Consider the following 121,256-nt stretch of genomic DNA (forward strand, 5'->3'; position numbering starts at 1 on the left):
CATAACGTTATAAGTTTGAATCAAGAAATTGGGAACACTTGTTTAAATTAACTTAATTTTTGCAAAGCTATAAAGTGGTAATGTAGCATGAATATATGTTTATAGGTCAAGCCTCTAGACTTCAGCCATTATACATTCAGTTAAGAGATCTAAATGGAGTAGATAGAGATTCTAACCATTCATTCAATTAAAAGATCTAAATAGAGTAAATATTGTTTATTAAGATTCTAACCATGCTTTTCCATTAAAAATGCTACATCAAGGTTTTAATTTAGAGATGTCAATGTCCTCATTGACCATAATCACATGCACTACACTCAATTTCTACATTCCAAAAGATCGAGAAAATTAAAAGTAATGCCTCCTTGCATGGTTTTTATGGTGGCCAACTTTACCAAGATATGAATACCATTATATTGTATTGTATGTACTCATGAATGCCTAATACATACAATTTCAATTTTATATCTTATTTAAGGTTATATTATATTTTAAGTAGCTATTAATTAATAGGAATCAAACTTATACCATTTTCTTTAATACCATATATAATGCACCCGATCAAGCCAACTAGAAAAGGGGCAATTACTTAATAAAAAAGCTTTTAATGGCTATTTTATTCTCATATATTCCCCAAGGTTCTAAAAGATCCACGGTGATAATATATCTAATCTCATCCCATGGTCACATGCATTACAAAAATACAGTCAAAAGTATGCCATGTAATAGTGGCTGAAGTGGAATCTCATCAAGTGTAACACATTTGAACCAAAAGCTAAAACTCAAAAAAGTTAAGAATAGGAATGAAACTCCCAAAAAAATGCTTGAAGAATGAGCACAAAATGATTGTTGATAAATAGGTCTTTAGAAAAAAGGACATCAAAAGGATTAACCCCATAATAAATATCATAACACCTAAAAGTGTTGAGACTAAGTTTGAGATTGAGTATAAGATTGAGTTTGAGACCAAGTCTAAGATTGAGTTTGAAATCAAGTTTGAGATTGAGTTCAAGAAATTGGGTTTAAGCCTAATCCTAAGACTAAGACTAAAACCAAGTTCGCATTTGAGTCCAAGTTTAAGTCCAAGAGTGAAAGCCCAAAGCAATCATCTTTAAGGGATTTAGTAAGTCTATGCAAAATAATTAGGGCCAGGGAAGGTTACATTTATGTGGTGGGTGATAATATAACCATTAAAGAGTCCAAGGTTAAAGTGAATATAAATGAACAAGTTAAATGATTTAGTGAAATGTTTAAGAATCACCTCTAGAGTTATACAAGATATCCAAATAAATAGTGTCACCCACACTTGGATTAGGAACATTGACCATTCGATCTCCCAAAGGGGCTCATTCATGAGTGCACTCTTATTTATGTCTTTTTATATTGAACCTTTATAGATTATCTCTTAAATTGTTCCTTTTAATTACTTATACTAAAATGTGGTTATGGGATGATCACTTATAGACAAATGGTCTAGTCTTGGAGAGACGGGACCGTGGCATAAGTGGTTTTGGACTACCACAAAGATAACAAAAATAGACATATCTTTATCGTAATGGGCAAATATGTCATTAGTATCTTTGGGTGTTTGATATAGAACTCAAACATGTGGAGCACTTGAACCAAATGCGGAGGCAATATGGTTTAAAGGCCACCTTTGAGGCTATGGTAAATACTTTAAGTTGGGATAAGGAGTTATGAAGGTTGTGAATGATACTCCTTTAAGTGGTTAAATGTGTAGTTAAGTGACTGAAATAGAATAGAAAATTTAGTTGTTTACACATATCTTTTAATATTGTTAATTCATATAATAAAAGAATATTTGTGTTGCCAAGGTTATATAAGTAACAATTTACTTATTTGAGCATAGCTTTGTCAACTCTAAAGATCATAATACTAAGTATATCCTCAATATGCTTCCTTAATAGAGTTGGCAAACTTTAATGACAAAACAGCTTATCCTTATTTGAGGTCTTGCTCCAATGGTTAAAATATGTTTGTACATACATAGGATGGCTTGAAATAATCTTTATCCACATCTAAATTTACAAGCTCCACATGTATAAGAATACACCTTATGTAGATTTCATATCTGAAGGAGGTGCTTGTAAAAACAAATTACCCACTCATACAATTCACACCATAAATGCTTGTTGTGCTAGAGACACTAAAGGTCATATTAGAAAACAATAGATAAACATGAGGTTAATACTTGATTACATGTTAATGTTCTATATATAAAGCTTCTTGACACAACACCCTAACAATACTTCATATCATTCTTTACGAAATTGTGTTCTAGAGTGTTGTTGTTCTTTATTCATTTTGGCTACCTAAAACAGAAAAAAAAATTGGCATATAAGTGTTGAAAATGGCATGGGAATCTTTTGTAGTAGATAGCTCATAAGTAATAATGAAATAAATTATATGATAAATTATGGTATGAACATAAAAACCATATGTTATAAGTTTGTAATATATTGCAAAACCACAAATATAATTATTGAAGATTGGTATAAAAGATTTTCAAATATTCATGGCCTAGTTCTTAAGGTGTTTCATTGGTGTAAATCCATTATTGAATTCATGATAGATGCATGATTTACAAGAAGAGCAAGATTTGATAATGCCCCAATTTATGCCAACACTATTCATAGGAATGTTAGTCTAAATATATTAAAGTAACTCTTGTGTAGATATCCTATTGTACACTTGGATCAACCACTTATATATATTTGTATAATGTTGGCTATAAAATTCAAAGGTAAGCTGCAAGATAACCCATGGTCTTGGTTTCTAAAATCTTCATGTGCATCCAAAATGTGAATATCACTACACTAGTAAATCCACTTGACCATAAATAATTGTTACAAACCTACAAGATCCACAAAATTGGAAAATGATTAAAATATACAATTAAAGCACCAAATCACCTATGATTCATCACTATTCTTATCTTTAATCTCACAAAAGAGTCAAGAAAAACTTAATACTGTGTTCATGTTGCTTGACATATCTAGATATTCAAAAAGTTATTTGAAATTAAGGGAATATATAATGCTTTGAATTTGGACTTAAACTCTAAACCTATTGCACTACAAAATGAAGGTCTAATAAACTCTTATAAGCATTAGCTCCCTATATCTAGCTGTTACATGCAAAATAGTGTTAAATAGTGTCTAGTATAATTTGGTATACTAGTAGCCTAATGTAAGGAGGTGGGTACCCCACCAATTAGAGTAATATAAGGCTTGGGCTGAGGATAGTCCAAAATTGAATTGAAGCTCAACTCAGCTCAAATTGCAAAACAAAGAGCAATATAGCTTAGCGGGAGCCAAATTAATGATTTAAGTGCTTAGTCATGCTTTTGACTACTACTCCTAGTATATGTTTGGAACCCCTCCCCCCCTCAATTAATATGAAAGCATGCCTTGCACCCTAATCCCAAGAGTGTTAGTCTCTTATTAAATATGAAATAATGGTAGATTGTAAATTAGGACATGATAACAATGCTATGGTGTACAAGACACTCTTTACATTCCGTGAATATGCCTCATTGGAAAATATAAATGCTTACTATAAATAGTATATAGACCAAAATGCATGGGGATTGATAATGATTAAGCTATTATGTAGCAATATTAAGGGATTAAGCTCAATATTGTGGGGGTTCTTAACACTAGCAATGACAAATTTCTGAACTAATTTGGGTGAAAACCACAAAAAGAACTAGTTACTAACCTCTTATCATAAAGGGTTGCCCTAATAAGCCCAAGTTAAACTATTGGTTGAAGATATCTCTAAATGAATTTCATGTGGGATTTATAAACTATCTTTAGTTCATGCATGGCCAATTGCTAAAAGGTATTGAATCATGTCATTCATACTTATATTATGGGTATCAAAATTCAACAAATGTATATTTACCATGTGGCATTTTTGTGTTGTCCATATCTGTATAGATTTACACGATATACATGTATATATACAGAGAGAGTGTGTTCTAATTAATATCCCTTAAAATTTTATATTATTTAGCTATAGCTATAGATTATTTTTAATATAAAAAATTATAGCTAGTGAAAATTCATTAAGCTGTTTAAATAAATTTATATAATTATTTCAATTTTACCAGTATAAATTTTTTATAAATATTAGTTTATATTAATTAAAATAATAATAAATTAAAGAAATAATATGAAAGTTACTTTTACTATATTAATTTTATTGATCTGCTTTTCTGAAGGTATTGATATTCAATATGAAATTGGTATTACTAATGCTCTAAGTGCACAAGGAGTAGTTACTATTTTAACTGATATTACAACAAGAATTAGCAATATACCAGATGATATGATTCCCCTAGGACAAAGTGCACATGGACATGTCTTAATTTCAAATCCAAATACTTATGTTGGATTTGGTTTTTTTGTTTTAGACACAGTTCAACAAATTTGTTATATAAATAATGAAGGTCATGAAAATCCAGGGTCTATTATAAGAAACTCATTAATGCTCTATTTCGTTAAAGTGGGATTTATTCAGTAAAATGGGACTAGGTACAAATTTTCAAGTATTTGAAAATGACGTGAAATTATATGTTTTTTGTCCAGGGGTTAGACATATCTGGGGCATAGTGACTAGCGTGGTGACTTTATGTCCAGACTGAGTCCATCTGGTTGTATAATAAATCTCATTGTCAAGGTGAACAAGCTGAATCTGAAGTTAAAGAAGAGCGATGGCATGCACGCACACACTATTTGTTTGTTCATTGAGCGTGTGGTGAGCTTTCCAAGATGAACGTCATTCCTATTAGCCAGACATATAACTTCATGGTGAGAACATTTAGATATTATTCAATGTTATCTTTTTCTAACGAATCTAATTGTGAAGGTGTAGCAAGAGGCATTGCTAGTCTGGAGAAGTCATTTAACTCATTTGACCCTTAGTGTATTTTCATGAAACTAAATAACATTCATATTATTAAGGAATTTCTCTAGTACCTTTTTTTTACGACATAGAGGCTTGCATTTCTTTCAAAGGTGATTTAGTAAAAGGCCTGAGGGCACATGCCATTCTATTTCTCAGACCGGTATTAAGATATACTAGTGCAAAGGGAAAAAGGTATTTGGTGATCAAGTAAATGGCACGAAGGCACACGCCATTATAAGCCTAAGCGCTAGTGGACACCTCCTTTTTGGTACTCTCAGCGGTACTATCATCCTTCTCCGGGTCAGTTGTTTTGCTTTGGATTGTTGTCTCTGACGTTACTGGGGCGTTCTCGATAGTTGTTAATGTTGCCGTTTGTTCAGAAAAATGATCACTTGGAGTATAGTACGGGGAGTTTGGAAGACTTATATATTCTACATTTTCACCTATCTCCTTCTCCGTCTCCTTTTCTGCCTCACTTACAGATTTTGTGCTTGCCATGAGAACGCTCTTCACCCTAAAATATGGAGTTCGTTGTGTTATAAAAGGAAACCAACACACACGCTGCAAGGGAATGATTGTACATAAAGCACGTAAGCCCACAATATGGGTTTATGTGCCATTAATATGGGCCACACGCCATATTATTAGATTTATGCACGTGTGATTAGTAAATGCATATGTCACATCATCTTTGTTTTACCTCACACACTATATCAGGCCTAATGAACCATATCACATGTGCACACATGCTATATATATGGAGAAGTATTATGCAAGGATAGAAAAATTCAATGCATGATTGTGGAGAGCAATGGCATGAAGCCACATGCTAAATAACATTTTAGAGAAAGAATTAAAATAAAAACATGCAAACAGTACTGAGTGGACCAAGACTTAGAAGTGCACAATTGAATGAGGTATTTCTAATAAATATTTCACTCACCTCATATAGGAATGGCTACCACTCTCAAATGGCGTATCGCCTCATGCCATCACCTCGCAATTTGTTATAACAATCCGATGAATTCATATTCGGCTTGTTCACCTTAAACTTTAAGTAAGATTTTCTAGAACAACTAAGAATTTATACTTGTTATTTGTATCATCTCACCTAGGAATGGCATAAGGCCACATGCCATCACGCCTCCTCTGATTCAGATTCAGATTGTTCACCTTAAAATAAAATACATTAGAAACTTAGTAAAGGAATATTAATGAATTTCACCTTGAACCCGGGTTATGAATGCTCTTGCTGCATCTCTTGCATGGTCTGGCAAGGTGATGGTGGCACTCTGCTTCCGCATCCAACCATGCACAACATTATCCACCGATATGCTCATGCTGGGATCCCTTGGATTCAGCACCCATCTCTTTTCTAGGCAATCCTTCGTATATCCGGAACTTGGCTTGAACCACTCCACAGTTACATTGAAGGAGTTAGTTTCTGCGTCCTCCTCTGCATCAGTGATGCAGCGCCCCACCCATATCATTTGTTTTTTATTACTGGGTCTGACAAGCACGACCATTCCTTTGCAGACCTGTACTGGATTGAATGTTGAATCCGGCTTCTTGTTCCTCGGCCCACAATAGTGATCCTCAACATCGTTATCTGTCACTGCATTTCCAGAGGACATTGTTCCGCTACTATCTGGTGCTCTGGGTTCTGGCCAAAAGGACTCTTCCAATTCTTCATATACAACCGGCCCATTTTGGATAGCAGATATAATCTTCTCCCAGTATTCGAGCAAAGGCTTGCACCTCTGAAAATAGGATTCTCCACCAAACACCAACCCCCTCTTCCAGAAGGCAATATGCTGTCTAATCCCGGCCACTATACTTTCTTGGTCTTTGAGTCCATCCGGGTGCATCAGCCGTGGGGAACCCTGAGGAATCATAGGTTCCCCAGTTATGGGATCTCTCTTGAAGAGTTCAATGCCGTCCACTGGCAGCCACACTGTGTCCCATTCTCTCATCTTGTACCTCATCACTGGAGCACCGTCACACATGCTGAAATGAAACTGAAGAGGCTTGGAGTGGCCAATCAGCGTTTCAGATCCGTCCCTGATGTAGCCTCTTACAAACCCCTTAAAGTCTGGAACCTCTGTCAGAAGTGCAGCTTCAACAGTGCCTTTGATGCAATTTTGGAATTCATCGTAGAGTTGTGGGAGGGTGAGGACATTGGATCGCCGGAGGGACTCTGCCAGGTGACTGAACATGGCATCAACGTCTTCATGAGTGTGCCCAACCATGAGAAAGCCAAGTGTAACCGTTTCAAATATGCCTTTGGCAACAAGCATCGCCAAGTACGCGAAGACGTACATGTTTTTGTTCTCACTGCCAGCATTGTCTGTTTGGAGCAGAAGATGGGGTGGAAGGCCACATCGGCCGCAAGAACTTCCTTGAGATTCTGCTTCGTTTGGATGAGGCTGTGCATTCACCGGGCGACCAGCCTCGTCGGAATGGCATGAGGCCTCACATGATAACCCTACAATCTGACGGCCAACATATTCACTGGGATGGCATGGGGCCCCACGCGATATTGCAAGCCTTTGCTCCTCCTCCAGCTGAACCCTGTATGGGGTTCGATCGACAAGGGCCTTATGCAAGGGTTGGCCGTTCAGCTCAGTCTGCGCACTTTGCAAAGACCTTAAGTGTTTTGCTAGGGACGCAATCATCATGTTTGCACCCCCGCCACCCCATAGAGGTACAAAGAAGTTCCCATAGTTCTGGGCACCATGCCCATGAGCGATTATGCCAAACAGAGACACAGGCAGCTGCATGGATGAAGAGATTGCCATGGGGGCAGGATTGAGTTGAGGTAAGCACGTCTTTTTCTGGTCCATTTTGTCGTGGATGATGCAGAGGTAAGAGTCAGGTCTCTCCATGGAGAGAATCTTGTTATGATAATATGCAGTCCTGCAGCTTCTCTGCTCGATGTTGTGGTTGAGCCGCCTTCTAACCAACGTCTCTCGCTCTTGAGCGCTGCAAGAATTCTTCGACAAAGCCATTTTGATAGCAGTGCACTCGTCACACTTTGAAAAGCTGGAGTACTTTCCTATACTCACATCCCTGAACCTGTTGCTCCACAATTTACTAAATCTAGATTGGCTCAACTTCCTGTAGCCATTACTCTGGAGTTCCCGATTCACATCTTCCAATATGGCCCCCTTGGTATACATGGAAGGGAGAACTCGTTGGGTGTCTCGTGTTCCATCTTCCAAGAGGCGGGTTTTATGTGGTTGCTGCTCGCTACATGTCTTGACAAACCTCTTGAAGATTGCCTCTCCATATACAACATGACCCCTGGTTTTGTGCGTACCGTCGTTCCCATGGACTGCCTGTTGAACCTTTTGTTCCTCGAACTCAGTTTTGATTCTGTAGAATGTGGTTCGAGGGACTCCATAAATGATTCTCCATGCCTTCATGCAGACCAAACCCCTCTGGAAGACCATGCCCCCCACCTGATGTTCTGAAGCATCAACAGATGACCGTAATGCCTCATACACAAAATTGCGAGCTGCCTTCCAGGACAATGTCTTGTATCTTGCTCTCTCCTCTTCAATAGCATCCCAATCAGCATGTTGACAGCACCTCCTCTTGCAACAAGCAATTGTCGAGACCATTCGAACCTCCATCGCCATTTTCTGCCTTTTCGGTTCGTTGCTCAGATCCCTTTGGCTGCGCTTTAGGAAGGTGTACTTTCTTTTCCCATGAAGAGATGTTCTGTCATCAGTTGTAGTGGTGTTTGATTGTGAATCCTTCACATTCTCAAACACTAAGTGCCTCAATTTCCACCGCACAATGCTTCCAATAGTCAGACTGTTTTCTTCTGTGTCAACAACCTCTAAAATCGCAACTCCAATATCATCCCAGCCCAATTCTTGATTAGCAATCGCATCTCTTGGATCGACAACTGTGGCTAAGCCCTCAGCTACCACCTCCCCCTCGGGGTTGTTTAGAAACACCTTTGCCTGAATCCATGTAGCACGGTTCTTAGGATCCACGGAGGGAACATGCGTCGCACTTGTGCTGTCCCCAACATCTGCTTTCTTCTGAAGATTTTTCAAGGCAACAACAACATTTACCCCGACGACCATCTCTCCTCGTTCAATAGCGACCACATTCCCATCGAAAACAGTCTCTACTGATACAGCAGCATTGCCTTCCCCAAGCCTTTGACAGTGTATAACAAAGTTCTGATCCATAGACACAAGGGTCCCTTTTGCAACTCTCTTCCCACCATTCAAAATGTAAACCTTTTCCCCAACCCTGAAGGCCATTTTGAAAGTGCAGAAAAGAAGTTAAGACCATACAAAAAATGATTAGAGAATGGCCTAAATCATAACATACCAAACAACCTCAATAGCATGAGGCCACATGCCATTATTCAAACATGCTATTGACACCCACGTGAAATTTCGCATTCACAAAATTGGCATGAGGCCTCATGCCATTAGTGGTACCACTAATGGCATGAGGCCTCACGCTATCTTTGGCCCCTGCTAGCCTATTGCTATATTCCTTTTGCCTTGCTGCAACTGTATATATTTTTGTGTGCGTGACTAGTCACCCATACAAAAATATATACAGTTGCAGCAAGGCAAAAGGAATATGGCAATAGGCTAGCAGGGGCCAAAGATGGCATGAGGCCTCATGCCATCTTGATATACACACAGCTGCAGGCAAGTAAAAACATACATGACAATACATTAGCCATGAAATTGCAAGGGCCCAAGATGGCATGTGGCCTCATGCCATTTCTAAATGTGGTCCTAAGCCATTCCATGGTGAATATACCAGGAAGCACAAGTGCCGAATATCAAGAGGAAGCGGTAGCCACACCAAAGACAGTGCCGCTCGCAACACCGCAACTACTCGTAGCGCCGCTCGCAACACCGCAACTGCTCGTAGTGCCGCTCGCACAAACTGCCACTCGCATAAATTGCCGCTCGCAATGGCGCTCGCAATGCCGCAACCGCTCGTAGACGCATAAACCACAGCTCACAACGCCGCTTACACAAGCAGCGCTCACTGCGCTCAGCGGAACCAAGAACACGGCGCACAAAAATGATAGACCTAGGAATGAGTTCGAGAATTCAAAAATAACACACGCTTGAACGTCACATCAAATCCTCTGACAAACCAGATCTTATGACTCCTCTGACAAATTTCAAACTGAGTAGCTTCTAGACTTTGCTGTCGGAGGTTGAACTTTGTCACATCATGTCCTTGCCTCGATCCAGCTGTGCCATGTCAATGATTCGAACTTTGCCATGCCATGTCAGCGATCCGCGCCAAGATTATTCGCTGTGTAAAGGAATAATTATGCTGTGTGTGTACATCCATTTATGGCAATATAAGGCCACACGCCATTCAAAGAATAATGCTAGTCGAGCATTTTTTGGTGCATTTTTGGGTTCAAAATTGCATGAGCCCACACGTTACCTGTACCAAAAATAGAAACAGCTTTATTTACTTGGGAATTTAAGTGGTTGAGGCATTTTTAAACTTACAAACACATGCCCTACTTACATTCCTTTGGTTGCTTAAAATTCAAAAATATTATAAACCTTTCTTTTTGCATTTTCAATGTTTTCAATTATGGTTTTTGATTTTCGCAGGACCAGCCTAGTAATCTATTTGCATCCTGTCATGTTTATAGCTAGCTTTCGTTTGTCCCCTTCGCTAGCCTGAGATACATCTGCTCGGCATCTGCCTCTTACAGCATTTGCCCAAAAAGGGCATCTTTCTTCACGCAGCATTTGCCACATGTTTAGGGTTTAGGGTTTAGGGTTTAGCAATTCAGTAACTTGATAAACATGCAAATACAGAACTTGATGCAAAATCCTATGATATGTCACAATGCCCCTAGGACCATAAACACATTTCAATAGAGAGGGTCCTTTCATTTCATAACTCCTTACGTAGATCTTGGTCAAACCAGAGTTAGTGAAGTTAGTTTCTTATGATCCCGCATCTGATTGTGATGTCCCTTTGCAGTGTCGATGGAAAGGTCAATGCACACCAAACTGTAAAATCTTGGAGCAAAATAACGGTCGGATCTATGGCAAATGCCCCTGAAACATTGTAAGGCTCGTGTGGTCTCATGTGGTGTCCGATCGAAATGCTTCTTTGCAGGGTCATTAAGAAAGACATTGTATACCATTCTGTAAAATCTAGTTGCGATTTAACGGTTGGATCTCCAGAAAACTCAAAAAAATCTCGCGCATGTCAGAATATCCTAGGAATATACTCCTATGTGCCCTTGAAAATGGCATGCGGCCCCACGCCATTCAAGAGATAACGCCAGATGACGCCGAGAATTTTTTGGTGCATTTTTTGGGTTCAAAATTGCATGAGCCCACACGCTATAAAGTTTATCTTTGCCAAATAGAGAAAAGTTTATCTGTGTCATGTGAGGTAGTTACAGTCCTTTGTGCTCGGCATCTGCCTCTTGCAGCATTTGCACTGAAAGGGAATTTTTCTCCATTCAGCATTTGGCCCTGAAAATGGCATGCGCCCACACGCCATTCAAGGAATAACGCCACAGGATGCCTGGATTTTTGGGTTTAAAATGTTTAGGGTTTTTTGGGTTTTTTCAAAATATTTTGGGTCCAACGTTTTTTGGGTTTCTTTGGTTCAAAATTGCATGAGCCCACACGTTATAATATTGATTTGAGAGAAAAATAGAAACAGATAGAATTTCTTTATTTAGTTGAACATCTGCCATTTTTGGAAATACAAGATGCTTTGGAATATCCAATCATGCATGGTATAAATATAGCGAGGGTATTAAATGATATCCTAATCATGATCTTTCTTTTGGATTTCGCGTGCATGCAGTCCGAGGAATGATGACGTTGCGGATTTCTTTTGGATTTTGCGTGCTTGCATGCGCGCGGCAATCCAGAAATTAATGGTGGCGCCCAAGTCCGAGGAATGATGACGTGGCGGGATTACCAACCGTTGTGACATTTCGCGCGTGTGAGGTTAGGTTTTGCATTTTGTTTCATCCTCGCGCTCGCGCTCGCATCACACTCGTGCTCGCATCACGCTCCCACTCGCGATCACGCTCACATTCGCGCTCATCTACCTTCTCTACAGGTTTCTCGTGTGCATCGGCGTCCACTCGCGCTTGCATCACACTCGCGCTCGCATCGCGCTCGTGTGCATCGGCGTCCACTTCAAGACACACCCAGTTTGTAACTTCGCCGCCAACTCCGCCGCCCACTCCGCCACCCACACGCAGCCCACTTGGCGTCCCGGGAGATTTCAGCGCCACTCTCCAACTGTTAAGTGGCAGAGTAGCCTTACTGCTACGATCCGCTGCACACACAGTGCACATTCGCCAGCGAGTCCGGCCTCGATTGTCACGGCCTCCATTCGGCTTCAAATGGTAAGTCTTTTAGGCCAAGTAGAAAATGGCATGAGGCCACATGCCATTCAGTAGCAACATTGGCATGCACCGATTGGGCTCTCGAGTGCAGTCCGGTTACAGATGGCGTGTAGCCTCACACCATCTTAGGATGCAGCCTCAAGACATCTGATGCAGTGGTGAATGGCGTGTGGCCTCACGTTATTTCCAGCTGCTAGCTTTTCATCTGTCAACTCTAATTGTTGTGCATTTCTGAACAGGCGAGGAATTGCGTTCTTCTTCCAGCCACTGTCAATGTGGATGCAGAGAAGGGGGAGGAGCTCACCAGTTGGACTTTCGGGATGGAAGGCGAGGATCTGAGGCTGTACAACACAGATGGTGGGAGAAAAGAATGCATGGGGATCCTCATCCAAGTGACAGACACTCCATGCAGTTCCATGCAAGAATATGGACTAGCACTTGTGGTAGAGACAACGTTCGCCTTCAAGATCCACCTTGCACATCCTAGCGGCTTCCTGGAGGGGGGCAGCGGCTATGAGGAATTCCTAGAGGGAGCTAGGGAGAGGTTGTCCAGGAGGCCCATAATTTCAAAGACGCTGCGGGTCTATGAAGATCACATGGAATCCACGGACCTCACCTACGGTGATGTTCAAAAACTATATTCCAACATTGAGCCAGTGAGAGTGCCTCCAGTTCGCGAAGCGAAGGGGAAGGGGGTCGATCTGGAAACTACCCCAAAGCAGAAAAGGGTGGTCAAGCTCAAGCCGACGTCCGACTCTCTTGCTCCAAAAAAGAAGCTACTCGGTGATGCCATTGCCTCGGGTTCGAACACTACACCCACCAAAAAGAAGAGCCGCAAAGAGCAGAAAGAGCAAGAAGAAGCAGCAAAAATCGTCGCAGATAATAGTACTTGTTACTATTCCAACAAAGTATATACAATCGACGTGAGCCGTATCGACATCCAAAGCAAATACAACCACAAGCTAGTATCTGATGAGTGGGTGGAGAAACTGAAGCAGAAGATGCTGGCAAGTCCAGTAACACCCGACATCGCAGACGTGATCCCCTACTACCGAACAATGAAGGGCGAGACGAGGTTTCCAGACTTGATCAATAGGAAGGTGTTGGACGATCAGAACATTCGGTTCTATGCTGTCTCCGGGCAGCATTCTAGCTTGGCGATGCAAGAGATAGTTGTGGATATTATGGTGGGCAAGGAGGTGAAGAAAGTCTTCAAGACAAGAGTTGTCCGCCTGATAAAAGGCAACTCACCCCTCCGATCTATCATATCCATCTCCCACGCGCAGAATGTTAAGCAAGAAACGTGCTACAAATCGGGTCTGCACGAGACATTGGCACGAACATGGAAGCTCTGGGTTCAACTGAAGAAGCCACAAAAACCAGGACAAGGACGTGCACTAGCAACTAGCACCTGGCAGGTAAGCCTCGTTGCATGTGGCATAGCATGTGGCCTCACGCCATTTCCATTGCAGGAATTCTTGAGTCTTCTCTCGAAAACACTGGGGGTCAATGACACACTTAGCATCCATAACATTCTACTCGCGACAAAAGTTGTTTTTGACAAATGGGTAGATGTGCTGAGGAGGTACCATGACGGGGAGTTACTAAACTCAATGGGTGTGGAGGACGGCCGGAAGCCCAATGATTTGAAGCTCAACGCCTTGCATTTCTCGCGGTCTCTAGACGATGACGACCTTCTGACAGTGGCTAATGCTCTTTTACGTGGTGAGGTAGTCTTCAACAAGACCAAAATGACTCTCGGCTATATTGTGACATACGAGGACTTGTGCATGACTCTGAGAGCTCGTGTGCTATTGAAGGATTGGATCTTCGAGCAAGTGGCCGTGGAGAGGGTGAGCATCGACACCACGCAAGAGATGATGGAAGAGCTGGAGTTGTCAAATGAAGACATCGACGACTACGTGAAGGGGGCCCCCAAGTTCATCAATCTGCTGCGGGATGCCACGAAAAGTAAAGCTGAGAAGTTGGATCAGTATCCAAATTTCATTAAGAGGGATGTCAACCGCCGGCTTCAGAAACAGCTCGACCCCATAGCAGAGGCCTATCGAGAACCTTACTGGGTATACGTGAATTCGGATGAGGATCAAAGGTGGAGGAGCATCGTTTCCCGCGGAGATGAGCAGGTCAAGAACATCTTTTGTGTGATGGACTTCACAAACAAGGAGATCACTCATGCAGACGAAGTCAGCTCCATCATTGACTTAATGGTGGGACTTGCGGAGGTGGAATCTTCAGTCCACTATATGATCTACGACTCCGAATCCTATCACAAGTTTTGGAAGGCCTTGAACGAGGTGAAGGCTCGGTTGAAAGGCAAGGAGATGCAAAAGATCCATGGGATAATGGCTAAGAAGAAGATACCGACGAATGTCCGCATCTTCACACTCGCCCTTGTTATTGGTCATGCAGCAGAGTGGGACTGGAGTGACTTCCCATCTTCGTTCGACAATGCCAATCGAATTGATCTGAGGGAGGTCAATTTACCCGTGCCTGAGGAACTGAGGACGGCTATGGAGCTTTTGAATCCAGAGAAAGCTCCAGGTGCAGCATGGGAAATGCTCAGCTGGGTCTTCAACGCAATAACACATGCCTCTGAGAGCTCGTGCGCTATTGAAGGATTGGATCTTCGAGCAAGTGGCCGTGGAGAGGGTGAGCATCGACACCACGCAAGAGATGATGGAAGAGGTGGAGTTGTCAAATGAAGACATCGACGACTACGTGAAGGGGGCCCTCAAGTTCATCGATCTGCTGCGGGATGCCACGAAAAGTAAAGCTGAGAAGTTGGATCAGTATCCAAATTTCATTAAGAGGGATGTCGACCGCCGGCTTCAGAAACAGCTCGACCCCGTAGCAGAGGCCTATCGAGAACCTTACCGGGTATACGTGAATTCGGATGAAGATCAAAAGTGGAGGAGCATCGTTTCCCGCGGAGATGAGCAGGTCAAGAACATCTTTTGTGTGATGGACTTCACAAACGAGGAGATCACTCATGCAGACGAAGTCAGCTCCGTCATTGACTTAATGGTGGGACTTGCGGAGGTGGAATCTTCAGTCCACTATATGATCTACGACTCCGAATCCTATCACAAGTTCTGGAAGGCCTTGAACGAGGTGAAGGCTCGGTTGAAAGGCAAGGAGATGCAGGAGATCCATAGGATAATGGCTAAGAAGAAGATACCAACGAATGTCCGCATCTTCACACTCGCCCTTGTTATTGGTCATGCAGCAGAGTGGGACTGGAGTGACTTCCCAGCTTTGTTCGACAAGGCCGATCAAATTGATCTGAGGGAGGTCAATTTACCCATGCCTGAGGAACTGAAGACGGCTATGGAGCTTTCGAATCCAGAGAAAGCAACAAGTGCAGCATGGGAAATGCTCAGTTGGGTCTTCAACGCAATAGCGGGTGGGTCACCTGCTTCCGACTCCAAGGGCAAATGCGTTGTCGAGTACAACTGCGGCGGACTATTCTTTCGAGCCGCACTACTCAAGGGTGTCCCGTGTGTTGCAGTGACAAACTCCATTGAAGAGGTGACTTCAATGAAGTATATAATTACAGTTGCCAAAGAAAAACAGTATCTTCTCTGCGAACCTGGTGAGTACACACTTTAAGTTTAAATGTTATCTCACAAGCTCTGTATGCAGGAGCGTGGCCACCCCCAGATGCTGAAACGGCGTTAACAGCTACTGTTGGGCCGAGCTCACAACCTGCACAAGGTAAGGTCACGTGAGGCCTCATGCCATTTTGATTATAGATCGTTGTGAATATTCAGACACGAGGACTAAAAAGCGCACTAGTGGCGCGTCGAAGAAGGACAAACAGACAAGCAATAGGAAAAAAGGAGGTACAAATTATATTTGCAATGGCATGTGGTTTCATGCCATTCCTTGCAGGAGACACTTCTTCAAAGGCAAAACAGGCAAGCACCAGCCAAGCTCAAACTGACAGTGGTCATAAAAAGCGAAAGCACGTTGGACAGTCGTCGGGATCAGAGGCATTTGATTTGAAAAGGAAGAAGGGCAACGAAAAGATGATAGTAATGCCTCGCGGTCACCACCTCCTGACTCAGATTCCTATGGCGGACTCCCCTTCCCCAATCTCAATGGAGAGGTACAATGGATGAGGGATGCTTTTCAAGTCAGGGCCACGTTTTTCTCATCTCGTCGTCTTCGAAGGGTGCAAGAACGTGCAGAAACCATGTTAAGACAGTCGGGTGAGGATACGGTCCTAGGTCACGCACTAAAACAGGCTATGAATGTCTTGTATTTTGAGATGGAGACTCGGCCAGATGATTTTCCCAAGATGGTCCTGGAAGAACAAGCCATCCAGCCCGAGCAGCCTATGGAAGAAATGCAGGAGGGGGATGAGGAGCCAGAGAAAGATAATGAGCAGGAAGAGCAGAAGGAGGAAGAGGAGGACAAAGAAGAGGAGGACGAAGAAGAGGAGGACGAAGAGGACTTGGATGGTCCTCACAATGGTGACGATCACAATAACGACGACGACGATGATGACGACGATGGCCAGCCTAAGGTGGCCAAAGAGCAGCGGAGGAAGGTCATACAAGACAAACCATCAGGTAAATAATAGTACATCCATTCCTAACCTTTTACCATTTCTAACATTGTTCATGTAGGTTGCAAAGCAAATGGTAAGTAGAGATTATTCAGTTGAATTAAGATACAAACTCTAGCCTTTAGTGTCGAGGAAGGATAGTGCCAAGCAAGGGTCGAAACGTATGTCCAATCCTTCAGAATCAGCAGTGCGCCCAAGTGATATCGGTCCTAGTTCCTCAATAGCAGTTGATGGTAAATACAGTATAGTCGATTCAATGTGCTAATGAGTTTGTTTTTAGTAGCCAATAGGGAGGATACCATCTCAATCGAAGGGAGATATTTGGACATGCATATGGATCCGCCAATGGACTCTACTTGCCTGCAAGAGTCATCAAAGCTGGTGGAGGCTACTATCCATATCAACGCCAAGCAAGCTGACCATGCTCCACTTGATGCTGCCCATACCACTGAGTCAATCTTGTCCACGTATCCAACTGACGGTGACCAGGCGCCATTGGACCCGCATGAGGCCGCCCCAGCCGCCGAGCCGGTCATATCCTCATTTCCAACGGACTCAACGTGTGCCCAATCGTCTGACTACGCGCCATTGGAACCTCCCTACACCGCCCCTGCTACCTGTTCGGTCATGTCCACTTTGCCAACGGAGGCACCAGCTGAAATGGCGTGTGATCACACGCCATCGGAACCACCCCATGCCACTGTTGAGCCAGTTGTACCAGAGTCTACAGCTGAAATGGCATGTGCCCACACGCCATCAGATGCAATTGACCCCACATTGCAGAGGAGAGTATTTCCGCCCTTCACGTTTCCTCGACCAAAACCCTCTCAACGACCATCGCGAGCACCATTCGCTAATATTGTAGATGGTAAAATTGACTTGTACCATTTTTTATGCTGACGCATTTCATTTCAGAGTCACGGCGAAGGTACTGTATCGTTTTTGATCTGAACGGTGTCCTTTTCTCCCATGAGCGTGGCTCGTCCTCGAATGTCACTGCACCCTCCAAAGCCTGCGGTCGCAAGTTGGTCAAAAGAGACAAATTCACATTAATCACACGGGAGAAACTGCGGGATCTAATAATGACCATGCGACACTTAAAACAGAGGGCCGGGTTCAATTTGCAATTGGGAGTTTGGACATCCATGATGCGCCACAATGCATTAACGTTGCTACAGATGATGCACGATCAGACGCGAGTAATATTACCATTTGACTTTCTCCTAATGCAGGAGGATTGCTTGACTATGGTCCATGTGAGGGGTAGCAAGCCCATCTTCGTCAAGCCAGAGGCTGTAGTGATGAACTGGACTACTAGGTCAAGTGAAATCCTCATCATCGATAACTCGCCGATTAAAACTGCAGCGAACACGCACACATATGCAGTGCACCCCATCTCTTGCAGTATGGAAACTAGGGAGAAGAAACCGTATGTTCTGGGGGACCTTGCAGAACGGTTTGGAACGATGGTGATAGAGAACCGGCCAGTCCAGGAGGTGGCTGCAGAAATCAACCAAATGGCAGATAGAACGGTATATCAAAAGCCATTTGATCGGACAGACACCAGTCATCATTTATGGCATGTATATTGTCTAGCCAAGCACTATCCGCATCTCCATAATCTGCTCAACCGGATGGGTTCTTCGACCACTGAACATGAGCGTGGACGTATTAGAGAAGAGATGGCATTACTATTGGGTTTAAATCCTGATAGTGTGGAGAGTGATGAAATTCCAAAATTATTGTATAGGCGTTGGAGGCAAAAAATAACAGTCTGAGATGGCATGTATTTATTTAAAAATGTAACTTATTATGGCATGGGGTTCCATGCCATTGTATTAATATTAAAAGACAATTCTTTGAGAGGATTTGCATTATACTAGAAGTGTTACAGCATGTTATTGGAAGTCTACGAAGTTGTTTTATTAATAAGGGGAAAGTAAAGATTGAATGGGGACTTGGGCTCCACCTAGACTCGGAACAATTGAGCCAATATTAAAAGGATGGAAAGAAATTGGACGATGATGACAAGGAGAAGAGAGAGGTGAAGCAGTGGCAGGGGGAGGAGAAGTGATTGAGTAGACATTTCCTTGTTTAAAATAAAATGGCATGTGCCTCAATGCAGTTGAATTTTGTTATATTTATATACTATATAAAGGTTTGGAAACCTTATTTTACAAGTGGGATAATGACAATTCCCACTTTAACGAAATAGAGCTTATTATCTCAAATCTTACGAGTTTCTATTTATGAAATGATGGAATATGCTTCATCATTTTTTATTATAAAAACTGAACATTTTTATTATTTACTATTTTGTTAGAAACTATGATCCACATAATTTTGTAGAAGTGTTACATTTTATAAAGATTATATCCACCTATTATAAACAAAAAACTGTCACTTCAACAAAAAGTGTCGGATGTGATCTTTTTACTTACACCTTAATAACTGGTTACAATAATATGCCACATCAGTATTTATTGACATCACAATTTTTAATATCATTAAACAGAAAAGCACATTTATATTTTGATAATAGTTGCAACTTAATTATATATGCACAAAATACAAACTTATGGTCTAAAAATAAAGGTATTAGATGTGTTTTATGATTACACAAAAATGGAAATTTAATTTTATATTCTTCTAATAATAATGTTGTTTGGGCGGTCTAATACTTTATGTAATTTTGAAAATTGCTATGAAAATGCCAAATTGGTAATGCAAAAGGATTGTAACTTAGTTTTATATTTTATATACCATAAAACATTAAGTATCAAGCCATTAGTAAAACCTGTATGAGCTTCAAAGATATTTTGTTTAATAATTTTGTAATAGATATAAATTATATTTTTGCTATTTAGTGAAAATATATGATATAGAGGTACAAATAAATGACAAATAAAAGTAGTTGAATAACAATAATCTACCTTATAAATCTTTATATGATAAAGTTTTAAATATAAATAAATTATATGAAGATCATCATTATTCTTAAGATAGAACTAATTGTAGAATTTTAATTTTGTCATAAAATATTTTATTTCCATAATAAATTCTTATTTTTTAATTATATTTTACCATATTTTTATACCAAACTGTACATGCATTTATCCTTATCATATATTTTTAAAAATATTTAAAAATATATATTTATACAAATAAAGTACTGAAAATATGCTTGTGATATTTACCTCTATAAAATATAAGGTACTCTTTTAAAACATTAAAACTAAATTTCCAGCAAAGATATATATTCTAAACACTAACATAAGTTTTATAAAAATATATGTACATGAAAAGTCTATCTTATATTGATAATTATTTTAATTTAAAATCTTTAAAATTATTAAAAACTCCCATAAAACCTATCATCTAGCAAAATCTGCAAGAATAAAAGGATAATTTGTAGCCATCCAATCTCAAGCTAAGGGGAGGGTTAGTATCCATGGTTGTGGGAAAAATCGTGTGAATGTTTGGATGGCTAGGGTGGCTGGAGGAGAAGAAGCTGTTCTTAGCAAAAGCCAAATCATGACACGTGTCAATATTAGAGAAGACACTCTTTGGTCCAGGAATTTGAGATAATCACATTGCACTCATAGGACAGGAGGCCTTGGATCCATTTCCAAATAACATATACTCTTAGCATCATCCAGGGTGAGTATGGTGCCACATATCTTGCACTCTGACACTTCTATGGCTACTGCATCACCACCTAATGGTTCTACTTTTGGAATTGACCAGCAGTAGAATTACTCCAGGGCTTCAAAGATTTAGACCAAGAAAATAAGTTAAGCATTGACATTGAGTGCAATTTTTCTTTTTCTTGCTGTTTCAGTGTGACAATCAGGAACAAGAAACTTTGTGCCAGTCACTCCACATAGGTGTCAATAGCTGGAATGCTAGGAGAAGGTGTCTTGATGGGCTAGCCACACTGGATATGTCTCTCCAGCTTTATGTTATGCCAGCTTGCTAGGATTGCCCAAGATCATCTTGAACACAGTGTTGTGCATTGCCCATGTTGAAGATCATCTTGAACTTGATGGCATGGGCCATGGAACAATCTGATTAGATTGAAGATCAAACTAAGGTTGGTTGCATTGACATTAGATGCTAGCAATGAGTTGAGAAAGTCCACAAGTCTATATTTAAATTGCAATTGTGACTTGTATACCCATAGTTGTGTTGCATGGTTTAAAGTGTTCAATTTTTCATTTTCCAAGTGGGGTGATACTTATATGTCTCAAATTTACATTGACCTGACATGTTTATCTGGGAGCCAAACCATGACATGTGTCACTCTGGATTTATGGAAGTCAATCAAAAGTATAGACAACCAGGAAATCACCACTAACTTTTGGAGCATGGAGAAGTGAACAATCATAAGAACTTATAAATAAGCTTGCAAACAGTATTAGTTTTTCTAGAGGGTCCAATAATTTAACAAACACTAACCTGGTCTATCCAGTTAGATTGGCTAAAGAGATGAGCTATTGAGGCCAGAATGAACATCGGGATTTAATTAGTTACAGTTTTTTTCCATTCTAAGTCATAGTTTGTGAACTCTTTTAATCGGTTATAGTGTTTTTTCCATTCCAAGTCATGTTTCTTAGTTTCCAAACTCTTTTCCATTTCTAATTCCTAGGAGCAGTCAACATTGACAGCCTTATGGCTGTAGCCACCTCAGAGCTCACAAATATCATCACAATCCTAGAAGAGGTGGAAGAAGTGGAAAATCAGAGAAGTTGACAACATATAAGAGTCTATGTGCAATTACATACCTCTACTTATAGAGATAAATTCAAGTTTGTCAAAAAGGCTAGCAAAGGGTGAAGCAGGATGTTTCTCTCTAGGTTGTGGCATCACAAGCTTGATGGTCATTGCAACTGAATTATGTGGTAGTGGATGGCAAACCCATCGTTTCTTCTCTGATTTTTTCATCATCATAAAACAATGGATTGCTGCCTCCTCTTCTGGCCATTGGTTTTTTATGTGAAGTCTTATGAGTATGCAAGTGTTATGATGTGAGGTAATGGCTGTGTTAGAAAAGTCAAGAAGTTTTTTAGATAGGTTAGAGTGAAGAAGAGTAACTCCTATGCAACTAAGGATCAACAAAGAAATTGTGAGTTGTGTGTAGGTTTTGTCAGGTCTTTGCCAAACTACTTAGCATTAGCTGGACAAATTAATACTTATTAATAAAATAATAATAATAAAAATATTAACCACTTTACTTTTATAAGGTGCCAAATTCTTGAATTTAACATCACATTTCTAAAAGCCCTAAAATCGCTAGACGAGCATGGAGAATGTGGAGCAATGGCCAGGTGAGAGCAACTGTGGCCAAATTTGGGGTAAGGATTCTTCATGGCAGTGCCAAGGATTCAATCCTTCCAGCGATGACGAACCTCTCCACCGAGGCCACGGCCATTCTCGAATGCCTGGCTTCCCCCGAGATCCTCGCCAAGAAATCCATGCCCGTCAATTATCGAGTCTACAACGAGGTAGTCTTGGCGCTCCACGACTCGGACAAGGCGCTCGCATTCTTCGACTGGATCACTTCGGGGCAGTCGCGATTCAAGCACACGGGCTACACAATCAGGCTCATGACCGAGACCATGAACAGGATGAACAGGCGTGAGGAATCCAAGGCCCTGTTCCAGCTGTGGAAGAAACAGGCATTCCCAGCTCTCGCTGTGAAGTATAGCGAACAGGGGAATCTCCGAGCGACCATCGAGCTTCTCAAGGACATGGCCGAGAATGGATCGACGCTGTCCATCCAGGATCTAAATGGCTGCTTGCGAGGACTTTGCAAGGCCGGCAACGTAGATGGTGCTCTAGAGTTTTTTAGAGAAGCCAAGAACTCATTCTCCTTGCGAGCCAGTGTCTCTACGTACTCGATTCTTGTCGCTGCGCTCACGGCTGCCAAGAGGAACAACGACGTCTACGAGATCCTACGAGAAGTGAGAGGAACCGAAGTCAAGCTCGACTTGGTTCTTCGCATCTCTCGGGTTCTCGACGAAGATCTCGACAAGGCACTGGAAAGTTTCAAGGAGTTGTCCGAGGAGGAATGCGTGGAGGCCGGTGGTGCCGAGTGTTTTCGCAGTCTAGTCCAAGGGTTGTATCAGTCGGATAGAATCGACGAGGCCTGTGGCTTGGCTCTCAAGCTCGGCTGCGAGTCCGAGGACGTGAACTCGCTGGTTGACAGTCTTTTGGATCGCGGTCGGGTGGATCGAGCTCGCGAGCTGATTCTAGCAATGGCACTCAGGCATGGCTCGTCCTCCGTGAGGCTCCACACTTGCAACAGCTTTCTCAGCGCTGTTTGCAAGAATCCGAGAAACACAGCCGAAGCTCTCGAGCTGCTGGAGCAGATGGAGAGCGTCGGGCTCGAGGCGGACAAAGACACGTACAGCCTAATCATCCATAGCCTGTGCAAGTCCGGGATGGTGGACAAGGCGAAAGTGCTGGTGGAGCGTATGATCTCGAGAAACTGCGTTCCAGATGCCAGGATTTACGATCCAGTGATCGAGGAGCTCAGCAAAACTGGACGAGTGGACGAGGCCGTGGAGATTGCCAAGGAAGCAGACGCGAAGCATTGCACTAGCGTCGTCACTTACAACAGCCTTGTTCTGGGATTTCTCAAGGCAAGGAGACTCAAGCGGGGCATCAAAGTGTTCACGAGGATGGCGAGAACAGGGCCTTCGCCGGACATCTACACGTATAACATCCTCTTCGAAGGCTTGAGCCGGCACGGGCTGTGGAGATTTGCGTACAAGCTGCTACCACGGATGAACCAAGATGGTGTTCTTCCCGACGTCGTAACTTTCAACTCGCTGGTCAATGGGCTTGTAGAAGACAACCGGTACCACCGCGCTGTTACACTGATCCAGGAGATGGTATCCAGAGGCTGTGATCCCAATGCCATCACTTACACGATTCTTCTCAAGTGGCCCGCCAGGAATGCCAGGACCGACGAGTGTGTGGAGCTCTTCCAGAGGTTGCTCGACCGGAAGCTAGCTCCCAACGTTTACACTTACAACACTGTGATGAGCGCTCTTTGCAAGGCCGGGAGACTCGACCAGGCTCACAGGCTCTTCGGGGTGATGCTCGCGAGTGACAGTACTCCTCCCAACGCGATCACGTACCGGGCTCTCATTCACGGCCTCTGCTTGAAGATGGAGCTGGAAAGAGCCGTGCTTCTGCTCGACGCTGTGGTATTATGAAACGGTGTTGTGTTATTATTATGACGGTTGATACATGGTTAAATGTATGGGTTTATCGTGACGATCCGTGGCGGCGTCTGGATCGCTCACGTGGCTGTGTGCTGACGTGGTCTTGTTCACTCCCACACTCCTCCTCAAGGCCAACGTCTAAGGTCAGCCCAAGTGCCTTCGTGAAGACTTCATGTTTAACACGAGGAAGTGGTTTTGTTAGCACGTCCGCTAGCATGGAGTTTGTCGGGCAGAACTCCAGCTCGATCATTCCTCTCTGGATCTGCTCTCGTATGAAATGGAAGCGCAGCTCAATGTGTTTAGTACGAGAGTGGAACCTGGAGTTCTTGGTCAAAGCTATTGCAGACTGGTTGTCACACAATAGCTTGACCACGCCCGTGTTGATTTGTAGATCCTGGAGAAGTCCCTTCAGCCACGCTGCTTCCTTGGTTCCAGCTGCTGCAGCTATGTACTCAGCCTCAGTACTCGACATCGCTGTAATAGCCTGTCGTTTGCTGCACCAGCTTGCGACATTTCCATTTAGCAGGAAAACGTAGCCTGTGGTTGACTTCCTGTTGTCTGGATCCCCGGCCCAATCAGCATCAGAGTAACCAGCCAGCTTGTTGCCGCTCTCGCCTCTGGAGTACTTTAAACTTAGCTGGTTAGTCCCTGCCACGTACCTCATAATACGTTTCAAAGCCTGCCAGTGTGCTGTGGAGGGACGGTCCAGGTACTTCGCCACTGTTCCCACAGCATATGCAAGGTCAGGCCGAGTGGAGATTACCAGGTAGATCAGGCTGCCGACCATAGAGCGATAGACTGCTCTAGATGCTTTCTCCTCCTCGGGAGATTGATCAAGGTACTCTCCACTCTCAGCAGATAATTTCGAGCCTGTTTCCATGGGAGTAGCAACCGGATTAACATGAGCAAGGCCATACCTCTGGAGCACGTCGGAAACATATTTTGCCTGGCTTAGCTCCAGAGTGCCTCGTTCCCTGTTGCGCGTCACCTGGATACCGAGGCAGAAATGCAACTCACCGAGGTCTTTCATGGCAAATTTAGCGCCAAGGTACGTTTTAAATTTGTGGATCAAACGTAGCTGATTTGCCACGAGAATAGCATCGTCCACATATAGCGCAAGGAACAAATAGCCCTCAGCGTCAAAATATATGTAGAGGTTACAATCAGCAGCACTGCGCACGAAACCAAGGGAAATTAGAAAAGAATCTATTTTCATGTACCATTGGCGTGGCGACTGCTTGAGTCCGTAGAGAGCTTTGTTAAGCTTGCAAACGAGGTGTTCTTCTCCAGGCTGGATAAAACCAGGAGGCTGAGCCACATACACCTCTTCATCGATGTCGCCGTTAAGGAACGCAGTGCAAACGTCAAGTTGATGGAGCTCGAGATCCAATTCTGCAGCTAGGATTAGTAGCATACGAATGGTTGTGAGTTTCACCACCGGGCTGTAAGTCTCCGAGTAGTCCAGCCCATGAACTTGAGAAAATCCGCGTGCCACAAATCTCGCCTTGTAGCGCTCAATGCTTCCATCAGCGTTGTACTTTTTCTTAAACAACCACTTGGATGAGACGAGCTTTCTGCGAGCTGGAAGTTCAACCAGCGACCAAGTGTTGTTTTTCTGGAGAGAATCATACTCCTCCTGCATAGCTGCCTGCCAGTGTTCAGCTTCTGGTCCATGTAGAGCCGCTTGGGGACCGAGAGAGGCAGGTGGAGCCGACAGAGCCCAGAAGTAGGCACGCTTTCCTATAGGCATCGCCTCCTTGGCTTTAAGAGATGGTTTCACGACACGACCCGAGCGTGTCACCACTGCTGTGCCGGCTGGAGGAGGTGGTAGCTTGGGAATGCTGGGAGGAGTGGTGGCATCTTGATATAACTCATCGCCAACGAACAGGTCAGCCACAAGCGTGGAAAGATCTGGCTGTTCATTGGTGCTTGAGGATGCAGCCGCTGTGGCCTGTGGAGTCGTCAGAGGAGGTGTCGAAGGAAGAGAAGTACCGTGATCAGCTCCTCCTGCCAGATCGCCTCCTTCGGGCGCTCCTTCAGCAACTCCTCCTGGCTCTGCAGCGGCTGGATTGTCTGGTGCTGGGTGGAGATGTGGAACGTCGTCCAAAATCTCAGAAAGATCCACCAGAGATGGTGGAGAAACAGGAGGGAGTCTCAGGGTATCTCGATAAAGACGAGCTTCATCAAACACCACATCTCGGCTCACCACCAGTTTCCTGCGCTGGCAGTTATAGAGTCGATAGGCTTTTACCTGGGTGTGATAGCCCATGAAGATGCATTTCTCGCTCTTGGGATCCAGCTTCCGCCGCTGAACATTGGGGATGTGGGCGTAGGCTATGCAACCAAACACCCTCAAGTGCCCTAACTTGGGGCGCTTCCCAGTCCATACTTGAAACGGCACCTGTCCTGTGGAACGTGTTGGCAGCCGGTTCCGGAGGTACACTGCTGTGTTGAGTGCCTCTCCCCAAAACACCTTGGGCATGCCAGCGTGCTGGAGAAGGCAGCGTACACAGTCCATAAGTGTCCTGTTCAGGCGCTCGGCGACCCCATTCTGCTGCGAGGTGTGGGCTGCGGTGTACTCGTGGTGGATGCCAGCCTGAGCAAGAAATGCCAGAAACTCCTTGCTCATATACTCACCGCCGCCATCTGAACGTAGTGTCCGGATGGTACAGCCAGTGGCATTTTCTGCCCAGCTTTTGTAGACCTGGAAGTGATGGTAGACCTCTCCCTTGTGTGCCATGAGAACAGCCACCGCATAGCGTGAGTAGTCGTCAATGAACGAAACGAAGTACCGCTTGTGACTGAGAGTTGCTTCTGGCACATGGCACACATCCGTGTGTACCAGCTGAAGAAATCCTGAGGCGCCATCTTCTGGATTTCTGCGTGGAAAGGGTAGTCTTGCCTGCTTCCCCAGTTGGCACGTCTCACATACTCCCAGTTGGCCGGCACCGGTGAGGGTAAAGTCATCAGCAAGCTTGTGGCTAGCAAGTAGCTGGATGTCGTGAGAATTGGCATGCCCTAGCCGAGCGTGCCAGAGCTGGAGAGAGTTGGCAGCCCAGGAGCTGGGGCGAATTGCAAGCAAATGCCCCTGCTCGTGAGTTGAGAGGATCAACTGAGCATTGAGCTTGTAGAGAGTCTCAGCTCGTCTACCAAAAGCTACTGGATGGCCAGTCTCGTCAAAGATGGTGCATCCGTCTGCGTTGAAGAGTGTTGAGAAGCCTTGATCTGCTGCTACACCAACTGAGAACACTGTCTGTCCTGCTTCTGGTACGTAGTAGACCTGGTTCACGAGCTTCTCAGCTCCACTCTCCAACTTTATGATGACCGTTCCTTGTCCTTCCACTGTTAAGGGGCGTTTGTCTCCTACAAAGACTTGCTTCTCCTGCTCCAGTGGGCGATACTTGTGAAAAGCTCTCTTCAATGGTGTGAGGTGCATCGAGGCTCCAGAATCCATCCAGAGCACTTCGGCTTCGGACACAGATGCAGCGAGCGTCATCATCAACATCGTGTCAGGTTGGCGTGAAGAAGAGCTTCTTTCAGCGCGAGCTTTCTCTGCGGCTTTCTTGATCCGGCATTCACGCTCCACGTGGCCAGCTTTGCCGCAGTAGTAACATGGGCCCTTGCGTTTTTTATTGGTTGCAAATCCAGGGCTGGGAGAAGGGCTCTTTTGTCCTCGAACAGGGCCATCTCGTTTCTTCCCACCCGATTGCTTTCCCATGATCAAGGCCTGCTCCACCCGAGCAGCCTGAGAGGGCGCCTTTTGTCTCCGCTCGTTCTGCTTTCGTTCTTCCTCGATCAGGTCCGAGTAGAGCGAGTCCAAGTCCTTTCCAGGTACAGCCGAGAGCATCGATGCGAAAGGTTGGAGATCAGGGGAGACAGAGCTCAGAAGGAATGCCTTAGCTTGGTCAATGGTGATTGCCGCTTCCGCGTCCTTCAGCTCGGTGATCATCGCTTTAAACTTTCCAATGTAAGTGGCCATGGTGTCATCAGGTTGCATTCTCATCGTGAAGAACCTTTGTGTTAGCACCACCTTAGCATTGGCAGCTTTGGCAGCGAAGATTTGTGTAAGGGATGTCCAGTTCTGGTGGGCTGTTTTGGTAAGATCAAGGAGATGAACGAATTCATCCCCAAGACCTAACCCGATGACAGAGAGCGCTTTTCGATTCTTGGAGTCCCAGTCGAGCCGTTGGGTTACATCCGCAGCAGCCGGACGTTGAGTCGTTCCATCCACTATAGGCCAGCAGTCCTTGGCCAAAAGGATAAGCTGTACTTTTGTTTTCCAAGTGGAGAAATTCTGTCCCGTGAACTTTTGGAGAAGTTTCTCCCAGCCCCCAGAGTCCCAAGAATTTCCTGCTGCGTTAGCAGAAGACATTCTATCTATTAATCTAAGAATAGATTAAACAGAGAATTTAGAAAGGACGGCGTGGAGAAGAATCGTGAAAAACTCGGCCGCAACAAGGGCACACCATCCGGCAGGCTGGGCAAAGAGCTTGTTGGCGCTTTCGGTCCTGGATCTTCCGCTCCACCCGCGCCAGCACTGCCAAAGCCCTCGCGCGCTCCTGAGCCAAGGGTTCCTGGCCCCTTTGATTCTTCATCTGCCACTGTCCTCTTGCCATTAGATCGTTCGCTGCTCCGATACCATGTGGTATTATGAAACGGTGTTGTGTTATTATTATGACGGTTGATACATGGTTAAATGTATGGGTTTATCGTGACGATCCGTGGCGGCGTCTGGATCGCTCACGTGGCTGTGTGCTGACGTGGTCTTGTTCACTCCCACAGACGCCATGGCCAAGAGGGGCTGCGCTCCAGATGTTGCGTGCTACGGCACCATCGTCGCGGCTTTTTGCAAGCAGGGACGGATCGATGAGGCGTTTGAGCTGCTCGAGAGGATGCCGTTCGCCGGTGACAAAGTCATGCTTAGGACACTTGTGAGAGCGCTGTGCAAGCTTCAGCTGCGGTCTTTCTCTGAGCAAATCAGCTGCGACGAAATATAGAAGCAGGTTCCTGAGATCTTGACCAAACGAATCTTGCAGCAAACTTTGATCTAGAGTTAAAATTATTTTTAAAATAAATAGTAATACTAACTATTGCTATTTTTGGTGAGTATATTAACTTTTTTATGCAACTTCACATATTATCCACACTTCTGTTTCTTCCTAGTTGATTCATGGATCTCATCTTCATTTTCTCGGGGATCTGTGCCTGCGGACTGGTTCTGACGACCAGACTCCGGCATCAGCTCAGGCCGGGATTGAAAATAACTAAGTCGCACAATGATGACTGTCATGTTGTCTCTAGAAGATGAATGCTTACCATCAGAAGTAAGACAACTTTCAGCCAAGTCTCTGCAAATGCCCGACAAGCTCACTGCCCCATCTTTCAACTGCTTAGCAACAAACTTTACTACATCATCACTAGATCTCGATCCCCAAATGCCATCACTTGCCAGTACAATAAACTCATCATCTTCAATATCCACCTCTGTTATCTCAGGGGAGGCAATAACCACCTGCATTTCTGTTGGGAGCTGAGTGTTCATCTTATAATCTAAGTCCCCAATGGCCCTGGAGACTCCCAAACCCATTGAATCCAGACTAGAGCTGTAGACACGCCCCTCTTTTACGTAGCCCCCAGCTCCCTCTACTCGAGATTTTTCACAACCAACATTCCCACAGTGGTCCCTGGATAGCTCCACAGCTTTACCTTGTCTGTAAAGCACACATCTACAATCTCCTGTGTTTGCTACCACCAGCTTCCCCTCGTTGATCACCACAACAAGTGATGTGCTTCCCTGATGCTTCAAATCTTCATCTTGTTTCGACTTGTTCAGCAACAACTCGTCCATCCTCATGAAGGTTTCAGCTAAACATGTTGAGAAGTCTTTGCCAGTATCTGCTCTAGTTTGTAGGAGCTCGATGTGCAAGCGTTGTGCACAAAAACTGGAGACTTTGCTGCCCCGGTGTCCATCATACACCCCGAGGATGAGATCCTTGTTGTCCACGCATACTGCAAAGCTATCTTCCATGTAGTCTGGCCAACCCTGAATTGAGCATGCACCCCACCTCAACTTATCCAGACTCCCATCTGTGCTGCATCCTTCAGTATGTGCTCTTACTACCTTGCTAGCTGGTTCTTGAAATTCACTTGTGTCCATGTCGCCATAGCCAAGCATAATCACCGTAGCTGCCATCCTAAGACAAAGTTTCCCCTGCTGGAAGGAATGGGAAGCTCTTGGCTGCCTCGTCTGAAACCCTACTTTAACCCTAAGGGAGAGGATAAGAAATTGACACTGTTTTAGTCAAACAGCCATTTTAGTTCTTCCAATTTAGGAAGCTCTGTACTTTTTCCAGCATATTCAGCTTAGCTTCCCGCTTGATCAATAGTGTCGGGTTATCTCTGGTCTGTTCAACGCACCAGTGCCTGGACATATTCTTGCGACTCTGACTTTTGTTGCAACCTGTGTTCTCCTGATAGAAGCTGCAATGGAAGGGATGGCAGCTAACGTTGTTTCCCCGTCCGTATCATCGTTGCTTCGGCGTCCCCATTATACCATGTAGTTCCAAGGTATTTTTGCAGATCGGGTTCGGCTGTTGTGTGCAAATGATATGCATCCGTCACTGCCAAGATCGTTCCATGCTTCTCGAGCTGTGAATGGTTCTGGCTTGAAATCTGCACCACCCCGGCATTTCTATCATATTCAAGTCCTCTAACAGTGTCCAGTGTATGCTCAACACTCTTGACGACACTCGTGACGAGATCGGCGCGAGCCCGAGTCTCTTTTTCAGAACCTGGTTCGTTCCTGCGGGTGTTGTTGAGCCTGAGCCTTTCACCCCCAACGTTCGCAATTACATATTGTGCCCGTTCTTTTTCTAGAACTCTATGATCTCACGATTCCTGTTTAACCAGGTTCCAGAGATGGATTTCTTCATTTTTCCACTTTATGCCGGACCAGTCTATGCTCCTGTAACATCTACATTCAAAATTAAACCGAAACATCTGCCGTAACTTCAGAAAACAACAGAGGCTTTATAAAAGTTCCGGAAGCCAAGTTCTCATACAAAACAGGAGAGAGTCGTATGTAAGTCGTCCTAAATTACATGTAAGTCGTCCAGTAAGTCATTCACACCTGCATACAACAAAATATTCACCGTCAGCAATCAAGCAAAAGCACCAGATTGCTAAATTACACGTACGTCATCCAGTAAGCGATTCACACCTGCATACAACAAATATTCACCGTCAGCAATCAGGCAAAAGCACCAGATTGTAGATCAAGCAAGACTCACCTGCCTAGCTACACAGCCTACGAGCCTTTTTTCGGCTGGGCTCCTCATCATCAGCTCCAAACCTTGCTCTCTTTCGGCTAGAATCATCAGCTCCAGACCCTGCCCTCTTTCGGCTGGGTTCCACATCATCAGCAGCTCCATACCCTTTTAGCATGTGCAAAGCCTTCTGCGGTGAGAGTCGTGAAGCATCATCAAAGCGAAGCATGCCACCAATGGTAGTAACGATGTCAGCACCAATCCTGTAACCGCCAAGAAGTTATTGTTTCAGCTTCCAAGCCTCTAACGGTACCTCTCGGTTGCACAGCTCTCGAAACGTTTTATGCGGCCTTCCCCACAAAGATCCTCAAACTTCACTGTCCTCAACTCTTCAAGAAGTCCGAGATGCCCTTCCCGAAAGTCTACACAGATGTTCAGAAGTCCCTGCAGCCTACATAATCCAGTCAGTTTCAGTAAGCAAGAAGGCAATTATCATTTGCTCTTACCTTTCAAGATAATTCCTGGACTCACTCATCAGCTTGATTCGCTTGAGAAGAATCTTTTGCTTTGACGTTGTCTCCTGACAATCCAATGCTCCATGCATTTCAAGGAAGACAATTCCAGCGCTCCACATATCAAATGCGCCTGTAATTCGAGACATACTCCTCAATTCTTTCCAGGCTTGCGGAGGTGCATATTTTTGAGTTTCTTCATCACTGGAAAAATGGAAATAACAATAACACAATCAGTAAACATAACAGATCTTTACATTAACTTATCTTACCTGCTATGCGAAAGCATCTCCCTCCCCGAATCCACTGCGCTTCCAAAATCAATCAGTCTAAGTTCACCCTGCGAAGACAAAACAATATTCTCCGGCTTTAGATCTCTGTGGACAACTCCGTGTCGCTCTAGAACTTGGAGTGCCTCCAAGAGCTGGGTCATTATACTCATCTTGTCGTCCACCGTCTTCCTCGTCACAATGCCTTGGTCAGACACATACATAGCCTTATAAAGGGAAACACCCTCGTATCTGAACACGATTAGCCTCTTGCCTTCTGCGTCATGACCAGATGTGATGTACCTGCAATAAAAAATGAGCTAAATGTTTGATTCAAACAAGTATATTACCTACCTGGCGATGTGCTCTTGGTCCTTTAGTTTGATTCCGAAACGAATTTCTTTCTGCCATTCTGCTTCATCCCACACTTCTTTGATGACGTATTGCTCCCGATCTTCTGGATCACAATTCTTCTGAGCGAGCCAGACCTCTCCAAAGCCACCTCTACCAATCTGTTTGCTGCGAGCAAAATCTTTGACCAGCTCGTGCTCTAGCTGCATTGCATCTGTCCACGAAGGACCATCACGGAGAACAGAGATCTTGTCGTAGCAGATCCCATCAAGACAAACACAAAGCTTCGGGCGGCAAACACATTGCTCAGCATCGGGACTGCGAACCACACCCTTGGACGCAAGAAGCATCACAGCGATGGTACCTATCACAGACAGCAAGGCGAGCAGCTTCGTGGAGTACAGTGGAAAAACCGCACCCTGCGAGCGCCCCATCTCCACCCCCGCGCCTTCGTGCGACACCCTACATAAACCCTATGCTGCATGAAAAACAGCATATCCCAACCGAATATTTCAACGGTCATGTTTTAGGGTTCTTAGCCGGGTCAACGCCCAGACATGTTAAACGAGTTAAGATGGAGTTGGCGACAAGAAAATCAACACTACATGTTGCTCTTCTGAGTGCTCTATATGTTTTTTATGGGATATTTGATTCCTGCAGCAAAGTTCTGGGAAGCGGATGCACGTTTGAAATCTCTCCAGGCTTGACCATTGCAAGTAAGTTTCGTTTTGTGTTGTATCCCGTCGCAGCTGATTTTCTTGGAGAAAGACCGCACCTGAAGCCTGCACAGCGCTCTTACAAGCGTTCTAAACATGACTTTATCACAGCATCCTCTCGAGCAGCTCAAACGCCTCATCGATCCGTCCCTGCTTGCAAAAAGCGCGATGATGGTGCCGTAGCGCACATCTGGAGCGTAGCTCCTCTTGGCCATTGTGTTGAGCAGAAGCATGGCTCTCCCCAGCTTCATCTGGGTCATTCCACGATCTTCAGTGACTTGTTTCTAAACCAAGCACGAAATGTACCCTGCCACATCACATATAACCCGTCCATTCAAAATGCAAAAGTGCTTGGTGTCACAATAAGCACTCAAGATTGTGGAATGACCCATCTTCAAGCAGAGGCTGTGAATGAGAACCCGGTTCGCGTGAGCCTGGTATATTCTTATTAATAGCTCATTTTATGCATGTAGATTGATTCTTAACAAGGACTAAACTAAAGTTAATAGTTCTTAATCTAATAGCTTTAGTCCTATAAAACTACTTGCAAACAGTATTAATTTTTCTAAAGGGTCCAATAGTTTAACAAACACTGACCTGGTTTATCCAGTTAGATTGGCTAAAGAGATGAGCTATTGAGGCCATTGAGATTTAATCAGTTACAAAAAAAATTCCATTCCATTAGTTTGTAAACTCTTTTAATCAGTTACAGTGGTTTTTTCCATTCTAAGTCATGTTTCTTAATTTTCGAACTCTTTTCCATTTCTGATTCCTAGGAGCAGTCAACATTGACTACCATAGGGCTGTAGCCACCTTAGAGCTCACAAATACCAGCACAATCCTGGAAGAGGTGGAAGAAATTGAAAATCACAGAAGTTGACAATATATAAGAGTCTATATGCAATTACATACCTTTACCTATAGAGATAAATTCAAGTTTGTCAAAAAGGCTAGCAAAGGGTGAAGTAGAGGTCCTCAATGCTATAGATGCTGGGATATTCAGGATGTCTCTAGGTTGTGGCATTGCAGGCTTGATGGTCATTGCAGCTGAATTATGTGGTGCAAACCCATCAAGTTTCTTCTCTGATTTTTTCATCATCATAAAAAAATGGATTGCTGGCTCCTCTTTTGGCCATTGGGTTTTTATGTGAAGTCTCACAAAGTATGCAAATGTTGTGATATGAGGTAATGACTGTGTCAGAAAACTCAGGAAGTTTCTTAGATGGCTTAAAAGGAAGAAGAGTGATTCCTATGCAACTAGGGATCAACAAAGAGATTGTGAGTTGTGAGCAGGTTTTGTCACGAAGTTATGTTGGTCTTTGCCAAACTACTTAGCATTAGCTGGACAAATTACTAGTTATTAATAAAATAATAATAATAAAAATATTAACCACTTTACTTTTATAAGGTGCCAAATACTTGAATTTAACAGCACATTTCCCAAAGCCCTAAAATCGCTAGACGAGCATGGAGAATGTGGAGCAATGGCCAGGTGAGAGCAAATGTGGCCAAATTTGGGGTAAGGATTCTTCATGGCAGTGCCAAGGATTCAATCCTTCCAGCGATGACGAACCTCTCCACCGAGGCCACGGCCATTCTCGAATGCCTGGCTTCCCCCGAGCTCCTCGCCAAGAAATCCATGCCCGTCAATTATCGAGTCTACAACGAGGTAGTCTTGGCGCTCCACGACTCGGACAAGGCGCTCGCATTCTTCGACTGGATCACTTCGGGGCAGTCGCGATTCAAGCACACGGGCTACACGATCAGGCTCATGACCGAGACCATGAACAGGATGAACAGGCGTGAGGAATCCAAGGCCCTGTTCCAGCTGTGGAAGAAACAGGCATTCCCAGCTCTCGCTGTGAAGTATAGCGAACGGGGGAATCTCCGAGCGACCATCGAGCTTCTCAAGGACATGGCCGAGAATGGATCGACGCTGTCCATCCAGGATCTAAATGGCTGCTTGCGAGGACTTTGCAAGGCCGGCAACGTAGATGGTGCTCTAGAGTTTTTTAGAGAAGCCAAGAACTCATTCTCCTTGCGAGCCAGTGTCTCTACGTACTCGATTCTCGTCGCTGCGCTCACGGCTGCCAAGAGGAACAACGACGTCTACGAGATCCTACGAGAAGTGAGAGGAACCGAAGTCAAGCTCGACTTGGTTCTTCGCATCTCTCGGGTTCTCGACGAAGATCTCGACAGGGCACTGGAAAGTTTCAAGGAGTTGTCCGAGGAGGAATGCGTGGAGGCCGGTGGTGCCGAGTGTTTTCGCAGTCTAGTCCAAGGGTTGTATCAGTCGGATAGAATCGACGAGGCCTGTGGCTTGGCTCTCAAGCTCGGCTGCGAGTCCGAGGACGTGAACTCGCTGGTTGAAAGTCTTTTGGATCGCGGTCGGGTGGATCGAGCTCGCGAGCTGATTCTAGCAATGGCACTCAGGCATGGCTCGTCCTCCGTGAGGCTCCACACTTGCAACAGCTTTCTCAGCGCTGTTTGCAAGAATCCTAGAAACACAGCCGAGGCTCTCGAGCTGCTGGAGCAGATGGAGAGCGTCGGGCTCGAGGCGGACAAAGACACGTACAGCCTAATCATCCATAGCCTGTGCAAGTCCGGGATGGTGGACAAGGCGAAAGTGCTGGTGGAGCGTATGATCTCGAGAAACTGCGTTCCAGATGCCAGGATTTACGATCCAGTGATCGAGGAGCTCAGCAAAACTGGACGAGTGGACGAGGCCGTGGAGATTGCCAAGGAAGCAGACGCGAAGCATTGCACTAGCGTCGTCACTTACAACAGCCTTGTTCTGGGATTTCTCAAGGCAAGGAGACTCAAGCGGGGCATCAAAGTGTTCACGAGGATGGCGAGAACAGGGCCTTCGCCGGACATCTACACGTATAACATCCTCTTCGAAGGCTTGAGCCGGCACGGGCTGTGGAGATTTGCGTACAAGCTGCTACCACGGATGAACCAAGATGGTGTTCTTCCCGACGCCGTAACTTTCAACTCGCTGATCAATGGGCTTGTAGAAGACAACCGGTACCACCGCGCTGTTACACTGATCCAGGAGATGGTATCCAGAGGCTGTGATCCCAATGCTATCACTTACACGATTCTTCTCAAGTGGCTCGCCAGGAATGCCAGGGCCGACGAGTGTGTGGAGCTCTTCCAGAGGTTGCTCGACCGGAAGCTAGCTCCCAACGTTTACACTTACAACACTGTGATGAGCGCTCTTTGCAAGGCCGGGAGACTCGACCAGGCTCACAGGCTCTTCGGGGTGATGCTCGCGAGTGACTGTACTCCTCCCAACGCGATCACGTACCGGGCTCTCATTCACGGCCTCTGCTTGAAGATGGAGCTGGAAAGAGCCGTGCTTCTGCTCGACGCCATGGCCAAGAGAGACTGCGCTCCAGATGTTGCGTGCTATGGCACCATCGTCGCGGCTTTTTGCAAGCAGGGACGGATCGATGAGGCGTTTGAGCTGCTCGAGAGGATGCCGTTCGCCGGTGACAAAGTCATGTTTAGGACACTTGTGAGAGCGCTGTGCAAGCTTCAGCTGCGGTCTTTCTCTGAGCAAATCAGCTGCGACGAAATATAGAAGCAGGTTCCTGAGATCTTGACCAAACGAATCTTGCAGCAAACTTTGATATGGAAAAAACTCACTTGGATCTCCATGGTACGTAGCTCACAATCCGCATACCGGCAAAAGGACCATTGAGCAAAGTGGAAGTTAAGCAGCCGGTTTACTGCCACTCAAAGAGGTTTGATTTTCAACAGGTCCCATTGATATTAAATTATTTTGCATTTGCTTACATTTTAGATGGATAATTTATTGCTAATAACTCTTAGTTTTAGTAGTATTATTCATAAACACAAAATTAATCTTAAACCATTAAATAGGAAAATTTTATAAATTATAAGTGTGAGGGCCAAGTGTACGGCTACGATGCTATATATTAATATTACCGTAGTGGGATTTTGGTAGCTGTCAGATTAATTTTAATTTGGACCACTCGCTCCTATATATAAATTAAGGTTTTTGGGTTAATTAATATGCACATTTTTGTATTCCTATTCCAGGCACTCACATAAGCATATTTATAAATTATAAATCCAAAATAATTTTACAATCAAAACATCCCCATCCAAACTAAGATCCCCTTTAAAATAAAAGACAAAAGTTTAATTTGGATCTCGCGCCAAAAAGGGTTTAGGGTTCTTGAGAGGAAAGATGGAGCCCAAGACGCTGCGATTGCTGCGTCATGGCGAGGCGTTCCACAACGTCGAGGGGGAGATCTTGCTCCAGATTGGGAGCGCGTGGAAGGTACTGTTTGACGGGCGGTGGAGGCGCCTGAGGATCAGCCACATCGTTAGGGCGTTGCGCTGCGTGTGGAATCTCATGTTCTGTAGCATTTTGCTCCAATCTTCTAAAGTCACTACTAGCTCTAACAAGCCGACTACTAGTTACTACGAGCACACTGATGCAAGCCTAACGTCCACTGGCTGGCAGCAAGTAAGTCAAATCTCTCTCGATCTCCTCTGATTTTTTTCTTTCTGCCAGGCTGAGCAGCTTGGCAAGGAACTTGAGAGTTCTGGAGTGAGAATTTGGCACCTTATAAAAGTAAAGTGGTTAATATTTTTATTATTATTATTTTATTAATAAGTATTAATTTTTCCAGCTAATGCTAAGTAGTTTGGCAAAGACCAACATAACTTCGTGACAAAACCTGCTCACAACTCACAATCTCTTTGTTGATCCCTGTTGCATAGGAATCACTCTTCTTCCTTTTAAGCCATCTAAGAAACTTCCTGAGTTTTCTGACACAGCCATTACCTCATATCACAACATTTGCATACTTTGTGAGACTTCACATAAAAACCCAATGGCCAAAAGAGGAGCCAGCAATCCATTGTTTTATGATGATGAAAAAATCAGAGAAGAAACTTGATGGGTTTGCCATCCACTACCACATAATTCAGCTGCAATGACCATCAAGCCTGCAATGCCACAACCTAGAGAGAGACATCCTGAATATCCCAGCATCTATAGCATTGAGGACGTCTACTTCACCCTTTGCTAGCCTTTTTGACAAACTTGAATTTATCTCTACAGGTAGAGGTATGTAATTGCACATAGACTCTTATATATTGTCAACTTTTGTGATTTTCCATTTCTTCCACCTCTTCCAGGATTGTGCTAGTATTTGTGAGCTCTGAGGTGGCTACAGCCCTATGGTTGTCAATGTTGACTGCTCCTAGGAATCAGAATGGAAAAGAGTTTGGAAACTAAGAAACATGACTTGGAATGGAAAAAATTGTAACTAATTAAATCTTGATGTTCATTCTGGCCTCAATAGCTCATCTCTTTAGCCAATCTAACTAGATAGACCAGGTTAGTGTTTGTTAAACTATTGGACCCTTTACAAAAACTAATACTATTTGCAAGCTTATTATAAGTTGTGATGATTGTTCATTTCTTCATGCTCCTGCATCATGTTCCAAAAGTTAGTGGTGATTTCCTGGTTGTCTATACTTTTGATTGACTTCCATAAATCCAGCCCAGACAAACATGTTAGGTTAAGGTAAATTTGGGACATATAAGTATCACCCCAATTGGAAAATGAAAAATTGAACACTTTAAACCATACAACACAACTATGGGTATGCAAGACACAACTGCAATTTGAACATAGACTTGTGAACTTTCTCAACTTTCTATTTTATTCATTACTAGCATCTAATGTCAATGCAACCAATCTGAGTCTGATCTTCAATCTGCCATTCAAGATGATCTTCAACATGGGCAATACACAACACCGTGTTCAAGATGATCCTAGGCAATGCCTAGCATGCTGGCATAACATAAAGCTAGAGAGATATATCCTATGTGGTCAGCCCATCAAAACACCTTCTCCCAGCATTCCAACTATTGACACTTACATGGAGTGATTGGCGCAAAGTTTCTTGTTCCTGATTGTCACACTGAAACAACAAGAAAAAGGAAAATTTCAATTTTCTTGGTCTAAATCTTCAAAGTTCTGGAGTAATTCTAGTGCTGGTCAATTCCAGAAGTAGAAGCATTAGGCAGTGATGCAGTAGCCATAGAAGTGTCGAGCGAAAGATATGTGGCACCATACTCACCCTGAACAATGCTAAGAGTATATGTTATTTGGGAATAGATCTAGAGCAGTATGATGATTTCTCCTGTCCTATGAGTGCAATGTGATTGTCTCAAATTCTTGGACCAATGAGTGTCTTCTCTAATACAAGCTACTGATGACACATGTTGTGATTTGGATTTCACCCACAACACCCAATGAACTTCTTCTCTTCCAGCCAGCCTGGCCATCCAAACATCCACATGACTTTTCCCACAACCATAGATACCAAGACTCTCCTTGGCTTGGGATTGGACGGCTGTGAACCTCTGGCCCTTATCGCTTTATTTTTACAGATTTTGTCATCTTCTTGGGAGTTTTTAATAATTTTAAAGCTTTTAAATTAAAATAATTATCAATATAAAATAGAATTTCCACGTGTGCATATATTTTTATAAAAATTATATTAGTATTTAGAATAAATATATTTACTTTTTATTATATTTTAATTAAATTATTGTTGAAAATTTAGTTTTAATGTTTTAAAATAGTATCTTATGTTTCATAGAGGTAAATATCACAAGCATATTTTCAATACTTTATTTGTATAAAAATATATACTTAAAGATCTTTAAAATATATGCTAAGTGTAAATGCATGTACAGTTTGGTATAAAAATATGGTACAATATAATTAAAAATAAGAATTTATTATGGAAATAAATAATTTTATGACAAAAATTAAAACTCTACAATTATTTTTATTTTAAGAATAATGATGATCTTCATATAATTTATTTATATTTTAAAACTTTTATCATATAAAGAGTTATAAGGTAGATTATTGTCATTCAACTACTTTTATTTGTCATTTATTTGTACCACTGTATCATACATTTTCACTAAATAGAAAAAATATAGTTTTATATCTATTACAAAATTATTAACAAAATGTCTTTGAGTCCCATACAGGTTTTACTAATGGCTTGATACTTAATGTTTTTTGGTATATAAAATATAAAACTAAGTTACAATCATTTTGCATTACCAATTTGGCATCTTCATAGCAATTTTGAAAATTACATAAAGTATTAGATGCCCAAACAACATTATTATTAGAAGAATATAAAATTAAATTTCCATTTTCATGTAACCTTAAAACACATCTAATACCTTTATTAGATGTTTTTGTAGACCATAAGTTTGTATTTTGTGCATATATAATTAAGTTGCAACTAGTATCCAAATATAAATGTGCTTTTCTGTTTAATGATATTAAAAATTGTGATGTCAATAAATACTGATGTGGCATATTATTGTAACCACTTATTAAGGTGTAAGTAAAAATATCACATCCAACACTTTTTGTTGAAGTGATGGTTTTTTGTTTATAATAGCTGGATATAATCTTTATAAAATGTAACACTTGTACAAAATTATGTGGATGATAGTTTCTAACAAAATAGTAAATAATAAAATGTTCAGTTTTTATAATAAAAAATGATGCAGCATATTCCATCATTTCATTAATAGAAACTCGTAAGATTTGAGATAATGAGTTTCTTATAATAGAGCCTGTGAGGGCCAAGTGTACGGCTACGATGCCGTATACTAATATTAGCGTAGTGGATTTTGGTAGCCGTCGGATTGGTTTCAATCCGGACCACTCGCTCCTGTATATAAGCTAGGGTTTTTGGGCTAATTGATATGCACATTTCTGTATTCCCTTTCCATATTCTGAGCACTCACATTGGTGGAGGTGAGGGGCACCTTTGATTGTCCCGGAAGAGTGCTTGGATTTGGGATTTTGGCTTAGATCTAGCTTTTGCATCGTCTAGATCTAGCTTTTTCCATTTCCTTTCTTTTGTTCTTTCTTTTCAGGGTTTTGGTTTAGATCTAGCTTTTTGCATTGTCTAGATCTACCATTTCCTTCTAGCTTTTTGTCACTTCTCTTCTTTTGCTCTTTCTTTTTCGTTCATCTTCATGGCAGATCAACAATCTCCTCCTTTGACTCTAGAGCAGCAGTTGGTACAATTGCTTGATGCTATGCGCTTGCAATTGAACAACCAAACTCAGTTGATGGCGGCGTTTACGGCACGTGGTACAACTCCTCCTGCTCTTGGTGCCAATCCTCGCGTTCGGCCGGAGTTCTTTCGCGGGAATCCTGGGGATGATGTGTACCATTGGTTCGATCACTTCACGGTGATTGCCACATATCATTCTTGGGATGATGCTCGACGGTTGCGTGAGTTTCCCACGTGTCTCCAAGGGACGGCGTTGCAGTGGTACAATGGTTTGAGCGCGGCCACTCGTGGGGATTGGAGTGTTCTCCCGGACGTCTTCAAACGCGCCTTCGGACATGCCGATGATTGTGATGATGCTTTCCAACAATTGCATCGTCTTCGTCAAGGGCCATCGGAGTCGGTGATGCAATTTGGCGTTCGTTTCCGAAGTCTTTTGCTTCGTGCGGAGCCAAATATGTCGGAGCGGATCAAGCTTGGAATGTTGTGGCCAGCACTTCGTCAAGATCTTGTCGGACTTGTGCATGCACTTGCTCCTGCCACCCTTGACGATGCTCTTCGCTTGGCACAACGTTATGAGACGTCGCCTCTTCCACTTCTCGCTGCACGTCCTTCCGCTCCACTTCCTGTGGGTGATGCTCCTGTTCCAATGGAGGTTGATGCTGCTGCTGCTCGAGTCCCAGGACAAGCGCGAGGACGTGGTCGTGGCCGTGATGTTCGTTGTTGGGCGTGTGATGAAGTTGGTCATACTTATCGGCGTTGTCGGCGTTTTCCGGATTGGCGACCTCCATTTCCTGGGTGGAGACCTTGGCGTCAGCAACGTCCCGTTGGTGCTGCTGCAGTGGAAGGTTTGGATACCGAGGTGCATTCGGGAAACAAGGAGTCGCGCGAGTAATGGAGGGACCTTGCGCGAATAAGTTAGTGACCCCTCCATCTTTCTTTCGGGAGTATCATCAAGGGGTTCACTCGGCACCAGTTCATCCAGTGTTTACTTTCCAAGCTCGTTTTTATAACAAGAGGTCTCCTATTCTTCTCTCCGTGTTGGTTGATACAGGTTCGAGTTTATCTTCTATTGCTCGACCTGTTGCCACACGTTGTCGTCTACACTTGCGTCGTGCGGCGGATCCAGTTTTCATTCTTTATGGCAACGGCCGTACACATGCATGTGCACGAGATGAGGCGGACCTGGTTGTGTGTGTGGGCGATCTCGAGCTTGAGTTACAGTCGTTGCGGGTGGTGCCGAGTCAAGCTTTTGACCTCATTCTTGGTATGGATTGGTTGCAGCGCAATCATGCTAAGTGTGACTTTGAGGCTTCTCCCCCTTGTCTTATACTTCCTTATGTTTCAACCATTCCTCTCACTTCCGTACCTCTTCGTCCCTCTACTTCTACCTCTGCTTCCATTACTTTTGTTCCCCCACTGTTTCCTCTTGTGTTTCCATCTTGTTCTGCTCTTCCCTTTTCCGATCCCTCCGATGATCTTTGTGTTGTCAATGTTGACCAGCTCATGAAGGAGTATTCTGATCTCTTTGAATTTGACCTATCGTCTGGGGCCAAGATTGCCACACGTCATCCCATTCCAACCGGGGATGCTCGTCCAATCAAGGTTCCTGTTCGTCGTCGGTCACCCAAGGAGATCAAGATTTTACGTGCAAACGTCAAGGAGATGTTGGCGAAGGGTGTTATTCGGAAGTCGCGGAGTCCTTGGGCATGTGAACCTCATCTTGTGACGAAGCCTGATGGGAGTATTCGTTTCTGCATCGACTATCGTCCGTTAAATGAAGTGACGATCCCGGACGTGTACCCTCTTCCTCACACTGCTGATCTCTTGGATCGTCTGGGGCGAAGTCGTTGGTTCACCAAGCTAGATCTTGCTTCTGGTTATTGGCAAGTACCGATGGCCGAAGAAGATATTCCTAAGACTGCTTTTCGTACACCATTTGGTTTGTACGAGTTCTTGGTGATGCCGTTTGGTTTGAACAATGCTCCGGCAACTTTCCAGCGGATGATGGACGAGGTTCTTTGCGATATGCCGGAGGTGACAGCTGACTTCATTGATGATGTCTTGATCCACTCGGAGGGGACGTGGGAGGAGCACGTTCGTGATGTTTGTAAAGTGTTGGATCGGCTACGCGACGTTGGTTTAAAGCTGAAGCGGTCAAAGTGCGTGTTTGGGTCCAAGGACACAACTTATCTTGGGTACCGTATTTCTCGTGAGGGTTTGCAAGTTGATCCTGACAAACTTGTGGCTGTTCTAAAGTTCCCTACTCCGAAGTGTGTGAATGATGTGCAGCGCTTTTTGGGTAAGGTGCAGTATCTCGGTCGTTTTGTGGATCATCTTTCCGATCGCACTACACCATTGCGAGCGTTGCTGAAGTCATCAACGTCATCTTTCATCTGGTCTCCGGATTGTGAGCGGGCGTTCGTGAATCTCAAAGAGCTATTGACGACTCCTCCGGTTTTGGCATATCCTGACTACACTCGACCTTTTATTTTGCGTGTGGATGCTTCTGACATTGGTCTTGGAGGTGTGTTGATGCAAGAGAGCTCGAGTGTGCCTGGTCAGCGCCATCCCATTGCATACATAAGCCGTACATTACAACCAGCGGAGATGAACTACTCCACGACGGAGAAGGAGTGTTTAGCAGCAGTCTGGGGTTTCGAGAAACTTCATGCATATCTACATGGTTCTCGGACGTTACTTGAAGGTGATCATGCTGCTGTTACTTCATTATTGAAGCGGAAGAACCTGGTTGGTCGTACGGCTCGATGGGCTTTGAAGCTTCAGATATATGATTTCGATGTTGTTCATCGCCCAGGGAGTTCTATGGCTGATGCTGATGCCCTTTCTCGAGCTCCTCTTCCTTCTCCACTCACTTCTCATGTTTCTGACGAACCTGTTGTTCCAGCATCTGTGGATTTTCTAGATGAGGATTCTGTGCCGTCGGCGGTTGCTGTCCTTGACGTTCAGTGTCCACAGGGCGCAGAGCAAGATCTACCCTCTCTTGATGAGGTTCGCGAGGCTCAAAAGATTGAGCCGTGGATTCGAAGGCTTCGAGATGGGTTTGAGAATCCTGCATCACTTGCTGATGACTTGCCTTTCCGGCATTTACATTCTCAATATCGCCTTGAAGATGGCCTTCTTTATTTTGTGGGGACGGATCCTGATGATCATTTACGGCTGGTGGTGCCTTCGGTGTTTATTCCGCGGTTTCTCCATGCCTACCATGATTCTCCTGTTCTAGGTGGGCATATGGGACACCGTCGTGTCACCGAGAAGCTGCGCAGATCTTTCTATTGGCCAGAGATGCGACGTGATATTATCCGGTATGTGCGTAGCTGCGTTTGGTGCCAAGCTCGTAATACTCCTCCTTGTGCTGCGGAAGGACGGTTGGAGTCAATTGCAGTTTCCCGTCCGTTTGAGTTGGTGGCGTTTGATCTTATGGGACCTTTTCCACGATCGACTGCTGGCAATGAGTATGTTATTATTGCTTCTGACTATTTGACTCGTTGGGTGGAAGTTGGTGCTCTTGCTAGCGCCTCTGCAACTGCTGTTGGATACTTCCTCCTCAATCGAGTGGTGTTCCAGCATTCTTGTCCAGAGCGGATTCTTTCGGATAATGGTCCTGCATTTATGGCTGAGGTATTTCATGTTTTGACATCTCGGTTGGGGATACGCCACACTTTTACGAGTGCTTATCATCCACAATCAGACGGTTTGGTGGAACGGCTCGTTCGGACATTCAAAGGGATGATTGCGAAGTATGTGAACTTTCAGCATTCGGATTGGGATGGTTATTTGCCGTCTCTTCGGTATGCCTATGTCACAGGGGTGCAGAGTTCTGTTGGTGCTTCACCATATAAACTTCTATATGGTCATGATCCAATATTACCAACAGAGCTGGGTTTACCTTCGCGATTGCCACGAGCTCCTGATGCTAGGTCATGGGATCAGTATTTGACAAGCATTCTTCCACTTGTCCGAGCAGAGTCTGCCGAACACTTAGGCCGCATACAAGTGGGACAACAACGGCGCTACAACTCCCATCATCGTCCACCTGCGGAGTACAAAGTGGATGATTTGGTGTTAGTCCGTTTTCCCCATCTTACGGTACGTGGTTTGTCTAAGGGGCTCCTTGCGCAGTGGAAAGGACCATATCGGGTGTTGCGGCAAGTTGGACCGCAAGTTTATGAGGTTCGGCATGACGTTCAGCAGGCCGATCCTCCGGAGATTGTGCATGTGCAGCGGTTAAAACGCTTCATACAAAGGGATCAGGAGCAGTTAATACCGTCTACAGATCTGCCGATGCCTCCTCCTGACATTCCTCCAGATCCCGGCCCATCTACAAGAGAACCCTGATGGCCTTCCATTATTCCGAGAGGAGGGGATGATGTGAGGGCCAAGTGTACGGCTACGATGCCGTATACTAATATTAGCGTAGTGGATTTTGGTAGCCGTCGGATTGGTTTCAATCCGGACCACTCGCTCCTGTATATAAGCTAGGGTTTTTGGGCTAATTGATATGCACATTTCTGTATTCCCTTTCCATATTCTGAGCACTCACAAGCCTTGATTTTCATGACCTTCATTATTTATATAACAAATTTGTTGAACTGTGTCTAAAACAAAAAAACCAAATCCAACATAAGTATTTGGATTTGAAATTAAGACATGTCCATGTGCACTTTGTCCTAGAGGAATCATACCATCTGGTATATTGCTAATTCTTGTTGTAATATCAGTTAAAATAGTAATTACTGCTTGTGCACTTAGAGCATTAGTAGTACCAATTTCATATTGAATATCAATACCTTCAGAAAAGCCGATCAATAAAATTAATATAGTAAAAGTAACTTCCATATTTATTTCTTTAATTTATTTTGAATATTTTAATTAATGTAAACTAATATTTATAAATAATTTATACTGGTAAAATTGAAATAATTATATAATTTTATTTAAACAGCTTACAAGGTTTTTTAACTAGCTATAATTTTTTATATTAAAAATAATCTATAGCTATAGCTAAATAAAATAAAAATTTTAGGGATATAGGTTAGAACACTCTCTCTGTATATATATGTATATATGTGTATGTATACAATATATATACATATATATGTATCTATATGTATATGTATGTATATGTATATATATGTATATCATGGAAATCTATACAGATATGGACAACACAAAAGAGCCACATGGAAAATATAAATTCATTGAATTTTGATACCCATAATATAAGTATGAATGACATAATTCAATACCTTTTAGCAATTGGCCATACATGACCTAAAGATAGTTTATAAATCTTATATGATTTCATGATATTCAATTAGGGACCTAAGGATAGTTTATAAATCCCACATGATATTCATTTAGAGATATCTTCAACCAAAAATAACTATAGAGTGGAACATAAACCCTTTGTCACGTGTCTAAGAGTAGTAGAGTAGAATTTAACTTTTTAGGGCCTTAGGCCTCTAAACAAAGAGATAGAGCCAAATTCTCAAGTATTCAACTAAGAAGCAAAAGAATTAAAACATAGAATGACTCTTGAATGTACAATCAATCAAATCTTATTGCAAACTTTGATATAGAAAAAACCCACTTAAATCTCCATGGTATGTAGATCACAATCCACATACCTGCAAAAGGACCATTTAGTAAAGTGGAAGTTAAGCAGCTGGTTTACTGCCACTCAAAGAGGTTTGATTTTCAACAGGTAGTCATGTTTTACCCATTGATATTAAATTATTTTGCATTTTCTTACATTTTTCATTCATAGATGGATAATTTATTGCTAATAACTCTTAGTTTAGTAGTCTTATTCATAAACACCAAATTAATCTTAAACCATTAGATAGGAAAATTTTATAAATTATACACATATTTATAAATTATAAATCCAAGATAATTTTTACAACCTAGGATCCCCTTTAAAATAAAAGACAAAAGTTTAATTTGGATCTCGCGCCAAAAAGGGTTTAGGGTTCTTGAGAGGAAAGATGGAGCCCAAGACGCTGCGATTGCTGCGCCATGGCGAGGCGTTCCACAACGTGGAGGGGGAGATCTTGCTCCAGATTGGGAGCGCGTGGAAGGTACTGTTTGACGGGCGGTGGAGGCGCCTGAGGATCAGCCACATCGTTAGGGCGTTGCGCTGCGTGTGGAATCTCATGTTCTGTAGCATTTTGCTCCAATCTTCTAAAGTCACTACTAGCTCTAACAAGCCGACTACTAGTTACTACGAGCACACTGATGCAAGCCTAACGTCCACTGGCTGGCAGCAAGTAAGTCAAATCTCTCTCGATCTCCTCTGATTTTTTTCTTTCTGCCAGGCTGAGCAGCTTGGCAAGGAACTTGAGAGTTCTGGAGTGAGAGATCGTGTTAGCCTTGTTGTGGTCTCACCCTTAACTCGGTATGATACTTTGTCTTTCCTTTTCTTTGTTTCTTTTGCGATGAGATTTCTGTCCAGGACGTTGCAAACAGCGGCCGGTGTGTTTGGAGGAGGCAATCACTCTGATGTTTCACAACTTCTGATGGTGGATTTCGCTGGAAGGTGTCCTCACCCGGCAATCTCCAGCTCGGGCTCTCCGCCTTTCGTTGCGGTAGAGCTTTGTAGGGAGGAAATGGTAAGATTTCCCTATTGGAGAGGAAGAAAAAATATAATCTTGTGAAACAACAGAGCGTGATGCCTTGCGATCACAGGAGTTCCAGGAGTAAAAACGAGCTTCAATTCCCTGGGATCGATTTCTCTGAGGTAAGCGTAAAATTCAATACTGGCTTACTGTCTGGAGTAGATTGAGCAAGACCAAGACGAGTTGTGGAGGCCTGATGTCAAGGAAACTGAAGAAGAGCTCGGCAGAAGAACTAGAGCTTTCCTCGAATGGTATGAATTCTGTAACTTCTCCTCCTCCTAACTAGTTGGTTTATTGCTGCAGGCTGTCCAATCGTAAAGAGAAGGATATAGCTGTGGTCTCTCACGGAGGATTTCTGGTCAATTTGCTCACTAAGTTTGGCGACAAGAACGTCAACACTACAAGGTGACGAGGTTTTTCTCTTCTAAAACTCACCCGAGTCCGTGTGCAGGTACGCAAATTGTGAGCTACGTAGCGTGGAGTTTCGGTGAGTGTTTTCTAAACAAGTTTATGGGATATTTGATCCATGATTCGATGCAGCAAGGTTCTCACCCAGTCGGGAAGCGGATACACGTTTGAACTCTCTCCGACCTGATAGAGGCTTGAGCATTGTCATGTTTAGAAGAGCTTCAGCTGCAGTCTTTCTCAGCTAAATTAGCAGCCCCGTTTGGCCATATTGTCAAGCAGATCTCCAGCTCCATCTTCAAGCAGAGGCCGTGAATGAGCCTGGTATGTGATCGCGTTGGGAGGAGTACACAGTTTATTAGAGAAGCCAGTCCTTGCAATCCAGAATCCAGTGACGTGCTGCGCGTACGGCAGGAACAACATCTCAATAGATTGGCCGAGAGTTTATGTAGTGTGCGAGACATTAGGTCCTTTTTACCCGAGGCTTCAGATACTGGCGAGCAACAGAGCACTGAGCACCGTTCCTTGCAAAGTCCTCAATAGCCTGGAGGGACAGCGTTAATGTTTGAGAAGCTTGATTGATGCATAGATAAATGAGTAAATGTTTTGCCAACCTTTGAACACATCTTTTGTACTGGATGTTTAGTTTATAAAAGGTTAATTTAATTAAAATTTTTACTTTATTAATTAATAGTTGGACTTTATGATAATATATTGTATTAATATATTTTTACTAGCACAAGTTGCATAAAAAAGAAAAGTTAAATTTTTAAATTGTATTATTTAGTATTTTAAATGTACAATAACTTTAAAACCGTAAACAACTATTTTTAATAAATTTTTAAATAGATATAACTTTAAATTTTTTTTGCGTAGGATCTTTGCTGTGCGTACAGTGTCTGTCGACCGCATTCACGATCGCCAGGCACACCATATTATATGTGCCCATCAACATTGATTTAAATAACTTTAAGTTATTTGAAAAAGACAGCTTTGAAAAAAACTTTTCAATGTATTAAATTATATTTTTACAATTTTTTAAAAAATATCAATTTTTATTATAGTATATAAATATTTTATAAATATAATAAATATTTTCATTAGATATATTTTTTATTAAAGTTACTTCCTAAAACTTTTAATCTTTATGCACTATAGAAGTGTAGAAAAATATATCAATTTTACATTGATAATATATGTTTTTAGTGTTTATTAATGCCTATATAACTTAAAGTAATAGTAAGCATATGTATAGACATTTCAAGGCTAAATTAATACTATTATTTCTAATAATATTATATATTCATTTTTTTTATTCAATAGTAAACCCACTTGTTTGTCATAACCCTTAATTAATCTATTGCTAAAGGTAAGGTTATAGAAATGCTGAAGGTAAATTTACAAAAGTGCTGGAGGAAGTTATATATTGCTTCAATAATCATTATTCAACACAACTTTACTTAAAGAAATAATCTTAAAATACCAAATTCTTTTAAAGATCTATCAAACAACTAAAATAAAATTTGAATACAAGCAAGGTTTATTGCTATTGTTGTAATGTCTATTGACTTATAAACTCTTTAATACTTTTAGTATTATTCAAACCTATGTATTTAAGACCTTTAGTTGATTGAAAAAAGGGGTACATTTTTATTTATGAGCTCTTTTCTTTTATATTTAAATCCCAATATTTCTTAAATCATTTATTTTTGTTTGCTTACAATCTACTACACTTCCTACAAGTGCACACCCTCATAAAATGAAGCTAAAAATTACAACTCTCCCAAAAGTTTTACTCTCTTTACCCTATCCTTAGTAAGAGGAAATGAAATTATTAGATATCAATTTCAATATATAATGTGATTCCTCTATCCTTGATAATATAATTTCCTTTTAATACTACTCAAAACCTATTTAAAACCTTTAATCATTTAGATAATAAGTGCATTTTTCACTATCCCTATATTTGAACTCCAAATGACTATCTCTCAAACCAATATTTTTAATTTCTTATAATGCTCTTTGAATATTTTGTGGTTAATTGACAAGACTTAACCACTAATAGATCTTATTATTTAATGCTACAATCCAATGGGCAAATTTAAGATTAGAGACCACTGTGGTTTATGTAGAATGTTTACTATCATTGATCTTCTTTCTTGGCTTAGATAATCCATTCAGAAATAGCTACTTGTTGTGAATTGATCCAATACACTAGTAGGAAAGTGAGCATCTCATAGAGGTGGCCACTTATGAGTTATATATAGTATCTAAAGCAGCTGAAGAATGAGTGCCAAAGTTCAACCCTGACCTTCCTATGAAATTTATTGCAATAAATGTGGTATCTGATCTCACAACTAATGTTTTCACTTGAAAAATTCAATTCTTTAATAGGAATAACTTTATACATAAAACAAGGTTTATTAAACACCACAAAGCACCACCATCTCCTCAGTAAACTTGGTAGAAAGGTTAAGGTTAGCTTTGAGCACTTTCTCTTTTACTACTTTAGTTGTTATAAAGGGGTCTCCTTATGAGGGGCTGCCCCCTCTATGAATAATATCATCTACCTATGTTACCACCTCCCTACAAGGGATCACCTTCTTTATGAGGGGCTGCCCCCTCAAGTGAGAATAGAATTATTAACTTCCATAGATCAGATGTTACAAAGCTTACTTAACAATATAACTTCCACAAAATAACATGAAATATAACATTCACCTGGATTATATACTACTTCAGTGGCCTCTTTTCACACTCAAGCATGTGGGATAGGGTAAGCTCAGTCAGAAACCTAATCACACTGACCAAGGACCTCCATCTCCTCATTCTTGGAGTGCCCACTTCTAGTACACACACATGGTGGACCTCTTCTAGCACTCGGGCCTAAAGACTGACCATTTGCTTGCCAACTTGAGCAACCCTGTAAGTTGGTGCTGTTGGCAATGACCCTTGCCACCTGCAATGCAATACAACACCACGGTCTCGTTCTCGAGATTGAAATGATGAATGTGAAATGATGAATGGAGTTCTAATTCTTTTTTTACCTCTTATAAAAGATTCTAGAGGTGATGCTAAAACCTTCAACAGGAGCAGCACAGGTGATAGGAAATGTCACACACTAAACAATTAGCAAGCAAGGCATGGAGCATTATAGTTGCCAAGGCAGCAACTAGTAGAGAAATCTGTCATTGAGAATAAAAATTAATGTAATAGATCTCAGAAAAATTGGGTATGCTTTAGTTGGGAGCACAGCAAAAGTAGAGCCACAGTCAATATTAGCACCAATGCTATGTCTTATGCTTCTCAATTGGGCGTAACAATACTATAACTATAATATGTATTTCTGCCTAAAAGAATTTTTGAGTTCACAATAAATGCCAAGCAAGTTGACACTAGCTATCCATGTTGAGTATAAACTAACAACAATAAGTCATGCTGGCTTTTGAACAGGGATGAGAAATGAGAAAACCATCCCTTTTTACACCCTGCCCCCATCTTTTGTGTTTGTGCTGCCCAGCTCTCAGAAATGTTGATTGCACACTTGAATGATCTATACAGAAATGAGTGATTCCAATTTAGGTTTTGCAAGCCTAGATACTAAAATCTCATCAATTGAATTTCTTTTGTCTTTCAAACTTTTTTGTGGCTAGATCCAGACATTCATAAGCACAATTCCAGCCAAAGTGTCTTGTAGCATTGTAGGAGGTAATTGATTTTATAATGTTTAATCTATTGGGATTTTGTAGCTATATAGATGGCTTCTGGGATCTGATAGTTTTCTACATGTTTATAATTACTTCCTCAAACACAACAATTTCTATTTTGATACTATTCCAACTTAATTTTTAAAAAACTATGAAGTGTTTGCTGGGCAATTGTTAATTTATACATTAATGTGAAATAGATTTAGTAAGGGTTAGGGCATTAAAGGCAATTTGCAAAGGGCAAGCTATGGCGCGAACAGAGCAGGAGCGCTGTGGATGCGTCACAGGTTTGTGGTCTCTCTTTCGACCGAAAAAGGCGCACAAGGGCGACAACAAGGTCCAAGCTCAGGCAGTCTCGGGAGAAGCCATGGACGCGGCCGCCTTGAAGTTGAAGGAACTCAGGCGCGAGGTGAAAATCGTCTTAGAAGCGATACGACAGGAGCAAGGGCACAAGGAGCCGATCAAGCCGATAAGGCTGGAACAAGAGGAGGACAAGCACCAGGACGAAGAGGAGAATCAAGAGAAGAAAGCCAAGCAGTTGAAGGAGGAGGATCCGATGAAGCCGACGAAGCCGATCAAGCTGGAACAAGAGGAGAACAACAAGGAGAATCAAGAGAAGAAACTGAAGAAGGAGGAGCAAGAAAAGAAAGCCGAGCAGGTGAACGAGGAGGAGAAAGAAGCCGATCAGATGAAGCCGATGAAGCTGGAACAAGAGGAGGAAAACGAAGCCGAGAAGCAGCTGAAGGAGGAGGAGCAAGAGAAGAAAGCTGAGCAGCTGAACGAGGAGGAGCAAGAGAAGCCGAACGAGGAGGAGAAAGAAGCCGATCAGACGAAGGAACTCAGGCGCGAGGTGAAACAGGAGCAAGGTCACAAGGAGCAGTCGCAGCTGGAACGAGAGGAGAAGAATCAGCCGAATCAGCCGATCAAGCCAATCAAGCCGATGAAGCAAGAGCTGGAACAGGAGGAGCAGCAGCGGATGAAGCCGATGCAGCAGCAGTTGGAACAAGAGGAGGAGCAGACGATCAAGCCGATCAAGCAGCCGCTGGAACGAGAAGAGGATCAGATGAAGCAGCAGAAGAATGACAAGCCCAAGCAGGAGGAACAGCGACCCAAGCCAATTCGACTGCCAGCCGGAGGTCGTCGTCCAGGTATGGTTCCTTTTGCTTCTCGCATTCTTCTTCTACTGTGACTCACGATGGACTTCTGGATTTGCAGGTTCCAGGCCAAAGATGGTTCGCTTCTCTTCCTCAGCGGAGGACATTCTTCCCGACGGCACCCGACGGCGGAGTGAAACCCATCTTAGCGATGGCCGAGGGGGATATGTTGAGTTCGCATATCTCGAAGCTTTCCACAAGGCAAACCGGTGGCTAAACCAGAGGGGGAAAACCGAGAAGAAGATCCGCAGCTTGGAAGAGGAAAAGTACGAGGAAACGGAAGAGGAAGACGAGGAAAAGTCTTGGAGTGTTAGCGCGCTCCGGATTCTGATCAGACTCACCGAGCAGCTTTACGAGGAGCTCAACGGCAAATCCAGCGACCGAGAGAGGATCAAGCGAGCGCGGAAGATGATGAGGCTCCAGAAAATGCTGGATAGGATCCCGAGTGAGAGGAAACCCTGGAAGAAGCTTCAGTCCGGCGAGGTGGTCTTCGTGAAGGTGGCAAAAGAACTATATGATCGTGCGGGGAGAGATTTTGTTGCCGAATTCAAGAGGAGACAGGTAAGTTTGATATATCTTCCAGATTCCAGATGGCCGTTTGCTAATAACTTCCGTGTTTGTTGTAGAGAGCTGGAGTGAACGATGAGTGTTTGTTTTGTCGGAACCATGATGGCGAGAAGATGATCGGCCAGGATGCAGTCTCACCGAGGGATCAAGACGACATTGCTGCAAGGAAACTCACAAAGCGAGAAGACCGGCGAGGATGCAGCTTGCGAACTCTGATCAAAGCTCTCTAGTCAAGCAGCTGAGGCTGGTGTTCAGCTTACTGCAAAGACTATTAAGGGGGACTACACTCTACAGTGTCTGGAACAAGGAGGTTTCTATTTTATCAGCTTTCCAGTCGACGGAGATGAGACAGGAGCTACTGCTGCGGTATAATGTTCACAGCTTGAAGGAATAGTAGCAAGGGAAAGACTGCAACGAGATGGTGATAGCGAGAATATGATATAGCTGAAGCTGCTCGTGACGTTGGGGGTATTCGGATTCACAGAGAAGACAGACTACGTTGGACGTTCTCTGTCATCTGGTAGAGCTATCTAGTTGACGGAGACTTTGAAAACGGGTCAGGGCTGTCCAGGAATGCTCGTACAGCTGCTCGGGTGAAAGTATCAGGAAAGAACTCTGTGTCAGATTGCTGCAAGGGACTCAAGAAGGATGATGATGGCAAGGAGATTAACTGAAAAACGGCTGCTGTTTGCCTGCGTTTAGTCTGGTATCTGCTGGAGCGAACTCTAAGACGACTAGGCCCTGGGTTTACCTGAAAAGAGAACACGAACAAACTGTTCTAAGCACGTCGAAGAAACGAGAAATGAAGTTACGAGCTCGAGAAGTTGGCTGCAAGGATTGGTCAACTCGAGGCCAGTGCTCGGACTCTAGCATCGGAGAAGCCAACTCTCGAGAGTCAAATCCGGAAGTTGGAGCTGCGAGCCAAATCTCCAAGAAAGTTGAGCAGCACAGGAGCAGGCCACTAAAGCTAGAGACTAGCTAAGTCAAGAGAAGATCAACCTTCTCGAGGACTCGACTCCAAAGTTTCGTAGCTGTCCGAGATGCAAAAGTGGCGGGTGACGACCGTGTCTCGGGGCTCCAGGCGGAGAAGTCCATCACACTTTGGCGAACTTCGGCGTCTAAACATGCCAGAGACCAGCCTCCACACAATGGATCAAGTTGGGCCACACTCTACAGTGTCTGGAGCAAGGAGGGATCTATCTTATCGGCTTTCCAGTGGACGGAGATGATTCAGGAGCGCCTGCTGCGGTAAGGCTGTCCATGATAGTAGCGAGGAACAACAGAAACCAGTGTCAGATGGCTGCAAGATGGCAAGAAGACGATATAGCTGAAGCTGCTCGTGACCGGGGTTTCGGATGGCTGCGGAGACTATAAGACAGACTACGCTAGACGTTCTCTGTCATCTGGTGGAATGAGGGAAGTGTTTGGACAGGAGTTCCCAGGGGATAATGGCTGACGGAGTCGAATCCGCTGCACGAGGTAGAACTCGGCGAGGAGCACGTCGAGAAGAGGCGAGCCTGGAGAAGCAAGTAACTGGCAGCTGATGGAGAGGACCACGGGGCTTGAGACGCTCGAGGAGAGAGAGACGTGCCGGATGCAAAGCAAAACTTTGGGGAGACTGAACGAGGAGCTCTGAAGGATGAAGAAGACAAGCCGAGGAGAACCGATAAGAGAGCACATGGAGCGCCGAGCTCCAGAGGTTTGACGGATCAGATGGACGCTACATGCGACAAGAAGGAGCATAGGAAGGTGTGTTTTTGCGTGCTTCCGCTCGAGCTTCTCAGCACGATCAAGGCCTGAAGTGGCGGAAGCATTCCCTAACTGTCAGAGGTTCTAAGCACGTCGAAGAAACGAGAACGGAAGTTCGAGAAGTCTCGAGAGTCAAATCCAGAACAGAGGTGCAAGCCAAGTATATTGAAATCTCTGACAGCTCGAGCAGCACAGGGAAGCAGTAGCAAGCCTCCAAAGCGCGAGAGACCATTCTCCACACTCTTCTAAGTCAAGAGAAGATCAACCTCTTCGAGGAGATTTTCGGAGCTGTCCGAGACGGTGGCCGAGATGAAGCAGCTGAAGCTGTTGAAAGTGGCGGTGGACGACCGTGTCTCGGAGCAGTCGGCCAGCCGGGCTCTGGAAGTGGAGCAGAGTCCATCAAACGTCGGCGTGAGAACAGCGAGATGAACGAGAAGATGAGATGCCGAGACGGATCAAGACAAATCTCTCTAGTTGACGGAAACGGGAGGAGAGCTTCAATGCTGTCCAGGATCGCTCTTACAGGTGCTTGGATGATAGAAGATGATGATGGCAAGATGATCTCGAACTCGAAGAAGCTGCTTGTGGCGGTGGAGCCAGAGGTTCGGATTCACAAAGACAGGAGGCCGTCTCTTCGAGACTAAATAAATAAAACATCTCAGAGACTACGCTAAGGAGCTGCTTATTCTGGTCAATTTGTGAGTATAACATTGAGAGATTATGTTTCTTTTCTATTTGGAAAATAGTCTGACTGCCAACTTGGTCCAGATCATAGGAGGCTGCCAGAAGAATATGTAAATGAGGGTGGAACAGGACTTGAAGCAGCGAAGCGTCAGAGATCATAAGAATCGAGCAAGTTGGAATGGAAAAGTGTAAGATGGTTTTAAAACTTGGAGACAAAGGGAGCAGGCTGAAACAGCTAAGATCAAGCAGCAAAGATTGAGCAGCTTAAAGACGAAAAATTTCTTAAACCAAGCAGGGGCAGCAGCTTGAAAAATCGAAGTTTTAAGTTCGCCCAGCAGCAGCTTCAAAAAGCAAAGAGGAAGCAAGAGCAGCAGAATAGTTCAGACTCGTGATAGCTTTTTTTCATATCCATTTTCTTTGATTTAGCTGTAAAAACGATGATTTAACGTTCAAATTTATAATGTTTCAATCTCCGAAAGGTCCGAGATCCGACTTTGATCCTAGCTAAAAGAACAAAACCTGCATTAAGTTGCAGTTTTTCTACTTTCAAAGACACAGTGTATGTAGTCTCTTGCGGGGCTTCTTCCGTATTCTCCAACAGAAGAAGATCCATCAATGTGTCCTCGTTGTAGCTACAGGAGTTCTTAGTGTGTGTATAGTTGCATAATGGATCCGAGCACGGGAAAGGTTGGCGAAGTAAAGGGATTCTGTAATGATCAACAAAGGAGGCTGGTCAATCGAAGAACATATGTATAGGATCAGCAATTAAAACTCACAAACATGCAGGAGCAAGCTTGGCAACAAACTGTTAATGTACACACTAAAAACTTGAGAACTACATACGATGACTTTGGGCAAATCTCCACTGTGAGAAATATAAAACTGCACTTCTTCTAAAGTCACCGTTCTTAAATGGACCGTCGAAAACTCTCGAGCTCCCTCGAAAGCCTCAGCAATTTGAGCCGCTGTAAAGCCTAGTGGGGTTCTACCTAGGGTCGCAATCTGTGCTCGCAGAATTTTTTAACTTCCGTAAGAGAATGTCTAGTATTAAAAAATAAAACTACAGTGCCCTTTATTCCTTGATTCTTTCCTCTGTGCAGTACATGCTTGCAAGCCTGCCAAATCCATGGGCAAGCCTGAGTCGGGGTGCGCTCGTTGCCATCTCTCGCGTAAGCAAGCTTCCATGGGAGTCCAAACACACTGGCATTGATGTAGTAGGCGTCTAGATGTAACTCACCAAGTCGTCCATCTTGAAGTAGATTCTCTTTACTACGCTGGAAACTGAAATGGCGGCCGTGATCCGTCTTTTCAGCAATGTTCTTTTGAAGTTCAAAGGTTAAAGAATGAACTAGTAGTCCTGTAGGAATGGCAGCTCACACTAAAAAGAACTGAAACTTCTTGGTTTTTCCAAACACAGGTCATTTCAGGCGAGGATTCGGCTTGCATGCAGAGCAAGTCGTCTTTCCACGTTCTGCGCAAAGAATGAGGGAAATGGAAGGCAGAAAGGAATGGATCTCCATGAATGCCGCGTCTGGAACAAAGCGCCTCGCGAAATCTTCACTGCATGAGACGAGCTTCCTAGCGCGCTTTCCATTTAAATGAGGTGAAATTATGTGTTTTAGGGTTTATGTGGAGAGGTACCGGCAAGATCCATAGCCTGCATTGCCACGAGGTTAGCCATCGATCAATCGGGATAGGGTTTTCTCTTACTTGGATCGGTGATGGTGATCATGGCCGTGTCCTGGAAGTAGCAGTTCCACGAATTCCTCCCCATTTTCTGGAAGTAGCTATTGTAGACGAACGAGGCGTGCGAGAAGGCGATCTGGGGATCGAAGCAGCTCCCATTGCTCTGGATCGGCGAGCAATCGATCCCTCCCTCGGCGCAGGCAAAGGTTATCCCCTTCTCCAGAGCGGCGGCGTCGGCGCCGGGCTTGGCAATGCACCACTGCCGGACGCTGCTGGCCGAGGATCGATACATCTTCTGGTGGTGGTGGTGGTGCCGCGGGGGATTGATCGATCTCTTCTTCCTCCCCTTGCTCTTACTGGCGGCGCCGCTGGTACCACTGCCATTGCTGCCACTGTGAAGGACGTCGGAGCTATAGACGGGGCTCCCGTTGGGCTGGAAGAGGCCGAAGTTCCTCTCGGACTTGGGGCCGGGCTTTTGGTCCTCGTTGAAGAGCGCGAAGATATAGACCTCGGTGGGAGAGCTCGGCCTCACCGGGGTGGTGCCCGAGGTGGAAGTTACGTGCTTGACGAGGTTCCGGATGTACTCTCGGGCATTCTCCACGCTAGCGCCGGTCTCCGAGTCGTCACCACTGGATGGCCAGCCGGTCTCGGACACGAGAAGAGGTATGCGGTCGAAGCCCAGTGACTGCATGGCGAAGTGGACGGCGTCGAGCTGGGCGTCAAACATGTTAGCGTAGCTCAGGCCCGACATGGGATCCAGTTCGCCTTTGGTGGAGCGGAAGAGCACGAAGTCGAGTGAGACCGACTTTGGGCTGGTCGAGTAGGCAAAGAAGGGGTAGACGTTGATCATGAAGGGATTGCCGGTGTCGTTGAGGAACTGGAGGAGCGGTGGCATGAGGGAGGCTCTGGTGGTGTCCGAGAAGGAGCCGTTTGATGGAGGGAAGGAGGAGCTGAGGACGGACATGGCGTGGGGCGTGGAGACTTTGATCCGTTTGTGGAGCTTGAGCTTCTCGAGGGCCGAATAGACGTTCTTCATGGCCGGGAGGAGGTTGGCCTTGAGCGCTCCATCGGTCTGCGAGAAGACTTCGTTGCCGACGGCGATGTGGGTGATGTTGGTGGCGGGATAGAAGCTGGCGACGGAGCTTGTGAGCCAGTTGAGAGCCTTGGATTGGTCCGAGGCGAGATCGGAGAGCATGTAGTTTGGAGCGGAGACGACGAGCGAGAAGTCTGTGTTGGAGAAGGCGCTTAGAACCGATGGCTCCGCATCGAAGAGCTTGACTTTGCGGATATCGGTTGCGGATGTGAGGAGCTGGAGGACTTGGTTTGGCGGGGGGAGGTTGTCGGCAATCCGGCCATAGTTGACACCGACTTTGGATTCAAACAGGGAGCTCGAGGGAGACTTTTTGTTGCTGCTGGAAGGTCCTTCGTCATGCGTCTTTTTCCTCGATCGGCATTCGACTTCTCCTGGCAAGTACAAACAATCTCGTAAGTATTCTTTCCTTTCTGGAGTTCTAAAACTTCATCTTTTACAGGTGAGGCAATACCTGAAGTGGTGAGAAGCAGGACCAGGAAGAACACAAACGAAGCAAGCATTGTTGCTGGCCTTCCTGTGCATGGAGCGTAGGAGAGAAGAGGTGCGTGTTTGCGATTTTATACCAGGAGCTCGCCATTAAATCCCGCAGGAGAGGTGCTCGGAGTGAGAGCTCCAACGAGCAGCTCGTATGCTTGCGAGTTTTTAAGAGCGCTTGTGGAAAAAGCGGGTGCTTGCGAAGGCTTTTTGCGAGATTGCGATGCCAAGATTGATGCCATCGTCGAGCAGGGTGGAGTGAGCAACAAAAGCGTTGCAATCTGGCCGGCCAGGCATTGATCGACCGAGCAGCCACGCTTTTTGGTCTTCCGGAAGTCGGCCTTAATGACTCTGGTGAAACCTCGTGGGAAAGGAATAACGTGAGACGAGCTTTCTTGTCAAATAAGAACGTATTACGTAACTTCCTCTTGTAGGAACTGTGTCAACGAGAATTCTCCTCCATATTTGCATAGATGGAGATTGTCACTCTGTTTTTACATCTTGTGGTTCTAATCTCAGGTGAGCGAGCAATTATGTGGCGAATTCGGTGTTCGTGAATCTACTTCCGAGCTCAGTGTTTGACTCAAATTTCTATATAAGTTTCTGTCATCATCTTTGTAGAATATCAGATAAAAATCATAAGCTCTCAAGTTCTGTGCAAAACTACTTATGTTCAATTTATCTTTGTTTATAAGTTGCCAAAGATAGAAATTCATTTTTTAACTAATTCTGGTGGTGGAGATTGGTACCAGTAGATTGGTGGCGATGGTGGAGGTGGGGATTTCACATGGTGGTGATGGGGTGGTGGCGGCGGTGGTGGTGGGCATTTGTATTCATATGCTGGTGGTGGTGGAGACTCGTATTTATACAGTGGCAATGGAGGTGAATACAGTGAGATTTGTACTCGTATGGAGCTGGCGGTGGTGGAGATTTCTCACATTTTGGTGGTGGTGGTGGTGGTGGTGGAGACTTGTACTGGTAAGGAGGTGGTGGTGGAGATTTGTGATGGTGAGGAGGTGGTGGCAATTCAACCGGTGGAGGTGGTGATTCAACCGGTGGTGTTGGCAATTCCATCGGTGGTGGTGGGGATTTGTAGCAGTAAGGAGGTGCATTAGGAGGGCACAAACGATTTGGAAACCACCAGGGCCTTCTCAGCGATGGCCTCCAACAGAAGAAATCGATTGTGCTCTTGGAAATTCCAAAGCCAAAGTTCTTGGCGTCTCCAAAACTCCCTGCATTTCGATCCAAAACCTCCTGAGATCCATCACATGTGACAGTATAAACCAGGAGGAGCAAAAGCATGTCTTGGAACCCACTGCTTTCAAAATAGTCATGCTTTAGAAATTGATGGCTGCTATGTAAAATCTTGTTTTTGATTTTATTATATTGATTTTCACATTATCCTTCACAATCTATTACTACTAAGACATGGAGATTAACACACATTATTGTGGCATCAAAATTTTCTTGTAAATAAGACAACCTATACAAAGTAATCACATGGCTTAGCTTTTTTAGGTAGGGCTGGCCTAATTTATAGATAATATGTACAGGGAATCTACTCAATAAAATTGCTAAATTCCTAGATGAGCAACACACAATGGATAAAATATTACATTTTATATTAAAATTTAAGCACATTTGAAATTAATTTATTGTTAAGGGGTGTGAGTGCTTGGAATATGTAAAGGGAATACAAAAAATGTGCATATCAATTAGCCCAAAAACTTTAGCTTATATACAGGAATGAGTGGTCCGGATTGAAACCAATCCAACGGCTACCAAAATCCCACTACACTAATATTAATATACAGCATCATAACTATACACTTGGCCCTCACATCATTCCCTCCTTTCGGAATAATGAAAGACTATCAGGGTTCTCTTGTAGATGGGTTGGGATCTAGAGGAACATCAGAAGGAGGCATTAGCGGATCTGTAGATGGTATTATCTACTCTTGATCCCTTTATATAAAGCATTTCAAGATTGGCTTGTTAGACATGCCGAACCTCATAAACTTGTGGTCCAACTTGCTGCAACACCCGATACGATCCTTTCCACTGAGTAAGGAGCCTTTTAGATAAACTACATACTGTAAGATGGGGAAAACGGATTAACACTAAGTCATCCACTTTGTATTTCGCAAGTGGATGATGATGGGAGTTGTAATGCTGTTGTTGTCCCAGTTGTATGCAACCTAAGTGTTCAGCAGACTCTAGTTAGACAAATGGAAGAATGCTTGTTAAATACTAATCCCACAACCTAGCATTGGCAGCTCATGGCAATTGCGAAAGTAAACCCAACTCCATTGGTAATATTGGATCATGACCATATAGGAGTTTATATGGTGAAGCACTAACAAAACTCTACACCCCTATGACATATGTATACCGAAGAAATGGCAAATAACAATCTCAATCCGAATGCTAAAAGTTCATATACTTCGCAATCATCCCTTTGAACATTTGAACAAGCCGTTCCATTAAATCGTTTGATTGTGGATGATAAGCACTCGTGAAAGTGTGACGTATCCCCAACCGAGACATCAAAACATGAAATGCCTCGGCCATAAATGTGGGACCATTATCCGAAAGAATCTGCTTCGAACAAGAATGTTGAAACACCACTTGATTGAGGAGAAAATATCCAACAACAATTGTAAAGGCACTAACAAGAGCACCAACTTCCACCGAACGAGTCAAATAGTCAGAAGCAATAATAATATACTCATTGTTAGTAATCGATTATGGAAAAGGTCTCATAAGATTAAATGCCATCAACTCAAATGGATGAGAAATTGCAATTGACTCCAACTGTCTTTCTGTAGCATGAGGGGGAGTACTACAAGTTTGGCACCAAACACAACTACACACATACCAGATAACATCACGTCGCATTTCCGGCCAATAGAAAGACCTGTGCAGCTTCTCGGTCACATGATGATGTCCCATATGCCCGCCTAGAACAGGAGAATTATGGTAGGCATAGAGAAACCATGGAATAAAGATAGAAGGCACCACCAGTTGTAAATGATCATCAGGATCCGTCCCCACAAAATAAAGAAGGCCATTTTCAAGGTGATACTGAGAATGTAAATGCCGGAATGGCAAGTAATTAGCAAGTGATACAAGATTCTCAAACCCATCTTGAAGCCTTCGTATCCATAGCTCAAGTTTTTGAGCCTTGCAAACCTCATCAAAAGAAGATAGATTCTACTCTACACCTTGTAGACACTGAACATCGAGTACAGCAACCGCTGATAGCACATAATCCTCATCTAGAAAATCCACAAATGCTGGAATAACAGACTTGTTAGAAATATGAGAAGAGAGTGGAGAAGGAAGAGGAGCTCAAGAAAGGGCATTAGCATCAGCCATAGAACTCCAAGGGTGATGAACAACATCAAAATCATATATCTAAAGTTTCAAAGCCCACCGAGCAGTACGATTAACCAGGTTCTTTTGGTTCAATAATAAAGTAACGGTAGCATGATCATCTTCAAGTAATGTTCAAGAACCATGTAAATATGTATGAAGTTTCTTGAAACCCCAAATTGCTGCTAAACACTCTTTCTTTGTCGTGGAGTAATTTACCTTTACTGGTTGTAACGTACGGCTTATATATGCAATGGGATGACATTGACTAGGCACATTCAGGCTTTTCTTGCATCAACACACCTCCAAGACCAATATCAGAAGCATCCACGTGTAAAATAAAAAGTCGAGTGTAATTAGGATATGCCAAAACCGGAGGAGTTATCAATAACTCTTTGAGATCCACAAACGCCCACTCACAATCTGGAGACCAAATGAAAGATGACGTTGATGACTTCAACAACTATTGCATCGAAGCAGTGCGATCAGAAAGATAATCCACAAAATGATCGAGATACTGCACCTTGCCCAGGAAGCGCTGTACATCATTCACACACTTCAGAATAGAGAACTTTAGAACAACTACAAGTTTGTTAAAATCAACTTGCAAACCCTCACGAGAAATATAGTACCCAAGATAAGTTGTGTCTTTAGACTCAAACACGCACTTCAACCACTTCAACTTTAAATCAATGTCTTGTAGCCGATCCAACACTTTACAAACATCACGAATATGCTCCTCCTATGTCCTTTCCAAGTGAATCAAAACATCATTAATGAAGTTAATAGTCACCTCTAGCATATCATAAAAAACTTCATCTATCATCCATTGAAAAGTTGCTAGAGCATTATTTAAACCAAATAGCATCACTAAGAACTCGTACAAACCAAACGGTGTACGAAAAGAAATTTTAGGAATATCTTCTTCGGCCATCAGTACTTGTCAGTACCCAGAAGCAAGATCTAACTTGGTGAACCAACAACTTCACTCTAGACGATCCAAGAAATCAGCAGTGTGAAGAAGAGGGTACACATTCAAGATCATCACTTCTTTTAACGGATAATAGCCGATGCAGAAACGAATACTCCCATCAGGCTTTGTCACAAGATGAGGTTCACATGCCCAAAGACTCCGTGACTTTCGAATAACACCATTTTCCAACATCTCTTTGACGTTTACATGTAAAATTTTGATCTCTTTAGGTGACCGACAATAAATAAAAACCTTGATTGGACACGCATCCCCGGTTGGAATAGGATGATGTATGGTAATCTTGGCCCTAGACAATAGGTCAAATTCAAAGAGATTAGAATATTTCTTCATGAGCCAGTCAATTGCTACCACCCGAAACCCACCGAAAAACCCTATCTTCCCAGCCAAACACAAAGATTGTTGGAAGGATTGGAAAAGGGAAGAGCAAAGCAAGATGGAAATATAGAAGGAAGGAGTGGGAGGACAAAAGTAATGGAAGTAGAGGTAGAAGTAAAGAGATGAAGAAGTACTGAAGTGAGAGGAATGGATGAAATATAAGGTAGGATGAGATAAGGGGGAGAAGCCTCAAAGTCACACTTGGCATGATTGCGCTACAACTAATCCATACCAAGGATGAGGTCAAAAGCTTGATTTGGCACCACCTGTAATGACTGCAACCCAAACTTGAGATTGCCCACACGCACAACCAAGTTCACCTCATCTCGTGCACATGCATGTGTACAGTTATTGCCATAAAGAATAAAAACTGGCTCCGCCACACAACACAAGTGTAAACGGCAACGTGTGGCAACAAGTTGAGCAATAAAAGATAAGCTCAAACTTGTATCAACCAACACGGAGAGAATAATAGGAGACTTTTTATTATAAAAACGAGCTTGAAAAGTAAACATTGGATTAACCAATGCCAAGTGAACCCTTTGATGATACTCCTGAAAGAGAGATGGAAGGGTCACTTATTTATTCGTGCAAGGTCCCTCCATTACTTGCGCGACTCCTTGTTTCCCGGATGCATCTTGGTGTCCAGACCTTCTACTGTAGTGGCACCAACAGGATGTTGTTGACGCCAAGGTCTCCACCTAGGAAATGGAGGTCACCAATTTGGAAAATGCCGACAACGTTGATAAGTGTGACTAACTTCATCATATGCCCAACAACGAACATCATGGCCACAATCACATCTTCACCTTTAGCCTTGGACTTGAGCAACAGCAACATCAACCTCCATTGGAATAGGACCATTGCCCACAGGGAGTGGAGCGGAAGGACGTGTAGCAAGAAGTGGAAGAGGTGACATCTCATAACGTTGTGTCAGGCGAAGAGCGTTGTGTCAGGCGAAGAGCGTTGTCAAGGGTGGTTGGAGCAGGTATATGCACAAGTTTAACAAGATCTTCACGAAAGTGTTGGCCACAACATTTCTAGTTTGATCCGCCCTAACATATTGTAAGCTTCTGAGTTTGGACTTCCTGGGAGGTCACCCAGCCCAGTACTATTCAAACCCAAGGACGCTTAACTCCAACTATCCCAAGACCCTTAACCGATTGGAAAAGGGGGTGCACTCTTGTTCATGGGCCCTTTCCCTCTATATTTGAACCCCATGGATCGTCTCTCAAGTCGTTCCCTTTGGTTGCTTACAATTCACCACGCTTCCCTGCAAGTTGGAAAAGGGGGTGCACTCTTGTTCATGGGCCCTTTCCCTCTATATTTGAACCCCATGGATCGTCTCTCAAGTCGTTCCCTTTGGTTGCTTACAATTCACCACGCTTCCCTGCAAGTTCACGCCCTCGTGAACGGAAGCTGAGAGCCGCAGCTCTCCCAAGAGCCCCGCTCTCTTGACACCCTACCCCTCGGGTCGAGCCCAGCGGGAACAAACTGGACCAGCCAGATGTCAATCAACATGTGGTGTGATTCCCTTAGCCAACCAATAGAGTCGGACCCGAGACCTCTCTGATACCAAATGTAAGCTTCTGAGTTTGGACTTCCTGGGAGGTCACCCAACCCAGTACTATTCAAACCCAAGGACGCTTAACTCCAACTATCCCAAGACCCTTAACCGATTGGAAAAGGGGGTGCACTCTTGTTCATGGGCCCTTTCCCTCTATATTTGAACCCCATGGATCGTCTCTCAAGTCGTTCCCTTTGGTTGCTTACACATATTTGACTCCACACGAAGCAAGAGGCTTCGGAAACGAATGCCAAATTGCATCATCGACTTAGATGGCCTTTAACAAAGACGATGCAATTGCTAGAAGGCATCATCACAATCATCGGCATGTCCGAATGCACATTTGAAGACATCCAGGAGAACACTCCAATCCCCACGAGTGGCTGCGTTCAAACCATTGTACCACTACAGTGCTGTCCCTTGGAGACACGTGAGAAACTCATGCAAACGTCAAGTATCATCCCAAAAATGATATGTGGCAATCACCGTGAAGTGATTAAACTAATAGTACACATCATCCCCAAGATTCCCACGAAAGAACTCCGGCCGAATGCGAAAATTGTCACCAAAAGCAGGAGGAGCTGTACCACATGCCATATCAACTGAGTTTGGTTGTTCAATAGCAATCATATGGCATCAAGCAATTGCACAAACTGTTGCTCTAGAGTAAGAGGAGGACACTATTACTCTACCATGAAAATGAATAAAAAGGAAAGAGCAAAAGAAGGGAAATAAGAAAGAACTAGAAAGAAAGGGAGATCTAGACAATGGAAAAGTTAGATCTAAATTGGAATCCTGAGAGGGAAGAACAAAAGAAAGGGAATGGAAAATGATTGATCGAGACGATGCAAAAGCTAGATCTAAACCAAAATCTTAAATCTAAACATTCCTCAAAGACAAGAAAAGGTGCTTCTCATCTCCACCAATGTGAGTGCTTGAAATATGAAAAGGGAATACAAAAAATGTGCATATCAATTAGCCCAAAAACCCTAGTTTATATATATGAGCGAGTGGTCCAGATTGAAACCAATCCAACAATTACCAAAATCCCACTATGCTAATATTAATATACAGCATCTTAGCCATACACTTCGGCCTCACAAGGGTAATAATAGATATACCTAAAATATTTGAGGATATTCGAGGATATTCTACCATTTAAAAGTTGTTAGCCATTTAGATGATTCTTATAGTTATAATTTATTAAACACATCATAATGGTAATAATATTCATCTTAAATACAAATATATTTATAATTATAAGCATTCAATGGATCAAATGGAATAATAAATAATAAACAGCATTTATTAAGTAAAAAAAGTGTTGCTGCATGCAACAAGGAGAATATTTTCTAATTCAGTGAGTAATAAAATAAAATTTAGTTATATAAGTTTTTAGTTTGCTATAAATATTAGACTTTAAAAAAAGTTTAAATAATTAAGAAATTACATAATTGGAACATTTTTACTACAAGATTTTTTATATAAATTTTGGATTTTCGGTAGTTTAATCACAAATATAACCATCAGTAATAATTTGTTTATAAGAAACTGTAGGGTTAATTATAATATACAAAAATATAAATTGTATTTATGTTTAGAAATTACAAACTTAAATTTAAAATACTAGTTATTTTCAGTTTTTTTAGCAAGTTTACCTTTTCAATTATTTTTAGCAACATTATAACCATAAATAAAATTACTTAAATTATCAAAGAAATATTAGATGTACTGTTTTATGTTATATTTAACTTTTCTGAAATGGAACTAAGTTTTACTGTCATATATATATATATATTCTCATTAAAAATTAAGGCACAAATCAAAGTAAATTTATTTTTCGGTTTTTATTCTAAACTATAATGCTATAAAATTAATTTTTTTAAAATAAAATAGTTAAATAATGATAGTGGAAATGTTTTATTAAAATTTTATTAATAAAATATATTTATCAATAATATAAATAATATGTTTTATATATATATAACATATTTTCAAGATAAAATTATATATATATATGATATCTATCTATCTATCTATATATAATCTATATATATATATATATATATATATATATATATATATATATATATATATATATATATATATATATAAAATATGAATATAATATATTCTAAATATATCATCATAATATACTTTTGAGTAAGGTATATTCCTATCCAAGAAAAATTCAAATGAACTAATAGGTTTTTTAAAACTTCTAATATATGATAGCAAGTTTTAAAATACTAACATCCTTTTATTTACGTTTTCATCTTTAGTTTTGGTTGTGACCTTGGATCAATTTAGTGATTAATTGTTAAAGATAACGTCTTGCCAAAACACCAAGATTAAATTGGACATACTAAAATTTATAAAAAAGGGATTGGATCAATATATATTTTAAATAGTCACTAATTGATGGAAATCAAATTTGTTCCAATACTATATGTAGTGTGATTTATTTCTTTCCCTTTAAAATAACTATACTTGAGAAAAAAAAACTTTTAATGGCTATTTTACTCTGATTTATCCCTTAAGGTTCTCAAGATTTGTGGTGATAGTTTATTCAAATTTTATGCCATGGTTATATGCATTGTAAAACTACTAATGCTACTCCATTAGATCAAGCTTTTAGTGCAATGGGCATAATCATACTAGTGTTGTACCCATCTTTAATGATTTCAAACTTCCATGGGACGTAATTATATAGCTTCTCTTATTCTTAATGTCTTGTTATCATTTACTAATGTGTAGTATGATTATAACATTAATTGGAGACATATAAATGATGCAATTTAGTTCTTGAGGAATATTTAAAGATCAAGTTTATGGGAAAATAATATGTATAAGTTTAAGTGGATTTTAAATTTTGATAAAGAGTTTAATTACTATGAAGATAGCTTTAGAGACAAAATGAAGATTTTGAGGGGTAAGTGTCAATCTTTCAAATTGCCATTTACTATTTTCTTTTTACCTTTTACTCTTTTTCAACATTTTTTATATTTCTTAGTTTAAACCACTTTGTAGTGTTTTTTTTCTCATCTCTAGTATTTCCTTCTTTTAGCACTTTAACTTATATAATTTTTATTTTCATAATAAATGTTTTATATCTTCCTTATACAAATTTAGATGCTGAGTATGTGTGTGAAGTTAAAAATTTTGCTTTTGTTTCATTAATGGAGTTTTTGATCAGTTTTGGTATTCAATATTCTTTTGTTCTAAGGGTTAAGTCACTTTTGGTAGAATTTCAAGTTAAATACATATCTCCAATGGTAAATGCCATTAAAATCCTTTATTTTACCATTATTGTTAAGGATTTTATATATTGTCTTGAAAGTGTGGATATTTTTATTAATTTTCTCATATCAAATATTGAGTTGTGTGTTAAGGAGGTTAAACGGTGTGAATCTTTTAATTATATTATGGTGGCTGAAATATTTATTAATAGGAAGTTTCTTTTTTTCCAAGCGTTAAGCACATTTTTCTCTTTTTCTTTTCCCATTTCTACCTTGATAATTGTTAAAAATTCCTTTACTAATGCTTTTTTCTTCACTTTTTCTTCTTTCACAATATTTTTTTCTTAATTTTTCTCATGATCTTTTTATTTTTCTTGATATTTTAAACTTTTTTTTCTTTGGAGGAGGGGGTAAAGGGGATAAATGGGAGTACAACCATGATAATGAAATGAGGACAAATGAATATAATAGTGGAATGAAGGTAAATGGTATAAATTATGGAGTGAGAACAAGTATAGTAAGTTTAAATAGAATATTTTGCTTTGACGTAGGAAAGTAAAATGAATGCAATTGTGAAGTGAGGCTAAACATTGATGGCAGAATGAAAATAAATATAATAAATCTAAATGAAGTTAATAAAAAAAAAATTCTTTCAAAAAAGGGACAAGGAGGATGTAAAGGACTAATAGAGTGAGTCCAACCTTTTATATATGGTGTTAGATAAAGATAAAGGTCTTAAATGTTAATTGACAAAAAATCACAAATGCAAGTTTTCCTCATGGTCATGAGTAGTTTTGGAAGATGGCCAAAGGGCAAATTTAGATATGAAATGTTTTATTTGTTATAATAACGCTTTATGAACTGTAATAGCTCTTAAATTCCCTTGTTTTAATTCAAAATGATAACTTTAAAGTTAATTTGAGCATTTGGTAACTACATATAAAGTTGCAGTTGGTTTATCAGGATTTTGTAATTGATTAATGCTTGTACTATGGATTTAGGTTTTATTTCAATTATTGTTGTTAACAACTACATTAGTAGTTTTATAAAGGAAACTCTTCTACCTTAAACTTTATAATTTTCCAGTTCTTGTTATTGTTTATAATTACCTAACAGAAGCTCCAAATATTTTACATGATTTATTGTTATCACTTTTTCATCTTCTAGAGGGAAGGTTTGTAAATACATACATATATTACCCTACCTAGATAATATAATAATTATAGTCCTATACCATATAAACTGTTTATTTAGAACTGAGTCTGATCCATACATTCTTATATATAAAGAAGGGTTTAAACCTCTGAGCACTCTTATTAGTATTTAGTAAATTACATATACATTGAGAAACTTTAAATATTGATAGTAAATATTTTATAATATTAATTAATTAATTATTCTCCTGTAATTACAGTATATTCTCTTTCAATTTTTCCCCAGTTTTGGAGTTGGTAATTCTATCTTTCTAAGTTTAACTTCCTTGTTGCCCTTCCTCTTGCAAACACATGCACAATGGAAACCACAACAACAATTAATGCAGTTAGCCAACCTAGGGCTCCTTGGGGCTAATAGTACTAGTGGTCCATCCAAAAAGCTGGGTACCATCTTCCACATGCTAGGTAACAAGAAAAGAGACGCTCAGCCTTACGAGCACAGCGCTCTTTCAGGCTGGCCGCTGCCATGCATTCCATGTGGTAGTTAAGATTTAAGTGCCATAATTATGTTAGCAAATTAATCCCGTTGGCCGACTGATTAGTTTGCTGGCATCCAGCTAACCAACGTTTCTATGATTGAATGCATTTCGAATGATTCCCCTGCGCTCTAGGATCACATGCTCGTTTGGTGGGGACGATTCACGATCAAAGCGTTTGTATAATTCTACGCATGCGCGCGTACTTGAAATTGAGTGGACATATCCACTGGATTCTTGTTAGTTTCTCCGTGAAATCCCGGCTGGAATGAAAAGAAAAGGAAGAAATCCAGGCTAGAATGCATCCTGACAAAATGGGGGTTAAACAGCGACGAACGCACAGAGCTCTCTCAATCCCTGCTCACAAAGGGAGAGGGATATCCGTTTTAAGTTCCTGGTCTTTTTGGACGCATACATGCATGTCTGCTACAATTTGCTCCTTCCATCCAGCACACCACCTTTAAGGAGCCCCAAAGTGACCTTCTAACCCCCAAAAGGTGGCGGGCAATGAAGGGTTGGCATTTTCATCATAATTCCATGTTCTTTCTTTTTCTTTTCCTCCTCGTGGTACAAGGTTTCTAATATTTATTTGAGGTACCTTTCGCCCTTATTCACGTTTGCATGTGCCACTGTACCAAGGAAAACAAAAAGACATGGTGGCCCTCCCTGGCTGTAGCGCATTTCTGGAAACGAATCGATCCAAGGCTTTGATATTAATCATATCCTCAACCAGGCAAAATTTCCAGATTGATACGAGCCCATAAAAATGGCCATCGTTTTCACTGCCATTTGGCCAACCCTTTTGGCTGTGCTGCATTCCATTGCTTGCATCCCTCCAGCCCATCTTCCAGTTCTTCAAATTGGGCCACCAACCGACCACATGGCCCATGGTAAATGGTGGCCATTCGTACGGACGTGAATTCACCGCAGGTAACGGCGGTTAATACTGTAGAACTAGTTTGTCTCGAATCACCGCGGTTAAGGCGGGAGAAGGAAGGGCTCTGTTTTGAAAAGCTTTAGGGGATTGATGTTAGGCTTGTTTAGCCATGGCGGAGGAGGCTAGCGCTGCGGCGGCGAGCTCCCGGCTGTGGCGGCGATGGCCTCCTCGCCTTCCCGCGATTCTCTTCCTCGAGGGCCGTGCTCAGGGATGCTTCACCGCGCTCCGGATTTGCTGATCGATTGATGCTTCCTGGATTTTTAGCTCTTTCTTGGATTTGTAGGAGAATGCAGTGGCCGCATTTGCGCTAGCTCCCAGCTCCTCTCGGAAATCGCGCTGTGCGGGAATCTTGGTATGTCGCTTTGCTGCTCGCATGCGAAAAATTTTTATTTCTCAATCTGGCCCTTTCTGTGTCTGGTAGAAAGGTGAGGGATTTGTCATGGAACGCCGGAGCTGGCTATGGAAGAAGAAGTCGTCGGACAAGGTCGCGGCGGCGCCCGACGCAAGCGATCCATCGAACGACGAAAATGTGAGTTTTCTCGAACGATCAATTCGTTTTGTTTTTTCTTCTTGTCTTGAATTTCTGATTTTTTCTTGATTCTGTGGCAGCATTGTTCAAAGCTTGTGCAGCCCGAGCCCGTGGCGATTTCCATTCCCGAGGGATTGCAGCTCGATGAGGTGGTAAAATTGCTGAGCGAGAGGCTGGCAGCTGCCCAGTGCGAAGTCTCGGAGAAAGATGCCGTTGCAAAGCAACACATGAAAGTGGCCGAGGAAGCTGTCACCGGTAAGATAAATTGGTGGAAGCTTTCGAATTTCTTTCAAGGCTCACACAATTCGCAGGATGGGAGAAATCAGAGTTGGAGGCCGCGACACTGAAGAAGCAGCTCGAAGATGCCCTGCAAAAGAAGGTGGCATTGGAGGACAGAGTCGCCCATCTGGACAATGCTCTCAAGGAGTGCGTCCGGCAACTCCGCCTCGTCCGGGAAGAGCAGGAAGAGAGGTTGCACGAGACAATTGCCAGGAAAACGAGGGAATGGGAGAGCTTGCGTTCGGGGCTTGAGGGCGAATTGTTGGAGTTGAGGAGCCAATTGTCACAATCGGGATCTCATGCCAACGCCGTCTCGAAATCCCTCCAAGAGCGGACAATGACGATCTTGGAGCTGAACGATTGCAAAGTCGCGGCGGAGATGGATGCCCGTAGCACCCGTGCCAGGCTCGAGAGCGTCGAGAAGGAGTACACGGCTCTAAAGTATGACCTCCAAGTACTCCAGAGGGAGCTGGAAATTCGCAACGAGGAGAGAGAATACAGCCAGAAGATGATGGAGGCTTCCAACCGGCAACAGATCGAAAACGTGAAGAAGACGAGTAGGCTGGAAGCCGAATGTCAAAGGCTGCGTATGCTGCTGAAAAAGAAACTTCCTGGTCCGGGGGCCCTGGCACAAATGCGTGTAGAGGCGGATCCTGGCGAAAGCCGGAGAAAAGGCATCGCAAAGCCCGGAAAGTATTGCTCGGAGCCAGCGGACGAAAGCAGCTTGGACGATAAAGAGAACGACATGTCCTTGGACAGGTTGCGGGCCATGGAAGAAGAGACGTCGTTGCTGAAAGAAATTCTCGCCAAGAAGAACGAGGAGCTCCAGGATTCGAGGCTACAGTGTGCTAAGACGGCCAGCAAGCTCTCGCAGTTGGAGGACCAAGTTCGTGTTCTCAAGCGGGCAAAGCCAGACGAGGAGGCAGCGGGGGGCACAGATAAGTTATTGGAGTCGACCAACTTTGACCTTATGGAAGACTTTATTGAGATGGAGCGGCTGGCAGCCAACGACAAAGAAAACGTGAAACGGGACTCTGGCAGACTCGAAGCAGCACTCCGAGCGAAGGAAAAAGAGGTTCGTCAGGCAAACGATGTCTGTGCGGAGTTACGGAACAAGCTGGCCGCGGTGGAGAAGAAGCTCAAGGGTTGCCACTGTCGAAGTGCAACGGATGGCTCGCTTGGGAAAATCCAGGAGACGGTGGACCTTATGTTCGGGCTCAAGAGCTGCAAAGACAAGCTCTCGGACACCATCGACGCGGAGTCCAAGGCCAGGCTAAGGTCCTCCGTTGGCAGAATAATTCATCTGGTGGAATCGATGGCGCAAGAAACTTCAATGCTTTCCTCGCCAGAACTGTCATCGCATGGCAGTGATGGCGGCGTGAAACGGCTAGTCGCTGTCAGCAAGAACTTACTGCAAGGCGAGGTTCCGGTCTTGGACTTTATTGCCGAGCTTTCGTGCGCACTCGACTTCGTCGTGGGAATGAGCTTCAATGCTGGGGGAAGGCTGGAGTCTCCAAGCTTGTCCGAGCAGAGCCGAAGGTCGGCGACCGACTACGTGCAGGAAATCCATCACCTGCGGTCCGAGCTCGCGGAGCTAGAGATCAGTCTCAAGTCTTCGACAGACACGGTCAAGAGCCTGAAGATTCATCTTGCTACTGTAGATGAAGAGCGATGCCTTCTGCAAAAGCAGCTGGCGGCCACGCAGGACGAAAGAAAAATACTTCAGAGCGAGGTTGGCGCCGTGACGGCTCTGAAAAACAAGCTGGAGTCGAGGGTGAACATGGCAGATACCGAGATACGTCAGGTCCGCCAGGAGAGCGCTCGCTTGGCAGCGGAGCTGAAAGAGGAGCAGCGGAGGCACCAGGAGGTCGCTCTCAAGCTGCAAATGCTCCAGCAAATCCCAAGGTTAGTCTTTCCACGACTTGTATATCATTCTTCTAACATCATGCTTCCCAACTTTCCAGACACGATGAAAGCATCACAATACAAAAGGTAACGCTTTGGTTTTCTTAGTCTTTGGTTTTTATAATCGCTTGCCACAGGAACAAGAGCTGATCGCTGCCGGAGAGAAGCTAGCGGAATGCCAGAGGACAATTCACGCGCTGGGGAAGCAGCTGGAATCGCTGGGCCTGCCACCGAGCTCCTCGCACACGACTCCGGCCAGGCACTTCTCCCGGGTGTCGGAGCTCCCGAGCGCCACCATGGAGAGCTCGGACTACATCCACAAGCAGGAGACGTACTGGAGCTCCGAGGGAACGCCTGGATTCGCCGCGCGCCACCAGCCGGGGATGATCTCTTACTCGGCACCCCAGGCACCGGAGGAGATCCCTCTAGAGGTGAGGACTCCCGCGAGATACTACCGCAAGTGCAAGGCCGCCGCCGCCGCCGCCGCCACCAAGAGCTATGGCAACCACGGGGAGCTGTCCAAATCGGCGGATATGTGCTCGCATTCTTCCGAGAAGCACGGCGGCGGCGTCCTGGGATTGGGAAAATTCTTCTCTCGCGCGAAAGCAAACCACTGAGAAGCTCGATAGATCATCGATCAAGCCAGTGCTTTCCATGTAATTTATTCTTGCTTTTGTAACGACTCTCTCGCGCCGAAATTTTAAATCCTTAAAGTTTTTAGATTAGGCGCCAGATTTCTAGGTCATTTTGGCTGCCCTAAAGATCTCTGGCCGATCGAGGAAGCGATGGCGAAGGGATGGCGGCATTGGGAGCGGCGCCGCTGCTGGCGCTGGTGCTGCACTGGTGAATGCAGCTGGATGGATCAGGGCGCCGCTGGTAAGCGCATCGCACACTTTACTCGCTTCTTTTCCCTCTTTCTCCGTGTAGAACGCATTTTTCTATAGCCTCGATTCACTCCTCGCTTTTGTTGGGCTTCGTGTAGGCAATAAACTAGACATTTGTTTCGGGAGGGCCGTTTGGCTCAGTTCTCCCGAGTTATTGGCATTTTCCTGCTTCTGGCATGGCCACATGAGCTTCAGGTCTAGAATTGAGCTCAGCCTCACGTAAGCATACGCGTACTACTTTCAAAGTTTCTTTAAATCCTCTTTTCGCGTTGGTTCCAGGTGGTTTGGGCAAGAGCGATATAGTTTTTGAGGAGCAGCGATGGAGGCAACAACAACGAGAAGCGAGGCTTCTTGGTTTCATCCCAAGCTTGCGGATCAAAACTTGCCAGAGAGATGGGGCCATTCTGGAGTCTACTGCGATGGGAAGCTCTACATCTACGGGGTAAGGGAGTTCTTCTCTCGCTTACTACTGGAACTAATGTCTAAGTTTACAGGGATGCCGTGGTGGTCTCCAGTTCAGTGATGTCTTGATGCTGGATCTGGAGACGGTGTCTTGGGAGAAACTTGTCACAACGGGCGAAGAGCCTGGTCCCCGGGACAGTCACACTGCCGTGCTTTACGATCACAAAAAGATGATAGTCTTTGGGGGTACAAGTGGATCAAAGAAAACTAACGCTGTTCACGTACTTGATCTAAAGTCTTTAGTCTGGGCTCGGCCATCTATGCAAGGCTCTCTTCCTGCTCCAAGAGAAAGTCACACGGCAACTATGATTAGTGAGAATCAGGCCTTGGTTTTTGGTGGAAGTGGTGACAACGGAGATTATCTGAGCGACACTCACATCCTGGATTGCGGGAGTATGAAATGGATTTCGCTGTGCGGGAAAGGCTACTCGCCAATTTGTCGGGACAGCCATAGCTCGGTCGTCATCAAGAATCGGCTTTTTCTATATGGAGGTGACTGTGGAGATCGGTACTTGGGAGGTGTGGATGTGCTTGACTTGGAGCTCATGACATGGTCCAAGGTAAGCTTTTTACTTACAACGTCTTGTCTCATAGCTCAAACTCTTTTTTCCTTTTCAGCTAGAGAATGCCGGGTCAACAACGAAGCCGGGAGTGAGAGCTGGTCACGTTGCAATAGCAGTCGACACAAAGGTGAAAGTCCTTGAAATCTTTGCGAAGAATCTCACAACTGAAAGCTTTCAGATGTATGTTTTTGGAGGTGTTGGCGACCGGACGTACTACAGCGATGTGTGGGCCATGGACGCTGAAACGCGTTGCTGGTCTCAACTGAAAATTCGAAGCTTGCAGCCACAGGGTCGATTCTCTCATGTCGCAGCTCGTGCTGATGACGGCGTAATTGTTTACGGCGGGTGAGATGCAAAAGTCTCCATACTTCGTTTTCTCTGACCAGAGTGTGCAGATGTGGCGAAGACGAGAGACCTCTAGACGAGTTCCTCGTCCTGTGTATTGGCGGAGACGAGCTGCCTAAGCCCGGGATTTGGTCAAAGCTTAATAACGAGCAGAGAATGCAGATAGTTGGACAGAAGACTTCTTCGCGGCCTTCCGTTTCCTCTCGCAAGGACGACTTGGTAGGCTGAATAATTGAATGGAACTTCACTCTTTTCTCAATTTGTCCTTTCAGGCGACTCGCCGTGTGTTGCGCAGCGAGAATCTGCTCATGAAAGGCGTTCTTCAAGGCTATGCAGCGGAAAGAACAATTCAAAGTACTTCTCTCCATTGTGAATTCTTCTCGTCCGGTTCTACAGTGCACAAGAAGCGGACGTCACGCGACTTATTAGTATTCCGTGAGAACGACGACTGGTCCGTTGTCGAATCCACAGTTTCAGGAAAGTGGCAAGCTCCAAATCATGGTTTCTCACACAACAGACATAAATCTCTAACTCTAAAGCTGGGGACCAATCATCACGCTCAGTGCTACGGCATTCAGGCAAGCGAAAAATTTCTGAGCTCGGAGTTTCAATCTCTTTTTATCCTTGTTTTGTTTTATCTTGTGTACGCACAGATTGGAAGCGAAGTGCATGGAGTTGTGGACGCTATGTTCGATTCAGGCTACCTTATGACTGCTCACCTAAACGGCCAAGTTCTCCGCGGTGTTCTTTTCAGCCGCGTAAGTCTTTCTCGCTTTCACGTAGCGCTGTTCTGGATAGGACCAGGAAAAATCGTTTTTTTTTTTATTGCAGGATCGCGCGACTACGACCGAGAAAGAGGATGTCTCGACACGAGTAGAATCTCCGGGAAATTTAGCGTGGCGAAGCGCTGGTGTGGCTGCTCCAAGATCTATCGCTGTGGAAGAAAAGCCCAGCGCGATGAGTGACGACGAGGAAGAAGTGACGCTCAGCTTAGCTACTAATCACGTTTATGCGGACTAATCACCTTTTATGAGAAAGGGTATTTTACTCTTTTTCTATTTTTTAGATGTTTAGGGCAAGGCAGTGGATCGATCGCTTCGGCGTGGCGCAAGGGTAATGCAGGGGCTGGAGCCGATCCAGAGGCTGGTGCTTACCGATCTCACATCGGCAGAGCTCGATCCAGCGAGAATGGCCGAATCTCCAGCTGAAGCCGACGGATTGAAAGATTCTGTGCCGTCGAGCAGCTCCCAGGGATCGGGAGGCTCTGGCGCCGGCAGAGGAGGCACGCTGCGGTGGATCTGGAGCGGCCTTGTGGGGATCTTGTTTGGCCGCAGGAACATTGATTTTGAGAAGAGGCTGCGGCATCTGTCCAAGGAGGAGGTCACTGTGCACAGCCGCTTGAAGAGGAGGACGCATACGTGGAGAAGGGTCGCGCGAGCTATAGTTCTTTACTCGGTGCTCATCGAGGTAAGGGAAAAATTTTGTGCCTTGCGGTCTTGCTTTCCTTTTTGTTTCCTTCTTTCCTAGAATCGAGATTTAAGTTTTTCTTTCTGGTTTCTGGAACACAGGTTCTAGCGCTAGGATTTGCATTGGTTTCCACCCGGTCGCTTGACATTCCTTGGAAGCTGAGAGCTATTAGAGTGTTCCCAGTTTTCGCAGTCCCTGCTATAGCAGCTCTGCTATACACAGCATGCTCGCGCTACTTCCATATGAGTAAGAACTTTCAATGCGCTAGTACGTCCTCACGTTTCTCTTTCTTCTTTCATTTCCAGGAGAGCGTAAGGATCAGCGAACTCTAGAGAAACTGCGGGCTGAAAGACAGGCGAGGATAGACGAGCTGAAACAGAGAACGAATTACTATGCTACTCAAGAGCTTATCCAAGTGAGTTTTCTTTTCGTTTCGTTTTTGTAAGCTTTGCATCGCGCGTTTCCAGAGGTATGATCTAGATCCCACGGCCAAGGCGGCTGCCGCAAGCGTTCTGGCGGCCAAGCTCGGAGCCGAATCGGGCTTGAATGTGGCGTTCAAATCGTCAGAAGGCGCTGACAGTTCCAACGCCACTACTTCAGCGAACGGTGGGAAAACCCGCAGCCCCGAAACCAGCTCCGGTTTGAGGCAGCGCAAAGGATCACAGGCTCAAACCAAAGAGCCCCTCGACACTCAAGGATTTCTCAAGGCTCTTGAGGACGAAGTCAAGGGAGAGAGGGAAACGGAGGCTCTGGACCGCGACGCCGCCATGGATCGGGCTAGAGGTCGGATGGGTGGTGGCTTCGCAGCAGCAGCAGCAGGAGGAGGAGGAGGAGGAATAGGCTGGCTGGCCCGCATCGCAGCCATGCTTGTTGGAGAGGATCCTTCCCAGTGCTACGCTCTCATCTGCAAGAACTGCCATATGCACAACGGTGAGAACTTTACACCCTCAAAGGCTGAGCTTACAACTTCTTTTCTTCTTTTCCCTTTTGCATTGCAGGACTAGCTCCGAAAGAAGAGTTCCAGTACGTGACGTACATTTGCCCACACTGCCGGGCCTTGAATGGAGGCCGGCAATGGCAAAGCGGCGAGAACGATGAGACACAGCGGCAGCACGAAAACCAGGCGGCGGCGGTAGCGGCGGTGGCAGCAGCAGCGGCAGCGGCGAGCTCGTCCTTCACGCCCAAAGATTCCAAGCAGGAAAGCCGCAGCTCCATGGTTACAGCAGCGCAGGATCACGAGCCAGAGATTCCTGATAGCTAGAGCTCTCTAAAGAAGTCTTTGAGCAAAAGTTTGGATGTGGATACCAAAGATTTTTTCAAGTATAATCTCATTGAAGATCTTGGAAGCCCATCTATTCTCAGCATAGCCTCCAAGCTAAGAGTGAAATCAATCAAGTGGTTGGAATTTGAAAAGATCAAATCTTTAAAGTTTCCCGTTATCTTTTAATTATGTTTTGGCTGTTTGAGGTTTAGGGCTCTTGACAAAGATGGTGGAGGGAGCCGCCGCGGCGAGCGCTGGAGGCGAGCAGTCGCCGCTGGCCAGTCTCCTCTCGCGCTTCCAGCGCCGCCTCGCTCGCGCGGGCTACACCGCGCCGCCCTTCCCCGTCCAAGTGATTCAGGCCGTGGAGCGCAAGATCAGGCAGGGGCTGGAAGTCTTGGCGGCGCCGCCCCGAAATGTGGCCGCGGCGGCGTCGTTCGCGTGCCTGTCGCGCGGCGCAGCGGCATTTGGGGCGGAGGCGCCGGGGCGCCATCTCTACGACCTCGCGATGGCGCCCGACCAGGTCTCCAAGCGCCTCGACGGCGTCCCCGTCTACACGGTGAGCAACCACGACAACGAATTTGTCCTCATCTCCGACTCCAATGGCCACAAATCTCTGGGCTTGTTTTGCTTCCGCCACGAGGACGCCGAGGCGCTGCTAGCACAGGTATGAGTCCATCCATCGCTCGATTCATCTCTTCCCCTTCTTCTTCCTCTTCTTCTTCTTCTAGGTTGACGTTCTCAAACTTTTGTAGCTTGGCAGATCCGAGATAGAGAGCCTGGCCTGGGCCGTGGAGCGAAGATTGTAGCTGTCTCTCTCGACAAGGTGCGAGCTTTCTTTTCTTACTTTGTATGTACTGAGAGCTTCTTTGCTTTTGCCTTTGCTTTCTTTGGCTCTGGATCATCATCAGGTCTACCAGCTCAAGACGGAAGGCATCGCTTTCAGGTTCTTGCCGGATCCTCTCCAAGTCAAGCATGCTCTTGAGGTCAGAAAAATCCCCTCTTTTTTTTCTCACTTTTGTTTCCCAAGTGGTGGACTGGACTTTTCTGTTTGTGCGTGTCGCAGTCGAGAGCAAAGACTGGCGATCCCGGGAAAGCTTTCGATGGCGTGCCAGTCTTTCAGGTGTGTGGAGAAACAGAGAAGAGGAGGTTTTGAATCTCGCTAAATGTTGCCATGGCAGTCGGATAACCTCGTCCTCCGGAGCAAGAACCGACGCTTCTGTCCGATATTCTTCTCCAAGGTATAAAAATACTCCTCCTTTCGCTGTTGCTGGACCGACAAAAACTGTGTTTTGCTTTACCAGGAGGATCTGGAGAGAGCGCTCTTGGGAGCATTCAAGCAGCAGCAGAAGATCAATCCCGCGCTCAAGGTGAACACCGACATCCAAGTCGGCAGCTTCGAGGACGTTTTGCAGCGACTGGAGGTAAGCTCTTCTCTTCCAATTGCGAAGTTCTCCCTGTTCTTCCAGTTCTTCCAGCTCTTAAAAATCCCGTGTCTGTGACAGTCAAGCGACGATGGCTCCGGCTGGGGCGACGTCGTCTTCATCCCTCCCGGAATGGACGCGCTCAGCCATTTCTCGGAGAAGGTCTCGGCGGTCGGCTAAAAGGTCAAAAAGTTTTGGTGGATTTTTAGAGCAAAGGGGCAGTGACGTGTCTTTGTGGGGCCAGAATATTCCTTCCGCCGCTTGGAATATTCCGGCGCTACCTGGTTTAAGTGGTTCAAAGGGACCCGTCTCTCTCCCCCGGGCTTTGTGTGGTACCGTCCGCCATAGCCAAAAGCTTCGCCTAGACACCCCAGCCCTGTCACTTGGGTTTTGGAGTGGGGATCCATTTGGGTTGGGACTGGATTGGATTGGCATGGCCACGGCGCGGCTATAGGCTGTGGATCGCGCTCGCTCCTTGCAGCTAGGGTTTTTAGGGTAGCGAAGAATTTTGGGGCTTTTTTTTCTCGTGGCGAGAATTTTCGATTAGATTGATTTCTCTCCGGATCGATCTTGTTCCTGGAGGATTTCTTGGGGACTAGATCTGTGACAATCCTCGAGATCGAAAGGTGCGTTTGGGGTTTTTCCCTGTCGAGCCCTAACCCTAGATAATTTATTTTTTTTTTCCTTAACTTTTTTTTTTCTTGCAAGTTGTTTTTCTTTGATAATTTTTGTATGAGGCAATTTAGCGAATTTTGATTGTACTCCTGGGAATGTTTGATGGAATCGATTATTTTGTTTCGACAGTCTCGTTCGCGATGATAGGACAACACAAGCGATCGCTCGAGCACTGTGTTTCCTTCCCGCCCGCAAAGTGTTTGAAGCACCAAGACGAGGCTTTGACGCGCAAGAGCGAGGACGAGTTTGTTCTAGAGTCCGGGGGAGCCGAGGACGAGGTAGTGGACATTGATCCATCGGACAACTTCCAACATCACCACCACAAGGTACTCCAATCTTTCTTTCCATCTTCGATTCTCTTGTCTCAAACTTTGTCTTCCAAGTTCTTCCAGGTCCGCTTCGACGACTCGAGCACGGAAGCATGCCTCAAAGGCTACACGGACGTCTCCTCGGAGCCAACCCGGGACAACAGCTCGTCCCAGGAGATCTCGAGCCTGGAGCTGTGCTTCCCGGTCCAGGAATCCAGCATCAGCTCCCCGGCTCCCTCGCGCTTCTTCCAGGCCGCCTTGGAGGGCCTCCTGCCAAGGATCAAAGGAGTTCCAATCGGCCCCGACTACCAGGCCGAGGTTCCTCACTGGGATCCGGACAAGCACAAGGAGGTGGACGAGGAGGAGGAAGCCTGGATCGGCGAGAGGGTCTGGCCGCCGAGTTCTCCGGAAGAAATTCAGAGCTCTTGCGACGACAGCGAGCGCGTAGGGAAGGGTAGAAGCCAGGAGTGTGGCTGCGAAGATCGGGGCTCGGTGGAGTGCGCGAGGCGGCACGTAGACGAGAGCCGGGAAAAAGTGGCGAGAGAGGTGGGAGCGCTGGTTTACGTCAAGCTCGGGCTGGAGGAGATGGGGGAGTGTGTGTCGCGGAGGTGGACGGAGCAGGAGGAGAAGATCTTCGGGGAGGTGGTGAGGCTCAATCCGGCGTCGCAGCGCAGGAACTTCTGGACGCCGCTGCGCTACGCGTTCCCATCGCGGCGGCGGCGCGAGCTGGTGAGCTACTACTTCAATGTGTTTGTGCTCCGGCGGCGCGCGCTCCAGAACCGGTTTGATCGAGAGAATGTGGACTCGGACGACGACGAGAGCGATCTCCCGCCGCCGCCCGAGGAGGAGGACTGGGAGTCGGAGTACACAGACGAGGAGGAGGTGGTGGAGGCGGTGGCTGGAGGAGTACGGGAGGAGGAGGAAGAAGAGGAGGAGGAGGAGCTGGAGGAGGAGGATGGCGAGGAAGAAGAAGAGAAAGAAGAGCAAGAACAACAAGGCGAAGTTTTGGGGACGACGACCGAGTTTTTGGAAGCGAGTAGCGGTGGTGGTGGTGGTGGCGGCGACGAGTTTGAGAAGTTTAGCTCCAAGGATGGCGGAGGATTCGCGAGGGAGGAGACGGAGAAGGAGATCTTGAGGCTGTCGAGGGCGCTGAGCCAGGGGGAGGAGGGATGGATCGCCGGGGAGATGGAGCTGGCGTCCACGAATGGAGCAATGCAGGAGTTTTTTGGGCGAGAGGGCGATGGGATCGTGAGCTGGGAGAGGAGCTCTTGAAACAAGAAGGATCGAATTGGAGCTCGCTATATAGCTAGGACAAAGAACTGTGTATATAAACCAAAGAAATTCTTTCAATAAACCCAAAGTTTGACACGCTGGCAGCTATTGTTAAAACACGTCAGCAAGCACAAACACGTCACTACGCGGGGATACACGTCAGCGACAGGCGACTCCGGGCTGGCCGACCACGTCAGCGAGATCGTGGCATCACGATCGCTTATTTGTTCGTGTCAAAGGTGGGCGATGGGCGACCACGGCGCGAATGTGGGTGGGAAGGATGTGAGGTTGGAGGCTGGAATCGCGTATAAGTAGCGGCGTCGCCGCCAATCCCACCGCGGCATTCCAGCGCTTGTTTCGCGATCGGCGGTGGCGGACATTGCGATCAGGGTTCTTGCAAGAAGAGGTTTAGGGTTTACGATCGATCGCGATTCGCGGGGATGATGACCGAGGAGAGCAGGGCGCGGCGGCCGACGCGGATAATCCTGGTGCGCCACGGCCAGAGCGAGGGGAATGTGGACGAATCCAAGTACTCGTCCGTGGCGGACTACAAGATCCATCTCACCGAGGGCGGATTCCAGCAGGCGATCGCGTGCGGGCAAGAGGTACGCAGGATCATCGAGCGCGACGTGCGCGACGACTGGAAGGTGTATTTCTACGTGTCGCCGTACAAGCGGACGCGCTGCACGCTGCGCGGCATCGGGCGGGCGTTTGAGAAGGAGCGCATCTTGGGCGTGAGGGAGGAGCCCCGGATCCGCGAGCAGGACTTCGGGAACTTCCAGTGCATGGAGGTGATGAAAGTGGTGAAGGAGACTCGGGATAGATTTGGGCGATTTTTCTATCGATTTCCAGAGGGGGAATCGGCAGCTGATGTGTTTGATCGAGTCACAAGTACGTTTCCTCGCTTTTTTTTTTTTTTTTGTGTGTGTGCTTTGTCTTTCTTACGTAGTGTTCTTCGTCTTTGCGGCAGGCTTTCTCGAATCTCTATGGCGAGACATCGACATGAACAGGCTAAACCGCTCAAAGTCATCCGACTTGAACCTCATCATCGTCTCGCACGGGCTGACGATGCGAGTGTTTCTCATGCGGTGGTTCAAGTGGACGACGGAGCAATTCGAGCTGCTCAACAATCCACAGAACTGCGACATCAGGGTGATGCAGCTCGGGAGTGGAGGGGAGTACAGTTTAGCCGTGCACCACAGCAGGCAGGAGCTTGAGAACTGGGGGCTCACTCCAGAGATGATCGCTGACCAGGAGTGGCGAGCAACAGCCATGAGAGGGCAGTGGAACGACGATTGGCCTTGGTCTGGGAGGGCCTTCTTCGACCACTTTGAGGACGAGCCACTGGGGGGAGCTCACAGTGGTGTTTTCGGGGACGTAGATTCGGATTACAAGGGAGAGCAGAGTGAGTGGACTGGGGACACGACGTGCGAGAACGGAGACATACACTTACGGATGCCACCGATATGAGAGGGACATGAAGCTTTTTTTTCGACTGGTTTTCCTCCTGCGACGACACGTTTTCCTCGTGGTGGTGAGATTGTGGATATAAAGGACGGTTAACTGGAGTAGGCCCGGAAGAGCGGATAGGCAGAGATGGCGAGCCTCCGATCGCTTGTTCTTTTCGTTTCACTGGTAGTGGCATTTGGTCTTGCGGCAGCGCACGGTGGTCATTTGGATTTCTCGCCGGCCGATCTTGAGTCGGAAGACCGCATCACTGCATTGTTTGATGCGTGGTGCGAAGAGCACGGGAAGAGGTATGGCACTGAAGATGAGAGGCTGCACAGGCGGGAAGTGTTCAAGGAGAAGCTGTTCCAGATCCAGGCTCACAACAGCCAGCAGCATTCTTACCAGCTCGGTCTCAATCAGTTCTCGGACCAGAGCCAGGAAGAAATGGAAGCTCGGCTCCCTCGTGTTGACGTCAAAGATCTGATGAAGAAGTGGGGCTCCGTCAAGAAGGAGGAGGCCTCCAGCGTGGCTGCACCAGCGTCCATTGACTGGAGGCGAAAGGGAGCTGTTGTTGCTCGCGTGAAGGACATTGGCAGCAGCTGCAGAGGCAAGAAAAAACATCCCTTGCTTCTCTCTTTTCTGACACGTCGGGTTTGAGCATTTTCAGGAGCTAGCTGGACGTATGCAGCAACTGGAGCCGTGGAGGGGAGGCTCGCAATCGACGGCAATAGGCTGCAGGACCTTTCCGCTCAGCAGCTCCTGGATTGTGTTGACGAGGCAAACAAATGCACCACTCTCGATCCCGTTTTCGCTCTGGATTACGTTGAGGAGAATGGCTTGACGACTGAAAAACTTTATCCATACACTGGGACAATTGGACAATGCAAACCACTCGTGAGTTCTTTCTTCTTGTTCTATACATTTGGTTTCTTTACTAAACTCTTGAATCTTTTATTTTGGTAGCCATCTTCTTTGGTTACCATTTCTGGCGTGGAGAGGATCTACTCGTCAAGTGACGATACAGAACTGCTTAATGCTGTTGCAAAGCAGCCTGTCGCGGTGATAGTCGACGGAACAACGCCGCAGTTCATCAATTACCGCAGCGTAAGTGAATTGCAGCTATGCTTTATTTTCCTGACATCCTTCCCTCGCGACAGGGAATCTACACTGGACCTTTCGCGGACGCGGTCACCACTACATCACTCCTCGTTGTTGGATATGATACTCTCAACGGTGTTCCCTACTGGATCGCGAAAAACTCGTGGGGCTATGGCTGGGGCGAAGGCGGATACATCCGTATCAAGAGACAGGGAGGAGAACCATATGGTATTCTCAACATCAATGCGTTCCCATCCTATCCGACTGGAGCAGCTCCAGGGAGCAAGCCACCTCCTTGCGGTGGCAGCCAGAGTTGTCCCTCGGGAATGACTTGCTGCTGCATAGAACCGGCTATCGGATCCAAGTGCTTGCAGTACATGTGTTGTCCGAGCAAGTACTCGGATTGCCAGGGCGGCTGCTGCAAACAGGTAGGAAAGAAGAATTTTTCTTCTCACTTTCTGATTTTGATCTTGTTTTTTTGCAGAAGAAAAGCTTCTCTGTTGATGAAATGGTGTTCACAACTAAGAACCAAACGAGCTCCTATTGAGTTTTCTCGCCACGGTGGTGGTTGTTGCTGGTACTTCGCTTTCATCCCGGTTCTGGGCTTTTTTTTTGACAATGTGATGGTCTTTCACGCCTCTAGTTCTTCCAGGATAGTTTTTCTAAAAGATCGCCATCGTTCTTGTCACTGGTAGTCACAGTGATAAGCTTGCAAGCGCTCTAGAACAAAGCAGGCTCCAACCCAGCCTAGAATCTCTTAAGCTTTTGCCAGAGCCAAACTCAACCAAGAAGCTCCACTCTCTCGTCCAGAAATCATCCCATCCCATGGTCTTCTCGATCAGCCAGATCGCGCGACTCGTCAGCCGCCGAGGCCAAAGAGATCTTTGATCGAATGCCCTCTCGCAGTCTATCCCAGCAAATGCCCTGACGGGCCAAATGCGAGACTGTGGAGGGATTCCATCCAGAAGCGAGCGCTTTTAGATCGCTGGCATTACGCGCGAGGACCCAGCAAGAGCGCATCACATCGCTCGCGATCGCTGGGAATCTCGCTACCAGTCGCCTTGCCCTCTTCCAGCGATCCCAAAGAACACGCCTCCTGATCTCGATCTCTCGCCCCCGATTCCACATCGAATTCCCGCTGGTCAGCACGTACTAGCGGTGCGACGCCTTCGATCTAGCTTGCGGGGCCTTCGATCGCGTCGATAACCGCGGCCGCGGACCGTGGATCGAGTTCTTCGCGGGGATGCTCCTTGATCAAACAATCCATAGGGATCTTCGATTCTTTTCACAAGCAAGCGCTGGGTTCTTAGTCACAGAGGAGTCCGGCCATTTAACAAGGACCTTCTTCTCGGAGCTCTCTAAGAACGTCCACACCCAAACTTGATCTAGCAAGCTTTTGGAAGTTCAACAAAAATGAGCTAAGATTTACCAGTTGTGACGAAGTTTCCGCTTCTTCCTGTGTGTGTTCTTTCCTCCAGAGAGCTCTTGCGATCTTTCTTCTTTCTCTCTTATCGGAAAAGCTCGATCCCCACTCACAGCATCTTGTTGCGTTTCATCACGTCCATCTTCATGAGCACGTCGTGCACGTCCGTCACCAGCTTGCTCTTCATCGAGTTGAAGTCCTGGAGCCCCTTCTCCAGCATCTGGTACTCCACAAAGCACCGCTTCCTCTTCTCCACCGCGTTGTTAACGTGGAGCTTGTACCCCTTGGCGACGTACTCCTCCTCCATCTTCTCGCTCTTGGCCAGCACGATCTTTCTCAGCCTCTCCGCCTCGAGCCGGGCCTCGTCGGCTCGCAGCTGGAACATCTTGGCTTCGGCCTGCTTTATGTGGATGGCGCTCTCCATCTCCTCGATCTCGCTCCGCTTCCTCGCCCGGCTGTACTGCATCTCGGCAATCTCGTTCCTCTTGGCCTCGAGCTCCCGGTCGAGAATCTGCAAGTTACCGTTCCCAGAACCACTCTTGCTCTTCGCCACCATTTCCTCCGCAGCATTCGCGTAGCTGCCGCTTCGAACTGCAACCGCACCCGCAGGAACTTCTCCACCTCCATGCTGCTGCTGCTGTTGCTGCTGCTGATGCTGCTGCTGATGCTGCACTTTGGCAGTCTCCAAATCGATCTTCCCCTCTGCAGCACAGCGTTTTCGTTAACGAAAATTAGGAAAAACAAGATTTTTACCTTGGAAGAACCGGACGATCGCCTCGCATAACTCGGAAGTGTCACCGCATCCCTCCACCTTGCCCAGCATTTTCTCGGCAATCCAGCACAGCTGTTTCCCTCTAGAGTCCTGGCTGCGCCGAAATATCCTCTGGATACAGTCGAGCTCCTGCCGCAGAGTCTCGGCGCTCCAATCCTTGGCGTACGTCGTAAACACCTCCCGGACGAAGCCAAACAAGTCCGAGGCATGGCCGCAAGCCACGCACACGAACTGCATCTCCGACTGCTTTCCACCTTGAGCAGTCCCGGGCTTGATATACGACAGTCGGATCCCACAGTCGGTGTGGCACCAGTGGAGGCAAAAGTCGCAGCCAACCCAGCGGCAAGTGTTGGCCATGAAGTCGAACTTGGAGCAGGCGATGCACATACACCCGCTGCAAAATCCCTCCTTTTGTGAGCAAAACTGGCAGTCGCAGTCGTCGGTAGGGAGCTGGTTCTGGCACGCGAAGTTGCGGCACCGCTTCTGGAGGAAAACCTCCACGAGAGCCGCGGTAGACATCCGGTTCTCGCAGAGAAGAAAAGCCTGGATGCCCGTTTTCATCGCCACCAGGAGCTCCAGCTGCGTGCGGTGGGCAACGTAGAGGTTCTCGGCCGAGAGGTCGTTCCGCCGCTGGAGGATCCTTTGCAGCCGCAGGAACTCGTCCCGCTTCTCCACGCTGCCGAGCATCTCCGTGAGCGACTTCTTCAAGTCCTCGAGGAAGATATCCGGGAGCTCCTGGAGCTTGTTGGCCACCACCGCTACGGGATCCGCCGCCACCTCGTACAGCCCCACACGGTTCTCTCCTTGGAGGGACCTCTCCTCGGCCGCCTTGTGCTTGCCCCGTCGCGTCCCAGCGTGCTTTCGAAAGCCCTCCTTGAGATCTGGGAACAAGGCGTGATACGGCTCCAAGTTGTAAGAGTTCCACTTGACGGGTGGTGGAACTTGGTGCTGGTGCTGGAAACCGGCACTGTTGCTGCTCCTGGTGATGGTGGTGGTGGTGGTGGTGCCATTGTTGTTGTTGGTGGTGGTGGTGGCCACGTTGTTCTTGTGAGCAGCAGCAGCAGCAGCGAGAGCTCCACTGTCCGGAAAAGGATTCCTACTTCTCTGGATGATCCCCTGAGGACCGAAGAGACCACCGTGAGACACCGTCTCGTTCTCGTGCCCAGCAACGTACTGCGTCGCGCTGGAGTTGAGATCATCCAGCGAGTTGTGCGTGAGCGAGCAGCTGGGATTGTGGACGAAGGATCTAGTGTTGACGGTGGTGGTGTTCGAGATGGAGCGAACGCTCATCACCTTCCCACTCACCAGTGAAGCCGAGGGGGCGTTACACCCGGAAGATCCCAGTGACAGAGATATCTCTCCGCCACCACCACCACCACCACCGCCTCCTCCCAGCGAAGAAGACGGTTTCCTGGCCTTGATCGTCGTCTCCGGCGGGAAGAGCTTCTTACTTTCGCCAGCGCCCCAGCTCCCACCGAGCGTGAGCAGCAAATCATCCTTCGCTGGAGTAGCCATCGCCTTGTCCTTCGCTTCTAGCTTCTCGGGACTGCCGGAGCTCTTGGAGAGCACCACCACATCTTGGTCAGCTTCTTCTTTCTTCTCTTCCTCGCCCCTTTCCTCCTCCTCGCGATCGATCTCGTTCAAGTCGGGCTTGAGTGAAACCGCGGGACTGCTCTCCTTCCGCGTGGACTTGTCAAATCCCCCCTCTTCTTTTTCCTCCTCGCGACTGTGCCTGTCCTCTTCAATGACTTCCCTCTTCTCCTCCTCCACTACGCCCTTTGCCTTCTCGGTGGCGACCCCACATTCTTCCTTGATCACGCTCTCCTCCATACCCAAGCCCTGATCGCTCGAAAACTAGCTCGCGCGGAGGAGAGCGAAAGGAGCGAGATCGATCCCTACCTCCTGGGGCGGCCTATGACATGAGATGATTGATCGCTGGAGCCGAGGCCGCGGAAATCGCGAGGTCGCTCGCTAGCTCATTGTCTCACATCCCAAAGCTCGTCGTCTGTCGCCAACGAATCATCTATGAGTGATCTTTGCCGGGCGCTCGACGAATCTCGAGAGCAGCCACGCCCCGCCGATCCCTTCGAGGCGAGCCAGCTACGCGCCACGCGGAGATCGCCGTCGTGCTCGTCACTTCCCCTGCTTTGCCCTAGATTCCTCCTCCCACGCTCTCCTGCTGACTCACTACTCAGCTGCCGATGTGGCAGTGCTTACTCAGCACTCACTGCGGTATGACATGGACAGTCTGGAAAGAATGTTCTCGGTCCTCTAAAATATTCTTTACTCTCGCGAAAAACTTACACACTCGCAAAGAACAAATTTTACAACATAGATCTCGTTTCGATCTCGCAAAGAATCTTTGGTCTTATCTTCTATCAGTCGTCAGCAATTAGCCGGTTGGCCGATTTTGGGAGGAATGGCTCGAAAGATGTGAGAACCGTGAGCAGCGCAAACACGTTGAGAAAGAGGAACACCAAGTGATCGCCTGGAAACAATCAGAATAAAGTAAGAACAAGAAGAAGGGAAAAAAAAAAAAGGATTTTGGAACATTACCTGGGAAGAACCATGAGTGTTGTCTCTTTTGAGCACAAGAAAAGCTGAAAAGGAATCGAAGTCAGTGTTTCCTCGCGATTTCTTTTCCTCTCGAAGAACTTACACTATTCCTCCAATCGCTGGGCCCAGTCCTTTGAACACGGATACAATGCTGAGCGAGAAACCATTCGCGGCTCCTCTCTGGCGTTGCTTCTGTTGGAGAACAGGATGAGAGTCAAGCAAAAAAAAAAGAGAGAGAGAGGCAGCTTTTTCTCTTCAGAGAGAAAAACTCTAACGTACCACGCAATTGTTGATGAGGATGAACGATCCCGTCAATACTGCGGTCTGGAAGAGATTTACGAGTGTGAAAACTGGAAAGCAAAGAGAAAGACAAGGTTACCGTGAGAATGTATTTGAGAATCGCGGCAGCATAGACCGTTACTGAAAGCCAAGGTCCTTGAATCCTGCCAAAGTATGGATATGCTACCAGAAGAGGAATTGTGATGAGCTGCTCAAAACAAAACAAAAGGAATGTTACGCTTGAGAAGAAACAAAAATTTGTTGTAGCTTACGGCTCCAAACCGACAAGCCCGGATCGGTCCAACCATTCTACAAACTGTAGGAAAAACTCCAAGTTGAGCTCCAAGCATTGCACAGCCTGCAGCAGAAGTTCCAACATTTTTGTTTGAAGAATAAAGAGAACATTGGAACCTGCAACCGCTAAAACTGATCCAACTTGAGAACTCGTGAAACCGAGACCCCCGTACGACTTTGGGCTCACGGACCACAACGAAAACAACTGCAAGAACAGAGATAGATTCACAGCTTTTCTTGCTTTTTCTTCTTACCTCGCTGTAAGCCATATCATGTAGCGACCAAAGACAGTATAGCGTCGTAGCAGCCATCAAAGGCCAGTTCCTGAAAATGGACTCCACTTTGTCCTCTTTCGAATCGAGTGGATTCGACTTCTCCAAGTCTTCCACCTTTGGCACGGAGCTTTTCCTGTGCAGAGTTTCCTGAACAATAGAAACCACGATAATTAGTTTCTATTTCGTCCATACAGCCAGCCTTACTGGTAGGAGGCAGACGACGAATAGACCAAAAACAGCGATGGAGGAAATGCAAAGGGCCTGTAACAAGTATGGAAACCTTCCAGAGAGAAAGTTGAAAAGATAGAACAACGAAAGTGTCAGTGAGAACACCGCGAGATTTCAGTGCCTTACCGATCAAATAGTGACCCGCTCGCAAAGACGCTTGGGAACTTGAGAGCTGGCTGAGCAGCACACCACCAAACGATGCGTTACATTCTTGAGCGAACTTTCTTGTTTGATCTTACTTGAGCCAAGTAGCCACCCACGGCAGGGCCGACGATGAGTCCCAATCCCCAGGCGGTCCCTACCTGACGAGCAACGAGACACCAATCGAATTTTTCTTGTCGCGAGAATGATTTACCACAGAGAGTCCGAGCGGCTGCTGTTCTTCGTTGCAGAGCTCCGATGCGTAGGCCTGGACGACGCCCAGCATCCCATTGAAGCAGCCGAGGATGAAGCGCGTGGTGACTGCCATCCAGAAATTGGTGCTCAGCCCAAACAGCGTGTTCAACACAACCCTGCACACATTTGACAATGAACTTCAGCCATGAACCAGCGAAGAACTCCTCAAGAACTAAAGTTTTTCGACGCAAAGAAGATCGAACGAAATGTGGAATGCATCAACCACTTACACCGAGGCGACGCCCGCGAACATGGTCGGCTTCCGACCGAATCTGTCGGCAATGCTGCCCCACAGCATCCCGGTTGACGCCCTCCCGATCATGAAAGAGGATCCTAAGAGTGGATCCCTTGATCAGCACAACATATCAAAGCTCCAGAGTTTCATCCTCACCAATCCATCCCGCGTAGAATCCAATGTCTGTGTCCACCCTCGCAATGTGGAAGTCTTTCACCTGGGAATCGAAATCAAAATTGCCAAGAAAACAAATCAATCGCTGCGATCCATGAGATCCCGCCCCGTACCATGAAATAGACGAAGGGATAGACCACCGAGATTGGCAGAGCTGATAAAAAAGAATAGAATCAAACTTCTTATGACGAAAGCACTAGCTAGCGCGTAGTGATCTTGATCTCGGAGCTTACAGGTGCAAAGCAGGACAAAAGCGAGGCCGAGGAGCAGCCCCAGGGGAGCGCTGGCTTTGGGATGTTTGAGGTAGGCTACTCTGCATCCGGGGCAATCCGGATCGTGGTTGCAGCTCCGGATCTCGGCCTCCAGTTTCGCCGGATCCAGTAGCAGCGGCTGGTCCAGCGCATCTTGATCATTCGAGTGGAGCGCGTCGCGACCCACGGCCATGGCAAACAATGCGATCTTTCTATCACCCAATTCACTCGACTCGAGGTCGAGACCGACCAAACTTCCAATGCAATTAATGTCGCTCGAACCTCCAAATTGTGATCGACCAGAGTGCGAGATCTCTCGTGCAATGGGAGTGGAACATAGAGGGCCTCATATATACTTCTATACGAGTTTGCCAGGAGGACCTTACGTATGGTAGACTAACTCGAAAGTGGCGATGGGTTAGGCTCTACACATGGGCTGCTAAAGATCCGGCGTGTTGGTCCTTGGAGTAAGACATGTTTGGCGCTTTGTATAGATCATGGTCGATCTCCCGCTGATGATCCAACCGGTATAGCCGCTGAGCTATTCATCGCTCCAGAGGCTCGCTCCAAGACAATCGGAACATCTGTTGGGTGCTATTTATTGCGAGCTTCACCTCCCTAGGGCTGACGTGGCATAAATATTCGAGGAATGTCCATGGAACGTTCTAGAACCTGCGAAGAATCTTCTGGAATTCGCGGCTCTGGGATTTAAATTCTACGAGCGATGGGCATATCGCATCATCGCAAGCAAGCAATCTACTCTTCTTCAATCCAACTTCGATCATCCATTCGATCAAGCAATGGCACTGTCTCCATTCCTGGACAGGCAACTGGGCGTCTTCGATCCGTTCCTCTCGCCGGAGAAGCGGATGTGGGATGCGGCGCTCTCGTTCTGGGACCGCGACGCCGACGGTCACTCGCGCCAGTTCGCGCGGGACGTGAGCGCCGTGGCCAACACGCGCATCGATTGGTGCGAGACGCCCCACGCGCACGTCCTCAAGGCCGATCTCCCCGGGCTCGACAGGAGCGAGGTGAAGATCCAGCTCGAGGAGGACCGGGTGCTCCAGATTAGCGGCGAGCGCAAGAGGGAGGAGAGTCGGAAGACCGATAATTGGCACCGGGTGGAGCGAGCTCACGGGAGTTTCCTCCGGCGGTTCTGGCTCCCGGACGATTCTAACGTGGACGCCATCTCGGCCAAGGTCGACCATGGAGTTCTCACGGTCACGGTTCCAAAGCTGGCTTGCGCGGCCGAGAAGAACAACAACGTGAAGCCGATCGACGTCCAGTAAAGATCTAGCAAATGTAGTAGAAACTTCAAGATCTACCAAAGGAAGAACAATGTGACTTTCGAGCATAGCGAAAAATATCAAATGCTTACATTGTTTATGTATATATCCTCCTCGTGGGTGGTCAGGTTTGCTAGAAACAGTTAGAAAAAAGGAAAAAGACGATTTTTTCCGCTACACTTGTCAATCATCGTTTCTCACAACGAAATCGTACTCCAGGAAATGATCTCTCCGCCAGTGCTCTTCTCGTCCTTAGGCATTTCTGCGTAGCATTGAAAAACTATATGTGAATGGAGGAAAACACTCACATTAAATCGCTTCCATCTGGCTGGAACAGCCGAAATCTGCTGCCAACGATCTTGCCCTTACTCTTTAGACTCGGGAGTTAAAATAACATTTTTTTTCCAAAAGAAATCGACCTCAATGCGTCTAGCAAATGTTCTAGGCTCGGAGAGCTATCGAGAAGACGCACAACGCATAAGAGGATTTATCTTTATATGCTGCCAGCATGTTTTTGAGGCCTGGAGCATCACACATTAAATTCCAGAGAAAATGAAAACTATCGTAGCAAGCTAGAAATCGTAAAAAGCTAACCAAGCTTTTTCCTGCAAGCACACGAGAATCCATTTTCCGTGACCACTGAAGCTTTTTCCAATGCTTACACGCAAGGCCCTGAATGGAAAAATTCGAATTCCAAAGGACGCAAAACCCTAATCACGATTTATTATTTTCACCCTTCAGGGTTAAAAAATTAATAGAAGGCCTCCTATCAGTCGTCAACGATTAGCCGGTTGGCCGATTTTGGGAGGAATGGCTCGAAAGATGTGAGAACCGTGAGCAGCGCAAACACGTTGAGAAAGAGGAACACCAAGTGATCGCCTGGAAACAGTCAGAATAAAGTGAGAAGAAGAAAAAAATGATTTTGGAACATTACCCGGGAAGAACCATGAGTGTTGTCTCTTTTGAGCATAAGAAAAGCTGAAAACGAATCGAAGTCAGTGTTTTCTAGCGAAGTTTTTTCCTCTCCAAGAACTTACACTATTCCTCCAATCGCTGGGCCCAGTCCTTTGAACACGGATACAATGCTGAGCGAGAAACCATTCGCGGCTCCTCTCTGGCGTTGCTTCTGTTGGAGAACATGATGAGAGTCAAGCAAAAAAAACAAAAAAAGAGAGGCAGCTTTTCTCTTCAGAGAGAAAAACTCTAACGTACCACGCAATTGTTGATGAGTATGAACGATCCCGTCATTACTGCGGTCTGGAAGAGATTTACGGTGTGAAAACTGGAAAGCAAAGAGAATGACAAGAATACCGTGACAATGCATTTGACAACCGAGGCAGCATAGACCGTTACAGAAAGCCAAGATCCTTGAATCCTGCCAAAGTATGGATATGCTACCAGAAGGGGAATTGTGATGAGCTGCTCAAAACAAACAAAGGAATGAGTGTTACGCTAAGGAAAAACGTCTTGAAACTACATGTTGGAACTTACGGCTCCATACCGACAGGCCCGGATCGGCCCAAGAAGTCTACAAATTGTTGGAAAAATTCCAAGTTGAGATCCAAGTATTGCACAACCTACAACAAAAGTTCCACCAATTTAGTTTGGAGAAAGAAAGAGTAATTTCGAACCTGCAACTGCTAAAACTGATCCAACTTGAGAACTCGTGAAACCGAGACCCCCGTAAGACTTTGGGCTCACGGCCCACAGAGCGAACAACTGCAACAACCAAGATAGGCGCGCATAGTTTTCCTTTCATTCTTACCTCGTCGTAGGCCATATCATGGAGCGACCAGAGACAGTATAGCGTCATAGCAGCCATCAAAGGCCGGTTCCTGAAGATGGACTCCACTTTCTCGTCTTTCGAATCGCCTGGATTCAATTTCTCCAAGTCTTTAACCTTTGGCACGGAGCTCTTCCTGTGCAATGTTTCCTGAAACCACGATACTTGGTTTTATTTCTTCTTTCATCCACACTTACCGGTAAGAGGCAGACAACAAATAAACCAAGAACAGCGATGGAGGAAATGCAAAGGGCTTGCAATAAGTATGGAAACCTTGGAGAGAAAGAAAATTGATAGAATAACTAAAGTGTGAGAACAAACGCGAATTCATGAAAATACCTTACCGGTCAAACAGTGACCCGCTCGTGAACACGTCTGGGTACTTGAGAGCTGGCTGAAAACATCACAACCAAAACGATGCGTTACAAGCGGCATTCTTGAGCAAAGTTTTCGGTTTGATATTACTTGAGCCAAGAATCCACCCAAAGCGGGGCCGACGATGAGTCCAAATCCCCAAGCGGTCCCTACCTGACGACCAACGACACATCGATCAAATTTTTCTTGTTGCAAAATGACTGAAGGGATGATTTCTTACCACAGAGAGTCCGAGCGGCTGCTGTTCTTCGTTGCAGAGCTCCGATGCGTAGGCCTGGACGACGCCCAGCATCCCATTGAAGCAGCCGAGCAGGAAGCGCGTGGTGACGGCCATCCAGAAATTGGTGCTCAGCCCAAACAGCGTGTTCCACACAACCCTGCACACATTTGTTTCCAAAAACTTTAGCCATCAACTAAAGAAATGCAGAAATCTCAAGGAACCAAATTCAAAAATGTCGTGCTACGTACACAGAGGCGACACCCGCGAACATTGTCGGCTTCCTACCGTATCTGTCGGCAATGCTGCCCCACAGGATCCCTGTTGACGCCCTCCCGATCATGAATGAGGATCCTACGAGTGGATGCATCTCTCAGCATGCATATAAACTTATCGAAACTTATCCAGAGTTTCATCCTCACCAATCCATCCCGCGTAGAATCCAATGTCTGCGTCCACCCTCGCAACGTGGAAGTCTTTCACCTGGATCATCATCCAAGTTGCCAAGAAACAAATCAATCGCTGTGATCCATGGGATCCCGGCTTTCATACCATGAAATAGAGGAAGGGATACACCACCGAGATTGGCAGACCTGCGAATCAAGGAAGGATGGAATCAAACTTCTCATAACCGAAGTACTAGCTAGTAGTGATCTTGATCTTCCAGCGGGGAGGGGAGCTTACAGGTGCAAAGCATGACGAAGCCGAGGCCGAGGAGCAGCCGGAGTGGAGCGCTGGCCTTGGGGTGTTTGAGGTAGGCAACTTTGCATCCGGGGCAATCCGGATCGTGGTTGCAGCTCCGCAGCTCCCCCTCCAGCTCCCCCTCCAGCTTTGCTGGATCGTCCTGCAGCAGCGGCTGCTCCAGCGCATCTTCGTCGCGAGACACGGCCATGGCACAGAACTCGGGCGATCTCGACACCGAGAAAAACGTGAACCGATTTTACGTATGGTAGACTAAGTCAGATCAGCGACAGCCGCGGTGGATTACGACACATGGGCTGCTCCCGCGAGTGCCTCGCGCGCTTTGAACTTGCTAACGTGGAGACAACATTCACCGATCATTAGCTGGAATTTGGAGGGCCACTTTACTCTACTTTTACACCTTCGATCCATTGGAGAAGCGGATTGTGGTCAACACGCGTCGATTGATGACGCACACGTCCTCGAGGCCGATCCGACAGGAGCGACGTGAAGATCCAGCTCGGGTGCTCCAGATTAGTGGCGAGCGCTAGAGAGAGGAGAGTCGAAAGACCGGTAAGTGTCACCGAGCTCACTGGAGTTTTCCAGCTCGGCAAAGGTCGACAATGGGGTTATCACGGTCACGGTTGCAAAGCTAGCTCAGTTGGCTGAGAAGAACAGCGTCAAGCCAATCGAAGATCTAGCAAAAAGGGAAAAAACAAGGTAGCTTCGAGATCTAGCAAAGGAAAAACAATGTAAGAGAAAACAATGTCGCTTCAGGATCTAGCAAAGGAAGAACAATGTAGCTTTCGAGCATAGAGATATATCAAAAGCTTACATTGTTTACGTAGATCTTTCTCGTGGCTGGCCAGTTCTGCTAGAAGCTCTTAGGAAAAGGAAAAGATGATTTTTTTGTCGCTACACTTGTGAATCATCGTTCCTCACAACGAAATCGTACTCCCGGAAATGATCTCGGACTTTGTCCAGTGCGCGGCGCCTGTGAGAGATCTTATTCTTCTCGTCCTTGGGCATTTCTGCGTAGCTGTGGCTCAGAGAAACACTAGATGTAAGAAGGCGAATGATGGAGCAAAACACTCACGTAAAATCGCTTCCATCTGGCTGGAACACCGGATCCCAGCCGAAATCTGCCGGCCCTCTCGCTGGAACGATCTTTCCCTGTGAATCGCCCTTCTCTTAGAAACTTGGAAAGAAAAAAAAAACTCTTTTTCCAAGAAAATTCTACCTCAGTGCGTCCAACAAATGTTGTAGGCTCAAAGCCAGGCCCGAGAGCTAGTGAGAAGACGCACAATGCATAAGCGGATTTATCTTTGTACGCTGCCAGCATGTTATTGAGGCCTGAAGCATCACACCACATTAGATACTAGAAAAAGAAAACGAATGAAAACTATCGTATCATAGAAAGCTAACCTTCGTGGCCAAGCTTTTGAAGAAACCACTTCCTGCAAGCACAAAAGCATCCATTTTCCGAAACCAATGAGGCGTTTTCCAATGCTTACACATAAGGCCCTGAATGGAAAAATTCGAAGAGAATTAGTTCCTGCAAGAGCTTCCAAGAACTCAAAACCTGGAAGGCCATGTAGAGCATTGAAACACAGGCATGTGTCCTCCACGAGCACAGCTCCATCAATCTTCGCAAGAACAAAAACCAAAACTTCTCTATCTACATTCTTCTTGGATTCGTGGTACCTGTTTGGCGGCAATGCGCGCCTTTTCTTTGGAGATCTCCTCGGGCTCTCCCTGAAGCTCCGGCACTGGAGGAAAGCCAAAATTTAGAACGAAACTACTCAATGCCGCTAGATGCGAAGCTTACAATCAACGCGCAGCGTCGAGAAGGGGATAGAATTTCCCAGGATCATCTTCACTTCCTCCAGCTTCTTGGCATTGCCTGTGACGAATGTGACGGGCTTCTTGAGGACCACCTCCGCCCTCACTAGCGCCATTGCCTCTTTCACCCAAAGCCCTAGAGTAACCCTAATCGGATTTAGCAGATAATTTTGAGAAATATCAAATTTAGGCAGTAAACTAATGGATGTCATCGTGGATGCCATTTTTAGCCAAACGTGCAAGCGTGCTCGCCATCTTCTTGTTACATTTTCTTTCTCTTTTTTTTTCAAGAGATTAAAGAAAAAAAGGCTCTTTTCTACTTAAAACCGCTTTTTTGTTTGTTGTTGATCAATCACTCTCGATCGAATGGAAGAATTTGGATGGCCTCTTGGATTTGGATTGCCCAATTTCGGGAGCAACAAAATCCACTCAACTGGTAGGCACTTGCAAGTGATTTGGGTCTTAATTCGCTCTCCATAATTCATGAAACACAGGCTGGTTGATGAACGAGTATTCCAACAGCAGTGCTACGACTTCCTCAATCAAACACAGGAGATCTGTGAGTGACACTGCTTTTATCGATAACGCCAGCCCTCCTCCAGCAATTGCACAAACAGATGAGAGAGATGAGAAAGAGGAGCAGCTTGTCAAGAATCCAGAACAGCTCTCAGATGTTCTTCTTGAGGGTTCTATGAACAAAATTGATATCTCCCCGAAGAATACATCGCCAACAATCTCCGATGGCCAGGATGGTGATTGTGTTGTTGTCGCCAATCAAGTTCTAGACGATGATATATCTCTCGATCCCAGCTTGGATCCGAAAAGAGCTAGAAGGTATGCTTTCCTCTCCCTCTCTCGCTCTCTCTCTGTTTCATAGGCTTTGTTTTCTCTCTTTTGTGAAGATCTTATGTTTCATAACTTTGTGAACAAATATAGGATCATTGCAAACAGGCAATCTGCTCAGAGGTCACGGATAAGAAAGCTACAATACATAGCAGAATTGGAGAAGAACGTAAGTTCCTTACAGGTAAGATTGCCAATCAATTTATACAACACCCCTTGACCATCTATTTTCGTTTGAAAAAGATGGAAGTGTCAACACTCACACCTCAGGTCTCATTTTTGGACCACCAAAGAGTTCTTTTGAACGTCGACAACGGTGTCATGAAGCAGAGGATAGCTGCATTGGCGCAAAATGTGCGTCTCAAGGACGGTATGTTTACAAGAAAACACTTGTTTTTTTTTCGATAATCTCTACGATTGATCTTTTGGCAGCTCACAACGAAGCTCTTCGAAAAGAGGCCGAGAGTTTGAGGCAACTATACCAGCAGCAACAGCAACAATTTGAGATCCAGTACCACCAGTTCGATGGATTCATTGGCAGCAATCCGCAAGATCACGGCAGCGGTAGCAGCAGCAACAGTGGAGTTCTCATCACCCACAAGAACACCAGCGCTCTCTTGAGTGGATCCGGAGGAGCGACTGAAAAGCTCGACGATGCTTGTTACAGCCACACTACCATGCCCGACTTTGGAGGCGCGACGACTAGAGCAACCTGTGCGCCTCTCTCACTCTCTCTAAAGTTCTAGCCACCCAAAAGAACGACTATTTCCCCTCGAGGAATCCATGGTCCCTCTTGAATTATTCAGTTGTAACTCACAGAGCGATAGATTCATGTTTCCGATATAAAAGAATGAAAAAAAAAATCTCTTTTCTTCACCTCCAGAAGAAATCGAGAGCGTCGTTGGTTGTTTCTAGTTTAGACCCACGGCTTTGCCGCAGCGAAGAACGTTGCTGGGAATTGGCGTCTCCGTGCTCCTAGCCTCCTCCGGGTTGTAAACTCGCATGTAGAGATCCTGGCCCAAGTATTGCCGCGCGGGGTTTTGCGAGCGAATCTCCCACATTCCGACGTTGTCCAGGGACATGAAGATTGCAGTCCAGGACATTGGATAGACCTGCAAAGTTTTCCTGATTTGAGCACGAAGAAACGAACCTCTGAAGGATCCAAGCACACGTACCTGGGTCGTGGATCGAGCAACAGCATCGTAGAGATTGTAAGTTAGCCTGCTGGTATCGTTCCAAGCTCCGGGTCCGAATCTGGATGAAACATACCAAGTAAAAACACATTTTTTCTTCATGCTTTTCGTCATCTAAGTACGTACCCGACCACGAAAAACTGGTAGCCGTCAATATGCCACGACTGGATCACCTCCTCATTGTTCTGAAAGATGATCTCGATGAAGCTGTGGTAGTCCACGTTGAGAACCGAGGTTCCCAGGAACGGGGTGCTGAAGTAGGGGGAATCCGGGATGGAGTTGAGAGAGAAAACGCCTGGAATCTTGTAGTAATCGGCGAGCTTGAGAGGCGTGTCCGGATTAAAGTAGGAGATGTCGTTCACCGCAAACCGCTGCTTGCCGTTGATCATGGGAGCAGTGTTGAAGAGCTTGATAGTTCTTGACACGTTGATCACTCCATAGTGGAAGGAGCCTTGAGGATTTGGCCTGGCAGCTCCTGCTGTCAAGTTCCATCTGGAAAAGAGTCACAAGAACTTAGAACGACCCTCGAGAACAGAAGAAAAGAGCTCTTTTTTTTCCTACCTGATGGACCAAGCTTGATTGAACGAGAAACCAACATCGCCTGGATCGGGCCCCGGGGGGAGTGTTCCACCGAGAGTTGACGGAGAATTGCTGTAGTGGAGGGTTGCCAGTCCGGTTAAAACTGGAACTCCAAAGCGACTGCTCGCGACAATGTGGAAGTCTCCCGGTGCTTGATCGGTGGTGATGATCACCGAGTAAGACTGGCCGACGTGAACGTCCAGCGAGTCGTAGAAGTTCTGGACGGTGTAGGAGCCCTCGGTCTCCACCAGGAGCATCCGGTGGCCTTCGATTCTAAAGTTGAGCGTTGTGGAGATTCCAACGTTTGATATCCTCAATCGGTAAGTGTTTGCTGCAAGAAAAAATCGATTTTTCTTCTCACATCGCTATCACCAACTTAGTTCTACATACCTGGCTCTACGACAAAGTATGATCCGTAGGGACCCCTGCCATTGATAAGCACACCGTCCGGAGCACCGATCATGAATCCAGCATCTAAAGTTCCTCGCAAAGCCTGCGAGAAAAACGAAGAGCAACTCAAGTTAAAGAAGAGAGAAGCAAGAAACAACGAGAGACTTACAGTGTGGTTTTGCTTGTACCAATCTCCAATGAGCATTGTGATGTCTCCGGCTGGTGGAGCAAATGGAACCGCAATGACTGCCCTGTTGTAAATCCGGATTCCACCATAGCCTCCAGCAGCTCGTTGCATGAGCAGCGAAGGATAGTAGAAGCCACTCCCAATCTGGTCTTTCACTTGAAACTTGTAAGTCCAGTTTGCTCCCGGTGGGATTGGACAATTTGTTCCAAGCACACCGTCTTGCCATGAACTTCTCCTCATCCACACCGCATTCCTGGAAGAAAAACACTTGAATGAAACCATGTCCAAACATCCCTTTGAGAAAATCTCTTACCAGGTGAAAAGAAGAGGCTCGTCCAGGCTGTTGAAAACATTGATCTCGAGGTTGTTGTTGGTGGTCACGGCGATCTCAGGCCCTGGAAGCTGGTTGTTGATAGCAATCACCTACAAAACCAAAAGAATAAAAAAGAAAGAAGAAAAAACCATGAGAAACTTGGCCACATAGCTAAAGCTTGAGCTCTTACTCTTTGAGGAGCTCCCAGAGGCGCCAGATCCACAAACGAGACATTCCACTCAAAGTAGAGGTATGGGTCTTCGCCCCTGGCGCAGCTCGCGAGGACAAGCAGCACGAGAACCGCCAATGCAGGTCGGAGCTCCATGCTCCTAGGCTGCCGAATCGGTGTCCAAGCCAGCACGAGATGGAAAGCGAAGTAAAACTCCCTCTTTTCCTGCTGTGTTTCAAGCAGAAAAAGGAGCAAGGAGCGGGCTTAGCGAGAGGCCATCGCTGGAGCTGAGAAACCAATGCTATAGACGAATAAACTTCCGGATCATGGAAGAAGAAAACTTTGGCTGCTCCGCTACAAATCTAGCAAGCCCATCTGGATCACCAGCGAGAAAGGATCGAGACAACCCACACCCGGCCGAGAGACGCAAGGAACAAAACACTCTTTCGTAGACAAGGCGTGAGAAGTGGGTTTATAAATGGAAGAGAAGAGCTAAAGAGAAGATTCGAAGTAGTGAAAGGAAAAAACGAAGAAGACCAAAGTATGAGTGTTCTTGCCTGGTAATGGAGGAAACGCGGATGACTCTGGTTTCAAGGTGGTGATTTTTCTCCACTTTTTCATTCTTTTTCTCTTGTTTTTTCGAATTTTTTTTTCTCTGTTGCTGCTGGCTCGCTGGCAGCCAGCCGTGTCCGATTTATAACTACGGCTGACCGCCCCCTGGAACACGGTTTGAATGTATGCGTATACGTAGATAGTGGTGACTGTCCGTCTTTCTCCTTGGATGCTCCCTCGTTTTCTCTTTCCTCGTTGTGATTGATGCCACCAAGTTTTGCCTTTCAAGTCGCGACTGTTCCTCGAGAAGAATTCATTGTTTTTCCTTTTGTTTGCCTGTGATTTGTATATCTTCCGGATCGCACTAAGTTCTTACTTCTTAGCTACTTGATCCCGGATGATTGGAAGTTGACTTAGCAAAGAAAAGGATAAATCTCTGCTTGCTTGTGTCGGCGAGTTTTTAGTGATTTCTCCCCGGAGAGGAAACGCGGAGCGAGAATTTTCCAGGAGCGTCGACGTCTGTTTCTGCCAGTGAGAGATCGGTTCTAAAAACACCTCGTGCGCGCATGTGAAAAGGCCGGATTTTGAGCCATGCACAGAACACAAGTTCCAAGTTCTTCCTCATATCCCACTCTTTGTAGTCGAAAGAAAGAGAGAGTCAGAACCAGAAGAACACCAACCACGAACCTTACAAAGCGTGAATTTAAGGGTGGCTTTGATGCGCTGCCACATGAGAGATCCAAGTTGTCGAGGAAAACGAACGAGATCCAGCTTGCTCTCCAGCATACGAACGACCTTCCACTGGAAACGGCGCAGGCTTTTTTTTTTCCCCTCTTTTTATTCGATCCTAGCAGTGGTGACTGTCGCTGCAGTCAAACACCGACGTGAGAAACATGTGAGCGCCCACAAAATCGCGTTTTTTCCTATCCGAAAGAATGACCAACCTCTAAATTTTGTCATTGTTGCTGCTCGAACGCTTCGTGATCTGTGAAAGTTATCAGTGTCTGTGAGACATGATCTTTGTAGTTTCTATCTGGAGAACCTGTATCACTTTTCGCTGAGATGTGATTGTCTGTTGTTTGTTTGTCTGAGTGTGGATTTTGCTGCTTCTTCCTCTGGACGTGAACGATCGCTGGCGCCCAGCTCATTTTCATCTCTTGCCGTTGGACAAGTTCCCAGGAGCCACCAGAAAACCGCTTTGTAACGGAAATCACAACCGAGCCATTTCGCAGTGTCTGAGTAGCTCTTTGCTGGTGGAGAAAGTTAGGAGAGAATAATTCTCCTTTCCTTCTCCTCCTAAAGCAAAACATAAACATACCTCAAGCTGCTCGAATAATGGATCATCAAAACATGTTGCGTTCGCAAAAACAATGTCGGCGTCTGACCAGTCTTCCTGAAAATGGAAATGCCATTAATCCGCTTGAGAAAAAAACAATAAACATGAAACAGCACCTGGAGAAAGTCTCCTCGAACAAAACTGATGTCTTGATCGCGTCTGGAAGGATGCAAATAAGGGAGAACCTGCAAAACAGTCTCAAGTGAAGTATAAGTGTCCATACAAACTTTTTTTTTTTTCTTCTTGAACCTCCAGTTTGTACAGCAGAAGCAGCTCCTGATTCATCTCGTGCATGCCTGACGAAACGAAACAACACATAAGAACTTTTGCATACAGCGAAAAAGCAGACAGACTTGGGATGATCTCGAGTCCACAAGATTTCACGCAGTCCGGCCGCAACATTGGAGCTAGAAACACAGGACGGCCAGCACCACATCCCAAGTCGTAGAACGCGAAGCCTTTCCTGGAGGAGTCCCCCATAGCCAGAGGCACACACAGCTCCAGCATCCTTGCAAAAGCTATAAAGCTTACCTGAGAGCGTCGAAGCAAAAAAGAAACAACACACCACTGTGGCGGAAGAACACAAAAAAGGAAGAAAAAACTGACTTCTCCATAGATGAGACACTTGGAAGTTTTAGGACTGTGCTGCTGTATCTCCATTGCTTTCCTACTCTCTACCTGGAAGATGATGATCCATCGCGTAGAACAAAACTAAGAGGAGACAGTGCGTACCCGCCAAACCGGCGCTGGATGATCCCGGTACAAGCTTTCAATCAGCTCAAACGCATCTTTCCTGCTCAGCTGCTCTTTGGCAACGCTGCTGCCACAAGAAATGCTGCTGCTGCTGGCCGCTTTGGTGGGATCATCAGCGACACAAGTTTGGACATTTGCAGCGCAGCAAAGACGCGAGTGGATCGAAAGCCGGCGGCAGCAAGCGCGAATCTCCCCCTCACCCATTGCCCTAGCCACCAAGTTGCCAAGAATTAAAAGCTGGTATCGTTCAAGAGTGTCAAACTATGAGAATAAATTGAAAAAGGAAGATTACAAGCTTCATTCAACAAGTTTTTCAGCTGGACTGCGTTTCAGATGAACTTATCCCTGACCTGGAAAAGTTTTGCAAGAGTTAACCAGATGCGCGCATGAATACAGTTGTTCCAAGGTATTCAAAATTGAATTGTTCTCATTGGCAAAGTGTGAGGCGTGCACAATATACAAATACATGATAGAGGACCTTTATTCAAGAGCTTGATACGTTGTGTAGAAGCAACATTCCTGGGACGCAACAGGTTTTCAGGCAGTAAAAAATGCATTGACCTGCATGGATGGAGCAACTGCCCGTTCCGACCATCGGTTCTCTTGGTCACTTTCCATTCCCATGACCACAACCTGCAAATTTTATCAATAGTGTATTTCCCAGATAACATACTCACTTACGTGGCGCTGCAAGATGAACGTGAGTCATCTTAATACTGTCAGATTTGCTGTTCTTGGAAAGTTGTTCTTGAATCAAAATCACCTGCCAGTCAAGGGATGTGTCAACTAAAAAGAAGAAGTGATCATACCTTCTCTGTTCCTTTCATAACAAAATACCATGCATGGAGAGTGCATTTGTGGAGACCCTGTGGTGCATTTTCTTTGAATGAGCAGCAAATCAAGATTTCCCTCAGGAATGGACTTTAAACTGTGTGGTTCCCATCTATAAATCTGAGATCCTATGGTCCCAGAAAATTACCCGACCATTATAGTGAACTCTATCTTCTCCAAGTTATTTATAACTATTCTAGAGCATCACCTTGTCTCTTGGAGTGAGACCAACTCCAAATGAATTGAACCGAACACCCTAAATAATGCATGTATCAAATGTTGAATTTCTCTCTCTTTAACTTGATGTAAATAACACTTCATTTCAAACACCCTAAATAATGCATGTACCAGATGTCAAATTCCCTCTCTCTCTCTCTCTCTAGAGAGAGAGTTATATTGGATATTCTTTTACTTAAGCAAACTTCTAATGTGATATCTAGAATATATTTAAATATAATAGAATATTCTACTATCCAATAGTTGTTATTCATTTAGATTAATTTCTTATTTATAATTTATAAACATGTTGTGAGTGCATGGAATATGGAAAGGGAATATAGAAATGTGCATATCAATTAGCCCAAAAACCCTAACTTATATACAGGAGCGAGTGGTCCGGATTGAAACCAATCCAACGACTACCAAAATCTCACTACGCTAATATTAGTATACAGCATCGTAGCCGTACACTTGGCCCTCACATCATCCCCTCCTCTCGGAATAATGGAAGGCCGTCAGGGTTCTCTTGTAGATGGGCCGGGATCTGGAGGAACGATAGGAGGAGGCATCGGCGGATCTGTAGACGGTATTAACTGCTCCTGATCCCTTTGTATGAAGCGTTTTAACCGCTACACATGCATAATCTCCGGAGGATCAGCCTGCTGAACGTCATGCCGAACCTCATAAACTTGTGGTCCAACTTGCCGTAACACCCGATACAGTCCTTTCCACTGCGCAAGGAGCCCCTTAGATAAACCATGTACCGTAAGATGGGGAAAACGGATTAACACCAAATCATCCACTTTGTACTCCGCAGGTGGACGATGATGGGAATTGTAGCGCCGTTGTTGTCCCACTTGTACACGGCCTAAGTGTTCAGCAGACTCTGCTCGGACAAGTGGAAGAAAGCTTGTCAAATATTGATCCCATGACCTAGCATCAGGAGCTCGTGGCAATCGTGAAGGTAAACCCAGCTCTGTTGGTAATATTGGATCATGATCATATAGAAGTTTATATGGTGAAGCACCAACAGAACTCTGCACCCCTGTGACATAGGCATACTGAAGAGATGGCAAATAACCATCCCAATCCGAATGTTGAAAGTTCACATACTTCGCAATCATCCCTTTGAATGTCTGAACGAGCCGTTCCACCAGACCGTCTGATTGTGGATGATAAGCACTCGTAAAAGTGTGGCGTATCCCCAACCGAGATGTCAAAACATGAAATACCTCAGCCATAAATGCAAGACCATTATCTGAAAGAATCCACTCTGGACAAGAATGCTGGAACACCACTCGATTGAGGAGGAAGTATCCATCAGCAGTTGCAGAGGCACTAGCAAGAGCACCAACTTCCACCCAACGAGTCAAGTAGTCAGAAGCAATAATAACATACTCATTGCCAGCAGTCGATCGTGGAAAAGGTCCCATAAGATCAAACGCCACTAACTCAAACGGACGGGAAACTGTAATTGACTCCAACCGTCCTTCCGCAGCACAAGGGGGAGTATTACGAGCTTGGCACCAAACGCAGCTACGCACATACCAGATAATATCACGTCGCATCTCTGGCCAATAGAAAGACCTGTGCAGCTTCTCGGTGACACGACGGTGTCCCATATGCCCACCTAGAATAGGAGAATCATGGTAGGCATGGAGAAACCGCGGAATAAACACCGAAGGCACCACCAGCCGTAAATGATCATTAGGATCCGTCCCCATAAAATAAAGAAGGCCATCTTTAAGGCGATATTGAGAATGTAAATGCCGGAAAGGCAAGTCATCAGTAAGTGATGCAGGATTCTCAAACCCATCTCGAAGCCTTCAAATCCACGGCTCAATCTTTTGAGCCTCGCGAACCTCATCAAGAGAAGGTAGATCTTGCTCTGCGCCCTGTGGACACTGAACGTCAAGGACAGCAACCACTGACGGCATAGAATCCTCATCTAGAAAATCCACAGATGCTGGAACAACAGGTTCGTTAGAAACATGAGAAGTGAGTGGAGAAGGAAGAAGAGCTCGAGAAAGGGCATCAGTATCAGCCATAGAACTCCTTGGGCGATGAACAACATCGAAATCATATATCTGAAGCTTCAAAGCCCATCGAGCCGTACGACCAACCAGGTTCTTCCGTTTCAATAATGAAGTAACAGCAGCATGGTCACCTTCAAGTAACGTCCGAGAACCATGTAGATATGCATGAAGTTTCTCGAAACCCCAGACTGCTGCTAAACACTCCTTCTCCGTCGTGGAGTAGTTCATCTCCGCTGGTTGTAATGTACGGCTTATGTATGCAATGGGATGGCGCTGACCAGGCACACTCGAGCTCTCTTGCATCAACACACCTCCAAGACCAATGTCAGAAGCATCCACGCGCAAAATAAAAAATCGAGTGTAGTCAGGATATGCCAAAACCAGAGGAGTTGTCAATAGCTCTTTGAGATCCACGAATGCCCGCTCACAATCCGGAGACCAGATGAAAGATGACGTTGATGACTTCAGCAACGCTCGCAATGGTGTAGTGCGATCGGAAAGATGATTCACAAAACGACCAAGATACTGCACCTTACCCAAAAAGCGCTGCACATCATTCACACACTTTGGAGTAGGGAACTTTAGAACAGCCACAAGTTTGTCAGGATCAACTTGCAAACCCTCACGAGAAATACGGTACCCAAGATAAGTTGTGTCCTTGGACCCAAACACACACTTTGACCGCTTCATCTTTAAACCAACATCGCGTAGCCAATCCAACACTTTACAAACATCACGAACGTGCTCCTCCCACGTCCCCTCCGAGTGGATCAAGACATCATCAATGAAGTCAGCCGTCACCTCCGGCATATCGCAAAGAACCTCGTCCATCATCCGTTGAAAAGTTGCTGGAGCATTGTTCAAACCAAACGGCATCACCAAGAACTCGTACAAACCAAATGGTGTACGAAAAGCAGTCTTAGGAATATCGTCTTCGGCCATCGGTACTTGCCAATACCCAGAAGCAAGATCTAGCTTGGTGAACCAATGACTTCGCCCTAGACGATCTAAGAGATCAGCAGTGTGAGGAAGAGGGTACACATCCGGGATCGTCACTTCATTTAACGGACGATAGTCGATGCAAAAACGAATACTCCCATCAGGCTTCGTCACAAGATGAGGTTCACATGCCCAAGGACTCCGCGACTTCCGAATAACACCCTTCTCCAACATCTCCTTGACGTTTGCACGTAAAATCTTGATCTCCTTGGGTGACCGATGACGAACAAGAACCTTGATTGAACGAGCATCCCCGGTTGGAATGGGATGACGTGTGGCAATCTTGGCCCCAGACGATAGGTCAAATTCAAAGAGATCAGAATACTCCTTCATGAGCTGGTCAACAGTTGCAACACAAAGATCATCGGAGGGATCGGAAAAGGGAAGAGCAGAACAAGATGGAAACACAAGAGGAAATAGTGGGGGAACAAAAGTAATGGAAGTAGAGGTAGAAGTAGAGGGACGAAAAGGTACGGAAGTGAAAGGAATGGATGAAACATAAGGAAGTATGAGACAAGAAGGAGAAGCCTCAAAGTCACACTTGGCATGATTGCGTTGCAACCAATCCATACCAAGAATGAAGTCAAAAGCTTGACTCAGCACCACCCGCAACGACTGCAACTCAAGCTCGAGATCGCCCACATGCACAACCAGGTCTGCCTCATCTCGTGCACATGCATGTGTATGGCCGTTGCCATAAAGAATGAAAACTGGATCCGCCGCATGACGCAAGTGTAGACGACAACGTGTGGCAACAGGTCGAGCAATAGAAGATAAACTCGAACCTGTATCAACTAACACGGAGAGAAGAATAGAAGACCTCTTGTTATAAAAATGAGCTTGGAAAGTAAACACTGGATGAATCGGTGCCGAGTGAACCCCTTGATAATACTCCCGAAAGAAAGATGGAGGGGTCACTAACTTATTCGCGCAAGGTCCCTCCATTACTCGCGCGACTCCTCGTTTCCCGAATGCACCTCGGTATCCAAACCTTCCACCGTAGCAACACCAATGGGACGTTGCTTACGCCAAGGTCTCCACCCAGGAAATGGAGGTCGCCAATCCGAAAAGCGCCGACAACGCCGATAAGTATGACCAACTTCATCACACGCCCAACAACGAACATCACGGCCACGACCACGTCCTCGCCCTTGTCCTTGGACTCGAGTAGCAGCAGCATCAACCTCCATGGTAATAGGACCATCACTCATAGGAAGTAGAGCTGAAGGACGTGTAGCAAGAAGTGGAAGAGGCGACATCTCATAACGTTGTGCCAAGCGAAGAGCATCGTCAAGAGTGGCAGGAGCAAGTGCATGCACAAGTCCGACAAGATCTTGACGAAGTGCTGGCCACAACATTCCTAGCTTGATCCGCTCCAACATATTTGGCTCCGCACGAAGCAAAAGACTTCGGAAACAAACGCCAAATTGCATCACCGACTTAAATGGCCCTTGGCAAAAACGATGCAATTGTTGGAAGGCATCATCACAATCGTCGGCGTGGCTGAAGGCGCGTTTGAAGACGTCCGGAAGAACACTCCAATCGCCACAAGTGGCTATGCTCAATCCATTGTACCACTGCAAAGCCGTCCCTTGGAGACATGTGGGGAACTCACGCAAACGTCGAGCATCATCCCAAGAATGATATGTGGCAATCACTGTGAAGTGATCGAACCAATGGTACACATCATCCCCAGGATTCCCACGAAATAACTCCGGCCAAACACGAGGATTGGCACCAAAAGCAAGAGGAGTTGTACCATGTGCCGTGAATGCCGCCATCAACTGAGTTTGGTTGTTCAATTGCAAGCACATAGCATCAAGCAATTGAACTAGCTGCTGCTCTAGAGTCAAAGGAGGAGATTGCGGATCGGCCATGAAGATGAATGAAAAAGAAAGAGCAAAAGAAGAGAAATGACAAAAAACTGGAAAGAAATGGTAGATCTAGACAATGCAAAAAGCTATATCTAAACCAAAATCCTGAAAGGAAAGAACAAAAGAAAGGAAATGGAAAAAGCTAGATTTAGACAATGCAAAAGCTAGATTTAAACCGAAATCCCAAATCCAAGCACTCCCCAGGGACAATCAAAGATGCCCCTCACCTTCACCAATGTGAGTGCATGGAATATGGAAAGGGAATACAGAAATGTGCATATCAATTAGCCCAAAAACCCTAGTTTATATACAAGAGCGAGTGGTCCGGATTGAAACTAATCCGACGGCTACCAAAATCCCACTACACTAATATTAATATATGGCATCGTAGCCGTACACTTGGCCCTCACAATGTTTATATTTTATAAACTTTCCTAAAAAATTTCTAGTATATTTTATTCTACCATATAATGTTTGGTATTCAATAAAATTAATCTTGTGTTTATAAATTATAAACATATTTAAAATTATAAACTTCCATTTGATCAATTGAATTAAAAAATAAGAATAAAACTAATATTAAGAAAATCACATGCAATGCACAATAAAATTTTCTCTATTTAGAGAGTTTCTCAAAAAATTTATAAAAAGCCTTTAAATATATTTAGATAAAATAAATGCTCTATCACAGCTCATAATTATTCGTTTTATTTTGTTAAAGGAAGGCCAATTATGATTACTGAATATCAACCTTGTTTTGAGTATTTGTTTTTTGTATTATTTCAATTTAATGTTGAGCTGTTAAACACTTTAGAGGCTAGCCCAAGACCTTAGTCAGAAAGGATACACCTAGAACACCATGTCACAAAATCACTATTTGTATAATAAATTATGCAATTGAGTTAGGTGTATATTTAAATCCAACATGTGAGGTAATCATATGTAATGATGATGTACTGATTACTCTATAGTAGATTTTGGAAAAGGCTATATTAAATCATATATGACCAATTCAAACAGATGGGAAACTTAAACTAGTTTTAATGACCTAACAAGTTGGCAGAGCTAAAACTTTTTAAAGTTTTTATATGCTTAGAAACATCATGATGCATTTGAGGGCATGTTACACAACCCTTATGCTTAAGAATTGATATCACAATTGTATGATCTATCTCAATCAAGATATGTAATCCATGAAATAAGGCATGAAACTCTAAAAATACCTATACAATAGCTCTCCACATCAATGATAGAATGACTAGTATAACTAATAAGATATAGAATCATTAGCAGTTTTTTTCATTAAGTCAATAAAACCCACATTAAAAGCATTTATGTGAAAGATAAGTCTACAACTAAAGTAAGAATCAAAAGCTTTTTAAGCTTTTCAAATTCTTTCTAAAATTTTTACAACCAAAAAAATTGCACATTTTGCTAAATCAAACTTCACAAAGAGAGGAAAAACATTGGCACAAATTTTTAAATAAATAGCCTTTCTCAAGACATTATACAACTTTGCAATATTATAAGGAACAATAACTTCATCAATAATCTACATCATGTAAAGATCTAACTGCACTCTATCTCATGAAATTAAAAACCCCAAGTCCTATAAAAATTTTATCCAAATTTACACTTTGAAAGTTTGAGTTTGAGAAAATGCTTCTCAAGGATCTAAAGTACTTGTTTGACATGTTATAAATGATCATGCATATGAATTACCAAATCATCCAAATAAGTTTATACAAACTCCTCAAAACCTTTTAACATTTCATCTATCATTTGTTAAGGTGTTTCCATCATTTTAAATAATATCACTATAAACTCATAAAAACTGTTGGAGTTGGAAAGGTTATTTTAGCTTCATCAGTTAGATCTATAGGTATTTTTACTCTAACCTACACCATGCATACACTGGCCCAAGGTCAAAATCATCACACCTCTCATTGCATTCATAAATGGGATTACGATTTGCTTTGATTGCGCAAAGATTATTGTATTAAAGACCATTGCACCTCTCTCTACAACTTGCTTTATACTTGCCCTGCAATTAAGATTGTTGGTCTCAATTATGATTAAGATCACCTTTGCATATGTGATTATTTGGTCTTGACTGAGTTTTAGGATTTTCTTGACTGCCACTAACCATGTTCTAGTTAAGCTTTTTGGGATTTTCTACATTCTGGTTTAGTGTTTCGAGATTTTCTTGAGTACCACCAAGAATTTTTAATTAAAAAACCTTAATATAGCCCTAAAATATAATATGTAAGGAAATTTTTAGTAATTGAGGAGTTAGAAATTAAAAATATAACTATTGTGGAAAATGTATAGTAGTCATAAAAAAATTAAGGCTCATCTTGCTAGAATTTCAAGGTATAACATTAAAGTAAGTAGTGCTTCAAATATTCCCTTTTATATTCAAAAATAAGCTCGATGAATGTTTATGGAGAAAATCACAACTACTCCTTTACATTTATGGCAAATCTATGAAGCTAATATTTTAATGGAGCATTTGTTTTTAGATTTAAGACATATTGCTAATCACTCCCAATATGTGACTGCTTTTGTATACCATAAAGGATCATCTACTTGTCAAAAGTGAAGACAAGACAAGATAACAATATTGAGAAAATATTTAATAAAGCAAGATATAACAATTTGAATAATTCAGTGGTGAAGTTCTTTTAAAACCATTTTATGTTGTCAAAAGCTTGTATTTTTTACATGATTATCTCAACTATTGCTAATGGTGTGCCATTGAGGCTTCTTAGTTTCTTTCATGGGATATATAATAGTGACAAGTAGATAATCTAACATAAAGAATAGATAATTTCTAAATTTTTATATTATGGTAGGTTGCTAACACCAAAGGATAAAAGAAAATTGGTTTTTGACCTTATGAGTAATTTAGATTAATCAATTTGGATATTGGCGTTAAAAATGTATTAAAGTTGTGACTAACAATGCTTTGAACTATGTATCAATGGAAAATAAGAGAGGAAATATTCCCCTTTTATCTTACAACATTAACATTTATACCATATTTAGATTTGCTTATTGGAAGGTTTGATCATAAGTGACTATAAGAAAATTGTGAGATTCATAGCTAAAAAACTAATATTTCTTGCTTATATAAGAGAGTTTTGCCCAAGAAAACTCATGAAGCTTGCAAAAATTTTAATTTTTGCATTGCCCTTATGGTCAATTAACTTTAACATAACAATGTTTTAATGTGTCTTTAACAATTTATAGTGAATATAAAAATTTAATTGGGTATCATACAAAGAATGCTAAGGAAATTCATACAACAATTCTCAATTATCAAATTTGGAAGAAGATGCTTCTATTTTATTAATCATGATAGTTTTTATTTTGAAGGTGTTACTTTATATTAATCATAAGGTTACAATAATAGGAATAATTTATAAAACAATATATCATATAATTAAAATATTAAAGCTTACAACCCAAGATGTAATGTTGATGCATTTAAATCTTGGTCAAAGACTAATGTAAAAGGAAAATTAATTTTATACATAACATTACATAAATTTTAAATTATTTATACTTTGAATAAGACTTGAATGCTAAAGTAAGAAGTTATTGGATGGATTATTTATGATTTTTAATACCATGGAGATATTTAATTAGAAAAAATGTTGGATGAGTAATTCAATATATTTCAATAAGGAATTGGCACAACTATCAATCCAAACTTGCCAAAAAACAAGTAAAAAGAAAATTTCTACAAATATGAGACAACTTAGTTAAGGAGATTAACACTTTATGTGTTAAATCAAGAAGGGTGTTTTTCTTATATAAACAAAATTAGAGCAGTTGAAATATATAAATAACTCGGCCATCTATTTTTTGAAGACTTAAAAAAGTTAGTTTATATGCATAGCAACACAAAAGTGGTGGATCATGTTAAAAGTAAAGAAGTGAAGTTCTTGAAGATCAATTTCAATGAAATTAAGCTTAAGCCATAAAAATTGGGGATTATAGATATATAAATTAGATTTAAATATTTTGATATAAAAAATTTAGAGATACAAATTAAGTAAGATCTTCCAAATGAAGATGTAAAAATTATTGAAGAAAATGTCAAAGATGTCATAAATGATTAATTTATTTCTAGTGGTTTGGTTTTTCCTACTTGTAGTAGTTTAGTTTTACTACTAATAGTTTATTTTTTCTTCATTTAATTTCCTAAAATGTCATTTTTTATTTTTATAATTAAAAATATTATGAAATAATTGGATCACTTAAGTAGTCAGTGGTTGACTAGTCAACTCCATTTATAATCAATCACTATACCTCTTTGTACCCTTGTGAGTTGTGCCATAATCACCCCCATCCCTCATATAAGGCCACTATAAACTCCAATACTTTCTCAAAAACATCTCCACTTGCACAACTGATACAAATCAACCACCATAACATATTTTAAAGGGAAATAGTTGATTGTAGCACTTAATCCTATCTGGTTTGAGAATAAAATGTGACTTAACTGCCCATAGAATATATGACTTCAAGTTAGACTTCTCATTCATATATTCAACTACTATTTATTGTAAGGAAATCACAAGAAAATTTCTATTCTAAAAAGACATACATCTCAAGCTATACCATGTCTACATAATGGACTTATTCTGATTAATGGGACCAATAAATTTGGAATTGAGCCAAAAGCTTCTCAGCATCACACTCTCATTTGCTCAAAGCAAAAGATTTTCAATCAAAACCATTAGACTTCATTGAACACAATCAATAGTAACAAAAAAAAGATGTTTTGGAATAGTACTTCTCAAGAGATATATACTATATACATAAGAATTTGTAAAGGATAAGAATAAGAGACTTTTTTTGTACATTCCAAATTGAATGTTCTACTAATGAGATTGCATAACTAGAAATCACCCTAGTGTCATTGCCAACACTTAAAAAGACAAACATTAAACATTTATCCTCTATCAACTCCATACCATAAGTTGTGAAAGAGAGTGCATATGATATCTGAGGCTCTTTTAGCTTTTCAAGGCTGCTGTATGAGGCTAGAGGGATGAACTACAGGAATATTTTAAGAATATTCTATGGCCTTTGGGATTTAAGGCAGTAACGCAGGTTGGCCTAGGGTTTGCTCTCTTGTTCGTTTCACTATTCTTTTGCAGCTAACTCAATATGCTTCTTGCAACCCCTTCTCAGCATATGCAAGGCCCCATGTTATAACGTTTTTGCATTGCAGAAGAATTACTTCCACTTCATCCTACACTCTTGATTGGATGAACTCTATGCTCTTCAAATGCCAATGGAATTTATTCTGCAATAGCAAGGTGTACTTTGTAACCCTCAAAACTTATCATCTGCATGTAGAGGTAGAGTTAAACAGTAAGGCCCTAAATCCTGCTGATGGAATGAGGAGCGAGGACTAATGAGCTGCATCACAAATGTTCACTTCAAATCCACTCTCATTTGACAGCCCACTTGATTCTTGTGACAGTGCCACCAAAATGCAGACTTCTTTCATGAATTTCATTCCAGCCTGAGTGTAGAATGTAATAAATTGATGTAACCTAGCACTTTGATGCTCCCAATGTCATGCATATTAATTCATACAATAAGTCTAATAATAATAGGTCGGCTTGTGTGTTCAAATAAATAACACAACCGAAATATTTTTAGAGTCAACACTGTAACAAAGACCTCACACAACTAAACAACTCAAATGAGCTCTCTGGGCTCTCCTTGCCAAATTTACCTCCAATCACAATTTGTTTTGGAATCCTTGGCATGTTCTCCGGCAGCTCTGCCACATCATCTGTCCAATGAATGTGAATCACCTCTTTCCTCACTAAGCCCCCAATCAAGGAGAGTGCTCTTGCACCTGTACTTCCTTTCCATGTGCATGAAAATGACTTTTGCCTCCACCTGAATATCCTCCTCTCAAGCTTCATGATGGTATCCGTGTACGAGTTCTTTTTCAGTCTATAGATTAAAGACCTGGATGACGAGCCACAAGATCAAAAAACTCTTGCTTTGAACATGGTGCTTTTTCTGGTTGAACAATGTCCCACTGTATACTGTCTGCAGGATCACGAATTTGGTAAGCCAAGTACAGGCCAACCCCAAAATCGAACTTACTCGGTGGTGAAGGCAACTGGAGCTGCATGTGATGGAGGTCATCACTCAACCATGTGTGGTGTGGTACGATATCACCTAGCGTGAAAGGTGCACCTGCAAAATACAAGGATGAGGTGCGAAATGGGAAGTATGCTTACCGTTATTCAATAGCGTTTTCAGCCGAATCATAAACGCAAATTCAAGCACGTCCGCATCCTCCTTGTTGATGAAGTCAAGGGCGGCCATAGATCCCTTAATTCGCTGCCAGATAAGTGTGTCACGCAGTAAGCTACCAGGGGCAGGAACCTGACACGGAACTGCAGCAAATTTGGCGTCACAGCACCAGACACCTTGCGTGCTTTTCTTAGTGGACGATCTCGCTCTGCTTGAATCAAACCGACTATGCCTTGTCCTTCAAGATCACCCCAAGTGTCATCACTGCCGTCCCACACTTTCTCCCCTCGTGTCACAGGAACTCCGAGTTGAGAAGTGTAGATGGCCTGGAGTATCAAGCGCGTTTTGCCTTTGTTGTAGTCAGTTCTTAAGTACTGACTGCTAAACAGGGTCCATGCGTTGTCAAGCATGCTCCTTACTTTCCTTTTATCCAATCCCTCCTGCAGCTCCCTGTTCAGTTCATGTAGACTAATAGACCGTGGGAGCTCTGTCACCAGAGAGTTGATAAGGAATGAGAGCATTCTCGGATTACTGCCCGCAATGCCGATCACCTTCTTCCACTCATCTGTAAGCATGACACGAGGCCCCTGGTTTTTCACCACCCTGCCAAAGAATATCTGGGCCACGTCATTCATGTCGTCAATTGTCAAAGGTGGCAGAGGAATATGTCAACAATTAGTTGTAGGACTCAATGAGGACACCCATAATACCACAGTGGTACTATTTTTATTTTCTGCAAGAAAAGAATTTTAGTTAATGAAACTAACAAAAGGTATAAAAAAAATCAAACAATTGTTTTCAAATAAAAAGACAAAAAAGGTGGTAGGCAAGAGTTGGACCTCAAACAGTTTTAGGGTCTCGGGGCTTGAGGTTATTTGAATAACCTTGGCCAGTTAAAGTCCGAAGCATCCGTTTCTACCTCAAAGTCCTTACCAAAGTTTGGCAATGCCAACACGGGAGCCTTCCTCAACTTCCCTTTGAGGTGGACGAATGTCACCTCGCATTCTGCTGTCCATACCATCTTCCCTTTTAGGGCTACTCTCGAATAGTGTCTGATAAACTTTCGGTAATAGTTGCATAGCCCCAAGAATGCCCTCAACTCATGTACATTTGATGGTCGCTCCCATTCCTGGATCGCTTGGACCTTCTCCGGGTCCACTTTGAGCCCGTCCTGGCCCACCATATGCCCAAGAAACTTTACCTCTTGTTGAGCAAAGTCACATTTGCTTTCTTTAGCATACAATTTGTGTTCCCTTAGTTTCTCAAACACCTTCGCCAAGTGTTCAGCATGCTCCTCTAGTGTTTCGCTATAGATCAGGATGTCGTCAATATTGACGACCACGAAGTGATCCAAATAGGGTACAAAGATGTGGTTCATCAGTGGCGAAAACGTTGCCGGTGCATTGCATAGCCCGAAGGGCATCACCAGAAACTCAAAGCTCCCATACCTCGTCCGACAGGTTGTCTTCTCGACATCTTCCTCGGCTACCCTGATCTGGTAGTATCCTGACCTTAGGTCAATCCTCAAGAAGTATTTTGCCTTTCCCAACCTATTGAACAGGTCCTCAATCCTTGGCAAAAGGTACTTGTTCTTCTTTGTATACTTGTTGAGCAATCGGTAGTCTATGCACATGTGCATAGATCCATCTTTCTTTTTCACAAATAACACTGGCGCCCCATACGGCGACTTGCCCAACCTAACATACCCTTTGTCCACCAACTCCTCTAGTTGGCACTTGAGCTCCTTGAGTTTTTTTTCGTTCAAACGATAGGGGGGACGAACCACCGCCTCAGCACCCTCGACCAGCTCAATCTTATGTTCTATCGGTCGTGCGGGGGGCAACCCCGCCGGTAGCTCCTCCGGCATGGTATCCTGGAATTGGTCTAACACCCGCTGGATCACTAAAGGTACTTCTTCTGTTCCTATCTTTTTGTCACTCTTCACCAAGAGTAAGCACAAAAAGGCTGTCTTAGTTCCTTTAGTGAGTTGTCATCTCGTGGACACCAGGTTTAAGCAGGAATCTTTGGCCTTGCTTTGCCCTATCTTTAGATCTTGGGCCTCCACCCTAGATCTTCTTCCTTGGGCATTCGCTAGTACCACAAGGTTCATACCTTGTCCATGCAGAGCTACCACGAACCGATTGAACCAATCCATTCCGAAGATCACGTCAAATCCCACCATGTCCAACACGGTGAAATGCATGTCTACTTTCCATGTCCCTACTTCGACTCTCGCTTGTCGAAGTACCTCATTGGTGTTTTGGCTACCTTGAACAAACTCTATAGTCCTTGGTTCTCCTAGCCGCTGCACTGTTAGTCCGGCTTGCCGGACTATGTCTGCAGCCACAAAATTATCCGAAGCACCCGTGTTAATAAAGATCTTAACAAAGCTACCTCCGAGCTTCCCTCGAAGGGCCAGTATATGTCGCGAACGACTCTTTACCAAAGTTGCTCGTGTAATGAGTAACTTTGAGTTAGGGACTGGATCACATACCTCAGTTTGGACTTCACCCGACTTGACGGCCATATTGGCTCTGGCCTTCTTCGGGTAGGGACATTCCTTTAAAAAGTGTCCCGCTTCACCACAGTTGTAGCATACATTGTTTCCCACGCTGCTACATGACTTGACCTTCTTATCCATGGGTTTATCTCTTTTCGCTTGACTCCCCCACATACTCGCTCGCTGGCCACCGGATTTGCCTTTCCGGAGCCCCGAGGGCTCATTCTTAGAGAAACTCTTCTTGAATTTCCCTCTGTTATACGTTCCTCTTGGTTTGGCCCCTTTGCTAAACATGGATCCCGACCCCGTCGTGTTCCCCTTTCGCAGGTTATCGTTGAAATGCACCTTGATGGCCGCATCCAACGCTTCCTTGTAATTGGTCGGGTTCCACCGCATCACCTCACCACGAGCCTAGGTTTGCAAACCTGATATGAAGGCATGGAACGCATCCATATCCCCCATGTCCGTGACTAGTATCCTCTTTGCCATAAACCCATTCACATACTCCTGAATGGTTCCGGTTTGCTTCAGCCTACTCAGCTCGTCCCTTAGATGCAGGGTAGCATTCGGAGGAACGTATGTTGCGCGGATCCTCGCCTTCATCATGTCCCAAGTGGCCACCGGTCCTTCGTTGGCCTCTGTTGTTCTCCACCAAGACTTGGCATTATCTGTGCCAATTGTCCTTCTAAAACGTCCAATCGAGCCTTGGACGACCGAACCTCACCACCGGACTCCTGTTTGGAAGTTTCCTCATTGGAGTCCTCCTCATGCAAGGATTCTTCATCCATAGCCTCTTGTTCGACCGGAGGCTCCAGCTCTAGAGGAGGTTCCGTCCCTGCCTTGGTTCACTTTCGCCCTGCCTTTGCCATCTCCTAGCAATCTGCCTCTATCCTTCGCTAGAACTGAGGAAAAGGCTCCAATACCAAATTGTAAGCCACAAATTTTTCCTTTCCAATTTGCCAGCTTACCTCGTCTATCCGACCATGGCTTGTGCTAAGTTCCCTCGCCAAGGTTCCCGCCTATTGTACCAGCTCCTACTTGGTCCTACTTGGTTTTAGCTACTCACTGCACGAGCAACAGAGTGTTAGCCATCCATCTACGGATTCCTAAATCTCTCATAATCCCCCTCCCCCGGGTTAGACTGGACTTAAGGTTTGGCTACACTCCCCACAGGCACAAGCAGCCAAACACACCAAGCCTCCAGGTTCCTAACACCCCTTGGTACAACAAGACTTGATCATGGGACCCTCTAAATCCCAAGCCTTGGGTGCAACACTTGCTTCGGGACGTCGGGGCGAAACACCGTGGCCTAACGGCCCGGTATGGGTACCTCTACCCCCCCACTTCCATCCCGAAGGGAAGGCCCAAGCCCCTAGGAAGGGCGAGGACCAATGAGCCATAAGGTACTCAAGTGGGGCACCACTCCACATGAGCTGGGAGCACTGCAGTCGGTTTCCCTTTCGGGAGTGGGAGCTGCTCTTGAGCACTTCCTTGGA

General features: G+C 44.8%; 21 protein-coding genes across 27 annotated transcripts; 13 read left to right on the forward strand and 8 right to left on the reverse strand.

Moving 5' to 3' along the window:
* The first annotated feature begins 22,215 nt into the window (after positions 1–22,215).
* On the forward strand, positions 22,216–24,352 carry LOC112345287 (pentatricopeptide repeat-containing protein At1g09900-like). The gene is made up of 2 exons (XM_024671685.1): positions 22,216–22,246; positions 22,294–24,352. Exons 1-2 carry the CDS (start codon positions 22,239–22,241, stop codon positions 24,140–24,142), a joined length of 1,857 nt encoding a protein of 618 aa, XP_024527453.1. The 5' UTR covers positions 22,216–22,238; the 3' UTR covers positions 24,143–24,352.
* A 4,447-nt stretch (positions 24,353–28,799) lies between these two features.
* Positions 28,800–30,398, reverse strand: LOC112345288 (probable protein phosphatase 2C 70). Its single transcript, XM_024671686.1, has one exon. It carries the CDS (start codon positions 30,342–30,344, stop codon positions 29,289–29,291), a length of 1,056 nt encoding a protein of 351 aa, XP_024527454.1. The 5' UTR covers positions 30,345–30,398; the 3' UTR covers positions 28,800–29,288.
* Positions 30,399–34,725: 4,327 nt separating this feature from the next.
* Positions 34,726–37,064, forward strand: LOC112345478 (pentatricopeptide repeat-containing protein At1g09900-like). Its single transcript, XM_024672343.1, has 2 exons — positions 34,726–34,756; positions 34,804–37,064. The coding sequence occupies exons 1-2, from the start codon at positions 34,749–34,751 to the stop codon at positions 36,848–36,850; spliced, it is 2,055 nt and encodes a 684-aa protein (XP_024528111.1). The 5' UTR covers positions 34,726–34,748; the 3' UTR covers positions 36,851–37,064.
* Positions 37,065–47,380: 10,316 nt separating this feature from the next.
* On the forward strand, positions 47,381–48,875 carry LOC9631824 (phosphoglycerate mutase-like protein). Its single transcript, XM_024672001.1, has 8 exons — positions 47,381–47,663; positions 47,712–47,791; positions 47,849–48,005; positions 48,059–48,133; positions 48,174–48,262; positions 48,315–48,416; positions 48,463–48,498; positions 48,552–48,875. Exons 1-8 carry the CDS (start codon positions 47,382–47,384, stop codon positions 48,604–48,606), a joined length of 876 nt encoding a protein of 291 aa, XP_024527769.1. The 5' UTR covers position 47,381; the 3' UTR covers positions 48,607–48,875.
* Positions 48,876–52,370: 3,495 nt separating this feature from the next.
* Positions 52,371–55,218, forward strand: LOC9635024 (trichohyalin). The gene is made up of 9 exons (XM_024671801.1): positions 52,371–52,532; positions 52,635–52,781; positions 52,869–53,271; positions 53,339–53,838; positions 53,904–54,034; positions 54,171–54,210; positions 54,369–54,463; positions 54,547–54,781; positions 54,976–55,218. The coding sequence occupies exons 1-9, from the start codon at positions 52,371–52,373 to the stop codon at positions 55,216–55,218; spliced, it is 1,956 nt and encodes a 651-aa protein (XP_024527569.1).
* Positions 55,219–57,580: 2,362 nt separating this feature from the next.
* On the reverse strand, positions 57,581–59,982 carry LOC9635025 (glucan endo-1,3-beta-D-glucosidase). Its single transcript, XM_002967249.2, has 3 exons — positions 59,508–59,982; positions 57,988–59,427; positions 57,581–57,934 (listed from the first exon to the last, which is right to left on the reverse strand). The coding sequence occupies exons 1-3, from the start codon at positions 59,554–59,556 to the stop codon at positions 57,903–57,905; spliced, it is 1,521 nt and encodes a 506-aa protein (XP_002967295.2). The 5' UTR covers positions 59,557–59,982; the 3' UTR covers positions 57,581–57,902.
* Positions 59,614–60,832, reverse strand: LOC9631825 (pollen-specific leucine-rich repeat extensin-like protein 1). Its single transcript, XM_024671802.1, has 2 exons — positions 60,435–60,832; positions 59,614–59,881 (listed from the first exon to the last, which is right to left on the reverse strand). The coding sequence occupies exons 1-2, from the start codon at positions 60,830–60,832 to the stop codon at positions 59,614–59,616; spliced, it is 666 nt and encodes a 221-aa protein (XP_024527570.1).
* A 10,949-nt stretch (positions 60,833–71,781) lies between these two features.
* LOC9631826 (filament-like plant protein 4) lies at positions 71,782–75,140 on the forward strand. The gene is made up of 6 exons (XM_002966896.2): positions 71,782–72,059; positions 72,129–72,236; positions 72,317–72,491; positions 72,548–74,420; positions 74,480–74,507; positions 74,558–75,140. The coding sequence occupies exons 2-6, from the start codon at positions 72,147–72,149 to the stop codon at positions 75,035–75,037; spliced, it is 2,646 nt and encodes an 881-aa protein (XP_002966942.2). The 5' UTR covers positions 71,782–72,059; positions 72,129–72,146; the 3' UTR covers positions 75,038–75,140.
* Positions 75,141–75,186: 46 nt separating this feature from the next.
* LOC112345448 (RING finger protein B-like) lies at positions 75,187–77,735 on the forward strand. 5 transcript variants are annotated; one of them, XM_024672214.1, is made up of 9 exons: positions 75,187–75,296; positions 75,584–75,746; positions 75,799–76,326; positions 76,385–76,456; positions 76,508–76,674; positions 76,725–76,893; positions 76,947–77,252; positions 77,328–77,432; positions 77,506–77,735. In XM_024672214.1, exons 2-9 carry the CDS (start codon positions 75,624–75,626, stop codon positions 77,692–77,694), a joined length of 1,659 nt encoding a protein of 552 aa, XP_024527982.1. In that variant the 5' UTR covers positions 75,187–75,296; positions 75,584–75,623; the 3' UTR covers positions 77,695–77,735. The 5 variants fall into 5 exon arrangements, with proteins under 5 accessions (XP_024527982.1, XP_024527981.1, XP_024527978.1 ...); XM_024672213.1 differs by having other exon boundaries at positions 76,947–77,028; positions 77,071–77,432; XM_024672210.1 differs by having other exon boundaries at positions 76,947–77,432.
* Positions 77,736–77,748: 13 nt separating this feature from the next.
* LOC9635026 (uncharacterized protein At2g24330) lies at positions 77,749–79,490 on the forward strand. Its single transcript, XM_024672215.1, has 5 exons — positions 77,749–78,141; positions 78,243–78,387; positions 78,447–78,556; positions 78,609–79,071; positions 79,140–79,490. The coding sequence occupies exons 1-5, from the start codon at positions 77,791–77,793 to the stop codon at positions 79,400–79,402; spliced, it is 1,332 nt and encodes a 443-aa protein (XP_024527983.1). The 5' UTR covers positions 77,749–77,790; the 3' UTR covers positions 79,403–79,490.
* Positions 79,491–79,622: 132 nt separating this feature from the next.
* LOC9635027 (protein TIC 22, chloroplastic) lies at positions 79,623–81,140 on the forward strand. Its single transcript, XM_002966898.2, has 7 exons — positions 79,623–80,066; positions 80,163–80,225; positions 80,311–80,385; positions 80,466–80,522; positions 80,581–80,640; positions 80,704–80,823; positions 80,905–81,140. Exons 1-7 carry the CDS (start codon positions 79,629–79,631, stop codon positions 81,001–81,003), a joined length of 912 nt encoding a protein of 303 aa, XP_002966944.2. The 5' UTR covers positions 79,623–79,628; the 3' UTR covers positions 81,004–81,140.
* Positions 81,141–81,334: 194 nt separating this feature from the next.
* LOC112345440 lies at positions 81,335–83,174 on the forward strand. Of its 2 annotated transcripts, none has more exons than XM_024672179.1 (3): positions 81,335–81,449; positions 81,628–81,824; positions 81,882–83,174. In XM_024672179.1, exons 2-3 carry the CDS (start codon positions 81,639–81,641, stop codon positions 83,076–83,078), a joined length of 1,383 nt encoding a protein of 460 aa, XP_024527947.1. In that variant the 5' UTR covers positions 81,335–81,449; positions 81,628–81,638; the 3' UTR covers positions 83,079–83,174. The 2 variants fall into 2 exon arrangements, with proteins under 2 accessions (XP_024527947.1, XP_024527948.1); XM_024672180.1 differs by having other exon boundaries at positions 81,891–83,174.
* Positions 83,175–83,327: 153 nt separating this feature from the next.
* Positions 83,328–84,751, forward strand: LOC9635029 (phosphoglycerate mutase-like protein AT74). The gene is made up of 2 exons (XM_002966900.2): positions 83,328–83,969; positions 84,049–84,751. Exons 1-2 carry the CDS (start codon positions 83,519–83,521, stop codon positions 84,546–84,548), a joined length of 951 nt encoding a protein of 316 aa, XP_002966946.2. The 5' UTR covers positions 83,328–83,518; the 3' UTR covers positions 84,549–84,751.
* On the forward strand, positions 84,289–86,313 carry LOC9635030 (ervatamin-B). The gene is made up of 5 exons (XM_024671865.1): positions 84,289–85,134; positions 85,195–85,421; positions 85,491–85,631; positions 85,685–86,053; positions 86,110–86,313. Exons 1-5 carry the CDS (start codon positions 84,675–84,677, stop codon positions 86,170–86,172), a joined length of 1,260 nt encoding a protein of 419 aa, XP_024527633.1. The 5' UTR covers positions 84,289–84,674; the 3' UTR covers positions 86,173–86,313.
* A 562-nt stretch (positions 86,314–86,875) lies between these two features.
* On the reverse strand, positions 86,876–89,957 carry LOC9635031 (OBERON-like protein). The gene is made up of 2 exons (XM_024671864.1): positions 87,802–89,957; positions 86,876–87,750 (listed from the first exon to the last, which is right to left on the reverse strand). Exons 1-2 carry the CDS (start codon positions 89,648–89,650, stop codon positions 87,158–87,160), a joined length of 2,442 nt encoding a protein of 813 aa, XP_024527632.1. The 5' UTR covers positions 89,651–89,957; the 3' UTR covers positions 86,876–87,157.
* A 112-nt stretch (positions 89,958–90,069) lies between these two features.
* Positions 90,070–93,031, reverse strand: LOC9631827 (protein ZINC INDUCED FACILITATOR-LIKE 1). Of its 2 annotated transcripts, none has more exons than XM_002967252.2 (16): positions 92,491–93,031; positions 92,371–92,411; positions 92,240–92,300; positions 92,079–92,181; positions 91,808–91,964; positions 91,692–91,754; positions 91,579–91,628; positions 91,429–91,504; positions 91,204–91,371; positions 91,067–91,154; positions 90,928–91,013; positions 90,756–90,863; positions 90,656–90,700; positions 90,480–90,568; positions 90,377–90,420; positions 90,070–90,308 (listed from the first exon to the last, which is right to left on the reverse strand). In XM_002967252.2, the coding sequence occupies exons 1-16, from the start codon at positions 92,699–92,701 to the stop codon at positions 90,199–90,201; spliced, it is 1,500 nt and encodes a 499-aa protein (XP_002967298.1). In that variant the 5' UTR covers positions 92,702–93,031; the 3' UTR covers positions 90,070–90,198. The 2 variants fall into 2 exon arrangements, with proteins under 2 accessions (XP_002967298.1, XP_024527438.1); XM_024671670.1 differs by having other exon boundaries at positions 91,579–91,624; positions 92,491–92,683.
* A 277-nt stretch (positions 93,032–93,308) lies between these two features.
* LOC112345339 (17.6 kDa class I heat shock protein-like) lies at positions 93,309–93,797 on the forward strand. The gene has a single exon (XM_024671803.1). The coding sequence runs from the start codon at positions 93,309–93,311 to the stop codon at positions 93,795–93,797; it is 489 nt and encodes a 162-aa protein (XP_024527571.1).
* Positions 93,798–94,492: 695 nt separating this feature from the next.
* Positions 94,493–97,149, reverse strand: LOC9631828 (protein ZINC INDUCED FACILITATOR-LIKE 1). The gene is made up of 16 exons (XM_002967253.2): positions 96,854–97,149; positions 96,722–96,762; positions 96,592–96,652; positions 96,421–96,523; positions 96,173–96,329; positions 96,043–96,105; positions 95,922–95,971; positions 95,775–95,850; positions 95,560–95,727; positions 95,426–95,513; positions 95,286–95,371; positions 95,106–95,213; positions 95,007–95,051; positions 94,832–94,920; positions 94,729–94,772; positions 94,493–94,673 (listed from the first exon to the last, which is right to left on the reverse strand). The coding sequence occupies exons 1-16, from the start codon at positions 97,059–97,061 to the stop codon at positions 94,564–94,566; spliced, it is 1,497 nt and encodes a 498-aa protein (XP_002967299.1). The 5' UTR covers positions 97,062–97,149; the 3' UTR covers positions 94,493–94,563.
* Positions 97,150–97,603: 454 nt separating this feature from the next.
* Positions 97,604–98,833, reverse strand: LOC9631829 (inosine triphosphate pyrophosphatase). Its single transcript, XM_024671671.1, has 8 exons — positions 98,679–98,833; positions 98,555–98,619; positions 98,433–98,496; positions 98,365–98,374; positions 98,276–98,307; positions 98,091–98,203; positions 97,947–98,023; positions 97,604–97,889 (listed from the first exon to the last, which is right to left on the reverse strand). The coding sequence occupies exons 1-8, from the start codon at positions 98,806–98,808 to the stop codon at positions 97,766–97,768; spliced, it is 615 nt and encodes a 204-aa protein (XP_024527439.1). The 5' UTR covers positions 98,809–98,833; the 3' UTR covers positions 97,604–97,765.
* A 217-nt stretch (positions 98,834–99,050) lies between these two features.
* On the forward strand, positions 99,051–100,398 carry LOC9631830 (basic leucine zipper 6). The gene is made up of 5 exons (XM_002966902.2): positions 99,051–99,128; positions 99,187–99,526; positions 99,629–99,719; positions 99,779–99,905; positions 99,968–100,398. Exons 1-5 carry the CDS (start codon positions 99,059–99,061, stop codon positions 100,279–100,281), a joined length of 942 nt encoding a protein of 313 aa, XP_002966948.2. The 5' UTR covers positions 99,051–99,058; the 3' UTR covers positions 100,282–100,398.
* Positions 100,308–102,934, reverse strand: LOC9635032 (monocopper oxidase-like protein SKU5). Its single transcript, XM_002967255.2, has 8 exons — positions 102,388–102,934; positions 102,198–102,307; positions 101,867–102,137; positions 101,698–101,800; positions 101,290–101,638; positions 100,855–101,220; positions 100,711–100,789; positions 100,308–100,647 (listed from the first exon to the last, which is right to left on the reverse strand). Exons 1-8 carry the CDS (start codon positions 102,520–102,522, stop codon positions 100,447–100,449), a joined length of 1,614 nt encoding a protein of 537 aa, XP_002967301.1. The 5' UTR covers positions 102,523–102,934; the 3' UTR covers positions 100,308–100,446.
* Positions 102,935–121,256: the final 18,322 nt, after the last annotated feature.

This window comes from Selaginella moellendorffii, unplaced genomic scaffold (assembly GCF_000143415.4).
Source record: "Selaginella moellendorffii unplaced genomic scaffold, v1.0 SELMOscaffold_8, whole genome shotgun sequence".
NCBI lineage: Eukaryota > Viridiplantae > Streptophyta > Lycopodiopsida > Selaginellales > Selaginellaceae > Selaginella > Selaginella moellendorffii.

Bases quoted from the DNA above. Each gene is read 5' to 3' on its own strand.
- LOC9635029 (XM_002966900.2), top strand. From the start codon at position 83,519: ATGATGACCGAGGAGAGCAGGGCGCGGCGGCCGACGCGGATAATCCTG. The intron at 83,970-84,048 runs GTACGTTTCCTC...TCTTTGCGGCAG, and splicing joins TGTGTTTGATCGAGTCACAA to GCTTTCTCGAATCTCTATGG.
- LOC9631827 (XM_002967252.2), bottom strand. From the start codon at position 92,701: ATGGCCGTGGGTCGCGACGCGCTCCACTCGAATGATCAAGATGCGCTG. The intron at 91,755-91,807 runs GTAAATCATTCT...GTTGCTCGTCAG, and splicing joins AGCCGCTCGGACTCTCTGTG to GTAGGGACCGCCTGGGGATT. The intron at 90,701-90,755 runs GTAACCTTGTCT...AATCTCTTCCAG, and splicing joins TTCTCAAATACATTCTCACG to ACCGCAGTATTGACGGGATC.
- LOC9635024 (XM_024671801.1), top strand. From the start codon at position 52,371: ATGGCGCGAACAGAGCAGGAGCGCTGTGGATGCGTCACAGGTTTGTGG. The intron at 52,533-52,634 runs GTGAAAATCGTC...CAGGACGAAGAG, and splicing joins TGAAGGAACTCAGGCGCGAG to GAGAATCAAGAGAAGAAAGC. The intron at 54,211-54,368 runs GTATAATGTTCA...GTCATCTGGTAG, and splicing joins AGACAGGAGCTACTGCTGCG to AGCTATCTAGTTGACGGAGA.
- LOC9631829 (XM_024671671.1), bottom strand. From the start codon at position 98,808: ATGGCGCTAGTGAGGGCGGAGGTGGTCCTCAAGAAGCCCGTCACATTC. The intron at 98,620-98,678 runs GTAAGCTTCGCA...GCTTTCCTCCAG, and splicing joins CTCGACGCTGCGCGTTGATT to TGCCGGAGCTTCAGGGAGAG. The intron at 98,497-98,554 runs GTACCACGAATC...GTTCTTGCGAAG, and splicing joins CGCGCATTGCCGCCAAACAG to ATTGATGGAGCTGTGCTCGT.
- LOC9635030 (XM_024671865.1), top strand. From the start codon at position 84,675: ATGGCGAGCCTCCGATCGCTTGTTCTTTTCGTTTCACTGGTAGTGGCA. The intron at 85,632-85,684 runs GTAAGTGAATTG...CCCTCGCGACAG, and splicing joins AGTTCATCAATTACCGCAGC to GGAATCTACACTGGACCTTT. The intron at 86,054-86,109 runs GTAGGAAAGAAG...GTTTTTTTGCAG, and splicing joins AGGGCGGCTGCTGCAAACAG to AAGAAAAGCTTCTCTGTTGA.
- LOC9635027 (XM_002966898.2), top strand. From the start codon at position 79,629: ATGGTGGAGGGAGCCGCCGCGGCGAGCGCTGGAGGCGAGCAGTCGCCG. The intron at 80,067-80,162 runs GTATGAGTCCAT...GTAGCTTGGCAG, and splicing joins CCGAGGCGCTGCTAGCACAG to ATCCGAGATAGAGAGCCTGG. The intron at 80,641-80,703 runs GTATAAAAATAC...TTGCTTTACCAG, and splicing joins GTCCGATATTCTTCTCCAAG to GAGGATCTGGAGAGAGCGCT.
- LOC9631824 (XM_024672001.1), top strand. From the start codon at position 47,382: ATGGAGCCCAAGACGCTGCGATTGCTGCGCCATGGCGAGGCGTTCCAC. The intron at 47,664-47,711 runs GTAAGTCAAATC...TCTTTCTGCCAG, and splicing joins CGTCCACTGGCTGGCAGCAA to GCTGAGCAGCTTGGCAAGGA. The intron at 48,417-48,462 runs GTGACGAGGTTT...GTCCGTGTGCAG, and splicing joins AAGAACGTCAACACTACAAG to GTACGCAAATTGTGAGCTAC.
- LOC112345448 (XM_024672210.1), top strand. From the start codon at position 75,624: ATGGAGGCAACAACAACGAGAAGCGAGGCTTCTTGGTTTCATCCCAAG. The intron at 76,675-76,724 runs GTGAGATGCAAA...CAGAGTGTGCAG, and splicing joins GGCGTAATTGTTTACGGCGG to ATGTGGCGAAGACGAGAGAC. The intron at 76,894-76,946 runs GTAGGCTGAATA...TTGTCCTTTCAG, and splicing joins CCTCTCGCAAGGACGACTTG to GCGACTCGCCGTGTGTTGCG.
- LOC9635026 (XM_024672215.1), top strand. From the start codon at position 77,791: ATGCAGGGGCTGGAGCCGATCCAGAGGCTGGTGCTTACCGATCTCACA. The intron at 78,142-78,242 runs GTAAGGGAAAAA...TCTGGAACACAG, and splicing joins TTTACTCGGTGCTCATCGAG to GTTCTAGCGCTAGGATTTGC. The intron at 78,557-78,608 runs GTGAGTTTTCTT...GCGCGTTTCCAG, and splicing joins CTACTCAAGAGCTTATCCAA to AGGTATGATCTAGATCCCAC.
- LOC112345440 (XM_024672179.1), top strand. From the start codon at position 81,639: ATGATAGGACAACACAAGCGATCGCTCGAGCACTGTGTTTCCTTCCCG. The intron at 81,825-81,881 runs GTACTCCAATCT...TTGTCTTCCAAG, and splicing joins TCCAACATCACCACCACAAG to TTCTTCCAGGTCCGCTTCGA.
- LOC9631825 (XM_024671802.1), bottom strand. From the start codon at position 60,832: ATGCTTTTGCTCCTCCTGGTTTATACTGTCACATGTGATGGATCTCAG. The intron at 59,882-60,434 runs GTACAAATCTCA...AGGTTTCACCAG, and splicing joins CCACCGCCAGCTCCATACGA to AGTCATTAAGGCCGACTTCC.
- LOC9631828 (XM_002967253.2), bottom strand. From the start codon at position 97,061: ATGGCCGTGTCTCGCGACGAAGATGCGCTGGAGCAGCCGCTGCTGCAG. The intron at 96,524-96,591 runs GTGAGGATGAAA...ATCCACTCGTAG, and splicing joins ATTCTACGCGGGATGGATTG to GATCCTCATTCATGATCGGG. The intron at 95,728-95,774 runs GTAAGTGTGGAT...TCGTGGTTTCAG, and splicing joins TTGTTGTCTGCCTCTTACCG to GAAACATTGCACAGGAAGAG.
- LOC9635025 (XM_002967249.2), bottom strand. From the start codon at position 59,556: ATGCTTGCTTCGTTTGTGTTCTTCCTGGTCCTGCTTCTCACCACTTCA. The intron at 59,428-59,507 runs GTATTGCCTCAC...TGTACTTGCCAG, and splicing joins CCTGCTTCTCACCACTTCAG to GAGAAGTCGAATGCCGATCG. The intron at 57,935-57,987 runs GTAAGAGAAAAC...GTGGCAATGCAG, and splicing joins GATCACCATCACCGATCCAA to GCTATGGATCTTGCCGGTAC.
- LOC9635031 (XM_024671864.1), bottom strand. From the start codon at position 89,650: ATGGAGGAGAGCGTGATCAAGGAAGAATGTGGGGTCGCCACCGAGAAG. The intron at 87,751-87,801 runs GTAAAAATCTTG...GCTGTGCTGCAG, and splicing joins GATCGTCCGGTTCTTCCAAG to AGGGGAAGATCGATTTGGAG.
- LOC112345339 (XM_024671803.1), top strand. From the start codon at position 93,309: ATGGCACTGTCTCCATTCCTGGACAGGCAACTGGGCGTCTTCGATCCG.
- LOC9635032 (XM_002967255.2), bottom strand. From the start codon at position 102,522: ATGGAGCTCCGACCTGCATTGGCGGTTCTCGTGCTGCTTGTCCTCGCG. The intron at 101,221-101,289 runs GTAGGAAAAAAA...ACTCTTTTCCAG, and splicing joins AATCAAGCTTGGTCCATCAG to ATGGAACTTGACAGCAGGAG. The intron at 100,648-100,710 runs GTACGTGTGCTT...AAAACTTTGCAG, and splicing joins TTGCTCGATCCACGACCCAG to GTCTATCCAATGTCCTGGAC.
- LOC9631830 (XM_002966902.2), top strand. From the start codon at position 99,059: ATGGAAGAATTTGGATGGCCTCTTGGATTTGGATTGCCCAATTTCGGG. The intron at 99,129-99,186 runs GTAGGCACTTGC...CATGAAACACAG, and splicing joins CAACAAAATCCACTCAACTG to GCTGGTTGATGAACGAGTAT. The intron at 99,720-99,778 runs GTAAGATTGCCA...CGTTTGAAAAAG, and splicing joins AGAACGTAAGTTCCTTACAG to ATGGAAGTGTCAACACTCAC.
- LOC9631826 (XM_002966896.2), top strand. From the start codon at position 72,147: ATGGAACGCCGGAGCTGGCTATGGAAGAAGAAGTCGTCGGACAAGGTC. The intron at 72,492-72,547 runs GTAAGATAAATT...CACAATTCGCAG, and splicing joins GGCCGAGGAAGCTGTCACCG to GATGGGAGAAATCAGAGTTG. The intron at 74,421-74,479 runs GTTAGTCTTTCC...CCAACTTTCCAG, and splicing joins ATGCTCCAGCAAATCCCAAG to ACACGATGAAAGCATCACAA.
- LOC112345288 (XM_024671686.1), bottom strand. From the start codon at position 30,344: ATGGCAGCTACGGTGATTATGCTTGGCTATGGCGACATGGACACAAGT.